The sequence below is a fragment of the Cyprinodon tularosa genome, unplaced genomic scaffold (assembly GCF_016077235.1).
Source record: "Cyprinodon tularosa strain WSP-4 unplaced genomic scaffold, ASM1607723v1 ctg323, whole genome shotgun sequence".
Classification (NCBI taxonomy): Eukaryota; Metazoa; Chordata; class Actinopteri; order Cyprinodontiformes; family Cyprinodontidae; genus Cyprinodon; species Cyprinodon tularosa.
The window spans coordinates 409,445-553,623 of NW_024039034.1; the positions used below are offsets into that span (position 1 = coordinate 409,445).

General features: G+C 37.0%; 4 protein-coding genes across 8 annotated transcripts in view; 3 read left to right on the forward strand and 1 right to left on the reverse strand.

The window, feature by feature from the left end:
• Positions 1-4,994: 4,994 nt before the first annotated feature.
• Positions 4,995-73,925, forward strand: LOC119788679 (A-kinase anchor protein 7-like). 2 transcript variants are annotated; one of them, XM_038293247.1, is made up of 11 exons: positions 4,995-5,358; positions 5,431-5,683; positions 7,529-7,678; positions 7,814-7,971; positions 8,338-8,474; positions 13,279-13,439; positions 16,547-16,659; positions 18,556-18,602; positions 20,036-20,136; positions 60,657-60,692; positions 71,613-73,925. In XM_038293247.1, exons 1-11 carry the CDS (start codon positions 5,194-5,196, stop codon positions 71,825-71,827), a joined length of 1,536 nt encoding a protein of 511 aa, XP_038149175.1. In that variant the 5' UTR covers positions 4,995-5,193; the 3' UTR covers positions 71,828-73,925. The 2 variants fall into 2 exon arrangements, with proteins under 2 accessions (XP_038149175.1, XP_038149176.1); XM_038293248.1 differs by lacking the exon at positions 60,657-60,692.
• Positions 73,926-98,919: 24,994 nt separating this feature from the next.
• Positions 98,920-119,697, reverse strand: med23 (mediator complex subunit 23). 3 transcript variants are annotated; one of them, XM_038293271.1, is made up of 31 exons: positions 119,517-119,697; positions 119,174-119,205; positions 118,477-118,564; positions 118,275-118,399; positions 118,084-118,195; positions 117,857-117,955; positions 117,655-117,756; positions 116,732-116,801; positions 115,725-115,837; positions 115,413-115,508; positions 114,770-114,787; positions 111,098-111,304; positions 107,454-107,597; positions 107,163-107,308; positions 106,834-107,079; positions 106,613-106,755; positions 106,106-106,280; positions 104,146-104,309; positions 103,950-104,074; positions 103,665-103,870; positions 103,403-103,583; positions 103,152-103,322; positions 102,166-102,382; positions 101,959-102,068; positions 101,756-101,882; positions 101,296-101,461; positions 100,360-100,414; positions 100,065-100,279; positions 99,866-99,986; positions 99,641-99,772; positions 98,920-99,424 (listed from the first exon to the last, which is right to left on the reverse strand). In XM_038293271.1, the coding sequence occupies exons 1-31, from the start codon at positions 119,565-119,567 to the stop codon at positions 99,194-99,196; spliced, it is 4,188 nt and encodes a 1,395-aa protein (XP_038149199.1). In that variant the 5' UTR covers positions 119,568-119,697; the 3' UTR covers positions 98,920-99,193. The 3 variants fall into 3 exon arrangements, with proteins under 3 accessions (XP_038149199.1, XP_038149198.1, XP_038149197.1); XM_038293269.1 differs by having other exon boundaries at positions 99,194-99,424; positions 100,360-100,432; positions 119,517-119,567; XM_038293270.1 differs by lacking the exon at positions 114,770-114,787 and having other exon boundaries at positions 100,360-100,432; positions 119,517-119,696.
• A 2,167-nt stretch (positions 119,698-121,864) lies between these two features.
• On the forward strand, positions 121,865-131,940 carry il20ra (interleukin 20 receptor, alpha). Its single transcript, XM_038293295.1, has 7 exons — positions 121,865-122,191; positions 123,504-123,627; positions 123,780-123,988; positions 124,117-124,292; positions 126,600-126,744; positions 129,291-129,427; positions 129,523-131,940. Exons 1-7 carry the CDS (start codon positions 122,140-122,142, stop codon positions 130,372-130,374), a joined length of 1,695 nt encoding a protein of 564 aa, XP_038149223.1. The 5' UTR covers positions 121,865-122,139; the 3' UTR covers positions 130,375-131,940.
• A 3,942-nt stretch (positions 131,941-135,882) lies between these two features.
• Positions 135,883-144,179, forward strand: part of ehd3 (EH-domain containing 3) — a 24,509-nt gene continuing 16,212 nt past the window's right edge. The window contains exons 1-3 of one of the 2 annotated variants that reach the window (XM_038293265.1): positions 135,883-136,983; positions 140,597-140,773; positions 141,312-141,409. In XM_038293265.1, coding sequence (XP_038149193.1) covers positions 136,757-136,983; positions 140,597-140,773; positions 141,312-141,409 — 502 coding nt within the window. In that variant the 5' untranslated portion in view covers positions 135,883-136,756. The remainder of the gene's footprint in view (positions 136,984-140,596; positions 140,774-141,311; positions 141,410-144,179) is intronic. The other variant, XM_038293266.1, reaches the window with a different exon arrangement.

Consider the following 144,179-nt stretch of genomic DNA (forward strand, 5'->3'; position numbering starts at 1 on the left):
AGTAAAAGGACAAAAATAAACCAGAGAGTGAGTTCACGGGAACAAGATAACAGTAATACAGAAGTGGAATACAAAGTTGTGGTGGAATTTCAGCAAGAAAGGGGTTATATTCATCCGATAAAGATAACCAAAGCAATAGAGGAAGAGATAGGGAAAATCAAAACGGCCAGAATCATGAACAACAGAAAAGTGATAATTCAAGCTATCAGTGAGGCACAACAACAGAAGATAATCAAAATGAAAACTCTGATGGGAGAACGAGTTAAATCACATATACCAGGTTTTATGGCAAGGTTGAGAGGAGTAATCTCAGGAGTTCCACTTGAAATGACAATGGAGGAGGTGAAGAATGAAATCAAAGGAGGGAAAATAACAAATGCCACCAGGATTAAAAGTAGAAGAGAAGGGGAACTCAAAGACACTATGGCTGTGATATTGCAGTTTGAAAATAACATGCCAGAAAATATACAGCTAGGATTTATGAACTATAAAGTTTGAGAGTACATCCCGAAACCGCTCAGATGTTTTACCTGCCAAAGAATGGGACACATTGCAAAAGATTGTAAGGGAAAAATTAGATGTGCAAGATGTGGAGGACCACATGAATTTGGAAAGTGTGACAAAGACGCCAAAATCAAATGCTGTAACTGTGGTGGTGAGCATAGTGCAGCCTATGGTGGATGTATAGTTCAAAGGGAAGCTAGAGAAGCCCAGAAAATAAAGATAACAGAAAGAGTTTCTTACGCAGAAGCATTAAAAAGAATAAAGAAAGATAGTAAAAGAGGAATGAGGCTGGGAGAAGCAGATCAAAGTTACACTTCTCAGAACACAAATCAAGGAATGAATGGTCAGAGACAAATACTAATGCCAACAACAAATACAAATAATACATGTTTACATAAATGTAAAATAGAGGAAAATACAATGATGGTGAAAAAAGAAAACTTTGTAGCATTTATATGTCATGTTATTAATGTTACAGTCCAAATGAAGAAGAAAAGTGATAAAATAAAAGAAATAGTAACAGCAGCAGGGAGATTCCTAGATATGAAAGAAATTCAAGCAGATCAAATACATACCATTTTGAGTGCCACTGAAATAACAGAAAATGGTCAGGATTAGGATACAAGCTTTATTGATGGTCATTCATATTCTACAATGGAATGCCAGAAGTATAATAGCTAATGGACAAGAATTTAAAAAGTATATTTATGAATTAGAAGTAATACCAGATGTAATATGTATACAAGAAACATGGTTAAACTCAAACTTGGATTTTAAAATTCCTGGATATAATATAGAAAGACAGGATAGAAGTAATGGTAGTGGCGGAGGATGTGCCACTTTAATTAAGGAAGGAATTGCTTACAAGAAAAACTCATTAAATAAAAAAATAGAATGTGTAAATATAGAAATATTTAATTTAAGGAAACAAGGAAATATTAAAATCATTAATTATTATAATCCGTGTAAAAATCTAGATAATGAAATATTTAAGGAAATAGGGAAAATACATAGAAGAGAAGTTTGGTGTGGAGATTTTAATGCTCACAACAGTCTATGGGGTAGCAAGAAAACGGATCATAATGGTGAAATAGTGGAAGAATTAATGGATGAAAGGTCATTAGTTTGTCTTAATAATGGAAAAGGTACAAGAATAAATATACATAAAAATTCAATCTCATGTCTAGATATTACATTAGTATCTGACTGTCTTGTTAGTGCATGTGAATGGGATGTAAATGGGGAATCTACACTAGGGAGTGATCACTTTCCAGTGAGTACAATAATTAATGATAATATAAATAGACAAGAAGAGTTTACATTAATAAGATGGTGCTTTAATAAAGCTGATTGGTTTAAATTTAAAACAAAATGTGAAGAAACAAGACATATAGTAACATTAAAAGGTAATATTGAAGAGTGTACAAATCAAATAGTAGAAAATATTCTAAATGCTGCAAATTACAGCATACCAAAAATAAAAGTGAAAGGTCAGAAGAAAGTAGTTCCTTGGTGGAATAATGAATGCAGTAAAACTATTAAAGATCGTAATAAAGCTTTTAAAATACTACAGAAAAATCTAACAATCGAAAACCTTATTGATTATAAAAGGAAAAGAGCAAAAGCTCGGAAAACTATAAAGGATGCAAAAAAGAAAACGTGGAGAGACTATTGTTCATCAATAGGTTCAGAAGTTAATTTACAGAATGTGTGGTCAATATTTAGAAAAATGACGGGGAAAAAGAACAATGTCAATATTCCATCCTTAGTCAGAGGACAGGAGGTATTGGTTTTAAATAAAGATAAGGCAGAGTTATTAGGAGAGACATTTGCGGCAGTTCATAGTGGTGATCACTTGACAAATACCCACAGAAGGCAGATGATTCAAAAACTTGGAAATCATAAAAACTCACTAGAAAAATGTCAAAAATATATGTCAACATTGGATATGAATATAACCATGAAAGAAATAAAAACAGTATTGAAAGGGACAGGGTATTCAGCTCCAGGGGAAGACCAGTTATGTTACGCTATATTTCGACAGATTCCGGAAGTAACACTGAAATTAATATTAGAATTATTTAATAAAATATGGAAAGAAGGAACAATACCAAATAGTTGGAAAAGGGCAATAATTTTACCATTTAATAAGCCAGGTAAAGATCCTTCCTATCCAAATAATTACAGACCAATTGCTCTTACTTCCCATTTAAGTAAATGGATGGAGAAAATAATGGTTAATAGATTAGGATACTATCTTGAGAAGAATAATCTAATAAATGGATATCAATGTGGATTCAGAACTGGAAGATCAACAATAGATGCTCTAACTAGAGTCAGTAATGACATAGAGAAAGCTTTAAAAATGAAGGAAATAATGATTATAGTATTTTTTGACATAGAAAAAGCATATGACTCACTATGGAAAGAAGGATTACTTATAAAAATGAAACAGATGGGAATAGGTGGGAGAATGTATAATTGGATAGCAAATTTTCTACTAAATAGAAAAATAAGAGTAAAAATTGGGAATGACTATTCAAATGAATATAATGTTGAAAATGGAATACCACAAGGTAGTGTAATTAGTCCAATTTTATTTAATATTATGATCAATGATATTTTCTATGAAACTGATAAATGTATAAAATCTGCACTATATGCAGATGATGGGGCCATATGGATGAAAGGGAAAAATATTAAACATGTTGTAGAAAATATTAAAAAAGCAATTAGTAAAGTTGAAAAATGGTCTTATGAATGGGGTTTCAAATTATCAGCAACCAAATCTTGCTATATGGTTGTCACAAAGAAGAGAAATATTAATATAGAAACAATAACATTATATGGACAGACTTTAGAAAGAGTAACAGAATATAAATATCTAGGTTTATGGTTGGACAGTTCTTACTCATGGAAAACACATATAGATAACTTAGAAACCAAATGTAAAAAAGTTATTAATATATTAAAGGCTGTGGCTGGAAACAATTGGGGGGCAGATAGACAGTCATTATTAAGCATATACAGGGCTCTAATGAGAGCAATAATAGATTATGGCAGCATTATATATGGAGCAGCAGCTAAAACATCATTACAAAAAATAGAAAGATTACAGTGTAGGGCTTTACGAATATGTACAGGAGCAATAAAAACAACACCTATTAATGCTCTATTAATTGAAAGTGGGGAAACTCCACTTGAAATGAGGAGAATTAAATTAGCTTTAGCATATTGGATGAAAATTAAAAGTAATATAGATAATCATGTGAATTCAACTATTCTGCAAAATTGTTGGGAATATGTGAAGTTCCAAAGTAATGGATTTGGATGGATGGTTAGGAAATGGATTAAAAAGTATAGACTAGAAGACAAGGAAATAGCTCAATTTAACCCAATTAGCGTTATTCCTCCATGGCTAATACCTGAGGTTAATGTAGATTTGCAAATCAATACAATGAAAAATGATTGGAATATAAATGAAATAGGGATAAAAACTGATATTTATTTAAGAACTACATATAATAATTACCTTAAAATTTATACAGATGGTTCTAAAAATCTAAAAGGTTATGTGGGTATAGGAATATATATCCCAGAGTTTAAAAAATGTATTCACAAAAGAATATCAGATTTTACAGCAGAAATGGTGGCAGTTATATTAGGCTTGCAATGGGTGGAGGAGATTCGACCAATCAGGGTGGTGGTGTGCACAGACTCTAAAGCAGTAGTGGAAAGTATTAAGGGAGAAGGAAATAATAGAAAAGATTTGGTATTAGAAATTCATCATATTTTATTTAGACTATATAGGGGTGGCATTGATGTTTGGTTTTGTTGGGTGCCGGCACATGAAGGAGTAAAAGGCAATGAAAAGGCAGATAAATTAGCTAAAAGGGCTTTAGAGGGGGAAATAACGATTTCAATTCCTTTTGGAAAAGGGGAAGGGAAATCACTTATTAAAAGTAAAGAAATGGAGGAATGGCAAAAAATATGGAACGAAGATAGGAAAGGAAGAAGATTATATGAAGTGCAAAAGTCAGTTCGAATTCGAAACATTAATGAAAGAAACAGAAGAGAAGAAATAATAGTTAGTAGATTAAGAATAGGTCATACCTACTTAAATGACATGCTTTACTTAATAGGGAGGAAAAATAGTGAGAAATGTGAGAAATGTGGTGAAAAAGAAAATGTAGAACACATACTGATGAACTGTAACTTATATGAACACGAAAGGGAAAAATTAAAGAGAATAGTTAGAAGTATAGGGCATGAATGGAATCTTAAAGGAATATTAGGAAATGAAGGAAACATAACAGATATTCATAAACTAAGGAAAGCATTGTTTTTGTATCTTAAGAATATAAAATTAAAAAATAGAATCTAATAGATGTGAAGTAACGCTGCTACACACTCATGTACAGTAGGTGGCGGTATGCACCTTAAAGTTGCTTGTGATCCGCCATAATAGAAGAGAAGAAGAAGTTAGCCGTGTTTACAAAATGCTTCATCCGGTTTGGGCTATCAGCTAGCACAGTGGCTGAAGTTTTGTGTTTTTCTAAATAGTCTGAAAAGTTGTTTTTTAAACGAGTCATTCAAAATGTAATTCTGTTAATATTTACTACCAATAAACACAGCTTTCCCTCGGCGGTTAGCTTGTAGCTGTGCAGCAACATCAGATGTTAGTCTGTCATGATATTCGGGCGTATGCTGTTGAGTCTCAGTTTGCACAGGTCCAGCAGTGTTTGTTTACAGAGACCGAATGTCGTTAAAATTTGGAAGCTGCATTCATCGTTTACGAACAGTTTTATTAAAGTAGATACTTTTCAACCGAAGGTACAGCGATTTAGATCTGAGGTAAGAAAATAAGCCTAATCTACACTCAAGAGGCTTAAATAAAAATAATTAAACCATCGGCGTCTGTTTCAGGTTACAGGTCAGACTTGGGTCTGTTTACCAGCTGTGAGTGTAATGCAACCAGCCAGCTCCTGCTTTGGAGGGGAGGCCAACACGGTTTCCTCTGATGGTGAAGATGATGATGAGGAGGGTTACAGTGGTGGGGCTGACACCCTGGTGGAAGTGAAGAGTGAAATGCAACAAGATAAGAAGATTTCCACTGATCTGGTTGATGTGATGGAGGTCCATAGAAGTAAAGCAGATGCTGAAACCCCTGCAGTGTTCAGTGAGTAAATCATTTAGACACATGATCAATGTTTACTAATTGCCTTTATACATAATAGAGGATCTTTGCTTGATTTATTTCTTTTTTATTATGGTTTTTGATGTGAGTTATATTGTATTTCTATGATTTGTACATAGAAAATGTAACGGGAGTATATTGGTTGCAACTCAAGTCAGGATGCAGATATATTTTTAGACAGCTCATAAAGAAATACTGTTTTTTAGATCCTTTATACATTGATCCCTTCCTTAAATGCAAAACTCATCCTGACCTGTGCTGGTATAATAAAGTCTAACTTTGGTTTATTATCAGAACTTGAAATGCAAAATATGAATTCATTAATTAATCTAAAGTTGATTGACCTACTAACCATTAAATAATAAGTGGCCAGGTTTTCCATGTGGCCACAGCTGCCCAGGAGCTCACTGACAGAAGCTAAATTGCTGCATACAGGCTTGACCAGCATCAGTAGGCAATTTGGGGTGAAGACTCATCCCCAAGGACACAACGGCAGAGTAAAACAGAGCTGAGTGTCGAATTGGCTTCACTCCAGTTGCAGGGCGAACGTCTGCATCCAACAGCACTGTTACCCCACAAACGTTTAGTGTAACTCTTCTATCCTCATATTGTCGCCTTCCAAGCACAGCAGAGAAGTTGACGCTGCTATACTCTGCAGCACAGATAAATGCTATTTCGGTGATAACTTATGTTTCTTAAGTGTTTATATTAATAATCAAAATTGCATAAAGTGCATAATGCATCCCTGTTGACATCAAACAGTGTCAATAATCCCAGGCCACACCATAGACTAATTCATTGCTTCTTCCACATATCTGAAATGGTAGCTCCTACCTTCTTTTCCTAGCTCATATTCCTTCACCTTTCATTGGGTCAACAACAGGAACGCTATGGCTGAATCCAGCCTTCAGCATTACAAACGTCATTACTTGACAGAATCATGCATAGATGATGCGACTGTACCTGCAGCAATCTGGAAAAGAACTGCAAAAAAAAAAAAAAAAACTGAAGTTACATAAATGTAACAGCAGCTAAAGCTCTCCATTAGAAAAAACACAAAATATAAAGATTTCCACATTAGCATGCGTCACACAGAGTACATTGAAGAGACCATGTTTTTTGCTAAGATTCATGATGTTGGCTGTGCCAGTATAACCTGTCACGCAAAGGATCATGAGCAACCGTATAGCTACTAGCCTCAGCTATGTCAGGATGTCCCTAAATGAATTGCTGCGCCCTTTCCTACCTCCAGTTTCCTTACTGCCAATACTATTTGAATAATACTTAAGATGGCGATCGCTGACCGACTTCCGCTTAGGCTTACTTGTCCTTACAGATTTGAGGGATTCTAATTGAGCCCTTCTTTCTGCTCTAGTATGCCTCCACTCTGGCATTACAAGCAGATAGTAGTGAGGCTCTGCTTAACAATGAACAGGACATGAATGACTTGATGGCTGTAAAATTTCAACACTGAAAAAAAAATCCTCTAAGTGGACATCATCAGTTATTTAAATTGAACGCATTTTTATCTAATACATTTTGATCATGCATCTCTTCCCATCAACTCTGACCAGCTTTCCACAACATAATACTGCCACCACCCTGCTTCATCACAGCAGTATTGTTTCCAGGGTTAAACTGCAGTGTTAGTTTTCCATCAAACTTATTTTGTGTCTATCACATAAGATCCTAATAAAATACATCAAGGTTTATCAGTCCACTATAAAAAAAATCTAAAAACATATAATAGCTCTCAGTACTTTATAAAGATTTATTTTAATAATAAATACGTCTTCTCATTTATTTATTATCTGCCATTTTTTACAGAATCAAATGAAAAGAAATCAAAGAGGAAAATTAGGAGAGAAAAGATGAAGCTGATAAAGAAGAAGCTGAAATCAGTCGAGGCGTCGGCCAGCTTAATGTCTGAGCTTCCATTTGCACTGACCAGCCCCACCACATGGAAAGAGCTTGGATGTAAGTCTAATTCATGATGTTCTTCAACTGTGTCAGTATGACCAGCGTAAATTAATGTAGCTGACCTACCGATTATAAACTACTTTCAGTTTCATGTAACTTATGTTCTCAAAAGTGTTTGTGTGTCCTGTAAAGTCCCCACCCTAGAGACAGCTGAGAAGAAGAGGAAGAGAAAGAGAAAGAGAGGAGACAGCGGGGTCCGACTGGACAGTGAGGAGGATGTTGACCAGAAGAAAAAGAAAAAGAGCCAAAGACCAAACTACTTTGTATCCATACCCATTAATAACCCTCAGGTATAAAAAGCCTAATATAGGCTAGAATTTCTATATATATCTTTGTTTATAAAATGTTTCTAATTAATAAGCAGAAAGGGAATAACTGTTATGAAAAATCTCTTCTTCTGTTATTGGAAATGCTCATCTTGGTATATTCTCTTTTTTTGATTAGTTTTGAAATCAATACACATATTATACTGAAACAAACTCCTATTTACTGAACAGTAGTTTAAATATATCAGCATTTATAACTTTTTTCTCAGACTTCCTCTCTCATGTAATTAATAACGAGATATATCTTGGATTTCCAAGTGAATTTTGTGAGTGAGAAAATGGATGAATGTCTTTCTGCTTTGAATAACTAAAAGCGAATGTGTCTGACAGATTAAGTCACTTATCAAAGAGGTCCAGGAAGGCATAATTCAGCAGGAGCCCCGCCTGGCCAAAGCTATGATCCCAGTTCCGACTCTTCACATCACACTACTGGTCACTCATCTGGCCAGTCAGGAGCAAGTGGAGCTGTGAGTAACCTCTCATTGAAGCACATGCTAGCATTTAGTAATTAAGCATTTAGACAGGAGTTATTTAAAGAAAGAAAACAAATATTAATCCCTAGACTGAGGTTGAAGACACACCATATATTAGCACCAACTTACCAAAGATTTAAACCTTTGCTTTTACTCACTTCAGGGTGTTGAACTGAATGCTTTGTCATGCAAACTGTAAATACTGTAATGAAAAACTTTAAATAAAACATCATATTCTTCTGTCAGCATTGGATAAAAAAAAAAAAATAGGTTTAATGTTGTCAATTATTATCTAAATACATATTTTATCCCAGGAATTATGTTGTTTAAAGTCCTAAATGTATTTCCTCAGTCCATAAAAAGTTGTTAAAGGCTTGATTTTGTTTATTGCGTAAAAAAAATACAAGTAAAGATTTTTATCACCATTTCCAAGGTTTTTGTTAACAATTGATTCTGTGCTGCACCTTTGTTGGTAAGACGGAGCCATTTTTCTTGATTAGGACCATTCATACTAAAAGTGAGTTAAGCTGCATTCAATACAACTAAAGAAAAAGAGATAACGCAGTTTGCAAAAAGAATATTAACTATTCAAAGCATAGTATAAAATTAAAGCACCACCAAAGGGGAAAGAAAACGTTAAATGTGGCCCAGAAGAAATTGTTTCCGACCAGATTTCCTGTAACAAACATGTAGGCAGTGTAAGGAGTGGAGTTCTGGTGTTTGCCAGGTGTTATGGAAATACAATTATCAGAGGAGTAGGACACTGTTTCAATAAACTTAGAAAAGATTTATCTTTTTCTTCATCAGTTTAATCGAAGGCAACCAGCGTTCGAGACTTAGACAAACTTTATTGTCATTTTGTAAACACAGAACACTGAACATTTCCATTTATAAAGTGCAGGAGTGATCAGAATGTAAACAGTGTTGGAGAGACATGGTGCAAAAAGCATTAATATGAAAGGTTCAGAGCAGTGCAAAATTAATAAATAAATATGGGGCAAAATGCAGTAGAACACTGAGTTGAATTCTATTTAAAAAATAAAAATCCGCTATGTTGTGCAAATATGATGTGTACAATTGTGATGCAGAGTCTCAATTTTTGACTTGATTAGAGTTCTAACAGTTCTACAGTCTTATGGCAGTGGTGAAAAAGCTGTTGCAGAATCTGCTGGACCTGCATCGAATGCTGCAAAGCCTCTTCCCAAAGGGGAGCATGGAGAACAGTCCATGTCGGCGTGTGAGGGGTCAGTGATGATGTCACAGGCTCAGGATACACAGCGCTGGGATTAAATGTCTTTAATGGGGGGAAGAGGCCATAGTGCACACATGGTGCTCACTAGTGAATTAGTGAATGTGAAGTTATGACATCCTTTTATACACATCACAGTACATTCCAGAAATTGATGAGAAACGGATGTAGGGAGGAAGAAAGAAAAATAACCTTGAGAGAATTGCTCTGTTCTCTCTGAACAAGAACCAGGCTGAAAAATAAACCCCATGTAACTTAAAAGAAACAAGATAACAGGATTCTGGAGGAATCACACTCTTCATACAAAACCCAAGGCCACTGATACAATTAGAAGATAAAGCACATAGTTTTTCTGCCAAATACGAAGATTATATAGTTATGCACAAAATTTCCCATTGCACTCCATCAATGAGCTGTAGTTGCCTGATTAGAAGAATGAAAGCATGCATCAGTTATATTACTTCTCTGATTTCTTTCTCTGTTTCCGTGGGTCATTAAAAATCGTTAAGTCATTAAATAATTATTTTTTAATTAAGGCCTGAATTGGCATTAAAATGCATTAAATGTGATTATTTAGGCATTTAAAATGCTTTTATTTTGAATTTTTTTATAGAAACAACTTATTAAATGATATATATATTTGCAAATATATCGCAATATATTATATTGCGATATGTTTGCATATTTGTGCGGAACTGCTTCCGGTTGATCGTGAAGCCGTATGTTCGGAAAAGAAGCTCGAGGCGGAGAAAAAGCTAGATAATGCGAAAATTATAATTTCAACAAAAGTGGCTGGAAATCGAGGAATTGCAGCCTGCCGACGGTAAAGATGAAGAAGGAATTTGCCGTGTATATATGAGAGTCATGGGTACTTGACGATGGCATTAAAATTATTTCTAAGAGCATTAAGAGAGCATTATAAAGCATTAAATTATAGTTGCTCGTTCCTGTATAAACCCTGTGTTCTCTAAATTAGTATTTGACCTTAACTGGAATCATTTACTCCAGTGGAAGTTTTAGATGAACATCAGTCATTCAACACCTTATCAAATACAGTCTAATATGGTGTGGAGTGTTGAAACATCTAAAGAAAAATCATTGGATACTGTTATCTTTATAACAACCTCATTGGTAAAATGTTCCGTTGGTATTAGGGAATAAAACAAGCTGTTCTGACATCAGAGATTTTCTCTCTTCCAGTTTCCCCCACTGCCCTGGTTACCTGGTTAAAGAAATTATAGGATGTTTTCAGATGGTTTTTCGTTAATACTTAGGGATTATGTAAAGCTATAAACATACAAGAAAAGCAGGATTAATCTATTTTTAGAAAACTGAGCTCAATTTGTACGGTATGAGCAGATATAGAAATGGACCTGAAACTGAACCCATCAGGGACGTTCAGAAATCAACACAATAAATCCTTTGGTGCTTTTAGCCCTAAGTTTAAACAGTATTGCGTCAATATATACATTAATTCTGTAACAGTATTAATATACTGATTTCCTATTTTATTTTGGAGATAAAAACTTTTTAAATAATGCATTCACATACTGATATTAGTGTTTTCCAAAATGGAGTGATCTGTGACTAAGGGTGGAACCATTTTTCACAGGATGTGTTGTAAATACTCTAAAGTTTAATCAAATGGAGACCTTTCAGGTTTATTTAAGCCATCATGCTCCAGTTCTTTGATGGGATCTCTCATCGTCTGTGATCTGTCCAGCTTTATGACAGCGTTTACACAGCTTTGGGGTTAACAATGCAAAATATCACTTTAGATTTAACTTTTTTATATTTTAGATTTATAGTGGAATCATTTCCTTTCATTTTCAAGGCAACTTAACTATTTACCGTAGTTATTATTATAAGCATAATATTGTAATATCAGGGTTCTAATGTCATCTGAAAACTGACTCTTGAAGAATGTTTGAGTTTTCAGATGTTTTTTTTCTTCTATATTCTTCTATTTTCATTATAAAACAATTAAATTTTCGCAAAACCTCTGGTTGTGTTCATATAGATTTTTATACAATTGAAATGCTCTGCCACGTTTCACTTTGGTCTATTTCTCCTCTCAGTGATTTAGATTTGGGGATTTACCGACTGAATCCACTCTCATTGAAAAATTATATTTATTCCAAGCTTTAGGAATATTTGCAAACAAAATAGTTCATGCACCGCACTTTAAAGAATCCGCATTTATTTAGAAAACTGTTGTTGATATGACAACTCCAGGAGTTTATCCAGGGTGTTCCAGAAAAGCAATGAAGCCGATGATTTTGTGTTTTGTATTCTCTTTGAAAGCTAGAGTCTGTTCTACCGACTACTCTGAAGAGATCCACATGTCTTCAGTGAGGGTGAACTGATAAATCAGCCCCTATTTCCTTTATTTTGGACGATTGGTTGATACTTGCGTGTAAAACCAATATTATCTCAAATTCAGCCATTGCTGGTACTCTAAACCACTATTTATATTTGAAAGGCACTACATTGTGCAGTTAAAACAAGCGTGTATTGTTTCACAGGTATTATTTAAGGCTTTGATCGATAAGATTGAAGTATTAAAGGTGTTTTGTGTTCTTTTAACATCTGACAGTGTCGGTTATATAAAGAAACGCAGTGTTGGCTAAAATTGGAATCGGCAGGTTACATTTTTAAAGGTCAGCCAGATGATCAGCCATGATGGCGATCAGCCAGAAAACTGTAAAAGGTGCACCTCTGGTCCATAGTGATCTGAAAATCAACAAACAAAAAATGGAGGCAGGAAATGGTAGTAGATTGATAGAATTAATATTTTTCACTGTGTATTTAAAAATGTTTTTAAAAGGTTTTTGATTTTGCAGCAGCTTAAATTACCAATTAAAACGCATTATATGGAAAGCTTACATTCAGACTCATGTTTTTAAGCCTAGTTCACTTCATTGTTTCTTGTTTGTTGTTAATTTAATATCTGATATTGAATATTATATCTGCAATACTTAAATGTGGACTTAACGAGAAGTGTGTTTACTACCTGTTTAATTATTATTATTTTTTTTTCAAAAGGCACAAACAATCCTAATGGTGAAAGACAATGTAATTCATTAGAATTGACAGTATATGATGCTTCAAGAAGTGTTTTTTAACTTAGTAGCAAAATAATCCATAACTTATCTGTAAAGCTTTATTACTGATCAGCAATAATAATCCCTTAGGTTTTAAGGTTTTGGCATCCTTATTTCCAGGGTTATTAGCATAATATTTTACTTAGACTTTTTGAAAAAGCTGGATAAAATAAAGGAAGATACAGTTTCTACCAGTTTGTCTCAATGTGGGAAATAGAAGCTGCCCTCAGAGAGAAACAGATTGAAGCTGATCCAGCTCAGTATGTTTCCACTGCACATAAGCCATGTTTTACAGCGATACACATTCAGCATCTAAATGAGGAAGATTTTGCCTCTAATAACTTATGTCATTATGTAACAAGGCAGGAGGAGAGAGAGGATTATGAGGCGGCCTCCTCTGTGGATACTGATGAGTATGTTATGTTTTTTTTTTGTCCTTTTTCAGGGCGGCTGCCGTGTTGGCTCAGGTTGAGCCATCAGTGGCTGAGCTGCTGGGTGGGCGGGACCTGGTTCTGCCCTTCTCAGGAATCCGTCATTTCAGGAAGGAGGTAGTGTTTGTTGGACTGAACGACGGAGAACACAGACACACACTGGACAGCCTTGCAGGTCAGAGTCAGACATCAGCACTTCTCCAACACACTCAGACTAGTCAGAAGGTTGATAATTATATGTTTTGTCTTTATTATTATTGAATGTACATTATGAAGACTATAGAATGATGCCATAAGTCAGGTTTATTTCTGTTTGCTGCCTTTGTTAATTACTTAAACGTTGCTGAAGTTGGATGGTTCTGCTGTAAAGGTCTAGCTGCTTGGGGGGCCTAATTAGACTAATTTAAGCCCCTTATTTATCTGAACCTGGTCATACTGACCTCTCAGTTTACTGTTTGTAACTTAGCTTTCATTGTTTTTGTTTTTATCTTTCATATATGTTTGGGTCAGAAATTTCTATTAGATTAGATAGATTAGACAGATTTATTTGTTATTTTGTTTACGCAAGTGTAAACAAAAAGAAATTTCGTTCAGAACAGCTCTCTAGACAATTTCATTTTTTGCAGCCTTTAACATAAACATATGACTGTATATTTACAGTTTCAACATTTCATTTTTTTGCTTGTTGCTACATTAAGCTATCATTTTTAAGAGGATTCCCGCTGTAACACCATTAGGCCAACACACTTTAACCAACAATTTTCTCCTAAAATATCATTTTACTTCGTAATATACGTGTTTTCACTGAAGGTTTGTGATTGTTAAGATGTTTTATAGTTATTATTTCTCATTTTCTCATCTTTATCTATCAAAGCAAGCAGTATTTTGAAGTGGATGGAACCTTATCTGGCCTTTTGAATGTTGGTGTTGTCCTTCAAGAGTCAGTTTTAGGACACACATTGTTCATTATCTTTAAAACACTATAGATCAGAACACTAATGCATTTGTCTGTCTGTATGCTGATGATTTGGGTGTTTATTGTTGTACTGGTTCTGTTGCAAAGGCTCTTGAGGATCTGCAGTCTGTGTTTGATCATATCCATGTCCATCAGCTCCGACTGGTATTTAACACTTGACAAAACGCCCTATGTTTGTTGCACTGAAGACTCTTATGTTTTTAGCTTCCTCTAAAGAATATCATATTTAGGTAATGCTACTAATATTTTAGTGATAGTCAAATTTGATGAAAACCTTCATGTCAATGTCGTCTATCTTATCATCACTTGTCAGTACGAACTAATCCAATCTTACCACCTTTTTTTTCTCACATTCTGAAAGCCTTCTCATTTATGCTTGAAATAGAGACATGCATTAGAACTTTACTTAAACATAATAATAATATGATGATTAGACAGTACAAATTCAGCTTCATTGTATCAAAAAAAAAAACATTTAAACTGTAAACATCCTACTGATTTTAAAATAGTGCAACACATTGATTGCACTAATATTTATTTTACCTGTGACATGAATTTTCTACACAGCCATGTACATGTACATTACATTAAATCCTTCAACATCTTTTTCAAATAGTTCTCTTTATGCAATAATATTTTCTACCATGTTTTACTGTCTGCCTGTTTGGTCACATATTACAAGTGACACCTTTAAACCATCCATCACTCTATCTCTCTTTCTCAGCTTAACTTTTCAGGCTTGTCAGGCGATGTTTAAAGCAAGCCAGAAAGTTTAGTTGCATTCTTCTCATTCCAGCTGAGTGAGCAGCAACAGGTTTGGAAAGGCGGTGGAGCTTAACAAAGGTTACTTTTTATTGTGGACTATTTATTAAAAGGATGTTAAACCATAGGAATAGTTAGATGTAAACATGTTGTGGCTTAAAAAACGCTTCTTTTTAAAATCGATTTACTAGTAATCAGTTCAGGTCTAGATTCCGCACAGATCTACACTTCTTCACCACTTTATGTCTCTTGACTCCATGTATGTCTTTAAAACAAGTCAGTAACAGAAAGTTTCAAAGTAATTTACTTTTTAAAATCAGCTGCTGAAATAAGATTTATTGAATGTAAGTCAAATAGTTTAAAAGACACAATTCATATTTATATTTATACACAACTTTTTAAAGTCCCTAACTATTACTTTTTGCTTGTACATACACCTTCAATAATATTTATATCCTGTATAGCACTTCTGGATAGATGCAAACCACATTTCATTGCTTTTTACTCGTGACAGTGCAATGACAATAAAGTTGAATTTTATTCTATTCTATTCTAACTAGTAATGGCTAAATCAAATGATTTAATTTACATTATATTGCTGGCAGCACAAATATTCCTGTAGCAAAAATGTGGAAAAAATTTTATCCCTGTGAGTTTGGAAATTTTCTTTTGGTTTTTATTTTTATTTAGTTTTGACTTCTTAGTTTCAAATCTATTTCAGTTTTCATTCATTTTTAGTATTTTTTCACAGATTTAGTTTGTTTTTATGTTTTTTAATTGCCTGGTTTCAGTTGAGTTTTTATTAGTTTTAGTTATAGTTTTATTATTTTATGTAATTGAAATTACATACCAAGAGCAAGACTTAAAAAATGAATGAATAATCCCAGATGAGGACAGACGGCTGCATCTGCTGGTGTGATGCTGTACAACTGAATAACAGAAACCACACCTCATATTAATGCATTATTCTGAAACAAACTAAAACTAAGCACTCTCTCTTACAATTCAGTTAATGATCATAACCATTGTGAAGACTTGCATGCACTGCAGGTGAGTTGGATTTGTAGTAAATCTTGGTGGCTGAGATGGAGAAAAGTTGGCATTTCTAAGACTTTCTTTGGGGTTTTTTTTATGTTACACAGGGTTTGCATGTAGCAACTGGAACAAACAAATGAATAAGGCAGCAAGTTGGACCCACTTGTCATCCTGTCTGCTCTCTCCACCGCTGTTATTGATTATATACTAACCTTTCTCTCCCTGCAGAGTTTCTCCTCTAAAAATACCTCTCTAGGTATCCATTAAAGCTCATCAGCTGGAGGAAGGGTGTTGTCTGCCCCTGTATGTCTATCCTTGTTGGCTTGTTTACCAGTCAGTTGTTTATTGACCTGTTTTCTTCTACCTTTTGTAACACTATTTTTAATATGTTTTTTTTTTTATATACATGAAGCCAAATTGTTCACTTTCAATTGTACTATATGTGTCTATAATCTTGCACAGCCTGATGGAGGGAAAAGTGATGCAAATGTTTTTCACGTGTGTTGCAGAGCTGTTGCGGAGGCGTTTTGAGGAGCAAGATCTCCTACAGGGAGACTGCCGTGACTTTGAACCCCACCTCACCATCATGAAACTGTCGAGGGCGTCAAAACTACGATTTCAGGTAAGCAACTTTATAAGCAAACACTGACAGAAGGAGCCAGAAACAATTTATTTGCTTTTGTTGGAGCTTTTTATGCCTTATTTTTATGACTTTGAGTTTTATTTAAATATATTCTTAGTTTATCAGCACCCACTTGCGACCCCAGCTGGGACAAAGCATGATAGTTAGAGGGATAGATGGATAGATAGATGGATGGATTGATAGATGGATAGATGGATAGATGGATTGATAGATGGATGGATGGATAGATAGATAGATAGATAGATAGATAGATAGATAGATAGATAGATAGATAGATAGATAGATAGATAGATAGATAGATAGATAGATAGATAGATAGATAGATAGATAGATAGATAGATAGATAGATAGATAGAATTATGTAGGTTAATAATCATGAAAAGTTTGATTTGTATTATTTGCCTGCCAGCTGGATGAATAAACCCTCCAATCTTCAACATCTTTTCCCTGCGTACGAAACCGAACCCCAGTGCCTTAGTGGCTTTTTCGAACCTTTGGAATGTTTGATATGGTTAACAATTGCCCCTACAGTTCTCTTTTTATTTCTCTTCCATGCAGGTATTCCTGATATTTATGTTTGTAAAAAACAAAAAAAAACAAAAACAAAAACAAAACTACTGAATCTTTTAATTTTTTTCACTTCCTCCCACCTTTCTTTCAGTGGTTTTGGAGGCTAATTCTATCTAATGTTTTGCTTTTGTTAAAGCTAGAAAGCTATTTTCATGGATAAGGATTTGTTTAGTAATTTTCAATGATTTACTGACAATAATATCTTTATTTTTCCATGCCACTTTGCACATTGTAACAAAGTTTTTATTAGGGATGCACGATATTGGGATTCTGGCCGATATCCGATATGCCGATATTTTAAAACTCATGTAGCCGATAACCGATATCGATACCGATGTTAAAGCTGGACAAAAATAAGTAGTCATTGAAAAAGGCAGTTTTGTTATCCATTTCTGACACTTTGAAAAATAATATACTCAAATATATTTTCATATGCTGATATCAAATTGATTTTTAAAAACGCGGTATCGATCTATTTTACTTTCAAAATCTCGTGAAATTTCATCGTTCTGTTACAAACTCTCGTGATAGTTTGCAAATTCTTGTGAGATTTTGTTAGTAAAATAGATGGATACCGCGTCAATATATCAACATATAAAAATATGGCAAAATTTTGTGAATTTTGGGGGGATTTCGTAGCATAACGATGACATATAGCAATATTTCATTAGTAAAAGAGATTGATATGGTGTTTTTAAATGGCAATATATCAGCATATGAAGATATTGGGATATTTTAATGTATCAATATTTTTTCCCTCGTCTTTAGAAGTTTTTAAGTCTGTAAAAAAGAAGTTTTTGAGGAAGATGAAGAATTTTTTAATTTTTAAATTTTTTTTAGACTTTAGAAACTCAGAAGCTGATCAAATATCAGGTTAAATATCGGTGGGGTGGCCGATGTCCGATATTCAGTTTTAAGGCCGATATCGATAGGGGGCCGATTATATCGTGCATCCCTAGTTTTTATTTCGCCTTTGTAGGATCCTTTTTAGGATGCAGGGGATAAAAAAGAAAATGAATTTTGTTTTTTATGTAATATCAGTAAAATATATCATAAATGGTTTGTAAAGGAAAGAGAAGAGACAGAAGGACCGAGACAGGAAATGAGTCTATAAGAATAGAAGTGACATAGGAAGGACAGTTATTATCCCTCCTTTTTACCTCGTTGACACTGGATGGAAAGTCTTCCTGTCTGGCGCTTTCCAGATACTGCACTGTCCTGTTTTCTTTCTATTTACCAACAGGATCTATATGTCATGAAATGGAAACTTCACTCACTAAGAACTATTTCTATTGTCTCCATTAGGGAATAAAGCGAGTGGAACCAGACCTTTACTCTGACTACAAAAACAAGTAAGTGACTAATTTATCCTCTAACAAAATACAGAAACAAATTGGGGCATTGATTTTGTGTCATGGGATTTTAAGGGCAATATATAAAAAAACACAAAATAATTAAATTGCAGTTGTGAAGTTTTAGGACCCACATTCTTCATTAAAAAATCATTATAAAATCGGGTAGTTTGCATAAATTTTTTTATGCAACTAGTGTGAGTTACTGCCATATAAAATCTAATAAGGGCATAAAAACAACTATGCCTCTTTAAGGTATTCTACCCAAACGTTATTTAGCCCCCCTTAACACTAGACAAAAGTAATTTCCCTCTGGGATTATTAAAGTATTTCTGATTCTGAGAACTTCATATTGTTATTAGACTCTTATGGCCTAATTTTTAATGGTTTGCGTGTGTATAAACACAAGTAAACTGCATAGAGTGCACATAGCTGATCTAATAACCAGGTGTAAATTGATCACATAAGTCAGCTTTTCCAGGTTTCATGACTGTTATTTAATCTGTAAATTGAACCTTTGAAATTGTTTCAACTTTTTTTTTGCTCTTATTTCAAGTACTTTGAGATAATATGTAAAGTGCACTATCATTATTATTACTACTACTACTACTATGAGGTCTACAATTAGAGTATGCTCAGAGGAGAGACACTGGTCATGGTGGACCTGCACCTACGATGACAATTTCAGACCCTCCATGATTTATAAGTGGAAGAACTTGCAAAGTAGCAGGGTGTTCTAATACTTATTTTCCTCACTGTAAAAGTTAGGGCTGGGTAAAATAATCAATGTAATCGATTTTTTATCGATTCCTTTACATTTTTGCAAAATCGATGTCTAGGGAATGAGATAGATTAGTTTTATAGTGACGCGTGTGACATTCACATTCAAATGAGCAGGAAAGATGCACTCAAGATACTTAAGCCAGACAGCTGCAAATATACCCAATAGGTTGACTGAAGACATTAGCAAATGGGGGCTGACCAGAAAACACCCTGTAGGTGTTACAGACGATGCTGCACATATGGTTTGTGCAGTGAAGATAATGCAGCTCCTGCATGTCCGCTGTGTCACGTCTGCTTGCTCGAGTGAGGCTTCACTTTTTCACTTCTCACAAACAAGTTTGGACTTTTGAGACAGTTTTGTTCACATCTCAGGTTTAAACTGTCCGATTTACAAGTTTGCACTTTGTGTTTAATGTGACAGGAAAAAATTAAATACACGAGTATTTTGAAACACAGTTTAACCACTTTCATTGTTGTAAAAACAGATCGAATCGCAATTAATCGATTTAGAACTCTAGGAATCAAAATCGAATCGATTCAGGACTTTGGCGAAAATACCCAGCCCCAGTAAAAGTTGCTTTCACAGATTGATGCTTTTAGGTGGGCGCCACAACTGACGTATGCCTTTGCAATCTTTCTTTAACGCTCAGATTTTTTGGAAACCAGACAGTGGAGCGTTTGGATTTGTGTTCCATGTTAAAAAAGAAGCAGCCAGACGGATATTACCACACTGACACTTCACTACAGCTGGGTAAGTTCCCACATGAACACAGTCTGAGTCATGTCATTTAAAGGCCCACCAGAGGGCGCTGCCGCCTCGCATAAGGGATTGTGAGTTTCTCTGTCCATGTTGGTTTCCATATGAAAGGGAAGCATTTGCTGTCAGCAGTCTGTGTCCAGTTATAATTGCTTTAATTTGTTTCCTCATGATTGAGGCTGAGGGGCACTCTTCATGTGTGTGTTTCTTATTCGTTATAGGCTTGAACTCATATATGCTGTGAAGGGTTGGTAAACCACAGGGGATTTTGTTTCTCACCCTGACCAGGTGCTGGATTGATTGGGAGATTTTTTTTATTTTTTTTTTACACCTTTTTAGCTCACATTGGCATCAAAGGTTCAACAAGAGAGAAACTGGCATAATGGAGCACCATGGGGCTACTGTGGAGCTTATTTCCATTTCAGACTCTACATCCTAGCTGCTCATTACCACCCAGGCAGTTCTGTATAGTAAACTGGCCATTTTGAATAGAAGTGCTTGGCTAATCAAAGTAGTTGAGAAGCTGCGTGAGATATAGTGGTGGTGTTTGGGGAAATAAAGGAGTTTGAAGCTTCATCTTCTGTTTATGTAAATTATTAGCATCACGTTTTGATGTATTAATGATACTCTGTTGTTTCATTGGGCAGCTTTATAATAACTCAGCTGATTGCATAATGAGTACAAAAAAGCATTTGTCCATCCATATGTATTCCAGTAAATAGCTCCTAAAGTTTAATCGGGTTCATTTATTTCTTAAGCATGTAACCGTATGAGGGATTGCCTTTGAGTCAATGAGTCGATGCAATCAACTGGTTTTCCTTAGATAGAATACCTTGAATCAATTTGACTTTATGATCTGGTTATATTGTGTCTGTAAAGTGCCTTGGGATGACATACGTTATGATTTGGTGCTATATAAATAATTGAATTTAATTATGCAGTTTAACAGAGGGATTTCTTCTCTTTAATTGTGTCTTATTAAAACTCTTATTAAAAAGCTCAAAAAAAGGAAAATCAGGTTTTATTTTTTTATTTACAGCAGAAAAGTGTATTTGAAGATGTACTTCTGTCAGCTTTGGTAGAAAAAATGAAAATGATCCAAATCTTTGAATATAGAAATATCTTCCGTCTAAAATGATATCCACGCTGACGTTGGAAGCAATAAAACTCATTGAATAAAAACTAGCAGACGTCATCATTGACAGGGAAATGGGATCTCTGCCTCTTCACTCTTCCTCCAAAGTCTGATAGCCTGATTTTTAATTGAAATGTAGAAGTTATTTACATCTGAAAAGAGAACTTTAAACCATTGTGCTCCAATCCTGTCCTCTTTATTCTCTGTACCCTAGTTTTTCTGTCCTCTCTGATTCAGGAATTGCTCAATACGAGCGGTGTGATGGTGGTCGGGCCTGTCATTGATACCTTTGTGTGTTTTGGCTCTTGAGGAACTGAGTCCAGCTGCTTTTCTTGTAAATCTGTGTTTTATTGCCCAAGCCTCTCATGGTCCCAGTTTTCCTTCTTGATAGCACACTTTTTCTTTTACTCAACTTCCCATTTAGGAGTTTGGACTTTCTTTAAACCACATTTTTGTTTCTTTAAACAATGTTTTTTCTCAGGGTTATCCCTCCTGGTAAAGGATTTGGATGAAGGTCTTTCTTCTGTCCTTGTCACCTTCTTTTTCTTGTGCCCTTCCTTCCCTTCTGTGACTCCGTCCTTCTTTGTGCCCTCCCTCTTCTCCTTCATTGTGTCCAATCTTCCTTCCCTCCATGTTTCCTTCTTTTCTTCCATCCAGTTTATTTCTTTACTACTACTGTAAAGTCATCCTTCTATATGAACCTCTGCCTTTAATTCATAATGAATATAACATTTTTAAAATCCTAAATCATGGCGAGCTCAAGGAAAAGTTAGAAATGTTTACCTCAAAACATGGAGGTAAGCGACCAATTCTCTCAAACACTGAAAAGAATTTATGATAAAAAAATAGTCCTCAGACTTTTTAATTAAGTTTCACTTTAATATCTGAATTACTAAAAACATTTTTTATGATGTTTTATTTGAATAAAATACGCATTCATATCCAGGACTATAGTTACAGATCGTTTACAAGCATCCTGAAGCTACATTTTTACAACGGTTGTTCTCTTCTGTCTGAATATGCTGTTGTAGTATTAAGTAACAAAGCGATGTCCCTCCCCCACCTGTTCCTGCCCACTGCCAATGTTTTAACCCTTTCCCATGTAGAATAAATGTGACTGTGAAAATATTTCTTGCAGGAAAACATGCAGATAACTCCAGTGTGGAAACTAAATGAGCCCCATCCATCTCTCTTATTACTGTAAAACAAAGCTGGAAGGTAATATCCATTATGCAGCCAGCTGCAGCCTATTCCTCAGCAGTTAGCCTGACTCATTAGTCAGTTAAGTGTTTCTCCATAAAGAGCTGAACAGAAAAACGCATACATGTTCTTCAGAATAAGCAATTAGAAATTATTGGTAAATTATTTCTGCAGCAGCTTGAATAATTTTTGGTTTTATGTTTTTTTAATATTTTACAATTTATTTTAGTATTTTGCTATTAATACAATGCTACTCTGCAAGATGTCATGCTGTGAAGAAAACTTCATACCTAGAGGAGGTTACGGCTTATTACTTTCTCATGTATGTCTCATGAGCCATCACACTTAGTACATCACAAGTGGGGTATTTAATTTATAGCTGATATATTTTTTTAAGTTATCATAGATAATCCGCATGGATTTCTTCTCTGCGCATTTTATCTTGAAGAGATGTAATAGAATATGAACAAATATGTTTGAAAATTACTCACTTTTGTGAGGTGGTAATATGTACAGTAGTTTGTGACAAATGTTGATCATAGTGTGATAAAAACATTCAACTGTCTGCAATCTGAGCATGAAACTCAAAGAAATGAAACCTTAAATTACAAAAAAAACAACAACAGCTGTCCTGTTAATGAGAAAAGAAAGTGTGGGAAATCTAAACTGTCGTTTTCATTAGAGTAAACAGGATCAAAGTGTTATTAACACTGACTATCACATTCTGATAGAGGTTCAAATGGTTTGACGGGGTCTTCCCCATTGCCACTGTTCTGCAGACTAATCGCTGTGGGTGTGGGAGTGCATGAGTGACAGAGAGCTGTGAGATTCTTTGGAAGTGGGCTGCCACCGGGGTTAGTGGATCAGTGGGTTTCGTGAGAGCGTGGCAGTGTGTGTGCGTGGGGCAGAGGGATGTTTACCTCAGACATCACTTTGTCAACAAAAAACAAGACATGCATATTTAAAGCTGAACATTATGCCAAATGGTGGAGTTTTAGAGCAGATTATGATGGACTGGAGTTTTTATTGATGGAGTACATCCACTACTAACAAGTTAGTGGCTGCAGGAGTTTGTCCTGCAGCCGAAGGGTTGTTGGTTCAAGGCTCCGGGTTCAGTACCGTTGAGTCCTTGGGTGGGATATTTCTCACCATTTCCTACTGATGGTGGTCAGAGGGTCCAGTGGTGCCTGGGTTAGTGAGCACCAGCGCAACTGGGGCTAGCATGTAGCTTGCCACTATTATGAACGAATGAATGTATGAATGAATGTAGTGTAAGGCGTTTTTGTCAATTCTTCTGACTTGAAAAAGCTCTATATAAGTACAGGCCATTTATCATTTAATAAGTTTTACAGTGTGTTCGTAGAAAGGATGGAAGGTTTTTAGATTTTTCTTATTCATATACAGTTTAAATATTGTTTTATTCCAGCATTTTTCCAGAAATTATTGAATAATCTAAAATGTATTTTTAAATGAATAAAAAACAGCTACCAGAGATTTTTTCACATTAACGGATTAGAGAAGGAGTAACAACATAGAAAAATATTTTCTATCACACACTTAATATATATACTCAACAAAATCCTAATCCCAATTACTGACGAAAGTAATTTAAGGGAGTTTATAACACGTCTGAATGATAGTGGTTAGGGCATTGGGCTTTGAATCCTGAGGTTGTGAGTTCGATCCCCCACTCCCACAGACTGCCACTCTGGGTCCCTGAGCAAGACCCTTAACCCCACACTGCTCCCCGGGCGCCTCACAATGGCAGCCCACTGCTCCCCAAGGGGATGGGTTAAATGCAGAGAAGTAATTTCCCTCTGGGATTATTAGAGTATATAAAATACAAAAAAAAAATACAAAAAAATATTCAGATATGTAGACTCATTTAGTGAATTCAACTCCAATACAGACAATTCATTCTGATATATTTGAGATAAGAGTTTCAAAAACCTTCCAGCTTCTGAACCACAAAATGCTGCCAGAGCTGATTTTTCCCAAACCTATTAGTTTGTATAAAAACATTTTTATAAGATCAATTAACCAGGAGTGTAATACCATTAAAACATAATCAACAATCAAAGTAGTTAGTTTGGTCCATGATTTTAGTGATGTTATTTTATCTTTCAGACCCTATTGGATCGGGTCACTGACTTGCAGTAATCCCTCATCATGATGAAGTAATTGGAAACAGAGATGAAACACTCTGCATCAGCAGAAGTTTATAAAATTATAAAAAATATGAAATAAGTCAGTACCATCCCCGCATTAAAAAAAGCACTTGATTTTATATCAGTTTATCTGAATTTAAATACTAATGTGTATCTTATAAGCCTCCACAAGTTATGTGTTGCTACTAATGCCCGAATCTCACACTAGAGATATTCACCTCTTCATTTAACCCATCCCCTTAGGGAACAGTGGGATGTAATTGTGCGGTGCCCGGGGAGCAGGGTGGGGTTAGAACATTAATTTTAAAAAGCAGTCACTCTGTTTGACTTAAATGTTTTTGTTTTTTTATCTGACTTGTTTTTTTAACCCCAACTTCCTTTTGTTGATTTATTATTTCTCTTCCTTGAAGCAGTTTACTGAGGATTTTTATGCCTCAAGCCATAGTTGCTTCCTCTTGTCTGCTCTCCTTACTATCAAGAGACAATTTACCCAGCTACCAATCAAAGTAGACTTTTCTTGACCTACACAACTTTTTTGTGATCATTAAATGCATGTTAGCATAGCTTCATAATATTTAGTTATCATTGTGCTATAAATAAAACCTATAGTTTGCGTTGCAATGGTAAAATACCAACAATAGAAGTGTTTGATGCTAATTCAAAAAGACATGAAACAAAAAACTAAGGCCTTTAAAGATAGCAACAGTACCCTATTTTACATTGTGTTTAATTACAATTCACACGAATAAAACAGCTAATGTAATGAACCAAGGAGATTAAGTTTCTTTAGCCAGTATTGATTTGAACAATCCTGCTTTTAAAGATATATTTTTTTTAATTCTCCAGTTATTTAAGGGGATTTGTTGTAAAAATGCAAAAACTCTTTATTAAACCACATGGGATAACCATTAAAAAAATCCTGCTCTCTTGCCCATTTAATGACGTCCATAATGTTTTCTATTAGTGTTGCACCAGTATCGGGCGAGGTTCTGATCCAGCACTAAAATGGTGGTATCAGTATCAGCATGTAACAACAAATAAGGCACTGATACCATTTTGTGAGCCAAAAATGTATTCAACTATTGTCACCCATTCCAGGTAAGCAATAAATAGTTCTACTGGATTCACTTTGTATTAGTCTTTTTCCTGCTTCACAAAGGTAGGCAGCAGCTTGACAAAGCCATGATGGCAATTATTTTACATTCAAATAGTATGCAGTTCTTCATATAAACACACATACATTAATTTCATATAGATGTATCGGCCGATACTGCACAGCCTGGTATGGGGTATCGGTGCCATAAAATGGCATCGATGCAACCCTGTTTTCTATGCCACCCCTAATCAGAGCCACGGAGAGCAACTTCAAAGAGACCCGGGAGCTAAAGGTTGCAGACCCCTGATCTGTGTGGAATCTGAAGCTTTTCCTAAGAAAGGCCAAGGGAAATAATTTTCTCAGCAGGTGCTGGGTATACATATATCCCGGTTGGGACAGACCCTAAATATCTTGCCTGTAACAACTCAAAAGCTGATTCTTTTAGGGTTATGGAGTCATGACCATTGCTTTTCTCTGGTGTTTATCCCAGACAACCACCAGAGAAACAATTATTTTTATTTGAAAAAAGGATTTTATTTATTTTGTGTTACATTATATATTCATGGGGAATAGTATCAGTGAGCAGGACAACAAGTGCGTAATTACACATATGTCAATATACTGGTTCCTATGTCATTTATTAGGAATCCATATTTATACGCACCTCTAAAGACCTTTCTGTTTTGGTCCGTTTTGGCTCCACCCACTGAACAAAACTGTATTTTTTTCGGTTTAAAGGAAGACTGCATTTCCCATGAGGGTAAAGACCATAGGTGGTTAGAATTCTGATCTACCAGTTGCCTACAGTTGGATTGATCTACATTTCTTTTTCTAGTTGCTGTGTGGAAGATGAATAGTGATGAAGAAATTAAAACTTATTGTGGCAAAACATTGTCATATGACAATGTTGACAATAAGAAACCTTTAACTCTGGTTTTGAATCGTATTTGCTTGGTGATATTCATACAGACTCCCTCGGGCCTTGACAGAGGTATCATTCAACTAGTTGTAAGTCGACATATAATGACAAAAGCTATAAAATGATTTCATGAATTTTGAAAAGTTATTAGTGTTGTTTTATTTTGCGTTATATTATTTATAAGTTAGGGATGCAGACATGGAAAATATCTTAAGTCAGACAGGAAATTAGAGCATCAACTTGTCCAGGAAAGGCACTTCCATAACCTAATCCTGCCGATCTTATCATGTTCCTGTGCTCCACCCAAAGAGTCAAAACTAGGATTGCTCATTTCCAAAAGACTCTCTTTTGGTCCAAAGCAGCATGGGAACCAAATCGAGAAAGAAGGCTTTCAGCATTCTGATAAGTCCTCTGGTTTAAAACAGGCCAGCATCCACACTTGGGCTTTAAATATCCACCATCTGAGGCCAAAACACATGATGAGCAGTATGTGGCATCACTCTCTCCTTGGGAGGGCCTTAATTCAGCCAACACTCTGCAGTTTCATGGCTCACACAAAATAATCACGAGGCGAGAATTAAAAAAAAAAGTGATGCCTCATCCACAGTTAGAATAATTTACCCCTTGGAATTGCTCATAATCTAATTAGTTTGAAAGCAACGCCCCAATCATCAATATTCTTTACATCAAAATTGGTTTAAATAGATCTGGTATTCTATATGTCCTTTAAGTCTAAGTGTATTCCAATAAATTAAAAATTAAAGTAGAAATGCTTCTCTTAAAGCAGAAGTTTCAGTCTGGCATAAAACTAATAACAAAGGTCATTTGAAGGATTAAAAAATTATCTTTTTTTTCTTTCTAAAGGGACTATATTCACTTGCTAAATGGTTAAGAAGAAAAAAAATAAAAGGTAAAACAAACTGCAAGGCTTTATCTTTATTACAATTAGGTAGATGGGTGCAAACATCTGCAAATATGATTATTCTCCCATGTGTTAGGCATTGCTATAAAGCTTACAGATCATACTTTAAGGGTCTAAGACAATTCAGCTACAATCATTAACAGAGTCATAATTTGGTATTGTAATCTATAATAATTCTAAAATAGTTTTTGAATTCATGTTAAATAATTTTAAGGTGAAAAAGAGCAGAGACCAGCTCAACCAGACCCCTTTTATGCAAGGGTATGGACAAGAATTTGACTTATGTGCTTTAAAGTGAATGTAGCATTAGCAACATTAGCAGTTTGCCATGATTCATTTACCAGTGTTTCATGCTCTCTTACTTTGTAGGGAAAAAGCTACACAACAGGCAAAACAAGCAGCCTTTGAATGTTGGATTCACCCATTTTGGTTAAATAGAGACTGGAGTGGTGATAGCAAGGCGGGCTAAAGCTGGCACCCTCCCATGAATGACGTTATTCCAGAAAAATGACCGAAATGGTGCTTTGTGGTGAACGAGCCCTCATGGGCTTTTCTGGTTTGAACAACAAAGAGTCCACATGTAAAAAACAAAAAACAAAAAAACAAGCCACTTCCACAATGCGGATGACATAGAATTGAATGTTAGGTGTTTCAACTACTTTTAACAAAAGCATCTGGCCAGACTTGCTCTATAACTACATCATTTATTTAAAATAATTACTAAAATCAATCCATACCTTTTAAAAGTTTTATTATATTAATAACTTGTTATATCTTAGATACCCACATTGCAAGAAATGGGAATGGTGAAAATGTTACTTATTCAAGTTAGTTCCCATGGACAAGGAATTAGAATCATGACTTTATCATCATACGCAAATGTTTATATAAAGTAGAAGCTTAAGACGGTGGAGTTGACAAGGTAAGAGCTTCAAATCAGATCACCACACCAAATATGCCTTAAAAAGCATAAATTAGATCAGCTGCTGTTCTTTAACATTTCGGTGGGTCTAATCTGCAAGATAAAACCGCTGTAATGGCTAAGAGTAGCCTTGATATTGCAGTATTAGCCAGCAAATTTGGAAGCACCTCTATGCCAGACATGTTTAATAAAATATGTATATTGTACGAATAAGAAATTCTATATTTACAAATAAGAAGCCAGTCTATGGATAATGTGTATAGTTTCTAAAGGGAAAAGTGAATGCTACATCAGATCAGTACTCCATTAAAACATTTTTCTTTAAATTTTGTCTTTAATCAATACAAACATTAACATAAAATGTAAAACCTTTACATTTTATGTTGTTTCACCTGCGGTTTGTAGCACATACCAAAGGAATGCTCTATATTTACTGAATGAATACAAGTTAGACTGGCCTATCCATGGTAGTACTCCGCTCTATAAAAGTAGGATCTTAATTTTAATGATTTGAATACAAACATGAGGTTTGAGGTATACTCTCTCATTTCGTGACAAACTAAAGGTATGAAAACATCTGTGCACTCATCTTCATTGGTTATTGTTGCTGCTGGTTGAACTGAGCACTGCAGCTTTACACAGCCCCACCACTCAACAACTGCAGAAAGAAAGTAGAAAGTACAGCCCTGAAAAAGTTAAATTACCTGGGTAAATGAGTATGGAAACGCTAAAGGCTATATATATATATATATATATATATATATATATATATATATATATATATATATATATATATATATATATATATATATATATATATATATATATATATATATATATATATATATATATATATATATATAAAAAATCTGACCATGGCTCTTTTATGTCAGCATGGGGTCTTAAGGATGAGCATAAAAAGTCAGCTTTTCCAGGTTTTATTATTGACGTTTGCCCTTTTGAATTTAATTATTTATTTCTTTTCTTTTTGTTATCTTTCATATGTAGCACTTTTTAACACAAATGTTAAGTGTTCTATTAATGATATTGATTATTATTATTTAATGATAATAATAATACAGCGTCTTTCTGGACACTCAAGGTCACTTTACAAAAAATAAAAATAATTTTATCATTATTACTTATATATCCATGGCTTAGAACATCTTTCCTTTACAGCTATTCTCAAACTGCCAATAGCACATGCAGTTTGCTCATTTAAAAGAGGCAGACCTAACCTGTGTGCAAGTCTTATGTTTAGTGTATGCAATGATTTTTGATCTCCTTCAACAGGCTGACTTTGTGTTTTTACAATTTTTCCTTATTTGAAATATTATAAGATTAAGCTTTATAGTTAGTAGAAATATAAAAGATGGGTTAGAAAAACTGTTTCACTAAATCTTATATTATCCCTATGAACTAAATGAAATGGTTTCAGTGGCAGCATAACCTTTATTTCATCCACTGAGGTTTAAAGAGACCTTATGTGGTGATGCCTAGTGGTCAGCGTCCAGTTGTTTTTAAGGACATGTTAATCTTGTAATCCACAGTGCAACATAATCCTCAACAGAGTCTGTAACTCACAGTCCAAGAACCTCAGACTGTATGATGTAGGGGAATGTCTGAATATAAAGAGAGTACTGCAACGGAGTCAAATAGGCCTTAAAGGTTTACATGCCGGAGTGGTCTGAGGAGGAATACTTAAGTTTCTGTTTATTCTCTTTCTCCATGCTGCCTCGTAGGAATGTGACAGCAATGTAAGCTAAGGATCCGAAATGATTCATAGTGTAGGCATGTGTTTGTGTGTGTGACAAGGAAACCCATCGCTATTATGTCAGCAACAAGGCTGCTTATTACAGAAGATATGAGGAAGGTTTAAACACTTTGATTTTTCACTTGGCCGGACACACGTTGTTCTCTGAAAAAAGCAGTTTTTAACTGATATGATCTGTGAACATCAAGTTCATAATTTTGATGCAATCGGTTATCAAAATCATGTTTTGTTTGTTTTGTTTTTTCTTTACCTCCAGATGGACCTTCTAACACTCTTTGCTGATCTGTGTGGGTGAAAGCATTTCAGGAGAATGAAATGTGTGTCCTCTGTCATGGCCTGTTAGCATTTACAGCATGAAATGGTCACACCTGCTTATAACGAAACAACACAAACGGGATTTAGGATTTTATTCTTACAAACCGCAGCCCACAGGCTTAAATGATGCATTACAGGTGTAAACGCTTGCTAATAAAACTGGTTTATTACTGTGTGTCATTTGAGTATTTTATTAAGATCAAGGTGCCCCTACTAAAGATCTACTGCTTGATGGGTTCTATTTTTTTTATTTTTTTATCTTTGAGCAGCAGTTATTTTCTGCTCTCTGTCCAAAAAGCCAGATGAATCATTATAATAATTTGCATATCAGAGCACATTTCCTTGTGGGGAACATACAGCTTTAGAAGGAGGTCTCACTGGAAAATGGAGACAAAAGATGGTGTAATAGTGCTCAGTGCATGAAATATTTTTTACTTTCTGTTTGTTAAGAAAAACACATTTCTTAAACCTAAAGAATACCAATATATATATATTTTTGTGTTTCTTTTTTATTTTCTGACAGATTTAAAAGAGCTGATTTTTTGCTTCCAGCTGTAAGGAAAACGAGGTTCAGAGTGCAAAAAATAATTGAAGGCCGCTGCACCTTTATTATGTTGAAAGTTTAAATGTTAGTGTGTTGAAGCAAAGGTCGTCATGTAGCTCTAGAGCCAGAATATTTAAGCAGGCACTCGAGGGGCTTTATTTTAATTAACTCTGCTTCGGGAGCCTGTTTAATATATTTCAGTTTCTGCTGACTTCGATACATTTTTGTCATGTGGTCTACTTCTTCTGTTGCCCTTTGCTGGTGACTATATTTTTCCCCATCTTCAAAGCAAAAGGAGAATCTCACTATTAGGACTACATTTTATTTAAATCGTCACCCCAACTTAACATGAATAATAATGAGGGCTTCCCAGACTTTTCTGGAGAGAAGCAGAAGAAAAACATTATTGCTAACTAGCTTTTTAAAAAAAACAAGGTTCTCCACGGAAAGATTTAAAAGAAAAGCGGCATAAGATGCACTGTCCAATGCACAACCATTGTATTGCAAAATAAGTACCATGATAGTTTATTGTAATCTATTACTTTTGAATTGAATGTTAATTATTAAATAGAAACAAACCAACGAAAAAACCCTATATTTTTACAAAACTGGGAACTTGATCCTGTTTTTAGCATCTTATTTGGCTGTAATTCTGTTTTCTACACCTGATGAAGCAAGCTGTAATAAATATTTAATCAGTTAAATACATTGATATCTGGTGTTGTATTGTAGAAAGTTGGAATTATTTATTTTTTCTGGCAGAATATTGTACTTAATGTTGCATTATGGCCTCAACAACTTCCTGTAAAAGTAGACCTTATGCCTTAAAAAATAAACTCTATGTCTGCATGGATAAAGATTGGGAATGGAGGAATAAAAATTATCCTGTTAGGACCCCTTTTGTATAAACTACTGCTATTGAAATAAGATAAAATAATATTCTCTTATTTTAACCAGTCTTATAAGCACACATTTATCTTATTCACTACTTTGTAAAGCTATTTTTTTTTCTCACATGAATGCCGTGTTTGTTTCACAGTTGCTTTCCCACTAAGCCAGTATTGCTGGAGGAAAGTCCCGTGATGCATTGTGGGTACTCGGCGTATCCTGATCCGGCTGTGATACTTTACAGCGATTTTTTTTTCAGCCTGACTATAACATCACCACTTGATTTTTTTATCCCATTTCATCGACTCTGGCAGTTATATATTCTGGAAAAAGAACAAAAGTCTTTTGGGGGTAAAACTGTTTGTTTGTTGTCAGAATAATTATGGAGATTTTGCAATGAGCAGGGTCCTGTAATTGCTAAATAGACCATGGAATCTTACTGCCTATGAAAATATGAATAAAACATCTTTACTAATGTCTAGAGCTTTTCTCCTCTTCCACACACAACTTGTGGGAAATCAGGAATTGAAGTGGGTCCTAAAGCAGTTAGTTGGTCTCTGGACTTGCAGTCTAGTTTACTAAAGATGTTTTCTTCTGTGTACAGCAGTGAGGAATCTGTTTGAGGCATGAAGTTAATGCGTAATTAAAATGTAGTAAATATAGCTGGGAACTCAGTCTGAGTTAGCATGTGATTGCTGATAACATTTCTTATTTTTCCCCCATCAACAAAGACATCTAGAGCATTGGAGATGCTGTTCATTAACATCGGTTTGCAGATTATCATAAAGAATGTGTTCGTGTTTGTTTGTAGAGTGATTAAGGAGTTACAAAAGGAGCTGGCTCATTTAATTGAATTGCTAAATATAGTTTTAGGCTGGAGCTTTTTGGTCCACACAAACGGTATGGACCTGACATGTTTCCAGGGTTTTTTATTGAAGGCATCCTGGGGTTAGATTAGGAAGAGAGATGGAAGAGAGATAGGCGTGAGCTTAAGGGGAAAGAGAAATGACCACAACATCGACTTAGCGGAATGAGGGATAAAAGGACAAGCCAGAGAGATTGAAAAGGGCAGAAAAAGAAATGTGATAGAGCAGGAATGATAAATGATTGTGAAATGAGAAAGAAAGACAGAGACGAGGAGAGACAGCTCTCAGAGGCAGCTGAATTAAAAAGATGGTGGAGATTAGAGACGCAGACAGGCTGGCCTGATATATGGCGAGGGAAAATTGAGAATCTGAGTGAGGGTGACATTAAACAGATGACCGAATCGAAGGTTGATATTTAAAGGACAGTGAGATGATGCATATAAGAAAAGAAGCAGCCAGAGCTTGTTGCAGCAGACAAAGGATGATTGAACCAGGATTTGATGTTTATCATAAATACTTCTGTCAGAAAATCGAGAGAAAACAGATCAAAGTAAAGAGTGCAAACACACTGTGTGGATTACTGCATTTGCATGAAGTTACTGTAAAATTCCTGAGGCATGAAAGCAGCACAAGCCAATCAGAGAAGCATGAAATATTCCAGAGAGAAGTCCAACTCACAGCAGCTCAGAGCTCAGTGCTGGGTTTGTTCATCAAAATCTTACAGAACAACACTGGTTAGCCTGAATATGTGTGTTGATAAATGATGCATTGCATTGATTTAACCCGAGTGAGCAGCATAACAAGGTAACTAATGGGGAAATAACTCCTACTTCAGCTGGAAACACAGTGTTCTGATCTCCTTAAAATGTCAAAGTCTTCAAAATGATTCAACCAAATACAAGCTTTTGTTTGATTGTTTCTGTAAGGCTTTTAGTTGGCCTGGGCGATTGCTTGCATTTCCAAATGAATCACGACTTAAAAAAATACTATAATAACATTGCAGAGGCACAAAATTTTGGTCATATTACATTTATCAAAGGTATGACACTGACTTTTTCACTTATTTGGCAAAATATTTAAAAAGTCCCTCAAGTTTTGTTTGAGGGAGTGAACTTTTACTCACATGACCGATCAGCTGTTTCCGCTGTCGGCATGTTCCTATTGCACATAAATAAGGCTATAAGAAACATGGCTATTGTTAACTGATATGTTAACAGAAGAACCACTTGCCCAGTAGCAACACATTCAATCAAACTTTCCTCCACTACTGATCTGTGGGCCATGATAGATTGCAGCTTCTTCTTCCTGTTCATAGCCGCCATGTGTGACAATGTAATGTAGACAATGACGTATGAAGACATTATTCTTTCCGTTGCTCGGTTAATTCGCTTTAAACTAAATGGAGACATCGCAAATTCACTTTTTTACTTTCAAAAGTTCCTTTTAAACTCTAATTTCATTTGGATGTAAACAGAACTAATAACAGTAAAGTCTTGCCACAATGGACGTTAGGGAAGCAAACTTTTAAGGTCAATAAAACAATAAAACTCATCCTAAATAAAACTCTGCTAATCCTTACTTATCAAAATATGTCACATCAAATTGAATAAACTCTTTTAAATGAAAGCTGAGGATCAATTGAGGGATTTACTTTGAGGAAATAAGTATTTGAACACCCTGCTATTTTGCTACTTCTCCCACTTAGAAATCATGGAGGGGTCTGAAATTGTCATTGTAGGTTCATGTCCAATGTGAGAGACGTAATCTAAAATTATGGGTGGATTTCTCCCCTTTTTTAGGACCACTTAGACCCCATGAGATTAGATCTTTTTAACTCTTGACAGTCAAGTTTAGCTTCTTCCATTTTCTAAAGATTTCTCCAACAGTGGACGTTTTTTTACTAAGCGCCTTGGTAATTTCCATGTAGACCTTTCCAGCCTTATGGAGGTGTACAATTTTGCCTCTAGTGTTAGTAGTTGGATTTATTACTGAGTGTATGGGGTGGACAGGTGTCTTTATGCAACAAATGATCTCAAACAGGTGCATCTAATTTAGGATAATAAATGGAGCTGGACATTTTGAAGGCAGACTAACAGGTCTTTAAGAGTCAGAATTCTAGCTGATAGACAGATGTTCAAATACCTATTTGCAGCTGTATCAAACTAAAAAATTGTAAAAATAAAATCATATGTTGTGATTTCTTTTTTTTTTTTTTTTTTTTTAGATTAAGTCTCTCACAGTGAGTGTGTACCTACGATGACAATTCCAACCCCCTCCATATTTCTAATTGGGAGAACTTGCGAAATAGCAAGGTGTTCAAATACTTATTTTCCTCTCCGTATCTGGAAATAAAATAGATCCAATGCATATTATTCATGATCTTCATGTTTGTCAGTCCATAATATGTACATAGGGGCCTTCAGAGAAGAGCAAAGAAATCATGTTTGGTGCATGTTATGTTTTATAGTTTGTATATGCATTTTATCCTCTGTTAATTATTCCAGCATTGACCAAAATATCAGAGACTAGGGTCTCCATTATACGGCTCATTCTTTTTTTTTTATTATTTTTATGTCCATAGCCTGTCTTGTGACCAAGTACTGTGGTACTTTTTATTTTCAGCTAAACAAAAACAACACTGTTGCAGCATTTCCTCTGGCAATCTTCATTTCTCTAGAAATATAACATAATACACTAAAGGGAACCTAACAAAATATTTCTCACCAGGCTGGAAGTTGAAGCACATATTGTTGATGTTCAGGTAGAATAAGCACGATCAAATATGTTGTCTAGGAATCATGTGTTTGCTAATGTTAGGAGGCTGGGATTAATCATTTTAATAAGAAAATGCCGATAATGATATTTGGCTGAGAGGACAAAACCCAGGAGTTTGTATGCTTGCCCATTTTCTGTGTTAATGAACACATAGGAGTTGACTGAATGAAACTTAACAGCAATCAGACCTCATCAGGACCAGATCCCAGGCTCTACAAATGGCAATTGTTGCAGCTGTGTGTGTGTGTGTGTGTGTGTGTGTGTGTGTGTGTGTGTGTGTGTGTGTGTGTGTGTGTGTGTGTGTGTGTGTGTGTGTGTGTGTGTGTGTGTGTCTGTGGGTGTAGAACTAGGCAGGAGGATTGTTTTTGTGGTAGCAGCTGTGAGTTCAGCGCCATAGCCAGAGACAGCTCTCCTCGGTCAGCTGACACAGCTGAGCTCAGTGGAAAATTTAAAAAAAATGTGTGTTGGTGTCTATATTTGCTCTAACACCTCTTCTCACCTCTTATTTGTGGTCCTCCATTAATGCTGCTACTTGGGGAGAGGTCTTTAATGAAACCGATTCTTGATTGTCCACATGTAGCTACTAAGAGCAGCCCCCGCAGCTGTCAGACTGTAAATCTACTGCTAATTAGCAAACCTAATGAGGGAAGCTATCAAGGGAGCTAGAATAAAAGCCTGTAAAGCTGCCAATGATGATTACAAGTTCAAATTGATTTCCACATACATTTCAGCTCAGAAAAAAAGCTTGTGACCAAACAGGCCAGTCTAATACTCAAAAATCTTTTTTTTTATCAAAATCTTTTAACGTAATACTTCGACTGTGACTTTGCAGTCTCTCAAAAGTCACTGAAAATGCACATATGACTGCAGTATTCAGTGTGGACACAATTACTGAGTGAGGACAGCTCAAAGTTATCGACGGGATAGGAAAACAAAAAGTCTAAAAGGAAACGTCATTCTTATACTAAGCCATATACGCCAAATATTTGCTCTGTGAGAGAGAGCAAGACTTGAAGCAGCAAACAGGAAGAAAAAATGAGGTAGAGCAAAATTACCCTCTGCCATTAAACATGCTGGATATGGATTCCAGTAGAGGAAGACTGATATTTGGCCAGATATTTTATGCAGATATTATAATAATTATTATTTTTTTGTATCAGTTTTGGTTGATATGTGTATGCGCTAGCCGATTTGTTTGTCGATTTAGCAGCCGTAGCTTCCGTTTAGCCAGATTATATGAAGCTATGTTGTTCCCTTCATTTGCTAACCAATTGGAAATGTTTTGCTTTTTTGTCATTTTTAGAATAAGAAAAGCCAATATACAATTCAAAAATAGCCCCAACAATATCAGCACATATCAGGGATTCGATTAGACTGATGTCAAAATATCTTCAGTGGCATTAAAAAAAATCCTGTACTGATTGATTTCAGTATCTGAGGCAATAGGAAAACCTGGTGGACTTATCCGATTTGCCACTGTGCTCCTCTGCTCCTCCGCAGTTAGATTCTATAGCTAGCCCCGACCAGCTGTAGTCTCTCCCCGCTGGTGCCGATTCCTCAGTGGGCTTCTCTGCTATGCCTTCTCTCCCCGCTCTAGGGCGCTGATTCCTCGTAGGGATCCTCCTATTTCTTGCTGCGGTTCCTCAGTAATTTTATTTTTTTTCCAGTTTTCTCACACTGGTTTCCCACTGCTTCTGTTTAAGCGCCAGAATGTTGTCGCACCTAACCCTGTGTTGTCTGGGTGATTCATTCTCCAGTGACAGGAGGGCCCCCAACTGGGTCACGGATAAGTGGAAGTACCTTTGAAAGCTACCGCCATCTAGCCTTTGGAGGTGGAGGCATTCTCCATACTGGTTTCGCCTCTCGGACTCTAGTTATCCTAGAAACACAGACAGCTTTGTTCTGCTTTCTAAAATAAAACAATAAATAAAAAACTGTCAGTCGCTTTGTAAATCCATGTATCCCCTTGATCAGGGGAAACCAACAACCAGCAGATTCCATGATGTCTTTTGCCCGTTGTCCGAATTCGCCTGCCGTGAGAAATTTTTCGCTTGCCAGGCGAATTTCAAGAGGAGCAAAAGTAGAGGAACCTGGTAAAATATTTGCAGGTTTCGCGTTCAGTGTGAACACACCTCTAGAACTCCCTACTGCTGCCAAGAACAAAATAGTCAATAGACTTCAGGGAATTTACCAAAACCACTGGAGATAAACTCACATACTAGGGAATTAAACAAATAATTGACTTACGGTTAATTGTGATAAATGGTCAATTACATGAAAATTAGTTTTATCCGATTATTGATGATGTCTGCTTAGAAGGTATTTCTATCCGTGTTGTAATATTACCGCTGGCCGCTAGAAGGCGGTCATTCTTCAGAGAAGCCTCACTGGTATTTGCAGGAGAAGTAATGCCAGGGCGGAGGTATGCTGGACATAAACATCAAACGATCCAGAGTCCGTTCCGTGAGTTTTTACATTGTTTAATGGCGTCAAGCATGCATAATAGACTATCACCTGAATAGCGCCCATTTAGTCGTGCTGCTTGGCGAAGCAGCGTAACTTTTCCCCTGTGTTTTGACAGCGGGGATGTAGGGAAAAAAAAAAACAGACAGCAGAAAATTTGTAACATAATAGAAAAAGGCATGCTGGAAATAAGCACAGTAGAGGGGTTTTTAGATTCCTTTGAGAGAAACAAACCCACTGATTTACAGGTGGCGCTAACAGCAAAATGTCTCTTCCAGCATTCATTACTGGATTACGCTACAAACTGAGAGCCACTTTACAATTACCATCCACCTCAAATGAAGTGGCAATTGTCTGCGTGTGAAAGCAACATATTATGTCTTTTAATTATGGATTCATATCTCAGTACATTGGAAATCATAAGTGTGTCACCCATTGTATTTATATTTTTTCAATAAGTCACCCTGTTTTAATATCCCTTATAGGTATGTCTATTATAATGTGTAAGGTCAGGCGCTCTGGACAATAAATATTTTAAATATAATGATGTACTACTTTTTTTCTATAATTCGGCATATTATGAAATAAATATTTAGCCCTTCATTTTATGGAAAGATTCTCTTGATGCAAGAGAAAACTGATTTTTAAGGATGTGACCACTTTAATATTATTTAATTTGAGATAATTTCATTAATTGATAACTTGCATCATAATAGGTAATGTAGATTTTTTTGGTTCCACCTGAACTAAATGCTGGTAATGCTTCATAGAACCAGGTACAAACAGCTTCCTGCAGCAAATGTGTCAGTTTGCTAGCAGCAACTTATGTTTTAAAGTGGTCTTCTGTTTTCTGCTAATGGTCTGCTGGGAAAAAACATATGTAGATCAACAATGTCTACCAGCAGGAGTTTATTTTTTTTTTGTAGTATTTTTTGCAGTTTAATCAGGTCACAATATATGTAATTTTGTAAAATATAACATTTTACAAAAGTTATCCGCAGTGAAAAGAGATCAGATACTATATTAAATAGGAATAAGCTGGAAAATATAAGTTTTAGGTTTGAATATTTCCCCTGTAGTAGCATTTTAGGGATGCTTTATGGTTTGTTAATGTCGAAAGCATTCTTGGTGTCAGAACATCTGATTTATATGTAAACTGTATAATGGAAGATATAACCTTAATCATCAGGAGCAGAGCATTGTAGCATCTCGGCGTCAGGGAGTTTAGAAATCTACATTTTTGTGCAGCTTGGGTGTCAACCAATTAGAAAAAACTAATCCAGGAATTTTTGGTAGCCAGACACTACGTGCAATCCGTGATCACTTCTGCAGCGCTGTCAGCATAAGAAAAATTAGTAAATAAATGTTTTTTTCATGCACAGAGTAGGTTGCTCTGATCATCATCCCCCCTTTAAGACATTTTAACATGCGGAAAAACAGTTTATAATACCAACATTAACAAAAAATGTTCTAACTGAAAAATATTTAATTTTATATTCTGGCACTTTCACTTTTTGATGCTGAAAACTTCCCTATCTTATCATCAGGATCAGGTGATTTGATTCTCTGTTACATTTATTTTGGTTTGAAATAACTTAGACATTCCTGTCGATGTAACAGAAAATTAAAAGTCTTGACCTGTGACCATTTTTGTTTATTGATATCGGTTCTATGTGAGAAGTAACTAAATTAAATTCTATCTATATAGGATGCATTTGAATGCAGTCAGACACAAATGCATGTCTCCAAAATAAGGCAGATAAAGGCAGTGGCGAGCTGCAGCTGCTGGCTATGATGCCAGGAGGCGGAGGTTGTAAGCCCCCCCTGCCCTCCTCCCAAACACAGATTAACACACTCACCCACAGTGCTGTCTGCCCGCTCCCTATATATGCTGCTGCTGCCTGTCCCTCGCTCACATGCAGCTATACTCATGAGCGTGCTCACGCTATCCTTACTCAGCCGCACTCTCTTGCTACATCCCACCTTCTCTATCCTCGTCTAGCTAAACACACATGCATTTTTTATCTTACTCATACGTGCTCCTCCTCTGCATTTGCCACTTCAATCGCAAAAAATATTCTTTTTAGTCTCCTACACACTCACACTCCAGTTATCCCATTCTCTCTTTCTCTCTTCCTCCCTCTTTCTGGTGCACACACCCCCTCCTCCCTGTGTCAGTGCAAAGTAGAGCAAGAGCAAGGAGCCACTCGTTCATTTTTTTCCTGTCTTGTTCTGGCTTCTTTTGGCTGCATGAGAGAATAGGAGGCTATTTTTTGTTTTTTGTTTTTTTTTTATTGTCTCTTATCTTCACGGGTCTGTCTGTCCTATGACGGGTTAAAGACAAGAGCTACAGGAGGAAAAGGAAGAAATACAGAGTCAGACAGAAGCAGGACACTGTCTCTCTCTTGTTCTGTCATAGAACAAGGCTGAGGAAAAACAGGGGTTTCAGCTGGGAGAGGGGAACCGGAGAAGAGGAAAGGAGGCGCCATGGGTCAGCTCTGCTGCTTCCCTTTCTCCCAAGCAGAGGAGAAAATCAGTAAGTGTCTCCGGCTCCCGTCTTCATGCGTGGGCGTGTGTTGTCGGTGTAGACAGTTGGATGGATATTCTCAATGGTGCTGTCTTTAGGGACAGGCTGCATGCGTGCAGATGTGCGTTTTGTCATGTCAGCGCTCCACACATGTGTGCACATCAATATGCGTCTTTGTGCGGTGACTTAAGGACAAGGAGTGCCGGTGGAAGAGTCTGTGAGAGACATAAGATAAAAAGAACATTTTTTAGCAGTCTCAGGGTGAATTTAGTAGTAAATAAAAGGTCATCTGTTAGCTTAATAGTCTTTCTTTTTATGGGATACCAATGAGTCTAAGAGTCTCCTTACTGTCTTATCTTGGTTATATTTGGCAATAGATGTTTTACCTTTTTTATCCTGCTTTGTCAATATAAATTGGCTTAAACACTATTGAGACCTTTTTTTCCACTCACCTGTTTTTCTTTCTGAATTTTTACCAACTGTTGAATAGCAGAGTATTTTGCAAGCAGTAGTTGGTTGATAAGTGCACATGTGTCCTTATTCATAACAGAACTGGAATTTACATCTAAAATCCTCACTTGTTTTCTCAGTTGATTTATTAATCATTAAAACAACAGGTTTTCTTTGTGATCTCTCTCCTGAAGGAAGCCAACAGTGGAGAACTAACAGGGGAGGCTGCATATTAACTCTTTGATCTTAGTTCTGTGTGTTGTGCCATTCAAGTCCGTGATCAGATCTAGATGTATAGTGGATTTCTTTCTCGCCTTCAGAATGAAAACAACTCTAATAAGAAGCTTTTCAATGTTTTTTTTGTAACATTGAAAATATATTATACACTTACCGGGATAATAAAATGCATACTGAACAAGGAAATGTATATGTTTTAACTTCATAAACTACCTAGAAATACAAAATGTAACAATTTTATCATTTGATTACAATGAGTTTTATTTAGAAATTCAAAATATAGAGTTTCACATCTTTGGTATTTTAAGAAAATACAAAACCAAAGCACCAAATATCATTTTGTATTCTCATAAAAGCATTTTTGAATCAGTTTGAAATATCAATGTAGCTCATTTCTGTTTAACAACAATGAAGAGGTTATATTCTCCCCCCTGCTCTGAAATTAGTATGTTTGTCCCGTCTTAGTATGCAGAACTAAGCCTTATTTTTTTTTATATTTGAGAAATTTAATTAAATCCACACATTTTTAGGTCACCTACTATAGTCACAATGTATTTTACCCAGAAAGAACCACTTTCTTCTAAGGAATTATCATTGTTTCTACAGAACTGATCCAATATTGAGCTGATACTAGAAAGAAAAAGCATGTCAAAGACTTATGGAGTTTGTTGTTGCTTCTTTGTTCATGTAATTCTAGGTCTGCACCTTTTTACTGGTTCTGAGTAACCCCAGGGGAAATTTTCCAACTCTTCTGTCTCTGGAATCAAGCTTTTACTCTCATGTTCTTCTTCCTCTTCTGCTTAAATCCAATGTTCTTACATCACAACCTATTCTTTGGTACGCAGGAATGCATGCCACAAGCGAACCGCTTCAAGATTTTGATATACAGTGACAAGACTTTTTTAGGGATGCCAGGGTATGATTCTCTGCTCTGGTTTCCAGTATGGGCTTACATCAGCTGCAGTAACCGCTCTCTGGCACAGGAAAAAGCCTTTCAAACTAAAAGCACTGCAAATATACATCAATGTTTGGCTCTCTATAGGACCTAAAGAATTCAATGCAAATGTATTTTTAGCATCAAGAAAGTTATTATAAGAAACACAATGAAAACTACCTGCTCTACCAAAATTATACCTTTCTATTTACCTCTTAAAATCAGATGGAAAAGGACTGAGATAATACATTTTTCTGTAATGACTAAGGAAAAAGTAGCAACTCTCACAGTATGCAAAACATCTACCATTTCATTTATTTTTTGCTATCATCCATTAGTGTGCAGTCATATGGTACATTTCCGTCTGATTTCTCCACACCTAGTCCACCGCATCTTCCTCTGGAAGAGAGTGATTTCACAGAGTTTGGTTTGTTGCTCATTTGAGGCAATGTGGTGAGGAAACGGCTGAAATGGATCTAAAGTCAAAGTAAAGGTCTGAATTTCCCACCAGACGACAGCGATAATGAAGAGAAATGTCTGTCTGCTGTAATTTAAAGCGAGCTCCAGGGAGTAATTAGTGGTGCAGCTTGTGGTTTGATTAAAAAATTCTGCACTATTTCCTTTTTTTTTTTTTTCATCCAAATAAAGTGTGACTTTTGTCTGCGATTTGAATGCACTGCTCAACGTTGCTGCTGCTATACGCTGCAGGAGAAGAGTTTACATGCTAAACACGAGGAGCATTAAACTAGATTCCACCTTTTCCACATCAAAGAGTGCGCATATAAGTTTCCTTTTTTAAACAATTTAATTAGAAAGAAAAAAGCACAACTTAAAAAAGTAATTTAATTGCACTCAGCAAGGATAAAAACTTTTAATTGTGTTTCTCTATTCTAGTCTACTGAAGTATTCGTCTATGGCATTTGTTTTAAGTAGATGTTTTTTATGGAAGTATACAGACTGCATGTAGTGGTTATGTTTTACATTTTTATTGCTATTTAAAGCTTTAAAAATACCGTTCCTCTGTAGATACAGGACATGGATGACCAATTGATTGATGTAATGATTAAAAGAGGATTCAAAGTATAGTAGTTACTGGTTGTAAAATGTTTTTTTGCATGCACCTTGTACGAGAGATCCTGCTGATCATCAAGTCATAAATGCAGACTTTGACTCCGAGCTAAAAAGCCAATTCTGAAAATAGGTTTGGAGTGTGTAGGTGCATGTTTGCTGTTTTACTGGCCTTTTTTTCCCTCTGCCTCCCTGTCTTCCTCGCTCCCTGTGTTCTCCGCTCCATGTCCCCTTTTCTTTCTCAGCTTGCAGCTGCATTGCTATAAACAGTAAAGCCACTGTGCCCTACTTCTGAGCAGAGATGGAGAGAGAAGGGGAAAAGGGTGAGGCAAGGACTGAAGACTAATGAGGGGAGACGAAGGGAGCAGGCTTAAAGAGAAATGGTGTTTTCGTAACAAAGAGAGGGGAAGGCGTGTTGAGGGAGGCAAACAAATGTGTGTGTTTCAGTGTTTGTGCGCGTTCTGCGGGTCAGATGCCCCCTCCTGTTATTCGGCGGCATCCTCCCTCGTGTGCTCTGCAAGACACGACCATGCATGTGGGTGTACGTTTGTTTGCACCATGTGAATTCAGCCATGACCAATATGACAAGCTGTCACAGTGTGGTGTTAGCAGTCACTGTAGGTGATAAACACATAAACATATTCTCACAACACCCTGATTCATGCAGAATTCCCACAACCTTATCATCCAGCCTTTTATCAATTAATGCATGACAAAGCAGTTTTGTCCAGTTATTGAGAATGTATTATTTTCTTATAAAAAAATCCTAATGTTTTCCGAGCAGATGTCTAACAGGACTCAAGATGTTGGTATTGCTAGTGTAGAACTGCAACAGATCACAATGAAATGGTGGTACGGGAGCTTAAAAAGGAATAAATAAATGCTCCTATGCAGATAAATATTTCAACATTTAGAATTGTCCACTATTGTAGAAACTAAACATGAATAAATACTTTGAAATTGGAGTTTTGCTTAATTGTGTCTTAATTAAGGTTTTAACTGTACACATGTTTAAGCAGTCAGACAACAAATGCATATGCCACAGGCGCTCACTGTGCTCATCCAGGGGACGAGCACACGTGCTTTCAGTGCGATGCGTAATGAGTCACAATGATAATGAGAACAGTAAGACGGTGTTTAGAGCTGGGCATTTAAGCAACAACTGGAAAGTGATTATGGTATCGATGGTGCTTGAAGACTTACCTGCTTGTTTTAATCCACATTACACAGTTTTAAGTACGGAAAGCTGACATGTCATAAATTCTGATGCTTTGCTACACGTTACTGAGTCTAATAACTATGAGTACCTCAAGTTATTGCCACTAAGTCCTTTGTTATAGAAGAGCCAAATAATTCTCATCAAAGTGAGGTCTATATGGCAAGGTGCTGTCCAATAGCTGTCATTATTGGCTCCGGACCTGAAATACAGAACATCCTTCACATCCATTAACATTTCTAACAACTCAAGAGTTACAGGTTTAACTTTCCCTTTGGGATTAATAGTATTTGTAAAACCAGCTAAGTGATTTGCTATACAACCCTTTGATTTGTGATGTTAAAGAGTTGGTGGCAGGCACAGCCTCTGGTTTTATGCTTTTAGGCTGTTTGTGTGTGTCCCTTACACAGGAAATGATATTACATAATTGCCTCATGGGAAGATCTTGTAGCCTGGCACATTTACTGGTACAGAAGAAGGGATTGATTAGATTGTGTTGGTTTCCTATGTCAAAATCCCCTGGAGGGAATTTAATGGCAGCCTGTGCAGAGCCTGCTTGGATTTGATAGTGAACTGGTTAGCATTTGAGAGTCAAGGTCACTTAAACACAAACAGCTTAAGCTCTGAACACACTCTGTTTCATTAAATAATAGAGTCATGAAATGTAAAAGTGCCCTGATTTAATGTTTAAGTTGGACTTGATTCCCTAAAGCTTAACATCGATTGAATTCTCACCTTTCATCAAGTACGTTCTTTAACGTTTCATGGGAACGTTTCCTAAATTATAAAGAAAACTGACTATAAATCAGTATTAATTATTCACTTTAATGATAAACATTCTAAAGATTCTAGTTGTGTGAATCAAGCTGAGAGTTTATGCATGTTTTTTCTACCTCTATGTTCGCGATCGCCCCAGCAGGGTCCACGTCCCTAGTTGTGAACAAGATCTAAAGATCTTCAGTTTTACTTTGAAACCTTTTCTTTCCTTGCAAATATCCAAGCAGTCCTGTCACTTTCGTAGCATTGGATTTTATGATCTGTTTTAATAATCCTCGCCTAAAGGCAGCTTTACCCCTCACAGAGGAACACAGCTGGCCTGAAACATGCAAATTGAAGAGGATCTTCATCTGGTTTTTCACAGCATGAGCTGCTCACCTGCATTAACTCTTTAACAGAAATGCTGAGCTGACCTTGAATGAACACCTTTTTTTTCCTACTGAAATAATGTTTCGCACTGCCTTTTTGTGTTTGAGGTGTGCAGGTGAAGACAGCTGAGTGAGGGCAGGGAGAAAGTGGAGAACACAACAGCAGAGGGAAGCGCAGCATGGGGAAGAGCTGCATGCAGCGCTGTTTAATTCAGCTGTTTTTAATTCTGCTTCCCAATCCTCCATGCTCACTGTTCTCCCTTCCTTCTGTTGCCTCTCAGTCTTAACTCCTTCATGTCTATAACCTGAGCAGAAAGGTTCAGAATATTCATGTTCCTCGGTCATATTCTCAAAAGTTTATGCAAGGGTGTGTCTAGCAGGCAATGGCAGCTGTTTGTCCCAAGCTGTGGAGTAGAAAACACTCTGATCCACACATCCTGACAAAGAGGAGGGACTCATAGTAACAACATTACAGCCGTAATGCTCTGAAGTTTGCTCTGACAGATGAAAAAATGCTGTTTTTATTTACATAAATGACCTTTCTGGTTCTGTGTCTTTAACATGCAGTCTGTGCTCACTTCTTTGGAGCTTTGAGTCGCTGATGTTTGATTATCTTAGACCGGATCACAGCCGGTGTTTCTACTCACTCAGACACTGTTTAGCTTAAATATATTTTACTGTGGTTGAGACTGAGAGAACTTCAACCTATATCACAGCTTTGGCTGATAGTATGAAAGTTTAACAGCACACTTTAGTGCTTAACCTGTGAAACAAAACAATGGAAAATCTCTAGAGTTTTGTTGTGACATTCTCTCAACAGCCTGGAGCTGTTATGATTCAAAGTATTTGACTCAAGAAGAGTATTTTTTACATGTTGACCAAGTCAGATTCTACTTAATAGTTCGGATCCCTGGGGTTTTAGAACTGGGTATAACCATTGCCAATAGAAAATATAGTGGGTATATGCCGTATACCTGCGGGTTGGTGATTTTCATATTTATAAATATATTTATTTGCAGAGGATATAAATGGACAACAGCTTTAAGTTTAGATTTATGCTTTTTTTTTTATCACCAGGTTAAATGTCAAGAGATCCAATGCCAGATATCTTTCTTGTAAGAAATAACTTTAAATTTGTCTTCTTTTTTTTAGTCCTATAGTCTGTTTTTGGTCTTTTTTTAAGGCTGTTTTTTTCTACCTTTTTTTTTTTTTACTGTTTTTCTACTCACTGGTAGATAAATTGCTGATTTCTGCCACATTCAAAGCCCATAAGTAAGATAAAGAACAGCTTCAAATTTTACTGTAGGTTTTGATCTTCATACAGGTCAATTGAATTTAAGATTAAATAGTTTTCTCTAATATTCAGCCTGTGCTTTGTTTTCCCCTTACTATACCATATTTAACAGTTACCAGACTTATTGGCACTTGGATTATTAGAAACTTCCTCTTTGATTGCAAAAGTCAAAAGTTTAGGGCACCTAATCATGGCAGCCATGCTATTAATACTTTTCACAGCCCTGTTTTGCAATAGTACAGCACTCTGACTTCTATCTTTGACTAGTTCTCTTTCAACAATCTAGATTAGGATTCCTTAACTCCGGTCCTCGGGGTCCTGGGTCCTTTCTAGCAGAGGCTACCAGCCCTTTCTTATGTTGTAGTATTTCAAAGAGTTCATGATGTGATGACATTTACTGTAGCAAGCTCATATAAAACCCCATTTTTGTAATTCTACAACATGCTGTATCCAGGGAATTTTGTTTTTTATTCACCAATCTGCATCGGTTGGATACCTGGATCTCCTTAGTATGTGTTCAGGTCAGAAGTACTTCATTGGGTGTGGCTATTGTGTAAAGGTAAAGTACATGACCCATATATTGGTTGTCCTAGGTTCGAGTTCTGGTCCAGCTGACCTTTGCCAAATGTGCTTCTACTCTCTTATAACCCACTTTCCTCTCTACATACTTTCCTAGATAACAAAATTAAGGTCACTAGAACCTGAATAAAAATAATCTTTAGGCATACTTCATTAATCCTGTAGTGAAATTAAGTGCTACAGTTCTAACCTTGCGCTGCAAGCTGGATTGTCGCAAGATCAGAGTTTTCAGTCTCACAACAAATCCAACTTGAAAGACTCCCGCTAATACCTCCGTCTCATAACACCCAGCGAGTCGGACCAATGACATGCCAGCATTGTTTTTTGGGGCAAGAAATGCAGGAATGACGACAGTCAGAAGTGCCTTGCTGGGGCATTACAAGCAGGGCTATGCTGGAGGACTTACCTTTCGACACCTAAAATGACTCGCCTATAGCTAAAATAGCGACAATTTCTCATTTAAAAAAGGAGCAAAGAGAAACACTTTGTGCATTTGTAGAAATATTGCACTAAACGTCCCTCCTTTTCAAGGACAGACTGATAGCGTAGAACTCGACTCAGTTCTACACATATCAGTCTGACTCTTGGCAGGTTACTACAGTTCCTCAAAATATAAATATTTCTCAACATCATAGGGTGTTACGTCTATGGCCAAGGCATTGGTTAGGAGGAAAGGGCATATCTGTAATATCCTGGCTATTTCCCAATAACGCAGATATTTAAGGCCCTTAGACAATCGTAATAACAAAGAAATGAGCATAAATAAAATAAGAGCTTTTATTTTTACAGGTTTAAGAAGAAAAAATGAGCTTTTATCATGTTGACTGTCAGTGGAGGGATTCATTTTCCATAAAACTATCTTTACCACACCGGATAAGAGGACGATACCTCTGTTCCAAGGAATTTCAAATCATTGTTTCGCAAAAGGGCGATATTGTAAGAAGTTTCTATCTTAAAACTATAAAATCAGGCCGTCTCCAACCGTGCGTTTTAGGTAGATTAAGTTCTTTATTTATTTATTTTTTTTTGCCCAAGCTGACTAATTTCTAAAAAGCATTGCTAAGATCATTGAGCTTTTATTGGCTTCTCAAATCTGTCTTGAGGCTGGGACCTATAAATTGTTCTAAAACACTTAATTCAGGGTTTTAGGTTAATTACATGGATTATTCTCAACTAGAAGAGATTTAGGCTGCCATTGTTTTCATTATTTTTCATTCAGTAATTATATTTTTGCATCTTCTCTTAAATGTTGGATAAAAACAAGTTCTATTATAAAGTGTTGAACTCTCTGCTGCAGAAAGTGTCACTGGTTTGGACGAGTCTGTGGCATTTCCTCAGGAAACTGCTTCGCCATCAGTGTATCTAACTCTCTGCTCTGCCCCTGCTGTCCTCCACTTTTACTCTGTCTTCAGGATCCAATTCCTCCTCCTTGTTCTCACTCGTCCTCAAATAAAAATCACTCCAGTTTTATTTCCTCCTGCCTTGCATTCTCATGTTATTTCGAACCATCTCCATTTTGGCTGTTTCTCCTCTGTGGCATTCTCTTCTTTCTTCTCCCCCTCCTCTCCATCTGCCCCTCGCCCCTTCTACTCTTCCAACACCTCGTGCCACATATGCTTCATTAGCGTTCTGTGTAAACCTCCGCTCAAGCTTTCAGGAAATCTGCTGAAATGGGAAGAATTTGTCATCACAGCTGATTATGAGGCTGGATGCAAACATTATGGATAGGCGTATGAATCCAGTGAATTTGATTAAGTATTTAATAGGATTATTACGGGCCCATTTGCTGCTGAATGCATTGCATCACCAATTGCAAACAGAATGACAGACTTTAGGAACAACCAGCTGTTATAAGGGCCTGTATTCACTATTATTAGTGTTTAAAGAACTACTTTAACAGGCTGTCTTTTATAATCGGACCACAAATATGCTTCTCTTGACGTCAGGAGCTGGTAAAGAAAAGGATGATAGAAAATGGGAGTTTAAGCTAATGCAGTTTAAAGGTTGCAGCATAAAGCAGCATATCAGAATCAGTACTCTGATGATACAGTCACCATAGAACCATGACGCTGAGCATGCACTTAATGTCACTTAAAATATGGCCAATACCTACTCAGGCTTTTCTCTTCATATACCACTCCATACATTTGTGGCTTTTATAGAGAATTAACATCATATAACAGAAAAAGATTATTATGTTGCTTACCTTTTCTCATCTGCCTAGATGATCGTCCTTAAAGTAATGGGTTCAGTAAAATGTTTGCTACTTATTACAGTCTAATAGAAAACCGATGGAGTAACCAACCACAATCTTTCTTCTCTAGTTTTACTTTTATGCAAAACAGCTACTTTTAAATTTCAACATACATACTCATAAGTTATAGGGAATCAATCTAACTAACGAACAGCATTTAAATGACTGTATTAGCTGCTTTAATATGGTAGAAAAGAAGTGCGTCTAAAATCACTACTCTGATTAAAAACCTTTTGAAGACCCCAATTTGAACCCCTCCAGGCAGAAATACGACAGTAACAACTTCACCTTCTGTTCTTCACTCTTTGAACTTTAAAAAGCATCAAACCTCTTTGGGTTATAGAGCTCGTCCTTAATGCTGAATAACCTTTAAATGTTAGATGATAATGTGTTGCTGCTTGCCCTATTGATTTACTGAATTCTAGAAAAGAACAATCTTGGTATTTACTTTGTGAATTATGCATATTACTCATTTTTGAGAAATTAGATCATTTCATGTTTTATTTTTATTTTTCTAGACTTCAATGCAAATATTTTCAATATAGTAAAACTGCAAAAGGTAAAGGAAACATCTTAAATGATTGAGCATTTACTGTTTGGGTTACTTTTAAACCTGAATATGCTCTGAATGGAGACTTTTAGTTACATTTCTGAAATAATCCTTTAGAGATTTTGAAATTAATTTCCTTATGTTAATAACAACTGTGTCAACCTTCATCTGAGTGCTACAAACATCACACACTTTTGTCCTACTTAAGTGATTATTTGAGTACAGATAAGTACTCTGTTCACATTGAAAAATGAATATAACATTTAGCAATTAATTACTGATTTGGCGGGCTGTGTGAAGAGCTTTTTTAAAATTATAAATATTCCTCATTAGTGTATTTTTCTTGTCTAGAGAGCTTATAATTGGCAATAACATGTTTCACTTCAGTAAATGTCAAAGATGTCGACTCGAGTTTAAGATTCCGATTGCAGATGTACTTTTTAAAAATCAAAAAGCTCACAATTGACTTAGAAGTTTGCCTTGAAGAGTTGGACTCCTAGTCTGAGGCTTGAGTTTTATCAACAGTTGTTATCTAATGTATTCAAAGTTAAAGGAAGCATCATTTATGAGTTGTTAATAGTTCAAAGGACGTTTTTGTTGTAGTTTTAGCTTCATAATAATAGCCAGAGCAAGGTCCCTTTAACTTAATGTTGTTATAAATTACTTTGGATCATTTCGTGAACAAGTTAAACCTAACTTACCTCTAATATCCGCTTGCTGCTTAGCTAGGATTTCGAGGATTGGCATGAGTATTGGCATGTGTGTTGCGATACAATATGTCTCTCGATACTCGGGTCACGATGCAATATTATCACGATATTGCAAAATCACTATATATTGCGATATGTCACCCAGCTACCAAAATGAAATGTGTAGATTTAAAAGTGAATGTTGTGTGTGTTCATCAGAATCTATGTTATTTGGATTTTGAGTCAGTCCCAACTTCTACCGTGACTATAGAAACGGTGCTGTGCTGCATTGCTAAAGGGCTTCACAGCACTATCTACAAGATAGGCGATGCAGAGGTAACCCATTTTCCCTCATTGTTTTAGATAGTTTTTTTAAAATCGATATTAAGAACTGAAAGATCGATATTATATTGAGCAGCCAAAAGTCACAATATAACGCTAAAACAATTTAGGACACTTCCTGTTAGAAATACCAAAACAGAAGCTCTTCCTGTTACGTTCATTCAGAACACCCTTCTTTGTTCATATTGCTGTCATTTACAGCCTGAATTTGAAAAGCACTACTTCTTATTTTGTGCTCACACTGAACACAAATGACACATTCACAGCAAGTGATTGACATTTTATCCTTATGTATAGGGGTGTTCAGGAGTGAAGCGAAGCAAAGGAGCCGTATCCAAAAGATCCGTCCAATGCGAACAGTGAGATTATGGCAAATAGAGTACAGCACACTGTGGAAGTAAATTCTGCTTTAATTCAGAATGTTTCTATCATTTTGAGTCGCTTAAACAGGTCAGGGACTGGATCTTGTTGTGATGTAGTTTGAAGAAGCACAGCTCGGTTAAGCTCTTTAGATGAAAATGGAAGATTGAAAAACCATTGTTGACATAGAAAGCATTTAGGAATGATCTTTAGAGGCTTTAAAAAAAGCCTGGCCTTTCTGCCTGGCCTTTTGCGTTGCTTCTGCTCCTGTCTGAGCTCCAGAGCATCTCTTTCTTACCTCTGTTCTGTGTGTGATCCGCCCCCCTGACGTGGGATAACAGTGTTAGATCCTGGTCAGATGGAAGAATCTAGGTAAAGCCGGGCATAGACTGTGAGATATTTTCAATCGTTGAACCCAGCTCAGATTGTACGACAGAACCGTATGGTTTAAAAGTACACAGCTCACAATTTATGTTCTCACACCGTGTGGCTGACGCTCTGATGACGCTGCCGACTGAATTTCCAACATGTTTGATTTTCTCCCGACCTTACGATTTCTGTTCAGGAGGTGGCCATGAGAGGCTAATCGTCCCTCGTTTACCCCCTGTACACTCGCTCGATTAGGCTGAAAGTCGGCCAGAGCGAAAAATTCTCGCATGACTGGAGAATCAGCCTGAAAAGGGCAAAAAATCGTGGAGTGTATGCCCGGCTTTAAGCGATCTTGATCCAGCCGTAGCTCCTGAACTCCCAGATCTAGGTTCACAGGGACACCAGTGCCATTGTTTTGCTTTTCACATTAAAATACAGCAAAGTGACTTAAATTCCAGGTCCGCCACATTGAGTAAAAACCATGGAGCAGATACAATCCTGTCTTATTTATGACACGGTGATGCTTTAGCCATGACAGCCACACAGTTGGGTGTTGAAATGTAGAGCAAGCAGCATCACTTCAATGATGCAGATAATGTTTTGAAATCTTGTTTGGTGTGAACGTACCATTAGAGTAAGAAAATTTAAATAAGGATTTGAAAAAATTGCTCGGAGTAAAACCTCCAGTTTGCTTAAACAGCCCAGGGCGGCAGTCATGAAACAACCACCATTGCTCTCATAAATTCTCATAATGCTTACATATCAGGTTCCCCGGGACTTTCTTTGATGTTTAGTTAAAACACTGAAACCACAAATCTATATAGATAATAAAACCTTTACAAAGTAAGTTTTATAAGCATTTGGATGACATGAACAAGTTGGGAAGTGTATAGTATTCCAGTATGTACGAGAAAAATATTTAGTACCCCTGTGTAATAATGCAATTTTCTTACAGCTTTTACTTCAATTTATTCTATTCAATTGCACATCAGATTAGAAATCTATCCTGAAATAACTCCACCATCATTCCAATCACATCGAAGTATATTTCTACAGCATCACAGGCTGTTTTTGTAGACTGCTCGAATAATTTAAACCCCTAGAAGCTGACAGTTTATGGAAGACTTTTGTATAATGAATGAGGGCAAAGCTCTTAAAACGTCTGGAAAGGAGAAAATACAAGTAGTTCAGGGGTAACCAAAGTCAGAGTGGTGTGAAAGAAAAGGAGCTTTTGAGATGGTACCAAGTGAAATCTGCCAAACATCAACGGATGTCAGTGCACCCACTTTCTGTTGTTCCACAGTTGAAGTGTCTGTCTGGATCTGATCTGTGTAACCATGACAACACAGCAGCGGAAAAAAAGTGACTGAGTTGGGAAGGTTGATTCTTTTTTTTAAAGCATTAAGGTAGGAGAAGATGCCGACAGGAAAAGGTGGAGGATGTAAAGTAAAGCACGCAAAAAAAAGGAAGTGTAATGGGCAGTGTTGCACCTTGTGCTTATGATACTATCTAAACACGTGTGTATGTATAGGTGCAAGCGTGTTGTGAGATAAGTCGTGTAAATTATCTCCCAGTATCTCTCCTCCTCATTGCTCATCCCACAGCGTTAAGAGCTGTGTTTGCGAAAACAGGTACAAAGGGCAACTTTACTGGCATCGTAAAGGCCTGCGTTATAGCAGAGTTACGATTAAACACCTAGATAAAAGGATTCTTACTCAAACATGCATCCTTATCACAGAGACACACAGAAAAGACCTTTGGCAAGCAGCGATAAGCCGAGTTACATAAGGGTAAGATGATCTGCAGACAAAGGGGAAACCGCCTTTTTTTTCTTTTAAATTTTATTTTTTACATTTTTTGTTTCTCTCTTAAAACAAAACCTTTTTTTCACCCTAACAAATATTTTTTGGTTTTTTTCTTAAAAACCCTTTCCCTTTCCCTTTTGTTAAGATAATATTTTAAAGTTCAAACAAAGGGCTTTTTTTAAACCCCGCAGAGTGGGCCTTCAAAACCTTTTTGTTTTGGAGAGATATTTGTGCCCCTCCTTTGACGCGGGGGGAACCAATCCGAGCGGACCCGTGAGACAAAACACGCCCCGGCGGGTTCAAAAACCGGGGCCTTTGGCCCCGGAGCTCAGCTCTGAAAAACCCTCTCCCAAAACACTGTTTTCTCGGTGCTCCAGGTTTTTTATCTCTGCGCGTGCTCGAATCCGTCCCCTGCCGGGGCTTTTTTCCCCCCTGCTCTCTCTCCCCCCGGCCCCACCCCAGGGTAGGGTTTCCGGTCCCTTTCCTTTTCGCCTCGCTTTTGACCTCTGGGGCCTTTGCAACTTCAGCAATGTTTGTAAAAGAACCCATAATCCAGGGCCCAAACACACTTTTCTTTCCCTTTCATTTTAATGAAAAGGGATTGGCCCTTTCCCTTTTTCTTCTTTTTCAAACATGGCGGTTCGCCCAAACAACTTCAAGGTGCATACCTTTTTTCCACCCCATTGTTCATTTATGTTAGCAAACCCTTGTTTTACATCTATTTAAATTCCCATTTTTTTAATTTTTTATTTTTGAAGATAAAAAAGGGAAATGGAAATTTGGGATGTTTCTTTTATAGCGCCTTTTTTCAAATTAAAGGAAAACTTGACCAAAGCGCTTTACACTCTTTTTATTTTACCCATTCACCCCGGCCCCAAAACCAACCCCACTGAAAACACAAGCTAAATTTAAAGCTTTCCTTTAAACTATAAACCCCCTTTATTTCCTTTTTTTCCAATAATCCTTTTAAACTCCATTTTTTGGCCTGATTTATTTTCAACTACTCTTCTCAATTTTTTTTCCCCCTTTTAAAGGGTTTTTATGTTTTTTTAGTTCATTAAAAAATTTAAAAGCATTTTTTTTCCAAATTTCACATCCGGTTAGATGAAAAAAAAAATTTAATAAATAAAAAAAAAACACAATCAGGGAAAAAACAAACTACTCCCAAAAGTAAATTTTTCAACATTTCCCAAGATAGTTTCTTTTAAAATACTTGAATTTCTCAAATAAAACTTCAGAAAAACATTATTAAAATCATTGCCTCAACCTTTTCTTTTAACCTGCATTGACATTTGGGTTTTAAAATTTTGCTGTTTTAAAAGAAAAAAAAGGTGGATATTTCAGGTTCCATAAAGGTTTTAACCCTTTTATAGATAAAGGGTTTTGGGTCAATTGGCCTTACCTTTGGGTTTTTGTGGGGGGTGTTTCTTCTTTTTGTTTTTTTTTTATGGGTTGGCAAACAACAATTACCGCCCACCCAAACTGAAAAATTAAACTATTTATCAAAATTTTTCTTTTTAAAAAATATAATAAAAATAACCCCCTTTTTTAGAGTTTCCCTTTAAAAGGGCTTCTTAAAAAATTAAATTTTTAAAATTTTCCAAAATCCCAAATCTGGGTGTCCCCCAAAAATTTTCGTTTTTTAAAAAATAAAAAAGCGCTGATCTAAAAAAACAGAGCAAAACTAAAAATTTTAATGGAACGATTTTTTCAAACCAATTTTAAAAGGCCAATATTATCCCCAAAAAATTTCTCCTTTTTAGGCCCTGAAATTTCCCCTCAAATGGGTTTTTTTTACCCTTTTTAAAAAAAAATTTTAAACTAAAACAAAACAAACCCTTTTCCCAAAATTGGGAAATTTTTGAAGCATCCAAAAAAAAAATTTTAAAATAACCATAATATCTTTTTAAACTATATATTGTTGAAAAACCCAAAGGGAAACCCTTAAATACCTCCCCTTAAATTTTTCTTTTAAAACATCAAAGTTTAAATCCCTGTCCCAAAAACAAATAAAAGAGATGGAATTTAGGCAATAAACTAATAAAAGGGTTTTTTTCTGAAGTTTATTTGAGATAATTCCCCCAAGGGAAATTTTTTTTGTAAACCTTTCTTAGGAAAAAGTTGACAAAATAACTGTAAAGTTTTTTGATTTTCCTGATTTGTTTTTTTTTATTTATTTATGGTTTTTTTTTTCATCTAACCGGGGTGTTTGTAAAATTTTAACAATGCCCTTTCAAATTTAAAGAACTGTAAAAAATAGAAACCCGAAAGGGGGAAAAAAAAGAAAAGGATTTAAAAAGAAACCGGGCCCCCAAAAATGGGTCTTAAAAGGGTATTGGGAAAAAAATAAAAAAATTTTTTTTTGAAAAGGGGGTTTTTAGATTAAAGGGAAAACATTATTTTAGTTATCTTTAGAAAGCAAAATTAAAAAAAAAGAATTTATAGCTGTAAAAAAATGTTGCTTTACAAAACCCCATAACATTTGGGGCGGTATGCACCTTAAAAAATTTTCTTGCGATCCGCCCCCAAGATTTGAAAAAAAAGAAAAGGAAGGGAATGCTTCCCTTGGGATTTAAAAGAAGCTGGGTGGGGATTGGCTTTAAAGGTAGGGTTCAAAAATTTTCTACCTTGCTGGGGAAATTGCGAGCGGAGCGAGGGGAAGCGGCAGAAACCGGGGCGCCAACAGGTGGTGTTGGGGCGCGGGAGAAGAGCCCGGTCCGCGAAGGGGCCGGGGGCAGAGGGGATTTTGAGCCCCCTGCGCCGAGATGAAACCCGGCGCGAGAAAAAGTTTTGAGCCTGCGTGAAGCGAACCCCCACCCCACCCCCCCCCCCCCAAAAAAATCTGGGAAATAGACTGAATGGGGGGTGCAAAACGTTAGTGCAAGATTTGGGGCAGAAAAAAAAAATTTGTTTTTTGCTACTTTTTTTTAAGAATATTAAAGATTAATTTTTTTGGTCAATCCAGAGGTCACCATCCCCCCATTAAACTCCAATTTGGGAAAACCCAAAAAGGTCTCGTTTTTTATGCTTCGTTTGTGCTGATTTGGGGGGCGTTTTAAAAGGTCATCCCGTGCTATTTTACCCTTTTTAAAATATAATCAATTTTTTTTTTAGGGTGATGTTACCGTTTTTCCCCCCCCCCCCCCCCCTCAAGCTCCGATTTGATTTCCAAAATGGTCTCATTTTTTTGGGGCTTCGTTTTGTCTGATTTGTGCAGTTAAAACAAACATTTGGTTTTCTTTAAATTTTTTAAGATATAATTAAATTTTTTTTTTTTGGGTGATGACATCACCCTCCCCCCATCAAGCTCCGATTTGATCCCCAAAGTGGTCTAATTTTTTTGTGCTTCGTTTTGCTGATTTGTGGGAGTAAAACGGTCCTTTGTGCTTTCTTTACTTTTTTTAAAATATAATTATTTTAATTTTTTTTTGGGTGGATTACATCCCACCCCCCATCAAGTCTCCCATTTATCCAAAAGTGGTCTCATTTTTTAGTGGCCCTTTGTTTTTTGCGATTTGTGCATTTAAAACGGGCATTTTTTTTCTGGGTTTAAATTTTTAAAATTAATTATTTTAATTTTTTGGGGTGATGACTTTTCCCTTTTCCCTTTTCCCCCCTCAAGCCCCGTTTGATCCAAAGTGGGGCCCCTTTTTTAGTGCTTCGTTTTGTGCTGAATTTGTGCAGTTTAAAAAAAAAAACCATTGTTCTGCTTTATTTTTTAAGTAAAAATTTATTTTAATTTTTTTGGGGGGATGGGCATCACCTTCCCCCCCCAACAAAAGGGTCCAAATTGATCCAAAGTTTGGGCCCCCATTTTTTAGTGCTTTTGTTTTTTGCTGATTTGTGCAGGTTTAAAAAAAAGACCTTTGGGGGCTGCTTTACTTTTTAAGATATAATCAATTTTTAAATTTTTTTTGGGTGACATCACCATCCCCCCATCAAGCCCCGATTTGGAAAACCAAAAATGGTTCCCAATTTTTTTTGCTTGTTTTGGCTGATTTTTCATTAAAACCGACAATTTTTTGCTGCTTTAACTTTTTAAAGAAATAATCATTTTAAAATTTTTTGGGTGATGACATCACCAAAACCCCCCATCAAGCTCCGGGTTTGACCAAAGTGGTTTTTCATTTTTTAAATGCTTCCCTTTTTTGCTGAAATTTTGCAGTTAAAACCGACATTGTGCTGCTTGCATGTCCCAATTTTAAACTATATTCCTATACCCTTTCGGTGATGATCACAAAAAGACACATTAAAAACAAAATCAAAAACTGCGTTTTTTTTTCAAAGGGCCCCTTTTTTTTTCCTTAAATTTTTTGTCCGGAATTTAGTCTGGGAACAAAATAAATTATATCTCACGCCCAAAACTGGAAAGAAGGGAATCTTTTTTAAAAAGTTTCTACTTTATTTAAATCAGGGGCTTATTTTTGAAATTACCGACCTGGGTTTTTTTCCCCCCCTTATTTAAGGGGAAATTTTTAAAAATTCATCAAATTGGCAAAGATCTCTAAGGGAAAAGTTTTTTTTTATTGTTATTTTTTTTATTATTATTTTTTGTACTTTTTCCACTGGGGGTTAAATTTTTAAAAAATACTATTTTTATACAGGGGGCTTTTTGCCCCCTGCGGGCAAGGGGAAAATAGTTATTCAACAACCCCAGTTGGGGGGTCCGCTGTCAAAAACGCCTTTGGGGGAAGAAGATGTGGCCCCAAAAGCACCGTTTGGTCTAACCACTGTTTTTTTCAAGAAAAAAGTTTAAATTTTATAATATTTGTTTATAAATTTCAAGGGTTTTTTAGGGGGTTATTGTAAAATGTGTTGTTTTTATTTTTTTGTATTCCCCCAATAAAGATTGATTCAAACAAGATTTATTGTGCCAAAAAAAGAACAACATTGAGTATAAAAAAAGTTAAATTAGTACCACTAAAGCTGCGCTACAAAACAAAAACTGCCCGCTACAAAACAACAAAAGTTAAAAAAAACAGAGGGAAAATAAGGAATTTTTAAAACCCCAACACCCCCAAGGCATAATAAACTTACAATGTCATCATTAAAAACACTTAAACATCCACTGACAGCATAGGTGATCAAACTAACTAAAACAGACCCCCCCTTTTCTTTGCAGCTTGACCCTTTTTCACCTTTTTTTCCGCAACTCTCTAATAGGGGGGGGGTGACGTCACCCCGGCCTAAATTTTAATTTTTTATAAACTTAAAAAGTAAAAACAGCACAAAATGTTTGTTTTAACTGCACAAATCAGCACAAACGAAGCACTAAAAAATGAGACCACTTTGGATCAAATCGGAGCTTGATGGGGGGATGGTGATGTCATCAGCCAAAAAAATTAAAATAATTATATCTTAAAAAGTAAAGCAGCACAAATGACCGTTTTAACTGCACAAATCAGCACAAACGAAGCACTAAAAAATGAGACCACTTTGGATCAAATCGGAGCTTGATGGGGGGATGGTGATGTCATCAGCCAAAAAAATTAAAATAATTATATCTTAAAAAGTAAAGCAGCACAAATGACCGTTTTAACTGCACAAATCAGCACAAACGAAGCACTAAAAAATGAGACCACTTTGGATCAAATCGGAGCTTGATGGGGGGATGGTGATGTCATCAGCCAAAAAAATTAAAATAATTATATCTTAAAAAGTAAAGCAGCACAAATGTCGGTTTTAACTGCACAAATCAGCACAAACGAAGCACTAAAAAATGAGACCACTTTGGATCAAATCGGAGCTTGATGGGGGGATGGTGATGTCATCAGCCAAAAAAATTAAAATAATTATATCTTAAAAAGTAAAGCAGCACAAATGACCGTTTTAACTGCACAAATCAGCACAAACGAAGCACTAAAAAATGAGACCACTTTGGATCAAATCGGAGCTTGATGGGGGGATGGTGACGTCATCAGCCAAAAAATTAAAATGATTATATCTTAAAAAGTAAAGCAGCACAAATGTTTGTTTTAACTGCACAAATCAGCACAAACGAAGCACTAAAAAATGAGACCACTTTGGATCAAATCGGAGCTTGATGGGGGGATGGTGACGTCATCAGCCAAAAATTAAAATGATTATATCTTTAAAAGTAAAATAGCACAAATGACCGTTTTAACTGCACAAATCAGCACAAACGAAGCACTAAAAAACGAGACCACTTTGGTTCAAATTGGAGTTTAATGGGGGGATGGTGACCTCTGGATGACCTAAAAAATAATCTTTAATATCTCTTAAACAAAAGTAGCACAAACGATATTTTTTTCTGCACAAATCTGCACTAACGTTGCACTAACCATTCAGTCTATTTGCAGAGTTTTTTGACGTGGGTGGGGTGTCAGCTTCACGCAGCTAACAGTGTGTTGAGAGGGTTTTTCAGAGTTGAGCGCGCGCCAGACCGGTTTTGCGCGCGCGCGTGTTGTCTCACTGCGCGCTCGGATTGGTTCCTGCGCGCTCAAACCGATGGCACAAATATCTCTCCATACCTTCGACAACATGAGTCAGGTTGTTCACATTATATTTTCTTTTCAATACTTGTGTGTTTTTGTTCTTCATGTTGCCACGAGATCTGAAATCCCAGCTTTGTATCTTAATGTTAAGAGCCTGTTTTCTGCATGTAGATAGCAGCGTCTCACACCAACAGCTTGTTGCTTTTTACTATTTAACTTCATTTAACACTTGATGTTTGTTCTTGTGTTGCAGAGCTCACTCAGAGTCCGATCCATTCCAAGCGCTCAAGTATGTGTCCTTTTAACAGATGTCTACTATTAAGGCATTAAAGGTTCAAATGGAACCTAAATTATCTATGATTACAAATTAAGATTCCTAATCTGATTAAATCCACAACAAAATCAACATGATTAACGATCTGATTACTGATTCTAATGTTCTTGATTGGCTTCAAATTCTTGATTACAAAAGATCCATCTTTAAAATGTTTTGCACTGAAAATCAGACAAATGGGCTGCTTTTGATTTGCTGAATTTATCGTGACTGTAACTTGCCATTTTCAAAGTGAGCCTAAATGATCCGAGCAGTTCTGGTCTCTGTCTCGGTCAGAGCAGCTGGGCAGGAAGTGATTAAGGACACCGTCCATTAACTGTTCAGCCTGGGTTTATGCCACTGTTAAATCGAGCTTCACCCACTGTGAAGAAAATTATTTTTGTAGACTTGGTTTCTAAAATATAGCTAGTAATATATTGTCATATGACAAAAAAAATCCTCTTCATTTGCAGATCTAAATGTATTTTATTGTTTTTTTATACCTGCAACCACTAGAAATTATTTGAATGCAATGAAAACATTTTGTCTCGCAAAACTGTTTAAACGCCATGAACTGTTTTAATGTTTTAACCTCAACCATCTGTGGATTTATTGAGACTCTGTGTGACGGAGCACCACAAGGTAGCTTGTTAATGTGTAGAGGAAGGAAAATGATGTATGGTTTTAACCGCTTTTAACCAGAGGAGCATAATATAGCCATTCACAACCATTTATACATCAATAAATTAAATATTACAACTGTATATGATACACATAATGGAAGTAGATTTTTATTTTTTTGAAATTGAAGGGGGAAAAAAAGGAATATATATATATTTTTTTTTTTTTTCAAATAACAACTTTGCCCTTAAATAAAATGTAGGAAATCCAGTATTTATACTTCAACTATTTTCCTTAATTGGTTAGGTATTCCTTTTCTTGCTTCACATTTGGCTTAAAGCTATTTTTTATGTTAAAGAGAAAAAATCGGCATGTTTTCTTCAAAGGTTAACTTATTCGTTTTCAGGTTTCATCTATGAAATCTTACAGTTTCACAATCTTACAGTTTTCTAACAAGTTGTTAGAAAACGAACATAAAGACAAAGAAACACATAGGAAAAGTAGTTGAGAAGTTTGTTGTGTTAAAACACTATATCAAGTTTAGAAAAGCTCACAGAGCATCATGTGATCGTGTGAAGAGTCTGGTACAGCTGCAAACCAAACAAAATAGTACTGTCACCTTCAACTGACAAAGCTAAGCAAGAGGAGAATTGATGAGAGAAAACATGTCAAAGAATTTGCTCCAATCAAATAAAGCAAAGTGAATTTTTGGGCATAAGTCTTACCTAACCTAACTCTGCCCAACACATCTTCCCCAGGGTGACACACGGTGGTAGTAGCATCATGCTAAGTTGTTTTTCATTTGCTAGAATGGAAAAGCTGGTCAGAGATGGTGGGGTCATAGAAAGTGCTAAATATAGGCTGTTCAATGAAGAAAAGGTCTTAGTGGCCTCTATAGACTTAAGACAGAGGAGGAGGTTCACCCTCTAGCAGGACAGTGATTCATTATTAACTGGAGTGGAGAGACTATAAAACAGGCCTTTAGCTGACAGAGCAACACACTTAGAGCAGTTATTGTACCCAAATGTAAAAAAAATATATATATATAAACAAGGATTTTGTTGCTCTTATTCCTATTGAAATTTTTTTTACATGTATTAAGCATGAACTTACGTTGACAACAAATGCAAATGTTGCAGCTGGAGCAACAGATTTCCATGTTATCTCTATGTAGAGGGCGGATCTGGACCAAGGCAAAGAAAAGCTAGGCAAAGTTAGCAGTTTAGGGAGGTAAACAGCATGATTTTAGTGAATATGGCGAAATGTAATTGCTGGCTCACAGTAATTTCCCGCTGCTACTTTCTGAGCTCCAGAATGCCATCCAACCATCTCTCTGTTGTGTGGGGGATTCGTTCCCCGATGCGGAACAGCAGGGCCCTGAACTGGGTCAAGGTAGACAGAAGTATGGCTGAAAGCTACCATCATCCAGACTAGGGGGGGGGGGGGGGGGGGGGGGGGGGGGGGGGGGGGTCCGAACGCAGACAGCTTTGTTCAGCTTTTAAAAGTTAGAAATACTGCCAGTCGCTTTGTAAATCCATGTCCACCACAATGAGGCGGAACCAACGACCAGCAGACCTCATGATGTTGGAGTCTTTCATCCGCCGAGCAAAATGTTTTCACTGGGAAGGCGATTTTCAAGGCGAACAAAAGCAGACAAAACTGGGAAAGTTTATGCAGGTTTCGCGCTCTGTGTGAACGCACCTTAAGAGTATCAACTAGCAAGCTTTTAACTTTATATTATATTTCCAAGGAGTTACAAAATATTAATTAAACCGATGTCGAACAGAACAAAATAAATAAAATCTCTCACATTTGTGTGTAGTGAGAGGGCGGAGCTTAAGGTTTGTCAGTGTTAAACAGATCTCACTATCCACATGTAGATGTGCTCTATGTTTTGAAGGCCTTTTAAGTTAAAAAGCCAGACTCAAACAAATATATTAGTGCAAAAAGGAAAATGCATTTCAGTACCCTGTCAGCCGAGGTGGAATAATCTACTAGATTTATAGAGTAAGAGCCTCCAAATTCAGTTTTCAATCCGAGTGGTTTCTCTTGTTAAAACAATCAAAGTTATAGTTTTTATTCTGCATATTTCCTTTCTTATTTTTTCTCCCAATTATTATGAGAAGTCCCCTTTGAAACCCACTGCCTTAAAAGACTCAACAGAATATCGACAAATGTTCTATTTTATCATCAGACCGACCACTTTTAGAAGACGTTCATTCAACCAACGCTATTCACAGCATTTCCTGTCAGAATTAGGATTAGTAGGCGACTTGAAGTTAAGCACTGGCCAAGGGCGAACCAAAATCTGGCAGAAGGGAAGCGGGTATTGAACACATTTCTAAATGAAAGACATCTACTGAGCTGCAGCCGTCCCCAGACCTACAGATTTTATTGCTTTTATAAATGATGAGCTATGGCTGCAGGATGCAGAGGTATGCCAGATATTTCAAAGGAGGGTTGTAAAATCTGTAAAACCATGAATGTGTTCTTTCTTTCACACTTAATCATCATGCAGTTGGAGCAGTGAATTCAAATCTGAATAAATTTAGTGGTTGTTCAAATGAGACTAAATCTGAAAAAGTTCTGCTGTTCTGAAATGGATGAAAGCATATTTCTGTGCGGTTCCTTGTTGTTTGCCACCCAGATCCGAAGCAAATCATCAGTAATGAGCAGAGAGCTGCACCAATGATTTTAGGAGCCGTGCAAAAGCCAAGCATGGCCTGCATCATGTGATATAAATTACCCAGAACAGGGTCTGACCATTGATGTTTGAATTATGCTTAAATGTTTGCATCATTTCCCAAACGCAGAGATAGATTCAGGACAAATTCAATGAGCCGGAGTTCTGAGGGAGACGTAATGCATGGAGATCAATTGGAGGTGTGAGTCAGTCAAACCGAGAGGCAGGTCACGGGTAATCTAATCACGTCTCAGTACACAACAAAAAATAACAACTTAATAAAGCACCAGTGGCTACAACAGAGCAGAACATCTTGTTAGGTTGGAAACAAGTGGGAACAAAACTAACAAATAGGAGAGCTCACATGAGCTGGTGCTGATGAAATATAGATGAGTTAGGTGTTTGCTGATGTATTCTAGCTTGTGTTCGGGGCTGTTGTTAGCAGACTGAAGATTTGGAATGAACAACCTAAACACACAGACGCAGAAAGCTCATGTCAACATCATGTACTCTCAGCGGCGGGGACGATCTGCCGAGACAGATCTAAGGTCATAAACTACTGTAGAAATGCAAAAGTTGCAGTTTTCTCTGCATGGTCTCTGATTTTTATAAGGCGCTGATTATTATAGTCTCTGGGGAGGCAAACAGTCTTTTTTTAATCATATATTAGAGCTGAAGACAGCTGCTGGATGACAGGGGGCACTGCAGGTGAAAAGACGTCCATAGGGGTTCAATAACTGCTGTTTAGCCTCTAAGCTGCAATGGGAGGTACTCACTGGGCAGAATTGATGAGTAGGTGAGAAGCAGGAGTGTTTTCTGCACAGGCCTGCAGAACCGATGGTAAGCAAGAAAGAAGAGGTTATTTTGATTTATGCGGGCTTAACAGGACATATATTGTAAGGACATTTTTATTAGCAGACATATCGGTTCAACACATACCCAAAAAATGCTGTTCTGTTTAACTTTTTGCACATGCTGAAGTACAGGCCTCTACATTCCTCGCTTAACTGTAAGAAGTAGGACTAAAAGAAATCCAAGCGTAGGAATGATGGACAAACAGCTTTATTCCACTTTCTTGTTTTAAAGAGATAAGGGCAAAGCTTCATCCAACTGGATATAAACGGCACTGGTTCAGAGAAATGCCACAAACAGTAGAAATTTATCTGCCTAAAAATCACTATAGCCCCATTTACACTAGCCTTTTGAAATCATGCCAAGATTGGTCCAAGTACAGTAACCTGAGATAACTGTTGAGTGTAAATAGAACACAACTGAACTGGACTGTGCCTGACACAACCAAACCATGCTAAATCTAGCACTAGTTCAGCAGCAGGGCTCGGCACGGTTCAGTTCTGGCTCAGTTCTCAAATAACAAAGAGTGCATAAACAGACCATCATCATCATCCCCTTACAGTCAGCCTCCGTAATCATCAAATTTCAGACATTCATAAAAATACTAGCTTTCCTACCGTGCCACATGATTTCCAGTGATGATTCTGCTTAGCAGTGTGATGGGCCTCAAGGTTCGTCGTTGTTTCCTGCGTCTGTAAGCCCTGATTAGACTATCGTTTGTCGTAGCCACTTCCTCTAAATTCACCAAATGCTGCCTTCTTCGGCTGACTCTCTGCAAACAACGAAATATCACAATAACAACACGTAACTTTCTGAATGTTACGGGCACCGCCATCTTGGTTTGCTTGTTTACTTCTACAGAGCAGTAGTACCGTTGATCGTCCGTAGGAGGTGAGGAAACATGTTAGCCTGGTGTGTAAATGGTCGTAAGGAACCAAGCAGATCGGTTTTCAGAGGGTAGTGTAAATGGGGCTTGAGGTTGTTATTGAAATTTGGGCAGAGGACGCTATCCAGGCACATAAGTTCCTGATTCTTATAGGACTTAGTCTTGTTTGCGTAATTCCCGCCTTGAGAGCTGTAGTATCGTGAACCGGCAATAGGAGTTGAGGAACCGTGTTAGTGTGACGTGTAAATGGTCGTAAGGAACCAAGCTTGGCAAAGTTAACTGATCCAAGCTCGGGCCAAACTCGACACGGATTGGTTACAGCGAGGTAGAATAAATGGGCCGTATGAAAGGGTAACAAGTTAAAGGCTAAATTGGGTTGAAAATCCCTTCTTCACATTGCCTTTTAAGCCCTTTATTACCAAATAACGGCTTTTTTCATGCATCTAATGTATTTTTCGGATACTTGAGCTTACATATAATATCCCTTAAAGATTCTTTCAAAATAACTAAAGGGGTAGTATACAGCAGAAGAAGAATTTCGAGTTTGAGTATCTTTTTATCCTTTGTGGCAGGAACATTTTAAAGCAGAGGTAATATCAAACCATGTGTGTGAAGAGTACTCTTTGTGTATATCCTGTATAAATATTTTGGATCTTGAGCCTCACTCTGAGGCTTCCTTAAAGCTTCCAACATTTCTGAATGGAAAATTTATTTAAGCGCAGATGAAAAGAGCTGAAAAGAAAAAAATAAAGCCTAATTTTGTGGAACCTGTCCTGTTATCTGCTGAAAGTCTCGCTGACTGACAATCGCTGCCCTGTGGAGTGTTAATGCAACATTAGCGGAGCTTCGGTTTGAATTTAAAGATTAATAAAAGCTGTTTCCTTGTTTTTTCCAGCCAATAATCTACTAAATGAGAACATTGGAGGGAAATCATAGTAAAATCAAAAGGTTTTTTTGTTTTATCTTGTAGAAGACAGTCCAGCATCATGGGTTTTTTTAGAAGCAAATCTGCTTCTGGCTCCTATAATTCTGGTCTCTACAAACTGTTGATACAGCCTTCTTCTCCTGTATGGGCTTTTTTATTTATTTCTCGTAACAAACTGGGCTCATTAAGCTCGGTTTATATGTAGATGATAAAACACTGATCCTTGAATGAACAAAGAAAACAACAAAGGAAGGCGGTTGAAGCACTGAAAAAGAACAAGAAAGGCTGTTTAATCTTCTCGGTGGGATTTGATTCTGACCGTTGCAGACCTTTTCATCCTCTTAGGCTATCGCTCTCTTTTCCTTTCATAAAATATATTTTTTTATAAAGCACAATAAATCACCACTCTGCCCTCTGATAAAACAAACCCATGGGCCCAGTGGGATTTGGGGCCAGGAAAGATTAGCTGGAGGATCTCCTTCCTGGCCTTAGTAACCAGATGATGACTTGATTATGATATAATGTGTGTATCTCAGATGAACAGAAAGGTTGACTGATTTTTCTGTTGCTTTCCATCCCTGAACTGCTTGGTGCGGTTGGCCAGCCTGCAGCCTGCCTGTCTGCCAACTCTAACTGTATTTCTTCACGAGTTATTGACTTTGTGTGCGTCTCAGTTTTTCCTGACTCCCTGATTTTCTGATTTTTACTCTCTTGTATTCCTGCCCGTTTCTCTGCAGCATTGCTACAGTGATCAACAAATTAAGCTTCTGAAAAGCTATTTTTTGTTTCCAGTACTGAGAAAAACTGACAACATTCACAGGAGGAGCTGTGAGATGACAGTTTTCATAACATCTTTTCTTCTGTAGAGACATCCAGTTTTTAGCTGTTTGGTTCAGTCTATGATTAGTGATGATCCTGTTATATTATCTCCAGAATAATAATGATTATTTTCATTTTTTTTTTTACTAATGTAACTGACAGAAGAACTACAGGCAGTGTTAGCATAGCAGATGGTTCAAAGTTTATCCTTCCTTTTCCAAACGGTGGAAACGTGGTTTTGCTGTGGATAAAAACATTCTGTCAGCTTGTTGATCAACATTTATGCTGCTATAGTTTAGGAAATTAAAAAGGATTCAAACTTTCCTGTAAACCAAAGGGGGTCCAGTAATAAAGCTTTGGAAACCACCGACCATCCTGAAACTTCCACCATGTTGAACAAAACGTTTCATCAGACCTGAGCACCTTCTTGCAGGTTTGTCCTCAAACAGACCTCTTCTACCTTTTGAGAAACAGACCAGCTGGATGAACAACAAAACAAACTTTTTTGTCTCTGAATCTAATATTATTGTGACAAATTTTATTTAGAGAATTTATTTTTCATTCTTCTTTATTTAATTTTATATCTTTTACTTTTTGTCTTTGTTATCCTTTCTGTGCTTCCTTATGTTCTTTCTCTCTTTTCCTCACCTGTTTTTCTCACTTTTTTCCTCCATCTTTTCCTCCTTTCATGTTGTTGCCGTGTCCTTTCCTGTCTCCTTCATCCTTCCCACTCATGCATCCCCCCTTCCTCCCTTGTGGTCTAACGTCTGTCCTCATGTTCTCCTTTCTGCTTCCTTCTGATGAACTTTATCACTTTATGTGTTGAAATGAACATAAAGGGCTGAGAGCTGTGGAAAGTTGAGTCTGGTTAGTCCTGGAATCGTTTCATGGAAAAAGAGGAAGGAACTCTGAAAGCAGATTCTGTTCAAATCATCTCATTTCCTTATATTCCTCTGTTACACATTTAGAGACCTGTAACCTTGAGATTGTAAAGAATGTTCTGTTCCAGACTGCAGAATGAGTGAATAGATTATTTTAACCTTTGTATTTTTTATGAATCCTCTCTAAATTATCAATTTTGTTAAATATTTTGTCTTCCTGATGAGAGGACGTTCTATTCTTCTTCTTTTTATAGTGTTGTTAAGGTTTTATGTTCTTTTCAACACTAACTAGAGAAAGAAAATGTTTACAGTAGCAGGCCTACTGTGCTCTCAGCTGCAGAGAGCTCTTGACAAACTGTTTTGTTTGAAACCGACTTAACAAGAGGTCAGTTAAGCTCTGCAGTCACGGCTCTGTGATTCCTCACCACAATGCTGTTGTAACACTCCAGTTAGTCTTTCATCTGGAGTCAGCTTTAGGTTTGCAGACATGGGCTGAGCTTCTTCTCAAATCAATCAGCATCTGGGCCGATTCTCTTTTCACCGAATCTTTCCCTTTTTTTCAAAGTCAAACAGCTGAGAAGTTTTTTTTTTGTGCATACATCTGCACTAGATCCATGCAATGAGTTGTATTAAAATTTAATGTGATAAACAAGTCCAATGCACATATTTTTAATTGTTGGTGTGTTTCCACAAAGGTAAACATGTAAATTAAAGATAAAGGTGCTTCATAGAAACGCATGTCAAACCTTTCAGATTCCTATAATCTTTTTTACCACCCACCTCATAGTCAGGCCTTACTTTAATGATCTGCTGTAGAAAATCCAAGTAGACTACATCTATATACTACTATGAGGCAATTTGGATAGTGTGGAAAAGTCCACGGTTCCTATTTTAGTCCACATCTTGGTGCTAATGGAGGGTTCATATCTCCACTTACTCCCTGCTGTTCATGCTGGAATAGAAAAAACGTAATAGTTAGTGTTGTTCATTGGAAATCAAAGATCAAACCAAAGATCTCTTCTACCAATATATATTGGTAGCTCTTTATTGAGCTTTAATTTATTTGCTACTTCTGCTCTCAGTTTTAATTGTCTACTAATAATGTTGGGTTTTATAGACCTGTCAGATGGTGTTTTTTAGTTAGCATTAGCTGATTTTTTTTCTACTAGACTCTCAGTGAGCTGATGGTTGTCTCCTTAAATGTTTATTTTTTCTTCTTTCTTTTGTTTTACTTGTGTGAGTTTATTATTATATCATTGGCTGCCTGTTGCGTGTCAGAACTGATGTTTTCCACAATAGTTAATCTAATTAGGCCAGTTCCTCTGTCTGGATATACAGTTATAATCTTCATTCTGCAAAGATTTGGGAATGGAATGAGAGCGATGTCCTTCAGCTAGTACAAAGTGTAATATTTTGATATGGCTGGAGCCATGGATGTTTACTCATCTGCTAACGTGTATGATGTAAAATAATGTTTTGATGATGTGGCAGACTGGAGATGTATAAAATGCCTTTTTAACTGTTAATCGGGGCCACTTCCTGAGAGGTGAGCAGCTGCCTTCTGTGAACTCTAAGCAATTTCTCTGATCTGAATAAGATCACAATTTCTATCAGAATCTGTTGTCATGTCTCCTGGTTATTTAATACATATAAGTTATTAAATGTTTTTTAAAGAGTTTTTCCTGAGTGATTTCTTTTTAGGGAAAAGAACCAAAGAGATGGAGCTTTAAGGTACATACATAGAGCCTAAATATAACATACCCATACACATATATTGGTATTTCTTGTGAAACTAAGCATAGTGAACTGACATACGACTTTGTATTGAAATTTGGGCTGCAACTAATGATTGTTTAGCAAATCGATTAATTTGTCCATAATTTTTTGTGATAAATCGATTAATAATTAGATAACAAAAGGTTCCTTAAAGAAGACTTTTAATTAAATTAAATCTTGTGAAACAAACCTTTCTACTTGTGGACTTCTGCATAGAACATATTGATGGACAAAAAAGATTAGAAAGTTTATATATTTTTTTAAATTCTGGTATGATTACTGCTCTAAGTGCGATTTTATGTCAGCAAAAGGCATATAATAGAGTCTCTATACTCCAGTTAAAGATTAAGATTAAATTAGTTGACGGTTAATTGAATAATCAATTAATCTGATTAATAGTTTCAGCTCTAAATAAACTTCCTGAATGTGCAAACGTGTTATACCTGACCTTTTGGGTTGTGACATAGAGCCTTCTGCTTTTAGACGTCCGGTATCCATAATAGATCCTCATACTTGCTTATGGGAAGTTTCATACTCAACAACCGGTGTTTTAAAGTGTTTTGTTTGAGTTTTCTAATGCTTACTTATATTTCCAATCATTGAAACTGGAAACAGCAACAGTTTATGGTGTATTCTCATAAGTTACTTACATTTTTAGGTTATGTAACAGGCAGCAAATGAGGGGCACCATTCATGCAAAGACCGATTTATAGTTTTCCAAAATTACTGTCCGGATGTGTTTTTGCAACAGGCTTTGAGAACAAGTGTTTCCATGGTGACCGGAGGAGAGGTGGCAAAGGTCAACTGTCCTGCAACTGGCAGGCTCTGACGTGAGGGGTCTCTAAGTCAGCGCAACAGGCAGAACACAGCAGGGGGACTTTATTTAGTTGACAGCAGTGGAGAAAAAATGCTTCCTTACTTTACTTACAGCTGCCTTAAATCAGGTCAAGGATCTGTCTGAGTGACGAGGAAGGGGTGTGTAGCGTTTGAAGCTGGGTGATGTGCTGAAGCCTTAGAGAGGCAGAGACAGACGGGGAATGAAGAGGGATGCTTAAAGAAGAGCTGTACTGTTTTTCTTCAGCAGACAGTGACGTGCGTTTCTTGCAGAACTGTAAAGGACTCGGTTTCTACTACTTTGTTGGGTTTTCCTATAGTGTTTGAGATCCATAATGTTTTTTTTTCTTATGTTGATTTGTTTAAGGTAACCTTTAATTTGTAGTACAAAACTTTGCATGTGCAGTACCAGAAAATGTGAGCCTAAACCAAGTCTAAACTCTTTGAAAAGCATAAATTGTCATTTAATGGTATAAAAAAGGCTTTAAAAGATGTAAGAGGTCCAGCTTAACATAAGAAAATTTTAAAATAAGACTGTTGGCCATTTGGGTAAAAATAAAATCTTGGCCATTGTACGTACGGTTATATTAACGTGGTTTCTTCCACTTCTTCTTCTCAGGTGGACGTCGCCGCTCAGAGCCTGACGAGGCTGAGCTGCTGAGGGTCAGCAGGAGATTGGTGGAGGATGCTGTCAGCCGGGCTTTGCAACAATATAAACAGGAAACACTTCAAAACGGGGGCGGGCCCAACGCCGCCGCGGTCCAGCCGCCTGGAAATACAGCGGAGACGAAGACGGACACTACAGCTAACTCCTCCACGGACAACCGGAAGTGACAGCTTTGAACAGACACACAGACTTTCAACAACCAAACGGCCCAGAAAGCATCAGTCGGCCTGGCTGAGGAGGGGGAGGAGTCAATAAGACCTTCGCTCAACAGCACGCCCCCCCACCTGCGCTAGCTGGGCAAAGTGCTGAATAATTAGTTATTATAGCTTCACTTCTGTGCTTGGTAACACCTAATTCTCCGTTATCCAGACCTGGACGTATGTCCTGGAAATATATGAAGCGTTCCTCTAAACATGTGCTTCACTATGAGCTGCCGAAACACACACTGCCCATTCAGAGTAGAGGTGGTTATATTTTGTAGAAGAGCTTGGTTAGCCTTCAGCTGCACTTAACATGAGCTCAGTAATGTCCTTAAAATCAGCTGCAGGTGCGGACCTTTGTTTGAATGCTCTTATCCTCGATGAATCATCTGCTCATCACTGTGTGGCCTGAGCTGCTCTGACTCACCGAGGCGGATTCTTCCACCTTGATTCCTGGTTCAGAGTGTCGGACTTTTGTCCTTAAAAGCTTTTGTTAACCGGATGTTCGTCTTCAGGACATGGATTTCCTTTAACCTTCCAGCATTTTATCTCTTTTTTTTTTTTTTTCAGATGTCTGCCTCCAGCAGGTCAAGTGTTGCATTAGCTGCGCGTCCCTCTCTGAGACAATCAAACGCCGCCACTCCTGATCGCAGGTTTTAAAGCCGGGCTGGACTCCAGCGTTCGGCCCACAAACAGCCTTCTTCCACGCAGTGCTTTAGAATAACAGATTACTACCAATAACACTAACTCCACAGAGTCCAGGAGGGATGGAGGCGGATTGAATGCTAGAAAATAATACAATGACTTGTTGCCAAGAACACATCGTACTTGATTGATGCCAAAACTGACACCATTGTATTGTTTTCCTCTCTATTGTCTGGTTTTTTTTTTTTTTTTTTTGAAAGTGTGAAATGACTTTTAAAGACCTTTTAAAACCTGAGGCAAACTGTCGGTCAGAGACACGCTGGAGTCTGGCTGTTTGAGGCTCCTTGTTTTTCTGTTTTTGAATCCGGATGTGCTGTTAGACAAAAGCTCGTAGTTTCCTTCCTTTAAGAAGTTTTTTATTTTATTTTCTTGCGTTGTTTGTGGCAGTTTGTTGAACTAATTCATGCCATTGAAAAATAAATACATAGTTGGATGAAATCAAAGGAGATTGGATTTTCCAGAAGGCTTGTTGAGGTTATAAATAGTGAAGGATGATACAAAGATAAACAGATTAATTTATATTTGCCTCAGTACTGAAGCTGAATCTGTTCTCTGATTGTGAAATATGTTGTTCAAAGTATATATCTATTTAAGTTAATTATCTAACAGTGTGATTTGATTTTTGAAATCCTTAAAAGCACAAATTTTTCTTTTAGCTGTTTTTGATTGCAGATTTGATGAGGAACTATATGCTGTTAGATTCACCTCACCTTTGCTCAAAGTGGCCTTCCGTCACTGAAACAACTTTTTTGTGATTATAGTTTTGTCACTTGGCGTGGTAATCTGTAGGAGACATTTTTAACCGGGGTGAAGAGATCTCCTAACTGTCAACCTTTGGGTAAAGATTTTGTAGTAAAATGAAAAGAAAAAAAAATTTGTGCTATTTTTAAGTTTTTTCTCTTCTGATGCGGACGGCTTTGAGCTGTAAAACCAACCGTCACTGTGGGCAGCAGCTAACCTAGTCTTATTGTGGACTTTTTAAGGCTTTTTTGTTGTTGGTTTTGATCTTTTGCTGTCACCGGATCCTTAAATCTCCACGATAAATCCCCTTTAATACACAAGTCGTCCGGTTGGCCTCTCTGACCGTTCATCTGTCTGTGAGTTTGCGAGTGTAACTGTGTGTTTTTCGCTCAGATTGTTTCCACAGGGTGTTTGATCAGCGGATTTCCTCAGAAATTCCTCTCTATATCTATCATGACAGCATTTGGTGGTGTGTGAGCAACGAATGAGCCTTTTGTTTGTCTTTCCATGTATCCACATGTATGTTGGGTCATGTGAGCATGTGCTCTTTGTACCGTGTGTGGTGTATTTTGTTCTGCCATGTCCGAACAATAAATCAGGATATGAGATTTAAAACCAATATCCATCTCTGTGTCTCCTTGGTCTAGATAAGCGCCAGATTACTGATCTGCTTGTCATATATCTACACTGTAGCCTATAACTAAGTATGTATCTGATGTTTATTAGCGATTTTTTCTAAACTGGTCAATTTAACACTTAGTTATAGTTGCAGATTTATCAAATTTAAAACTTTTAAAGTTATAGGGAAGTCATATTTAAATGTGAAATCATTCTGGCTTAAACATGTATATAAATGTACTCTTTATCAGACTATATTGTCCCAAAAGTTAGAAAATTTCCATTTTCAAAAAAAATCCTGTTTTTTTTTTTTTCATTATTTTTACGCAGGCCAGTTATTTATACGTCAGCTTGTACATACTTCAATTCGGCCAATAATATATCAACAGTAATCTGTCAATCAAATTTTTTCGGTCATAGCATCTTGATTCATATCGCAGCTAATATACGCAACGGTTGAAATAGGAATGATTTACTTTACCATTTAGTTCTGCCCCAGTGTTCACAGGAATGGACGTCTGTGTCTTCAGCAGGGGTAGAGCTAACAGAACTGGCAGCGTTGCGAGGCAAGGGCTCAAACATGTACGGCTGGAAGCCTTCTACACCAAACCAAGCCTCTGCCGCCCCTTGTGTCCTCTTCTACAACATCTTCGTCCCCGCTTTCCTCCTCTAAAAAGAAAATGTATGACGGAGGAGACTCATCCACGACCTCCGACACAAAGCTCTCCTCCTCTTGCAAGTTTCTGCTGTCCATAGCGTTCCTTGACAGTGTCGTTTCTAGTCACCAATTTAGTGCTACTTGGTCACAATGTAATTTCCCATTGGGAACCTACTTGCACTAAGCGGCTTACTGGTTAGCAGGATGCTTCCGACAAACAGGCCACAACCAAACTTGCTTGCGAACCTTCCCCCATAACAATCCCAACTGTATCATAGTTTACATTAACATGGAGCTTTGTAAAACGTTTGTCCCAATTGATATGTTGCAATTAGATAAATGAATTTCAAATTTCTCTGTTCGGATCTAAACAAGACAGCTGAACCTTGGGGGCCATCAGGTTTGCCATTACTGATGAAAGGTGCTTACCTTGATTCTCTTTTGAGAACCCTGAAAATATTCAGTATTATTAAGGTGTCATAAAACATTTTAATGGTTTAGGCCTCAAGTACTCCCTACATGTGATGGGTGATTGGAAACAAGGCTATTAATGAGTGAAAAATGCACTTTATATGTCTGATGTTTATTAATCAGGGATTTTGTTTTCAAACTGTAAAAATTTAACATTCCTGGTTCATTTAATGGCTTCATTTATATGCAGTTTTAAGCATCACAGCCAAGTAGTCCAAGCCTCATTTTGGAGCTTAAAGTATGCTAATTTTAACCTGCATTTCCAGTTTGAGTACACCCACACCAGAGGTGATTGAGTTGCTTGAGTAAAGCTTAAGAGACGTGGGACTACAGCGAAAACAGAAATGGTTTGATTAAAAAAAAAATTACTATCTTTAATCTGATGTAGATTTATCTCAACATAGGCAATAATTGGAGCCTGGAAGCTATATTAGGATTTTGATTTTATTAATTCCGTTTAAATGTAGGTCCTCACCAGCTGATGGGACAGCAACAAAGAAATGTAAAAAGCTTCAAGTGCATTTATCTTTTTTTTTTTTATGTCTTTTTTTCAATTTGTTGTACATTTAATTAAGGTATTTACCTAGTTGGAGATCTGTATAAAGGATTGATAGACAGAAATTGAGCACAAGGCTTCAAGTATGAATGAAAGTTCCAGAAGAGTGATGTTATGTTAGAGCACCAAACTTGGGCATCAATGGATAACTCAATAACAGCAGATGAAGAACATAGAAAATAGGCAAGTCTCCACCTAGAATAAGATAAAATAAGGTAGGTATTTATCTGCTCATTCTAAAAAAAAGTCAGCTCAACCTAACAAACCAGGAACCACCCAGTTCATTTAAATGGTATGATTTTTTTCTTCTTTTTGTTAAATATATGCCCACTCCGGTTGTAGTTTTTCTGAAATATTACCTCATCCTGTTGGTGCACTACTTCTTATTTTAGGTTTTGTGTTTGCTCAGTTTCTTAGTGCATGTTTTTAACAGAGGTATCATACTGCTCATGTGCACAGGTGGTAAACAAAGAAGTAATATGGCTAATCCAGTTAGAACCTTCAAGCAGAGTTGTGAAATACAGAAGACTCATTTTTTGTTTGGTAGGAACAGGAATTTTCTTTCTCCTTGATTTTCTGACAGGAGGCTCTGAGGAGGGTTCATTAAAACTTCAGATTGGTTGATTAAATTTTTCATTGGTAGGTCTCTGACCACGCTGAGCTTCTGCTTTAAAAAGGCCCAAATGTCACAATCTACACAGTAAAATGAGCGGTGTTCATGTAAAACTTCAAGAGTCTATTTCAACACTGAGTCAGGTTATATATAGTCCTGCCCTGTACCGTGTAAAACTTACACTGATCACAGTGTCAGAATTTCTGAGTTGATTTTACCCTAGTAGGAGTTGAATTTATTTATAGAGTAAGATAAAAAAATTATTCTGACAATTGTTAACTTAGTTTAACACTAAAAAAAAAAATCGACTATAAGTGGAGTAAACTTAACAGTGTTGAAATTGACTCTTGGTTTTAAAGTACCGGGTACAATTATTTATTGATTATTTATTATTTTTCTCAAGCAAAAACTTAAATAAGAATTTTGAGTGAAACAACCCTCAATATATCCATGTCTTATCAATTTAGTAATTTCAGCACATCAACAAAATGCCAATAAAAAGCTGGTATAGAATAAAAACAAAAAGATTTGGATTTTTCTCCTTGGAAAAAAAAAGAGGATGATTTTTCATATATAGACCATCTTTTAAATCTAAATACAAACCAACCTTTGAAATATGGTCAGATGAAAACATTCCACATATATTTCGATTTGTGTATAGCTACCAGCTCATCCTTTTTCTGTAAATTCATCAAATCATTTAATAAATTTACAGAAAAAGGACATTTAAAATCTATATATTTATTTTAAAAAATATAAGCCAAATTGTAAACACAGTTATTTTAACAAGGTTTTCGGACTTATTCCAGATTAAATTCTGAGGGGAAAAAAAGTTAAAATTAAGGTACTTACCGTGGTTTTCCAGCGCGGAGAAGCAGATAAGTGGTGCAGAGAAAGTTCTGGACTCTTCGGAGCATGAGAGCGGAGCTTTTCAGACTAATTTTCACCACAACTCCAAAAGAGTGAACTTTTAAACACTTAACAGGTTACACTATTAAGGGTCCTTACCAAACCAATTTCAACTCTAAATATTTTCACCAACACTGCGATACGTAATGAGGCATTTTACACTCACTGTTGTTGGAATGACTCTTAAAGAATTAACAGATTCTGACACCGACACTTTGACTCTCTGAATTTTACTGTGTAGCTACTGATAGTTATGTAGATTTTTTTGGTGCTTTTTATATATCGAGACAATGCCCCTTTAAAAGCATTCAGTGACAAGTGAACTGAACTCTACATATTATATGCCATAGAGGGTAATGAAGGTTTATGATCACAGTGATGGAAGCAGGTAAAAGTCTTTCTTTTTTTCATATAATCTGTCATTTACTAGTGAGGATTTAAATATAATACTGTACCTTATATCTGGCTGGTTCACCTGTCAAACTATAAAGTCTCCTTACATCACAAAAATATGATATTTTAGTCAAAATACTGAGGCAAAATCGGAAATCAGCAGCAGTAAAACATTTCTTTTCATTGAGCTCACACACTGAGAAAAAAAAACTAAAAATCATGTGTAAACATGCAGGAGGGCTTTTGCAAAGAGAGCTCATTGATTTTGAATACTATAATCCCCAGACATTTGGTTATGATGGGGGTAAATGTACACTGATTTAAAAAGACTTGTAATCTAGAAGTTGTCCTCCTTTCCCACAATCAGCACCAGCCATTGTGTCACTCACTACGCTGTCATCTTACTCATCTTACCCATCCCTGTTGTGTCCTTATGCTTTAAAGTTGTGCCCCTAGTTGTTCTTTTCCTTGAAGATAATTTTGTGTTTGCTTTAACAATCCTGAGGCACACAGGGTTTTCTCCTCCATTTATTAATTCTTTGGGAGAAGTAAGAGTCTTTTATTCTTTTTTTCTCTTTTTCAACAAGTGGCCACTTATCAAAGCATTGAGTTAAAAAGGTTATTTTTGTGAATAAAATAATTGGTTTTCTGTTTACAGCATTGGACACTTGCACTCTTGTTGCTCTAGACCAAACGTCTTCAAATATTGTAGTGCTTTTTGTTTTGTGTGGTTCCTATACTTTTCTGGCGTTCATAAAATAAAAAAGGAGAGGAAGGCAAATACAGATATATTTATGTTTCATATTTTCTAGGTTTTATATTACTAGTTGCATTTCACACCCCTGATGAATCACCAAAATGGCCCTGCCACATTTTGCAGTTAAAAGCAAGCCCATTTTAGACTAGTACACTCACAAAATGCACTCTTTGACCTGCCTGTGCAAACTGAAAACAGAGGAAGGATGGAAATCAAAATGGAAAATATTTTCTCTTTTTAAAATCTGGGTTTGAAATAATAAAGTAAATTTGAAACTGATAATTAATAATTTTCCCAGCAGATCAGTTTTATTCTGGAAAAGACTGAACACTAAATTTCATTCACAGGAATAAGGTTTTAAAAAGAAGCTCTCAGGAAAATCAAATTTTTATGGTTTTTTTTTGTTTTTTTCCATGTTTACAACTGATTCCGAAAAAAAAAAAAAAAAAACAATTCAATGGACTTTGTTTACAAGTTTGAAAACGTTTCGCTTCCCATCCAGGAAGCTTTTTCGATTCGAAATGTCAGAAATTGCATTAATTTGAGGCTTTATAGAGTGGGCCAATAACAAAGCCTTGTTTTGGCTTAGAAATCATACAGATTGAACCAGATGAAAGGGTCTGTCCTTTAGGAATGGGGGTCGTTTGGGTTCTTTGTTAGCCTGCAGTACCAGATACCTGTCTATTTCTCTGAAAGGGGGGTCATTAGGGGAATTGTTGACCTGGCGGAATAGGCCAGATGTTTTGGCCCCCTGTATGGGGGTGGGGGTTGCGATGATAGGGGGAAGGAATCAACTCTATCGCTGCAATGTAGCTTTTTGAAAGGTGAAACCTGAGTCTATCTCCTCCATTTAAGGTTGGTTTTTCTTTCTTAACATAAATGGCCTACTTCACACCCCTCTCAAACCACTTGCCTTCTTTGCCCAAAATGTGAACATTGAAAATAATGCCCTTTGTCCATAAATTTACAACTGATCTAACAACGAGGCAAGACTCACTCCATTCAAAGTCTTACAGCACATACAGTAGTAGTAATGCTGCGGGGTTTAAGTCCTGCAACAGTGGAGAAAAACGCTGACATTTTTGCAGACGATAATGATCCTCTGCTTCTATTTCTTGACATTTAAAAATGAAGCAATGAAAACGGCCTTGAAAGTGGTCAACCGGTAAATAAACACCAGTGATGCACACACCGCTGTGTCTTTTCTCTGGCTCTCCTCAGCAATATGAAGGACAGCCTTAGATAAATGAAAAGTAAGTGCCGTGTTTGTGAAACAGGTCATGAAGGTGCCGCCAACCGCCATTAAAACGATGAAGCTCCTAGGTTCACAGCTTCCCTCATAAGGTGAGTTTCTGTTGACTCAGAGTAATACAGCCTGGGTGATGGCGTGATTTATTAGCTGGCTGACCTATCTGTCCATGAGTCAGTGTGATGGTGGCTAAACATGCAGTGTGATCCGCTGGAGCTTGGAGAGAATTAGCAGCTTGCCAGATGGGCCTGTCAGCAGCCCCATGATCTATGGTGAGGACGTGGCTGCTGGGGGGATAGCTGCTTTGGCATCATTGGTTCAATATGACAGAGAATATCTGAGGATCAATGATATTGTCTTTAAACAAAATGGTGCCTCACATGTTTCATATGAGGTTTTAGAATTAAGCTGTATGTCAAAGTCTTTTCTAGTTGAGAAATTACATCCTTATTTTAATGGAGCCCTAACCATGTTGATTTATTTAAGCATAAGTCTTTCTTATAATCTATTATTCATTGATACTTTATAACATATTTTTTCTAAATATTCCTCTTATGAAATATGAACTTAAAAAAAATGCTTCAGTGACTGTCCTTCGTCATAAATTATTGCAATTGAATATTCATGAAGGACATCCTGGGTCACAACTGTCACACTGAAAACATAAACGCACATAAAGCAGAATATTTCAGTTCTTCTCTTTCACTTCCAATATTTTATCACCCTTTTCTATCCATCCATGTTTAGTCATGTTATCCCTACTGGGGTTGCAAGCGATGCTGGTGCTCCAGCTGTCAGTGGGCGAGGGAAAAACCTTGGACAGGTCGCTAGTCCATCACAGGGTAACACGGAGAAAAATGACCATTCACACACACTCACACCTAAGGAGAATTTAGAGAATCCAGTTAACCTAACAGTTGTGTTTTAGGACTGTGGAAGGAAGCTGGAGTACCCGGTGTGGAACCCACGCATGCTCAGGGAAAACAAGCAAACTCGATGCAGAAAGACCTTAAATCTAAGCCAGAACCATCTTCCTGCAAGGCAGCAGTGCTACCCACTGCTCCACTGTGCAGCTCCACTCCCTTTTCCGCTATTTTTATTTTTTGTATATCTGTCTTTCATCTTTTAGTTCTATACTTCCGCCTGAATATACTATTTCAGATCTGTACATTTCCGATTGTCAAACGAATTTCAATATGAAACAAAGAGAAGTTGAAAAACACACAAAATACAGCTTGAAACTATTTTGTTCATTTAGAGAAAAGCTGTATGCAAACAAAGCTGGGAGTTAATGAAAATGCACTCTATTCTAAACCAGAAATCAACTGTGATTCACAGCTTCATTTCTGGTTATTTTCTATGAGCCAGCATGGAACTTCTTATATAAACCAAAGAAATCATTAAAAAAGTAGGCTAAAAGAATAAAAGAAAAAAATCTACAAAATCTAATAGGCTGAGATTTTCCTAAAGGATGATGATTGCTGACTGACATTGCTTTCAAAAGTTGAAACAGCAAACTTGTCTGGTTTAGACAGGGTAGCCCATAGCAATACTGCTCCTCCTATTAGATGCACACACAGTCTTAGCAGATTACCTTCTACATGCCCTATAATTGCAAATTGTTTGTTTACACAAACAATTTAGTGCTGCTTATTTAAGATCTTGTTAGGTCAGGGCCGCTGGGCATGAGCAACACATCCAAGAATCAATATATTTGATCAGAAATCCCTAATGATTGATCTTTATGCTATTACATAAAAAAGATTTACTTGGCACTTCAAAGGTTTTCTAGATGTATTATTAGGCTTTTTTGTAGCTCACCAGATTGACATATATATGAAACAAAGAAGTGTAAAACTTGCTCCTATTCCATTATGTGAAGCAGCTTTTTTGCTTGTTTTTTGCAGCGTGTACGGATGATGTTGTGCATGTCGTGTGTACATTGTCTGAAGCCCACAGGGTTCTTCTCTGCTTTTACTCTTGCAGACAAAATATGTCCTTTTATTCATTTCTATTTTTGTCCAGATTCACGACCTGATGCGCCTTGGAGAACAAATGGACCTCTGGGAGAGAGTGGATAAAACAAAGTGCTCGAGCATCGGGCCATCTCACTGTCATGTTATATATGCCTTTCTGCTTTTAGCTTAGTCATAAGCTACGCGTGGCAAAACCACTCTGCTGTAAAAGATAAATGAAAATAGCAAGTGTGTCACTAAGGCTGAGAGCTGAAAACTAGCAATTATTACAAAATTAATTGTAAGAAAATGAGGGCCCTGCAGAGGGAGGAGGAGGAAAAGAGAGCAATTATTTGCTGTGAAGAGCTCAGCTGTGAGGCGACACAAACATGATCAGAATACGAACGAGCCCCCGACATCCAAAGAGAGAAAGATGAATCTATTTGAAATAATGATGCCATCTCTGTGGCGTTCACACAGGAAAGCACAAATTACCTAGAACCCTGTCAGCAGCCCAAGAAATGTATCTTCTGCTGAACTCCCCGCACCTAGATCAGTTCATCAAAGGCAATAGCTTCAACTCCTTCGCATGTCATTGCCTCCTTTAAATAACCTGATCTGAACAAACAGAACAGCACAGGATCTATATATGGAGCACAGGTAAGGACTGATAATGACCCACTGATTTGGACCTCAATGCTGGAGCAAAGGATAATTTCAAACATAAACTCTTCTTTATTTTAACAAAATTTGGCATTTTTCCACATGGGGATTTTAAAGGTATGTGTTATGATATTAATACTTTAATTCCCAATCTATTTTTATCTTTTTATCAATAATATCAAAAAGTAAGAAAACAGGAAATAGCAAAAATACTTAAATGATGATGATGTTAATAAGGGGGAAACATGCATAAAGCTAGAGGCCTAATTTGGTTGTTTTTTTAGAAGGGGTGCCTTAGGGTTGCTTTTAGTAGAGTTTTCCCAATATATATATAATCAGATATTGAGATCAAAAATTGGTCAAAAAATTAATATTTGAATACAGTATATCGAGCTGCATCTAAAATCATGTTTGTACTGTTTTTACAAAATGTTCCAGTATAATAAAAAAAAATTTTTTTTTTCAGAAATCTCTATACTGAATTACAAATGTAGCTCCAGAATAGAAGATGTAGGTTTATCCCCTTTATTTGACTGTTTTTTTTTTTTACATGAATATAATCCCTATAGTGTTGATCTAACCAGTCATAATCTACAATATACGCATTTTCAGCAAATCCCAGATTAAAATACATGTTTAATAATCCAAAAAAATGACCTGGATGACTGAGAATCTTCACCAGCATGTTTGATGATTATTTTGTTTTGTGATATGCTACATTTAAGATAACCTTTAACAGAATGTTTTAAGGGCATTAATTAATATGTTCAACTAAAACACCTTTTAAATTGTCTAAACATATTTGATTTTTTTTTTAAGACTCAAAAAGCTATATTTTTATCTTATATTGGGGAGCTTTAGAAAGGTATCTACCCAGAAATGTAAGCTTATTTGTATTTTAAAGTAAAAAATTCTGGCTTAAGTACGTCAGAAAACTGTAACTATATCTTGAGGGGTTCAATGTTTAAATGTGGCAGCTTTTTTTTCATTTAATAGTGTCTGATGGTTAGCTCACAGGATATTTGAGCCTGAAGAAAAAAAAAACGCCTAAAGCAGATCAGAGTGCATAACTGTGGGAAATATAAAAGGCAGACATTATTTTAACAAATTGAATTTACAGTCAGTTGTGCATACAATCAGCAGATTAGGGCAATGAGGGCATTTTAATTTGGGTAAATATTACATCTTACATGTTAAATGTTACAATCAGCCCCTGTTAATTCTGAGTGGAACACCCAGCAAAAAAGGTTTGGGGTGTAGAATCTAATGTGCTTTTTCTGGGCTATTTTTGGATCAGTTTTGTCAAGGTCGAGCCACATCCTAGCCTGGTTTGAGCACAGCCAGATTCTCCTCTTAGCAACTTGGATGGTTATTTTAAAGCCCAAATAAACTGTTCATCAAATGTTCTTGTGACCTCACTGTGATTTCTTTCACAGTCATGGAAACACTTTCATAATCAGACCGTCTATTCATCCACAGCAGTCGTTTCGAAGGCGATATAACTCAGAATGGCTTCCTTAGTTCTGTTTGCTTTCCTTTATATGGTAATAAAAAGTGACTTTTACACATTTCATTTTATGACTAAACTTAATACAAAAAAAGGCTATTCATCTAATGCAGTCTAAGTAAAAGAAAAGTAGAAGCAGAAAAAAAGCTGTGGAAGTGGCTGAAGATTTTCTATTGACTATAGTTTTAAATGCGTAATAGTACCAGGTCACAAAATCCCATTACAATAATTACTGTTTCCCTTTCAGAAAGTAAACAATCCTATTTGACTTTTTTTATTATTTTGTATCCAATTATAGTTTGTGGCATAATACATCAGTGCTTGTACCTCTTATGTGTCAGCATGTGTCTCTTTGCATCCCAGTCGTCCTCTGCAGATGGCCGCTCACACTGAGCCTGGTTCTGCTGCTTCCTGTTTAAAGGACGTTTTTTCCTGTCCTCTGTCACTGCATGTATGTTCGGTGTGAGGGATTGCTGCAGTGGGAAGGACATGATGCAAGCGAAAACAAGCGATGCAGCATCACTGCATGCTCATCCAAGAGGACAGAATCCTGCAAAGTTATAAACTCAGTGCGGCCATTGATACAGAACCTTAAACCAGGGGGGCTCAAGTCAAGTCCTCAAAGAGCTACTCTCCTGCATTTTGTTGCACCCCATTTTTAACACACCTGAATCAAATGAGTGGCTCGTTACCATCGTCTGCTGAGCTAAATTAGGGGATTGAGTCTTTCGATTCAGGTGTGTTAGAGAAGAGATGCATCTAAAAGTTACAGGATGGGAGCAAAGAAAATATAAAAGACTGACCTTACATGCGAACTTAAGCAATAGCAGTACTTTACATGTATTGCCTAAAAAGCCATTTAAGATTATACATATATATATATATATATATATATATATATATATATATATATATATATATATATATATATATATATATATATATATATATATATATATATATATATATATATATATATATATGCTATGTAAAATTATTAGAGGATTGTTTAATACATTTTGGACATAATGAGTTAGATTTTTATCTGAGGATTTTGAATAGAGTGCGGCTTTCTTGAGCTTAGTTTTCTATTTACAGGCAAATTTTAACCTCTTCCTTTTTAATGCTTTTATTTCCCTAATAATAATAAATAATTTCTAAATTGTATGAACCAATAAGCAAAGCAACAGTAGCTATGTAAATCTTCTAGAGCCACGAAAGTTGAACGAACCTCGATACAAGTTTTGATTAAACCCTTTAACACCAAACAGAATCTATTTAAAAAGTGTATTTATCTGCTTAAACAAATCTAAATCAAATTTCTCCTTCAGCGACACTATAAATGATCATAATGCTGATGTAATAAGATTAAAGAAGCATATCTTGTTTACCATTATAAACTGCTTGGAAAGTAATCCTGATGCTGCCTAACAGGTAAGAAAAATCCGACCAAGAGCTGCCCCGGGTGCTGAAAGTAAATGTTGAATGTTTGAATTTTTTTGTGGTTGCCCACAGCCACTTTACTCAGAGTGTTTATACTCTATGAAAGATGCCTCCAAATTGTGTGCAGCATTTGAGGTTCCTGTGGCTTCAAGATCCCTGCTCAGATGTTAAACAGAAAAGAGGAAACATTTATTGATGCTTCACTTACATTTAGATCCCGGCCATGCCTTTGTTTTCACTCTGGTAATAACAGCTCTGATTTATGTCCAGGCATGACGTCACTAAATTAATTACCTGTAGTTGCCTTTGCGGGTTTGTTTGGTACCAACTAGGTTTGATCTGAGTTTCCAGGGGCTATTGACTAAATATAGGATTAAATGCTTTTAACTCATCTTTGCCCCAGATTCTCCTTTTCAAGCTGTGTCTGACCTAATCAATGTCATGACCAATGTCGCTGAAGCCTTCTTGGCAACAAAGACCCCAGGGGCCTTGATGCTGCTGTCCCTGCCTTAGCCTTACTACAAGGGCAGAAAACAGAAACATAACAGTGCTAAAAAAAAAGCACATTTCAAAAATGTGAACATTTAGGTCTTTCATATTTAAAGCCTCACATAGCGTTTAGTTTCTTTTTATCTGGAATTTCCCGCATATTCTTTCATGCAAAATGGCTTAGGATGGCAGCATCTCTGAGTATCAACGTTAAGACTTAAGGTCTACAGCGCTTCCTATCCGAAGAACCATTTTGCCCTTGGTCCTGGTAAGTAAAGTCATTTAGAGCCACAAAATATTACACAAATTTTTAATAAACACAACATATTATTTTTGTTAAAACTCTGTCATGGGAAACTATTGCCATTCTAAACGGCCAACAACTTATTTGTATTTTTAGATTTTAAAATAAGGAAGAGCATTAAACAATTCATAACGATGAATCATAAATTTGCTTATATAGGGTATGATTTTTTGTGGGAAAAGAACTATAATAAAATACATCTATTAGAACTCTGACTGTATTGTTAGGGTTGTCTCTATGGAAGTCGAACCTCCACCTCAGATGGTTTATGTCACAATGTTTGTGTCATAAGGTTCTCCCACTTCAGCTCTCGATCTCTGCAGAATCTCCAGAGTTACTATGGGCAACTCTGTTGCTTCTCAAGAAGCTTAGCACTGTTTCTCTTATGCCATTTATATTTCCAAAACTTCCTCCCTGACATGTCGGCAAGTTTCAAGAGATGCAAAGACTTTTCCTAAGGCTCTATATACAAATCTGCAAACCAAAAAGGATCTTTGATTAGGAATCCTCACTATAAAATGATCAAGAATTTTAGAGTCACAGTCCTCTAACATTCACACACAACATGCAGCAAGCATGAACTGCTGTCTGAATGCTGGTAAAGTAAAGGAAAATGTGCAAACATGAAGCGTGTTCAAGCTTTATTTTAGCCCAACAGACGATCAACAAGAAAGAAAATTGCATCAGCAAGACAGAGTTGAACCTAATCATCAATAGTTCACAGTGTTCTCACAGATTTATTGTGTTCTGGATGGTTTGTCTGCCCTGCAGGGATTATTACACTGTTTACTGAGGATAACATTGTGCTCTTTATTATTAGAAGGATTACCCTCTGGTCAGACCTATACACAGAGGAGCTGAGAGACCCTCAGATCTAGTCATGGATTTAATCGCAGCCTGTTTATTTTATATTAGCTTTGAAAGGCATTTTTCAAGGGATTACTATTAAAACAAGAAGTTATTTAAACTGACAATCTGTCCTCTGAAAACTGCCATTATTCCTTATAATGGCTGACAAAAATCTACCATTGTGCTCTATTGTGTCTCTAATGCTTTGAAACACAGTGGCTCTAATCATCTGACTAACTAATGGTAATCAGTAATCAATTTGGCGAGCAGTGTCAAAACTCCTTCTGCTAGGATCACATCTGCAGGAAAATCATTTATTCCAGTCACTGGTTTGAAATGAATTTTATCACTCTGTTCTGTCATAGTGAGCAAAGTGAACTCACAGAAAGAGGAAGTCATGATTTTAACAAAAATCTGTATAAATTAATAAAAATCAAATAAGTGTGTAATATCTGGGTTTAATATCAGTAGCCCCACTGATGCCTGAATACAACCACAGCATTCTAATCAGAAAAATCTTTTAGGTAGAACCTGTCTGACAAAAAAAAAAAAAAAAGCCATCAGAAAGCAACACATTATTCCTTGATGTGAAGAAATTCAAAAATTAATAAGAAACAAAGCCGTTAACATTAAGCAGTTTGGAAAATGTTAGAAGGTATTACTACAGCTTTAAAAGTCCAACAACTGCAATGACAATTATCCACAAATGGAGAAGTGGTAAACCTTCCCTGGGGTGGTTGAACAAACATAATTATTTCAAAGGCATACCTCAGCGTTAGTCCATGTCTATTATTGAGATACCAACAGTTCGTTCAGGCAGCTGTTTGCTTTTTTAATATTGCACCTTTTTTAATGTTACCTTTATTTGATTTCATTTCTGATGACTGGAAACGCGTCTACTCCGCAAACAAATTACAATTTCAGTCAAAGTCAAAAGTCAAATGAGTAAAGATTTTCTAAAATAAGTGTGTTTGCCCTTATTTGGTAATGGAAGTACTAATTGTGCCATTGAAATTAGATAATTAGACATTATGTACTTGAAATAAAGCAATGCTGTTTTATTTTTTTCCTATTTTAAATCCAAACTGTCTAATCCCAATGGCAAAGTATCACCTATTTTCAGAAAGATTTACTTAGACTTCTTTTTTTTCCTAGTGTAATTATCTGTATTATTATTATTTTTTTTTTTACAGTGTCCTGTCTGGCGATGTGGCAATAAGAATAACTGTCTTGATGCCAAAAAGAGCCCAACAAATTTTACTTTCGCAAGTTGAGCAGTACGGCTATTGCCATAGTGTTCCGCTTGATTTATGCATATAAATTGCTTTATTATAATTATGCAGTGAGTTTTACAGATTATATGGACACTGCAATGTAAGTAGAAGAAGAAAGGCAAAACAGGACAAAAGGAGTAATTATCCATATTAAGTAATAATGTTAAAAGGGATCCCCATGAATCAACAGCTGGAAGATGGAACATTAAGCAAAAATACAAATCCACTAGCTAAGTAGGTAATAAACTTTATAGTACATATTTTGTTATCTGTTACTTTATAACTCATGCTCTGTTACGTTTGAAGCAAATCAAAGTAGTCCCATAGCATTATACTGCCAACACCTTGTTATCCCATGGAGATGGTTTATTCAGGGTCGATGTGTAGCACAGAATATTATTTGATACCTTGTCAAGGATTTTGTTTCTATAATAAAACATGTAGTTAAAGTATTTATCAATACTCTGATGTTTCTGCTGGTAAAAATGCAGGATTAAGATGGTCCAAAGTTTTGGGGAGAATAAGAAATCTAGAAATTAAGCAAAATATTTTTTCCTCGTATCTTTTTTTTTTTTTTTTTACTCATCCTAGAACCTTTATCCTTTCTACACATAAAAGATCACACTTGTGATTTCCATTTAAGCGTCAGGAGGAACAAAAATCGATCAACAGCAATCTCCGGGGACAACACTTGCTCCATCCACTAATGCTCGGCCATTTTTATCTTCTCTTCTCGCCTCTGTTCTTCTCTAATCCGCCTCCTGCCACTTCATCCGTGGCTCTCAGCTTATTGCTGAAGATATACGATCATCTGAGGAGAGACTGAACAAAAAGGTGAAGAGATTATTACAAATACGTCAATATACTTCAAGGTAGTGGAGCAGAACAGCAACAAACAAACAATTACAAAAGGTTTAGTTACTGAGGCAATCCCAGATGAGGAGACCTGGAGCTGTGCTGGTTTGTTTAGGTCAAATTTGCTTATTGGAAGGTAAATATTTGCCAAGTTGGATTTTTAGTGACTGCTGTGTGAGAAAGTTGCAGAGTAGACAAGAAGGTTAATGTTCCACCCATTTTGCAAGAGGAAATCTTTAACATGAGACAAACAGAAAGCTCAAAGTTGAGAATGTTAAAATGTAGATCATGTTTCTTCATCTAATGTTTTTTTTTTTTAATCAAAAGGTTTAATAATCAACCCCAAAAGTGAGTAAGAAGAACAAATACAATGGCTCATTTTTTTCTTAAAATAGGGTAAGGTAAGTGAGACACTTTGCCAATGGAAAAAGACAATTTACATTTGAAATAAGAAAAAAAAAACAATTCCATTGTCTTATTTCAAGTGCATATTATCTAATCATCTTATTTTAAGAGTACAAATACTCATTCCATTGGCAAATCATCTTATTTACCTACTCAGATTAAGGGTAAATACACTTAATTTAAGACATTTTCACTTATTTCTAGATCGTTTTTGCAGTTTAAACTTTCTTATAAAAATCAAGCAGGTGATCATTAATTGTTATCTTTTGTCATTTATGCGGCCTTGTGCTTCAGATGCAATATACTTTTCTTAAAAGCCTGTCAGAATATTCTCATCTTATTAAATACATGTGATGGTTTCCATGCAAACAGTTTGAGCTGCATCATCTGGAAAAAATGTACAGCAGCATCCAAATGCTGACGGTGTTCACATTCACGGCATAAAACCAGCATTAGGTAATGCACTTCTGGGATGCTCTGATAGTAAAGTTTTACACTTAAGTTATAGCACTTCATCAGCACATCTCATCCATACCTATTAACATATTCACTGTAATACTTTCACCCAAAGCTCACAGTTGTAATTCCTAATCCACAGAAAGTGAATCATGTTCTAAATACCAAACACCTTCTTGGTTTTTATTCCACAGTAATAATTGTTGCTGCAGGTGGAGGCCTAGGGGCGTCTCTAGCTTTAAGAGACAAGGGTGGCTCAGACCCTAGAAGATAATGCGCGCGCAAAGCGCGCGCCGAATTTTTTCAGTGCACCTGCTAAGGTGTTGTCTAAGACAAGGGTGTAACTTTGTGTTGAAAGTTGGTGGGGACGGCTCATAAGGAAAGGGAGGTCCCTGCGCGACGCCTTTTTTTATTTGTTGGAAAGGATAAAGCCAAAAAAATGCGAATAACATTTATCAATTTAATGGTTACAGTTGAAAACATAACTGTTACAATATTCACTTATATAGTTTGTGCAAAAAATATCAGATAAATCTAAACAGACAGTACAAATCAAAGAAATCAAATAAATATATCAATTTTGTAGAACATTTATTGACAGTCAATTTTGGGTCACTTTTTAAAATTAATTTACTTTTAAACCAGGACTCGGACAAGATCTTATGGGGCCTTAAGCAGAATATGATTAAGCAACTCCGTCTTTCTGTCAAGAACATCCACCAGCAGGGTATCCAGGGGGGGATTTACCATTAGGCAATACTAGGCAGTTGCCTAGGGCCCCAAGTTCTGGGGGCCCCATAAAACTCTGTTTCCATGTATGGTTAATACAACTAATCCTTATTTGTGCACATTAATTATGTTTTTGATAAAAATCCTTTGGCTAAAATGCCATCAGAACGCTGATAAATAGAGAGGAAAAAGGGACAAGAAGAGAGGGACAAAACCTAGAACAAATAATGGATGTCTATTCTATTAACATTTCTCTATCTGTACAATGGGTCTGTTTTATGGGTTTACTTCTCAGGGGGGCCCCTGCCTGTCTTTGCCTAGGGCCCCAAATTTCCTAAATCCGCCCCTGAGGGTATCAATACTGATTTGATAGAATCTGGTAGAGCGGACTATGTTCAACCATCCATTTTCTTTAACCTTATCCCTCAGTGGGATCAGGAGGTGCTGGTGCATATCTCTAGCCACGTTCTGGGTGAGAGGTGGGATCACCCTGGACAGGTCACCAGTCTGTCGCAGTATGTTCAACCAGCTTAAAAGTAATCGGTAATCATATTTATTGTTTGCACTTTTACTAAGTGAACTTTCTAACTCCCTTAAATCTGAAATTCCAATGCCAAAATTGTTTAAATCTTTTATCTTTGGAGCCCCTGCAGAGTGACGTCACACCTGCAAGATCCTATCCTTACCTTCCTGCTAGATTGCAAAAAGCAGCTTGCTCATGAGTTGTCAACATAACACGCTAAATCTTAAATGTACGTGTAGGCCTACATATAAAAGAAAAAGGGGCGCAGTGCTTGCTACTGAATGGCAACACTATCAAAGTCAGGAAAAAGTTTTAAGTAAAGCCGGGATTAAAACAGTAGCTACAAGAAGAACCCTTCAAATAAAAGGTGTTCTTTATGTTCAACCTAAACACCAACTCCGATAGACCATCAGCAGAGCAGGTGTTTAAATTAATCAATCACTGCTGCGAAAGCTTATAGCGGTGAAAGCTAATATACCACAGCCATCACTTAATAAACGCAAAATAAACAACCCTCTAAAAACGGAAAACTGTAATGGACTGAAAGTCCTGTTTTTTATGTGGGAAATTATTTGCGTGTGTTTTAGTATAATTCTGATATATGGCGCTGTTGTCTGTTTCTATGGCAACGATACTGAGTGTAGTGTAGCTTAGAGACCTGCATGGGTCGAGTTTTACCAACCCGCACCCGCCCGAACCCGTTAGGATGACTACCGAACCCGACCCGTCACCCGCGGATATCTTCAATTCAAATGTTATGGGGAGAGGGCGGAGGGGGGTGATGGGGAGAAAGCGAGAGGCAACAGATTCTTTTTTCTGAGTTTTTTGTCGGGGTTTGTGGACGGTGAGCAGCGGGGAGAACTTTTGTTCTCCCCCCGAAAGAACATTTTCTTTCTGAGGAGCGGCATGAATGGGGTTTTAATCAGATATACACAGCACCGAAAGCAAAATACGTGTACAAAATATTGGTGGGGACATGTCCACACCAGTCCTTAAGGAAGTTACGCCTACGATTGTTCAGATTAACTTGTCTTCTTTATGGCTTTTATTCGGTGCTTTACTGCATTTGTTTTGGGAAAATATGAGGAAAAAATAAATACAGAAAAAAAAAAATATTTTTTTTTAAATCGCAAAATAATTATAGAGTGGCTAATGCCAAAGAAAGGGTGACTGAAGCCACCCTTAAATAGGTCTAACGACGCTTATGGCCTACACTATATCTTTCCTTTTTAGTTGAGAATTTGAGAAATTTCTTATTTCAATCAACAAATGGAAAATCTCCTACCAGGTTTGCAATTTGCTTTTGCAACCTTAATACGGCAACATACACTTTCTTGGTTTTGTGGCGATCTTATCCAGGTACTAAAATTAAAACACCATGTTTAGAAGATAAAGTTAAAGGGAAAATTCACACAAATCCCATGAAACATTAAATAATTATCTTTTTCTACTTTTTAAAGACTAGACTTGTAGTCTATGGTCCTTCCAGTTTTTACCCTTAAAGTAACTCACAGTAATAACAACATCCTCTTAAAGGGACAGCTCTCAGATGGAGCTTAACTTTACTTCTTTTTCTTTTAAGCAAAATCAGTGCAGAGATTTTCCCAGATGACAGAATAAACAAAGAGAGTTGAATTATTATGCTATTAGAGTTTTTATAAATCTTTGCTTTCACTCCTACAAGGTGTGTCCACTTCCTCATATGATGTCCACAGAGCAATGTGTTACCACACTGGGTATTATCTGACAGGTTGAGTAATTAGCAAATGCTGAGGCTTCTAATCAGCCCAGTGACAGACATGACTTCCATTATCAAACCCAGTCCCTAGGAAGACTAACTCTGTACCTGGATACCCTGTATCTTTCCATCCTAACTGTTTTACTCATCCTTAGGTCATTTAAAGTTGTGACGCATGTTAATAAAGACGTCAATAAAGATTCTTATCCTTAAAAGAGACTTTGATTCAAGTTTTTTAAATATTTGAGGAAAATTAGATGAAAAAAATAGAGCATATAGCATATGTTGAAAAAATTATCTGTAATTAATTAAGTCTTTAACTTAGAAGATTTTTCCCAACTTGTATTTTAGATAGTAGTTAACTTTCCTCTGTGTGTAACAGTGTGTTTTCAGCTTCCTGATTCTTTACTGCTCTTCTCATATTAAGGTCCATGTTTGTTGGGATACATCTCAGGATTTTTACCAAAAAGGTTGTGATGATTTTTTGCTTTTGAGTCTGATTCACTGGTGTGACTTTGGGCAGGAAGTATCTTACCGATAGGTAACCATGTAAGGCAGTGGTTCCCTGCTTCTGAGGACCCCTGTTCTTTATATTTCAGGTGAATCCCTCCTGTCACACACCTGGCCTAAATGAATGGTTGATTAACAGACCTCTGCAGCGCTTAATGGCATAGATAGGAGATGTAATTATTTGAATCACGTGTTCTGGAAAGGAGGCACATTTAAAACATGCAGGCTAATAGCTCCAGACCAGGCTTTAGAACCACTGGTAGCTTACCTCATTTCAGTTGAGAAATCAGTAGCTCTTCTAAGAAGGCCAAGCTTACAGCCAGTCAGAGCAATTGCATGGTGCTTAATATCTCTCAACATTGTAGGATAATCCTACAGCCCTACAGTCTGAAAGGCTTTCCTGTTCCAAATGTGTTTTTGTTGTTGTTTTTTCGAATCGGTGCAACCATGAAGGAAAACCTCAGCAATTTCTAAAGCAGGCTGATAAATACCGGTAATGTATGATTTGATTGTTGGGTCAAGGTAAGGAGTGATTTAAAAAATGGGGGATGAAAGTATAGAATTGAAATCATGGACTTGGAAGAAGTGGAGGGATGGCACTGTTATACTGATCTTTAAAACTGATTCTCATCATCTATTTCCTTCAGATCTTGTAAACTGTGCAAAAGGCACAGCTGCAGTGGTTACTCTAATAATCATTACAATAATGAAGACACCTCCTAAGAACGTACAACTGGCTCTACTGCCTTTTAAAAGACTTTTACCTAATTTTTTGTTGTGTTGTTTAAACTGATAAATACTAGATTAACATTTACAGAGTTAATCAAATCCCATCATTAAATTGCGCTGGGTTCATAAGCAGGACATTTTTCAACAATTATTCAACATTTAGTTTTCTGTCCACCAGGTTTTGGTCAGAGTTGTCATTATGCAACTGCATGATTCATTGAAAATAACTGCTTAAAACGTTAGCACATTTTTTCCTTTATATGCAAATTTGGTAAATTCATATCAATTATAAGCAACATAAACATAGAATGGCTTTAGTCTAAATGTAAAAGAATACCAAAAATAAGTTAGATCAACAGTTCACAGGTTTAAGGAATTGATAACTGGACTTTCTAACTATAAAAAAATATCTTTATAAAGAAGTAGATTCGTAGAGAGTAGAGTCAGCGATGGGAAAAGATCCCAGGGAGCAAAGAGACTGGATCCAAACTATTGTTGTTGTTCCTGAAGAGTATGAAGGTATAAAACCATTAAAAGAAAAAAAAAAAAAAAAAAGTTCATACTCCACAAAGTGAAATTTATGCAAAAAGACAATCTTAATAAAATCTTGTGATCTGTATTTAAATCAATCTCCTCTACCAGCACCCCTTTGATAGATAAACCTTCTCTCTCTTCTACATGATGGTTGGATCTTTAAATTGTGAGTGATCACATTGTGAGAATAAAAATACCTCCTCTACCTGCATTAATCCTTTGCAGAACTCAGCAGGAACAGATAGAGTTCAGCTGTTCTCAACTGGAGTCCTCTTCTTGAGTCAGTAGATGTTAATATCAGTCCAATTGCCAACAACCAATGGTTGCACTGGAAGAGCAACATAATTAAGAAAAACAAAGAACACATAGTTTTCACATGTTTTAATTGCTTCTACAGGTGTGCAGGCACCCCGATGTCTTGGGAAATAAGCCCTTCCTGCTGCTAATAATAGAGATAAGGCTCTGTTAGCTGTCAGTCACTTTGCTCATGTTAGCTACACAAAACCAGGACGTTTGAACAATTCCTGTTTCCACAGTGGTGAGAGGGTCAGGGCCCCGTTATTGCTAGATCCACCGCTGCTTCCCATTTACTTTAAGGAGCTAGCTTGGTCCTAATGAGTGGTCACTGAAAATATCTGAACAGCTGAAACGAGCCTCTGGAAGTATGAGAGAAAATACTGACCCTTTTCCAGCCACGTGGCTGGCAGTGTGCAGCAATAGGTCAGGGAGGGGCAGCGCTGTGGTTCTCTAGACTCCACACACGGAAAAGCACAAAATATGATAATTTTAAAGCTTTTCATTTAAAGAAAGCAACAAACTAGCTATATCTTAAAATATGTAACCTAAGCATGTCTGCTTTTGTATTTTCCTTGTAACTGGTGAACTCACAGTAACCTAAGCACCAGTAGTGGATCTCTAATACCAATTTGAGAACTTTGCATCAAGAGGATATGAAGTTATAACTCAGAAAGGATGATGTTTCCAATGAGTAAAGGCTAAATCATTTATCTAAATAAAAGAGGATGAGTTAGTACCACAATGGGTGGAAAACCGAGGCAGAAGTAATTCATGTATCCAAGATCAATAAAGCAGGACATAAATCCTCGTCTACCAGTCAATATTCAGCTCATAATCCCTATGGATCGCCAGGCTAAATTTAATCCTAGCCTTCCCACACAAAGATTGCACACACATAAATCCAAAAACAGCTCTGAGATAAAAGACTCCTCATGCTGCCACATCCTAAAGGCCTTCTTCTTGCCATATTATATTTGGGGTATGAGTTAAATAACTGAGCCATGGGCCATAATGGTGCCATAATCTGACCTACATCACTGCATCATAGGGAAATAATGTGATGATTCAACCATGCTCACACAAAGCAAATTGGGATTAAAAGTGAGCAGAGAAGATCTGATTAGGAAATTGTGAACATAACTTAGTGATGCTAAAGCTGCAAGTATGCAAACCTACAATATTCGACACGAAGCCACAAGGGTGACGAGGAATTCAATTATCACTGTCCTCACAATGAATATCACAAGAGACACTCGAGTCGCTGATGAGATTTGAAGAGACCTTGAATAAAATTCATGTAATTCAGTTACAGCTGACCTGCTGACTATCTAATGTAATTCAGAGTGGAGATGTTGGTCAACATAAACACAAGGGTTCTATCAGATTTTATATACTCTGCTGCAGGAATAAATGGGAGATGGAGTAACAATACAGACCAAGCAAAGACAACAGAGGATTCAAGCACGACTGAAACACCTGAGATCCAAAATCACATTTTCAAACGTGTCCCTGTAAATTTATTTTCGTAAGATATTCAGGAAGTTACTTTCCATGAATGAGGAAGTCAGAAAAGCTTAAACACCTCTCTAGTTATTCATGTTGGACAAATATGATTAACACCTCTGGGTTTGGAGAGAAGGATGGAGAGCTGGGTGGGATTTTTCATCCCAAAGAAAGAGCAGCCTGTTTCTATGATGCGATTTGAGGAATGTAATGCCAAAGTATGCAAGATGTAGTGACAGAATCAATAAATGTCAAAGCATCAAAATATATAGTCATATACAAGTACCAACCCAACATTATAAATGTAATAAAGTTCTAACTAGGAGATATAATGATAGTTTTCAGAATATTTTGTTTTTGAGAGCGAAACAAGGAGCTTCATTCACCTCCATGGGACACTGGTGTTGGGCTGTAGGGTGGACATCATAATGCCAATAAGTCCACATTCCAAGTGCATGGATGTTTTCTAATATTTAGATCCCAGAGATTTAAGATATTTGTTAAAATATGGTATAACCTATGTTTTAATTAGCAACAATGTGCATCTCAATCTGAACAGGTTTGGCCTTAAAAAAGTTGTTTTTCTTTTGACCAAAATTTGCACTTTCTTTTAGCATTTATATTTAACCATGTAATCTGGTTATTTGAGGGTTTAAATTGAGCTCACAGATTAGCATTTTACACCACTGTAGCAGGTTTAAGCCAACTATGCAAAATGTAGGTTTGATTTTTGCTAGTTGATGTTCCATAAAACTTCATCCAAAAAAAAAAAAAAAAAAAAATCATGGATTGTAAAGATAAATACTGGACTCCCTCTATTTATTTGGTCTAACAGAACATCAGTTTGCTCTTGACACTTTGGTGACCTGCTCAAGTGTCACACCAAATAAAAAGGTGTTCCTCCAGAGAGAAAGATGAAGATAAAACAACCTGACAGGTTTAGATCTGGGTCAACAGGAGACAGCTAAGTTTGTTTTCCCCTCAGTGCAAAAACAAAAAGAGAGGAAAAAAAGAAAATGTGACCTACAGCAGAAAAACACAATTAAAACTGTAACTAACTGACTAACTGTAGAGAGATAGAAACTAAAATTAAATAAAGCAAAGATGGAGTAATGAAATGCACCCAATGTCAGTTTGCACTGCTGGAAAACAATAATCAAACTTCTGTGAAATCAAACTGTCCACTTAGGAAGCAACACTGATTGACAATCAATTTCCCATGCTGTCATGCAAATGGAATAGACAACAGGTGGAAAATATTGGCTATTAGCAAGACATACTCCATAAAGGAGTGGTTCTGCAGGTGGGGTCCATAGACCACTTCTCAGTACCTATGTGTTCTGGCTGATGTTTTGGTCACTTGTAATGTTGGTGGTGCTTTTACACTTGTGGTGACATGAGATGGACTCTATCACCCACACAAGTGGCCCAGGTATTGCAGCTCATCCAGGATGGCACATCAATGCGTGCTGTGGCAAGAAGGTTTGCCGTCTGTCAGCGTATAGTCCAGAGGGTGGAGGCGCTAGCAGGAGAAAGGCCAGTACATTAGGAGACATGGAGGAGGCTGTGGGAGGGCAACAACCCAGCAGCAGCCAGGCACCTTCACCTTTATACAAGGAGAAACAGGATGAGCACTGCCAGAGCCAAAAATTACTTCCAGTAGGCCACAAATGTGTATGTCTGCACAAATGGTTAGAAATTGACTCCATAAGGATGGTATGAGGGCTCAACATCCATAGATTGGGGGGGGGGGGGGTTGTGCTCACAGCCCAACACTGTGTAGGATGCTTGGCTTTTGCCAGAGAAGATTGACCAATTTGTTTCTTGCACCCTGTGCTCTTCACAGATGAAAGCAGGTGGATAGCAATCTGCTGCCTGCAACATCCTTCAGCATGACTGGTTTCGCAGTGGGTCAGTAATGGTTTAGGGTTGCATATTTTTGAAAGGGGCCGCACACCCCTCCATGTGCTCAACAGAGGTAGCATGACAAGCATTAGGCACCATGCTGAGATCCACAGACCCCTTGTGAGACCATATGCTGGTGCGGTTGGTCCTGGGTTCCTCCCAATGCAGGACAATGCTAGACCTCATGGCTGCAGTGTGTCAGCTGTTCTGGCAAGATGAAGACATTGAAGCTATGGACTGGCCTGTCGCTCCCCAGACCTAAATCCAATTGGGCACATCTGGGACATCATGTCTAGATCCACAAACATGAAGTTGCACCAGACTGTCCAGAAGTTAGCGGATACTTTAGTCCAGGTCTGGAAAGAGATCGCTCCGGAGACCATCTGCTAACTGATCAGGAGCATGCAAAGGTATTGCAGTGAGGTCTCAGGCACATGGAGGCCGAAGACAATACTGAGCCTCATTTGATCTGGTTTAAGGACATCACATCAAAGTTGGATCAGCATGTAGTGCATATTACCACTTTAAATGTGTCTCCAAATCCAGGCCTTCATTGGTTAACACAGTTGATCTCCATTGATTTTTGTTGTCAGCTCATACTACTTTATATAAAACAAGGTATTCAATGAGAACAGGTCATTCATTCAGATCTAGGATGTTGTTTGAAACATCCCTTTATTTTTTAAGCAGTGTAAAATGGTGAACATTATTTTTTATAAAGCCGTTTTTATTGCTGTTTATTATCAAAAGTTATATACAATAAAAAAAGACTTAACTACAGATACAAAGATGACGTAACAATTCACGATCCTACAACAGTAAAACTTTACACGTTGTTCTGATTATTCACTACAGCCACTTTATCACAGCATCATCCAAACAAAATCAACTTTTTTCATGATACAAACAGAACAACTTAGACCCATTTGTTTCAAAATCAACTCAAACACTGTTGTGATTTCCTGTTTTAGTCCAACAGCAGATCTTCCCATGTTTCATATGGGTGTGTGTGCGTGTTGGGAGGACGAGGGAGAGGCCGCGGCATTAGAGGAGGACAGTGAGGGGGGAGGCGGCAGGGGAGTGCCGGAAGAGGAGGAAGAGTTGGAGGCTGACGATGCGGAGGCAGCAGCAGCAGCTGATGAAGACGTCTCATTCATGCTGCTGTGAGTGATGAAGCGCAGACGAAGCTTCATCGCTGGGCAAAGAGTCATGATGATTTTCTCTACCTGGACGGAAAGTGAGGAAGATGGAGATGAGTTGTTTGAATCTAACCTCTTTATTCTATACTCTGATGTAAATTAGAACAGGAGACAAAAAGCCCAGAGTTTACCTCCTCCTAGCTAACTGAAAAAAGCATTTTTTTTTAAATAATGGAAGACTTATTTAGTCCTAAAGCCCAATGATACCCTCAGTGTTTAAAGAACAAACGGAAACATCCTCACCTGCTCCTTCACACTGTCCCCAGTGTACATGTATTTGATGTGATAGAGAAAATCACAGATGGGGTCCATGTAGCTGAGATGTTGGCAGTGCTGGTCGACGGCCTGCAGCATCTCATAGAATGCCACCCCAATCTGAAACACAAACGGATTCACATGAGTATGAAACTCTAAATGAGAATGATCCTATTAAGGTACATATTAGCCATTTATAGTGTGGAATCATACCTCCAGCATGCATCTCGTCCTCTCTTGCTGAAAGCGCTGTAGGAACGGCCCCACCAGGTGATACACATAGAGTAACTGGAACTCTGTCTGGACGATGGGCTTCAGGGTCTCTGACAGGAATCTGCACAAACAGAAGTGCTGCATCAAATGTGACCAAGGACAGGATACCAGATGATGGAAGAGAGGGTAGGAACATTACTTGGGGATAAGAGAGAGCTGTCCGATGGATGAGTGGTGCCAGACGGCGTGGGTCAAGGCCAGCACGTAGCTGCAGTTCATTTCGCTGTAGCTTTGGTGGCAGGCAGTGAAGTCCAGCAGGGCAAAGGGATACCCCGCCCACTCAGTCTCTGATGTCAGAGCCGGAGAGCTGAGCACAGAGACGATGCGGTCATGGAGAACGATCCAGTAGGGTTCCTGCAGAAATGGAAGTTTTAAAGACTTGTTTGATTAAGGGAAGCGTAAATGACGATTTATCTTTGCCGGGTTTTTCTTACAGGGAGCGCAGTGATCACCAGTCCAATGGCATTCATCCAAGCTGTGATGTTCTCCCTGGGAACCAGAGGTTGACTAAAAGGTGAAAAAGATTTCAATCTCAACCAAACAAGCAATTTTGATGTCGTTTACTAAAGAAGCAGTTGGATGGTTTACAAATGACTGCATTCAATAAGACATATGACTTAATGAAGGACCAATCAGGTTCAATTCTCCATCAATTGAAGCTTTTCTCATCTAAGATAGAATATTGTGTTTTACTGCTTTAAACGCATTTGAAGATATCCTAAAGATTTTTGTCAAGAAAACAAAAGCAGCTCAATCATCCACTACTTACTTTAGATGGAAAATAAACAAAACCTACCCATTACCTTAACCTACATTAGACCAGCTTAGCAAAGTTAGAGCTTACTAGAATAGGTGTCTACTTCCAAAAACTGTCTTTCTATACCTGATCCTAGTTTTCAATGAGCAGACACATTTTATTAAACAGCTGAAGCTCTTTTCCAGCTTTATTTAAAAAAAATATTTTATATTATTGGTACAGAGACTCACTTCTACCTTCTAACCATTTACCTCTATGCCCATCACCTCAGCTGCTTGTTTTATGTATGATAGAAAGAGATTCTGGGGAAATTTCTGTTGGTTTGGGAACAATGAAATCATAAAATTGATGGTTTTAATAGATTTTAGAAGCTGGAGTTAAAAGAGAAAAGAAAAAAGTGTGACATAAATTTAATTGTAAAATCCGATGACCAGAAGAATCTTGAATCTGAACTTCATCCGCAAAATATTTTAACCTTCAATTAATTAGTGCTTTGCCGTTTTATGCAATTTACAGTTGCGTTGTTTAACCTTTAACTAAAATGAAAAATCATAAAACATAATCTAAGATGAAATTCACAATGATTATTGTGTTTTATCTCTTGGCTTTTTACCTCTTCAGTACAACATTGAGCAAAGCATTGCCAACATCTTTTCCCGGTATGGCCAAGGCCATCAGCTCCACGCAGGTGACATGCAGGGCGTGAGCTGCAGGGTTGGGGAACTCATTGAACCTCCAGTCACAGTTTGGGAAGGGTCCGGGCGACTTCCCTGCCATGGGTGGGGGCGAAGGTTAAGGAGGGTTAACATGGAGACGGTGGTTTATTGAAAAAAGCAGCATGAGGGGAAATCCCTGAGACTGGTTTGATCTGGGTTGTAGACAATTCCAACACGTTGGGGCACAATAAAAAAAATTTACTTTTAATTGCTGCTAAAACCTATCAAGGGAGACATACTATTAGGAGTAATGGCTGTATTAGCCAAGCGTCCCAGAGCCCTGTGCACTTTTCCATTAACCTGCATCAGCCTCATCTTGTTATGGTGATGGATCTGTCTGAGGTTATTAAAGGATATTATCCACAAGGCGCCCAATCAGCTTGCAGTAGTAGGTGTCATCCGGTATCCAAACGTTGTCCTCCCTGGGGTTCATGCCAAACTTTAAATAGGTCTCACTCAGACACCATCCTGGGGTTCGGTTGTCCTAAAAAAAACCAAAAGCTTCACGTTTAATCGATGCCATTAATAATAAACAGTAACGTCTGTGTCGCTCTGCCTGCCTTTAGCGAGGAAATGATGGCGTGAACCAGCTTCCTCTTCAGGTTTGTTCTATCTCTCAGATGTCGTTCGTAGTAGTGAAGGGTGTTGTACAGGTACGTCACGGGGCGGTCTGCACACAGAGAACGTTTGCAAATTAAAACACGGTTTCATTGAAATACTACAATGTCTCACTGATCTTCCCCCAGCAGCCAGGCGGTCTCCCTCACCGTGGAACTTGTACAGCCCGCCCAGGTGATCGAGCAGCGTTTCCAGGGACTTGGAGACGGGGAGGAGCTCCAGGAAGCGGTGGATGACGATGTCGAAGACGGGCAGGAAGCGCAGACAAACGTTACCAAAGTAGATGGGCAGGTACTGAGGCTGCAGCTGCAAGGGGGGGCTCACTTGTTCCGCAAGACCCTCAAAGTATAATTTCTCGGGGTATTTCTAATTTTAAAAAAAGACAAAGGAAACAATAAGTTGTTCAACATCCATTTGCTGTTGACATAATCTTAGGTTTTAGCTCCATCTTTTATCTTCTCCACATTTAATAAATAAAAACTAGTTTTTTTAGACTGATTTCTCAGTCTGTGTTTTTAAATGTATGGAAACTAAAGACGGCCAATGATATAATTTGTCTTTTTTCACATTTAAAGTCAAAATGTTAATTCTAGCATTTCTTAAGTATAAAGTCACAACATAATATCAGCAGAATAAAATGAAAAAGGCACTACTAGCATAACAATCCTCTGTGTTTGTTAAGCAGATAATGTTTACGTTTCTCCTTGTAATATATAATCATTATTATTGCTTTTTTTTCTTGTAATAATATGACTTTATTGTCAAATAAAAAAATCCACTTTGCATGGCCCATTGGAGTCATCTGCAGGTTTCAATGTTTCAATTAAAAGTTTAACTTTAAAACCTTTTTATTTACCTTTATGATTTCCACTGATTTGAATCACAAACAAACAGTGTAATAGTAACATAGAATCTTTATACTATGCAGCATGAGTTAATATAACAAGTAAAACTGGAGGCTGGCTGCATAGGAGGATGGAGATACAGCAGGATGCATGAACAGATTAAAGCTTTGGAAAACTGTTAGAGAATGGGATAAATTCAGACTTTTTTTTTTTTTCAAACCTGAATTATTTCCAGATTTAGCATTTTGATGAAAAATAATTATTATTAAAAAACAAATGTAAGCAGAAACCTTGTGGTAGTTCATGTGTTTGTTATGCCAGTCGCTCTGCAGCCAGTGCTCGGGAGCGTTCTCCTTCACAAAATCATTGACTCGGTTCCTGAAGTCATTCGGCTTCAACAGAAGGAGCTGGATTATGAAGTAGCAAACCTGAGCCTCGTTCCCCTCGTGGCTTCGCATTGCCTAAAAAAGAACAATAAACAGTGAACTTAAGAAGGGAAAGCTTGCATAAAAAAATGCTACATTTCTCTATATCTTCTCACCAGACACAGGATCAGTCTGTCCAGGGTGACTATGTTATACTTCCAGACCATGTCATTTAGGATTTCAATGCACTTGTTGAGCTGCTGTCCCCCAGCTGAAGTCGAGAACTCATAGACGAGGAAGTCTGCAAATGTCCGCACATGTGCCACCAGCGCACGAGCTCCTATGCGCTCCAAAACCCTGACGTGAAGGAAAAAAAAACATGTAATGATTTAGTTAATGAGATCAGGTGCTTTCTTCACACAAACAGCGCCTTCAAACCTGAATCCAATCTGGTTTATGCGATCCGTCTCCAAAAGCATCTTCCATAGCAGACACAAGAACAGGGGAGGCGAGCCTTGCATGGAGAAGTGGGTGATGATGTCATTCTCGTTGGCCATTGACTTCCACTTCCTGTATTCCTCCTCCACGTTCTTCTTCAGGTTGAAGCGGGACTCCTGAGGAACATTGTTCTGCTTGAAGAAAGCCTGGAGGACAGACAAGGTGTTATTTAGCATGAATTGATGGTTTAATCAACGCAGTGGCAGCAGAGTGATGGTTTCCCACCTGCAGAGGAGCTGGGAAGCAGGACAGAGTGTGTGACGCCCAGTTGTGAGGCGTAAAACTCATAATGGTCTGGAGGATGTCTTTACACCAGGTGCCCTGAATGGAGTCTGAGCCTGTGAAAAAATCTACAGGGATATAGACCAGTTTAAAAAACATGTCACCATAAAGAACCCAAAGCAAATAGACTGGAGCGTACCGGTCACATGTGTGGCTCTGGCCAGTGTGAGAATCAAAGCTCGGTTTAGCTCCTCGGACTCGGCAGACAGAACCGTCTTCGGGTCGTTGAGGAAGCGGGTGAACTGGGGCTGCACCTCTGAACTCCCCAAAGCTGTGATCAAGCGTAAAGCAGTGCTCTCAACACTGAGGGAACAGACACAACATTTCAACAAAGTTAATGGTAAAAAAAAGCAAACTTTTGTTTATTTGGGGCTTTTTTTAACGAAGAATTGCAGATTACCATCATAATGCAAAAATAGATTAAGTCTTTTCCACAACAAAGTAAACTAGCATATAGTAACTAGGGATGGGGATCGTTAATATTTATTGATATCGATACCTTTATCGATACTCCTTATCGATCCGAGTCTTTATCGATACCACTATCGATACTTTTCTGTTATTTGGTGGAAAGACGATGCAACAAATTTTTTTTAACAGAACTGGTATTGCTTTTATTGCTTAACAAGTTAGCATAACAAAAACGTTTCTAGCCTTCAATAAACATGGCTAATGTAATAGGCCACTTTGAAATGACATAAAACTAACTAGAATATATTTTCACAATTGTTGGTTAATGTATTGTCTACTGTCACTTTTCATCATGTTTTTAGTGATTAGGAGAATATTTAACAAATAAATAATTGTATTTTAAATTAAATGTAATTTTTAATAAATGTTGGCATCAGTAGTTTAATTATATATAGAGCAATATAAAACTGTATTACTCATGTTTCTCGCCAAAAACAAAATTTCCCGTTTTCTTTACGTTACACTTGAACGCATCATGATAACCTAAATGTCGTTTTAATGAGCCAATCTGAACACATCATCACGCAGCACGTCTGAAACTTTATTTACTTTTCAAGCTAACTAGCTTGTATGCTGCCGATTACAACACGGATTTCACAATTACTATTTTTAACTGACCGGACAAGCTACAAAGTCTGTGTGCGCGCTGACCAGTGGTACTCTGAGTGGATGATTAAGACGGGCCCGACTGTGGTGCGGCGGGGCAGCAGCAGGAGGAGGAGGAGTCTTTTCCGTTCAGCCATTCTCGAGTCGCGAGCAAAGTTAAGTGCCAGACTTCACTTGTTTTACTTTTAATATCTGTTTGCTTACAATTTCATTCCAAAACATTGGTGGACATGCTGCAGTGATTGGATTGATTAGATTTAAATGCTGTGACGCAACTCGAGGGACACACAATTATGTTACAGGACCTCCGGGAGAAAAAAAAAAACGACCAGACTCGATAGCGGTATCGATAAGCCCAAACGTTATTGATTTTCGGGTTTTGAAAAAAGTGGAACCGGGTTTCGATCCCCATCCCTAATAGTAACATGTTTTAGAAACTCAATTCACTAAATTAAATGGATAATATAGATCAATTTCGACTGATGGATTTTAGCCTTTTTTTCCTTTTATTAATGGAGAGTGCTTAAGGCTCACAGTGATTTCTAAAGATTAAAATATAATAGACTGATGAAGAAACATTTTATAACAGAAATGTGGACTTAATGCTGTTTTTTTTAGGTTTTTCACAGAACCAGAATGCATTTTCAAGTTAACTGAGTTATATGTATATATATATTTCAAGTTATATGTTATAATCCATCTAAAAGACTTGGAACCCTTTTTTTTTTCCTCCACACAACTTATATACCAACCACATTGTTACTCCTCTTAAACCAAATATTTGCTGTTACCATGGCAACGTTAATGATCAACAGTACTGACTATAAGGTGATTTTATGATCCAAGAACTCAACTAGAACAAGTTCTTTATTATCCTTTATGGCTGCCACTTTTTCATTCAACCATCTTAGTGTTTTATATTATAAAATGGCTCACTTCTTAGAAAAACAAACCGGCAGGTAGAAAAATATCGTATTTTTCCATGTATTAGATTTTATAATATATTAAAGTACTGAGGTTACCACAGATGCAGTTGGTTCTGATTGGTCTGGGGCACTGCAGCTAGGCTGTGTAGGTGACTTAGCAGCTGAACCCTGTAGTGCGGCTGGATGTGATGCATCCTGTAGCTGAACATCTCCAGTAACGTATGAAGGATTCCCCATGCGTGAGATTTAAACACATTTGGAAGCAACTGACCTGAAAAGATAAATTTCATTGTTTATTTTTGCTCACTGATATTTATTTCTGATCAAACTGCAACATTTTCACCTTAAAAGCTTCACTTAGCAGCTAAAAAGTTTTTTCCACCTAAATGACAATGCTAATAAGTAATAACATGATTGTTGCCACCACCATGTTTAAACATGAAGTTTGTCAATATTTAGCAGATTATGCAATACTTTGTTTTAAAATGCAACATTAAACATTAATTTTGTGGATGAAAAGTGAAAATGGAAAAAGTTTAATTAATTTCATTAATTACATAATCTAGCAGAGCTCCTTAAATTTTAAACAAAGTAAATATTTACTTATAAATCCCTTGATGCCCAACGATTCGATCTCCATGTAGACCAAAAGCCTGCTGTATGTTTCCACAAGCGCCGGCGCCAGGGCGAGGCTGGACTTGGCGTGGGCCAGTTTGATCACACGTGTGGCGATGCTGTGGATCAGGCTGCAGACAGACAGGCATACATGCAAGTTAAAGAAAAACAAATCAAACCCACGGTTTGCTTATTTGTTTTTCTACTACCTCATTTTAGCATGCACAGTGAGCGAGTCCAGCAAGTTCATGGGCAGCGGTGTGACCGATCCGGACGCCATGCAGCTGGTGCCAGGCAGGTTGATCCTCATGGATCCGTTTCCATAAATGGTCTCCACCAGGACGCCCATTGGCAGCGAGAAGCAGTCAGAGTTGGTGCTGTATGCGTTACACAGCAAGGCGATCTTATAATCTGACATTCCCAGGGTTTTGTTCCGTACCGACTGCTGGAGAAACCTAAGATGATTAAAATTAGGAAACTGATGGTCAACTAAGGCACACATTGATGTTTAGGGGCTTCATATGTTAACTATACATACTCATGGTGCAGCTTGAGTGAGTACGGGATGTCGATCTGCTTTTTGGAGTTGTCGTTCTGAGCTTTACGGTTCAGGTGGATCCAGATGCAGGTCATGGCAAAGGAATGGGTTGACTGAGGCTTGCTAATGTCAGGAACTGGTATACACTAAAAATAAAAATAAAAAACAGCACTAAAGATACTGTGAAGCTCTGCTGTTATCTACATAAAACTACCATGAAATAAATTAAGAGTTAAATCTAGTTCTTGAGCCAAAGAAAGGCAAATGAAAGAGTGCTTGACTTTAATTTACCTCTTTTTCTGGATAAAGCAGGTCAAACAGCTTCATGACCGGCAAGAAGTCAGCAAGGGCGTTCTTCTGAATGCTGCCGGATATGAACTGCAGCAGGACCCACATCAGGTGATCCCTTCCTTTAATAAGGCCTCTGCCTGCAAGCTGGGAAAAGAGAATAACTAAGGAGGAGGATATAAAATAGGGATGGGACGATTTATGAAAACCGTCCGAACCGTTCGGTTCGACTGTCTCGGTTCAGTTCACGTGTGTTGCGTTCGGTTCATGCGCTGCTCCTTTTTCTCATAGGCGAAGCGATTACACTCCCGAGCAGAAGGTGGCGGTACTGCGACCAAAGCCAACTACCAGTAGTAAACAAGAAGAAGAAGAAGCGAAGCAGCGTAGCCGGGTGTAGCAGGGAAAAATATCAGTTGTTGTGGAGAATTGTGAGGGTATGGCGAGTGGGAAAGAACAGGAGTTGGAAGACGCGCCAGCAGCACTTTATAGGTCTGCTGTATGGGAGCGCTATGCATTTAGACTGACTTATGATGACGGCGGAAAGAAAGTTGTGGATAAAAGTGCAACAGTGTGTGAGCATTGTGCAACACGTTTTGTTTATGCTAACAGCAACATGACCAACATGTCATGCTAACCCCGGAATCCCTCATACTCTGTCAGCAACCCCCGCTCCGCCCCACTGCGCTCCAGACCGGCTGCTGCACAAAGCAAAGCCTACAGCCTCCACTGTGGCTCCCCTCTCTCTTCCTTGGAGATGGTAGAGAGCGTGCGCGAGATGATTAATCCATTATTTTTGGGGGGATTTTTCAATTAATTCCATAAATTTTTATGGGATTTCAGTGTAACAATCAACATGTATCGAACCAAACCGAAAACCGTGACCAGAAACCGTGAATCGAACCGAACCGTGGATTTTGTGAACCGTTCCACCCCTAATATAAAAAAACTAGAATGTATTTTCTAATCCATGTCATTTAGCCTTTTTAAGTAATTAAACAATTTGATAAAACAAAAAATGACAGTAGGCTGATTGAGCTTTAGTTTAAAGTCCTCCCTCTATGATGTATTCTGTAACTTGGTTCCCAAATATTTTTCTGATTGTTTTTTTCATTATTTTGCCCTTTAAAAAAAAAAAGAAATTTCAACTAGCATTTCTCTGGCTTACTACTCAACAATAACGAGGCTCTAATAACACCGGCTACACTAAGGAATGCAAGAATACAATCGTAAATTATTGAGATCATTTCAATGTATCATGATAAATAATTGCTTTGTTTATCATAATAGACCTGAAATCAATTTATAAAAAATGATGACACTGACTTAGACTGGATGACCCAGCAGTAAATACAGGTGCTGGTCATAAAATTAGAATATCATGAAAAAGTAGATTGATTTCAGTAATTCCATTTAAAAAGTGAAACTTGTATATTATATTCATACATTACATACAAACTCATATATTTCAGATGTTTATTTTGTTTAATTTTGATGATTACAAATGACAACAAATGAAAATCTCAAATTCATCATATCAGAAAATTAGAATATTGTGAAAAGGTTCAAAATTGATGGCCCCTGGTGCCACACTCTAATCAGCTAATTAACTCAAACCACCTGCAAAAGCCTTTAAATGGTCTTTCAGTCTAGTTCTATAGGCTACACAATCATGGGGAAGACTGCTGACTTGACAGTTGTCCAAAAGACGACCATCGACACCTTGCACAAGGAGGGCAAGACACAAAAGGTCATCGCTAAAGAGGCTGGCTGTTCACAGAGCTCAGTGTCCAAGCACATTAATAGAGAGGCGAAGGGAAGGAAAAGATGTGGTCGAAAAAAGTGTACAAGCAAGAGAGATAACCGCACCCTGGAGAGGATTGTGAAACAAAACCCATTCAAAAATGTGGGGGAGATTCACAAAGAGTGGACTGCAGCTGGAGTGAGTGCTTCAAGAACCACCACACACAGACGTATGAAAGACATGGGTTTCTGCTGTCGCATTCCTTGTGTCAAGCCACTCTTGAACCACAGACAGCGTCAGAAGCGTCTTGCCTGGGCTAAAGAGAAACAGGACTGGACTGCTGGTGAGTGGTCCAAAGTCATGTTCTCTGATGAAAGTAAATTTTGCATTTCCTTTGGAAATCAAGGTCCCAGAGTCTGGAGGAAAAGAAGAGAGGCACTTCATCCACGTTGCTTGAAGTCCAGTGTAAAGTTTCCACAGTCAGTGATGGTTTGGGGTGCCATGTCATCTGCTGGTGTTGGTCCATTGTGTTTTCTGAGGTCCAGGGTCAACGCAGCCACATACCAGGAAGTTTTAGAGCACTTCATGCTTCCTGCAGCTGACCAACTTTTTGGAGATGCAGATTTCATTTTCCAACAGGACTTGGCACCTGCACACAGTGCCAAAGCTACCAGTACCTGGTTGAAGGACCATGGTATCCCTGTTCTTAATTGGCCAGCAAACTCTCCTGACCTTAACCCCATAGAAAATCTATGGGGTATTGTGAAGAAGAAGATGCAATACACCAGACCCAACAATTCAGAAGAGCTAAAAGCCACTATTAGAGCAACCTGGGCTATCATAACACCTGAGCAGTGCCACAGACTGATCGACTCCATGCCACGCCGCATTGCTGCAGTAATACAGGCCAAAGGAGGCCCAACTAAATACTGAGTGCTGTACATGCTCATACTTTTCATGTTCATACTTTTCAGTTGGCCAACATTTCTATAAATCCTTTGTTTTTATTGGTCTTCAGTAATATTCTAATTTTCTGATATGATGAATTTGAGATTTTCATTTGTTGTCATTTGTAATCATCAAAATTAAACAAAATAAACATCTGAAATATATGAGTTTGTATGTAATGTATGAATATAATATACAAGTTTCACTTTTTAAATGGAATTACTGAAATCAATCTACTTTTTCATGATATTCTAATTTTATGACCAGCACCTGTATAATCTCAGACAATCTTTTTGTTTGGATTCTAAATGAGAGCCAGAAGTTTGTAAAACTGTTCATAGGTAGAAATATTTCTCTCCTCAGTGATAAATCAAATATAGACATACAGTTAAAAAAAGGTTATTCTATTACTCTTTTTTAATGAAGGTTGAATTATTTTATGATTCAGTAATTGATCAATCATATCAATTAAATCGTAAATAACAGATTGTTGAAACAATACCCAACTAATCTTGAAATCAAATAATTTGAGAACCCATACAGAGCAGTGATTTAGCAAAAACATTAGACAAATTAACAAAAATAGATCTACACATTTTGCACTCATGAGGAAAAAATAAATAAAATCCACAATCTCCTGCAGCAGTATAGCTAGAACTTTCTTCTGTCAGATTATTCAATAAAATAAAATAAAAAAGAGTCAATAAATGTATCAATTCACAAAATAATCCTCATTTAAAGCACTAACCAAAATAAATTTCAAATTTTTTCCTCACTTTTCATGACTTATAAAAATAATAAAATAAAACTGAACTGGACAGATCTCCTCATAAGACATGAAAACCATAAGCTTTAGAAATCAAGTAATCAGTAACGGCAAAGGTTCACTGTTTTTTGTTGAGAAATCAATTTATATTTGCAGTAATGAAGACACGTTCAGCAACGTTGGATGTCTTACCTTCTGATGTAAAGAAAGCACCATGTGAGGGAAGCTCGCAAACTGAAACAGCACAAAGAAGATGAGCTGGGAGGAGAGGTGCTGCCACAGTAACTGGCTGGTCCCTCCGATGTCGGCGTCGAAATGTTCCTCCGTCTCTGAGCGCTCCATGGCGTACACCACCAGGTCCACCAGCTGCTCCTCCAGCACCGGGCATCGCTGCTTCTGCTGCAAGGCGAGGAGTGGAGCGTTAAAGGGCGAAGGACCACGTCAGCAAGGGCACAAGAATAATGGTCCAACTGCACTAACGTTTGACATGCCACAGCCATTATCGAACACACGGATGTACGAAATACATATCTGTCCCTCTCATGCAGGACCCATATCTCATCGGGGTTAAACTGTAGCTCCATTGTGGCGCACAGCTTCTTTCATCCCCAACTTTGTTCTTGAAAGCTAAACTAAATTCCCATGTCAGTATTAGTGCACAGATACATCATCATATTTTGACTGTTCTGTACGGCATAAACAAAAAGAAACTGACCTGCTTAGCTACTATGGGATGATTTCTGCACAATTAATCATTATTTAAAAGCCCAACGGTAAAACTAATGTTTGATACAAGCACACTTAAATGATCCTGCATGAAAATACTGACTTTTATTTTTGAACATAGAGTTATATATGAAAATTATATTTTATAATATTATTTGGGGTATATGGATAATTTAGAGAAAAGGTGGGAAAGATTTGAACTAAAGAGTAAAAACAGGAAAGAAGAATTATAAAAAGAACAGGGATTACTGGGGCAGAGAGGAAGACGGATAGAGGGACGTTAAAGCCCCAAACTGAGAATCAGTTTATGCATAACATCTACAAAACACATTTGACCCCTACAGTTAAACAAAATATATCTAAAGCTGCAGATATTTTCTTTTATTTTTTTTTTAAAGAGCTTTTAATTGGCAGTTTTTAAATCAGTTTTTTCTTTATTTGCTACACTGGTTTATTCTTTTTTTTTTTCGTTTAATTAAAACATATCTCAGTTGGGCTCCTATTCAAGTCATTTTTAAAGTCTTGTTTAATTGGAAAACACAGAATAAATTAATGCTTTTAAATATTAGTGAAGAGCTTAGAGCGTTGAGGGTGGCTGGTTCACAGAGCTTTAAGCAGGTAGATAAGATGTGTTTCCCATGTAAGTATTGATAACACAGAATTAAGGAAATTGGCGGATCCCTACATGGCATCAACAAAGGATTTTTTATTAAAATTATCCAGATTAGGATATCCTACAAGTTACCTTTGCTTACTTTCAGTAAGTTTTTGGACTCATTTAACCTTTTTTTCTGGTTTTGATATTACTATAATACGGTTAGTACTTAGTACGGCCCCTAAATGTTGCAGCATAAAGTTTAGAAGTAATGAAACTGTAGTATTGGCCTTCACAAGAAGAGGAGCCATCCAAAACAATTTCTCAGTTTTCAAGGAAAATCTGAATTCACATCCTCCTGACAGAGTAGAAGGAGCAAACATCTGGAGGTGGAAGTTCTTACTCAACTCAAAGTTTGGTTTGAACAGCACAGCACAACAAAACACAGCACAGCACAGCAACCAGTCAGAAAGGTGCAACACGCTCTTGCATGCAGCCAGAGGAGGAAGAGGGGAGATTTGGAGGAAGAGGAGGAGGCTGTCCTTAGCTGTCTCACAAACTTTTTTGTTGTTTTTTTACTTCTGATCCAGCTGTTGGTACAACCTCCCTTCATGCTCACAAAAGGAGAAGAGAAAGCAACAAAGGGACAGAGAAAAAGGAGGTGCAGCTTCTGTGGATATGCTGAAAATCACCCACATTATTACTCTAGATTAAAAGCTCTATCATCTCAATCACTGAACATCTTAAAGAGCTGATAAACAACAACAACCCATCAAATCCACTGAATTAAACCAGAGCAAAGCTGCTACAACAGTTTGATCGACATTCATTGGTCACAGACAAATGTGTCTGATCAGCTATTTGATTTGACCTTCAAACCACCTGTACATCTAACATCCTACTGTATCATGCCTCCTGGTCACAAGCCTCCACACAGACGCATAACAGGCTCCAAACAGCCTGTCCCCTTTGTTTAGAGCATATTATTACATTGTTGTACCGTCGGTCAAAGATCAGCCAAATAGCAACAAGCATTCAATCCCTGACCTCTGTAACAAAAACAACCAAATACTTCAAAGTAACTGAAATGCTGAATTTTTCTTCCCCTGCCTTAAAAGCTCTACAACAAACTAGTCAAGTGGAAAGGTTTATTCAAACAATTCCTTGCTTTTTATTGGGGCAACTATACCATGGTTTGGGGCGACTTCTTTTAGCATCTTGCAGTCCGCTTTTAGAGTTATCTCACTTGTACGACCAGATCTGTGAGGTTATTTTACATGCCCTCCTCTTCTAGACTGTTGTACATTAAAGTAATCGATTTTAAGAGACATTTTAAGTTGCTAAAATCTAAAAGAGAATTTTTCACTCAAAATGAAATGTTAAAACCAGTTTAAACTCTGGGAATCTAGATACTTTCTATATTTTAACAGAGCCAACTTCCTGCTACTCCTCTCACCTTAACATAGTTTTAGATCCATCTCTGCTTCCTCTTTGTCTTCTTATATAATCAGGTTTAGTCTCTGTCTAAAGGTCACAACCACAGCGGCTATTTATTACCATCTGCAAGCTTGTAGGAATCTATTACATGTTAACAGATGCAGAAATCAGACAGAAGATAAGTCCTAAGTGTTGAGGTTTTGAAAACCAGTTTTGCCCAGGTTGGCATGACAAAGAAACGGCACACAAGGACCTTGCTGACGACAAGCAAGCACCAGACTACATCCACACATGCAGTGCAACAGCACCTGAAATGTCAACAGCAGGGTTTCAAGTCGAAAATAAGAAATATCAAGCTTGTTATCTGGAAGTAAGTGTGCAAATGTCTGACCGAGGATAACCTAGAGATTTCTATAAGAGATAAGCAGGATCTAGACAGGGTTGAAACTGAAAATCTTACCATTATTATTATTGTTTTTGGATATAAAGGGATATCCCAAAAGCTGTATAATGAACATTAACAAGAAACTCGAGAAAAAATGCATTAAGGAGCGCAAACTGAATGAGACGGAGTTACTGTTTCTATGGGGAATGACACACATTTAAAAAAAACTTTATTTATATAAATTGTATACAAGTATAGATATATAAAGAAGTGAGAATCTAATTCTCTAGAAAAACAAAGTTGGTAGAGACTTAGCGGCTTGCAGCTGGAGAGCTGAATACCTCGGCTTGCCAGAAGACGTTAGAAATCAGATAAAAATGAATATTTTACTCTTATCTTTTGTTGGTCTATTGCAAAGATCCTCCTCTAATTACCTATAGGTTACTGGCTATAATAAAAAAAAAAATTTCACATTTGAGGGAATATGAACACGGCCTAGAAGTGGAATCATCCTTTTGCTGTTTCAACACTTAACCCTTCTGCGTCCATTTCAAGCACTGTTGCATTTCTGATTTGCTCAATTAGACTTTCTTTCTTTATCCACCCTTTTTTGTCACCTCTAGCACACATTTGTGCCTTAAAAAATAAACAAACAAAATGAAGCATCTGGAGAGCTGGTTAGTTGGCAGGTCGTGTAACCAGACGAGGAACAACGACATACCTGGGCAATGTTCAGAGTCTAGAGAGCGCATGGCAGAGAGACAGACAAACACGGGAGACAACCAGAGGACAAAAAGAGAGATAAACGGGAAGGAAACCAAGTAAACAAATAGGACAGGGAAGGGGGAGAGACAGAGAGAAAGTGGTGACTAAGGAGCTACAAGAAGGATGTTCACGGTTCGTTCAGCACAGTTAACTCAGCCGCTTCACATTTACAGACAGGTTCTTGTTGACTGAATCTCAATGGAGACCTGCATGCTGCATTAATCATAGATTGCTGTCGTTTCCACACTGTTTGGGCAGAGTGAGGAATGAACCTGAGTGATCTGGGCTGAACTGAAACCAGATGAACCCAACCAGGAATAACCGACATTAAGTGCATTATGGGACAAGCTCAGAGCGTTGCATTATGTGGCTTTCAACAGCTGTATGGGGAGGGTAATACAAGAAAAAAATGGGAAGACAAGCAAAGATAAAAATGACCAAAGACAGATGGAGAAAGAGATTAAGAAGAAATAAACACATTTGCTGGAATGTAAAAAAGAAATAAACAGAATAAACAGAAATAAATTGATATTGAACAAAAAAAAATGAAAAAAGGGAATAACGTGGAAGTAAAGGAAAATATGGAGAGACTGTTTTACCTGTTTGTTGAGTCCCAACATGTTGCACACCATCTCTCTGGAGTACGGCTGCTCGAGCACATAGCGGAGCAACCCTGTCTGAGGCTCAAACAGGTCCTACACAACATAAAGAGAGGCTTTCTTCAGAAAAAGCAAAACAGAATACCCTTTGATTTAAAAAGACAGGAACCTGCAAAAGAATCAAAATCCCCTTTTTTAATTCAAAATTCTGGACTATGACCTCAAATCCCACAAAAATGGGCAAATGTGAAAAATGTCCAGGGGTATGAATACTTTTGTACAATGCTCAGGTGTTGTGTATATTGCCGTTACTTTGTCATAAGGCAGCATGCCCCTCAGAGGGAAGCGAAGCGTTGTGGGGTCTAACTTCCAGGAGTTGCAGATGGCACCGCTGTTATTCACCACCGGTAACAGACTACACCGTCCTGCCGATACACAAGGGCACACAGTTTGAATACTAATCAAAAACTGAAGGAAATGTAATAGAAGAGTAATAATGCAGCTTTATAAGTCGTAACCAGACAATCGCATTGAACAGAGATTCGCCTGAAATCACACCATTAGGTTCAATAAGAAGTAAGGAAGAAATGGATTTAAATAAAAGAAAGATGTTTAACAGAGTATGATATGATGTAAGCAGTAGTTTTAGATAGATAATAGGACTATATAATTTACATTCGGATAAAACAGCAAAGATTTTTCTGCTCTAGATCAGGTTACAGCTTGGCTTCATCCATATTAAAATGGCGTCAAACTTCACACTTAATCCATTGTTTAACTAACAGCAAACACACCTAACTTATCTGATTTATAGATTTATCTTAGGACAATACCAGTTGCAGATTCTCCGCCTTGTTCTCAAACAAGCAGAGGACGATGTGTAGAGGCCGTTTCTTTGCAAATAGTGAACCCAAATAGGGGCTTATTTTGCTGTAAGATTGAATGAGAGGCTGAATTCATTGTGTTTAAATTATAAAGTATTAGTTGTAGAAAAAAAAATCTATGCTAAAGATTTCACACCACTGGTCAGAGGCGTGTCCCCTGCCACACCTTATATTTATACTAAAAAACCAGATAAGATAGCGACCATGAAGGATGGTTTGATGTGACACAATAGCGGCAACAGCCTGCTGTAAGAAAGAGCAGATATTTATTATTCCACTTAGTTTTATCCCTGTTAATCTGGGATTCTATTTATTTAGAATAAACTAAAAATTTTTTTTTACAATTCATAGGCAACAATTTTCTAAAGCAAAACAAAAGATTTTGAGGGTAACTGATGAAAATCTTGCATATTTTAGACCTCATCAGTGCCTTACCGCATATAGAGTTGATTCTGGCTGTCGGTCGAAAACTGTCCACGAAGTCTGAAATCAAACTGCCTAAAAGCTAAAAATGAGAACAAAAACAACATACAAACAAAGGTTATTTATGCCATCACAAATCCCACCCTACTCAAAAGCGGTTTTATAACAGTGCCGCACAATAAATCAAACATATCAATGTATGATATATTCAAAAAACTCAATCAACAAATATTTAAACAGACAATGAAAACAGATTTGTTTCTATCCTAGGTGGAGACTGAGGTCTTTCAACATCTGTGGAGCTATAATGAAGATACATGTGTTGGCTAGTGTAGTCATGTGTTGGGGCAGCTGTCTGATGGTGAGGCCTTCATTAGGAAGCAGAGGAAGCTTTCTGACGGTGGGGTCAGAGAGAAAGATAGTCTCCAAAATAAAGACTGTTCTCGTCTTTCTCTGTCATCCTCTCCAAAATGAGATGCAGCCTCAGCAGCTCATTCAGCAACAGGCTGAGAATGCAGAGCTGCACCACATAAGGACACGGTGGATCATAGACACTAAATGACGCTTAGCAATGGCAATCTAATTATTACTTAATACTCTTTTTAGATTTATTTTTTAACCTGTTCATTTTAGAGTTATGTCTTTTTATTTTTTATTGCAGGACTTTTACTCTTTTGATGCTTTCTATTCTGTTGCACCCTGTAACAAAAGGAAATTTCCTTTTGAGGATTTAAAAAAAGGTCGTTTCTATCTTATTCTAATGCAAACGGATCATTGAATTCCCATTTTGCATGCATATCTGATTTTAAAAGCACCAAAGATGCGGAAGGTCATCAAAGCTATTGAAGGATGAGAAAAATCTGGATTTATTACATTCAACATTTTTAAGGGATTTTCTAACATCCCACAAGTTCAGGCTTTAAAGACACATTTACCCAGTGTGAGAGTTGTCCCTCTGGGTAGAGTTTCCTGATTTCTGTGACAGCAAAGTAGGCTGGCAGCAGGCAGGCATTTCTGTCCAGAATATATTCAACCACCTTTAACAGAAGCAGATATAAAGGTTAAAAGGTGACATGTTTGTGGTGTTTACAAAAATAAAAGCCCTGAAACACGTAAAGATCCAAGTGATTCGAGTACCTCTCTAGCTGCCAGAAGCTGCTGCACAATAGCTGAGCTGACAGTGGTGGGGATGGTCTGGATTTTATCCAGAACAGCTTTCAGCAGATCACGGACACCCTGGATTAAAAAAAATCAACATATAGCCCCCAATGAAGCACTTCAGTTTTAAAAAACTAAAAATAAAAAATATATTAAAAAAATGAGGTAATAGCTCCTTATCGTGGATGCTTTTGTGTGTCAGTGACCTTGTAGTCCACCCCTCCGATGATCTTGCGAATAAGTTTGAAAGTTAAGGCCCACAGTCGAGTCCTTTCCCACTCCAAGCTGTCAGAACTAATCAAGGCAACACACACCATCCTAAAAAAAGACATTTCAGATTAATTACACGCTAATTAAACTGGTAACTAGGAATTACGGGGGACTTTTGCGTGCTGACCTTGGCGGTAACAAACTGGTCTCCACAGCCATGGCCAGACAGTCGTAGAGGAAGGAGATCCTTTTTGGACTGTGCTGACTGTGGATAAACCGCACTATCCATTGCACACACTGCTCATGGGACTCCTGCAGAAAGACAGAGAGCCAGTTAAAGAAGGCTGCTTTTGTGGCTGGATGGTGTTTAAATTTGCACATATAGAGACCTGTGGCAGAGTTCCCCAATACTGTCTGAAGGCTCCAAGACAGCTTATCAGTTTAGTCCTTTCATCCTCTGGAGTATCCATGAACATCCTAAAAAAAAAAAAAAAACTCCGGACTTATAGCATGCACCTTTGAATAACACGTTGCATATTCCTGGGCTGGTCACATATAAAACACTTACTAACTCAATTTAAGCTTTAATAACTAAACTTGTACAGCGGTAAAGTATTAATAACTCTTGAATGTTTTCACATTTTCTCAAGTCACAACCAGAAACTTAAGTGTGCATGTATTTTATTGGTATGTTTTATAATAGACCAAAATGAAGTAGTATTTTAATGAGATGAGGAAAGTTCTTTCTTAAGAAGAGCAATCTCAGAGGTAGGATTTGTGTTTCTTTTGCAGCCTTGCAGCAGATTTCTTAAAGCCTGGAGTAAATGTACACATTTGATAATGGAACCTTGGCTTCTTTTCTTTCAGATCTTCCACAGAGTCTTAACAGACTTAGACTGTGACAGTTACATTTTCTATTAAGAACAGATCAGATTAAATTATTGTTTTCTGTCACAATTACGCACTGCTTTTTCATTAACATAAAGCGCAAATAAAATGCATGAACGTCGTGCAAGAACAAAATCTAAAAAGGTGCATGCAAATTATACATATAGAGAAACGGGTGTCCTACAATTGGAGACTTACCCTGCAAAAGCCTCTTCTATGATCTCAGTTTTCTGAGAAAAGGACAAAAACAAACTTAGAATCACAGCCTTTACCTTTTAGAAAGAAAACAAAACGCTTTACTTGTCCTAAAACCCTTAATCCTGTAGTTTTTTTGGGAAGGAAAATTCCCACCAGTTAATAAATGCGCAAAGACATTGTAGTATTCATGCAATAGCAAATAACTACACAGAAAATGTTTTTATGTTTCCATTTTTAAATCTATATCGAAATCAAGTTTTGCATTTCTTTAAAAGGCTAGCATGAACTGGAATGCTAACAGATGTTAGCTCGTCAGAAATCCCGTAATAAAGAAGCGTTTTACCACAACATCTTCGAAGATGCTCTGGAGCTGCGTTTCCATCGAAAGTGCCATGTCTGTCGCTTTAATTATAAATAATTTTCAGCCAAACATCACAGTGATCAAATTGATTACTCCATTACAGGAGCGCACAGTTATCTGCCAGCTAAAGGCTAACCACTGTGCTACAACTAAAACAATCCGGACGCTTTTGCGGGACGTGCAAAAATTGTTCCGCCTTTTTTATTGTTTGTTTTCTTTGTTTTTGTTTTGTTTTTTCTTTTAAAGTTGTTAAATATTTAACACCTCTTTGACCATATCGATTAATTGAACAGAACTTAAATTACGAAAATTAGTGCTTCCTTTTTTTTTTCTTTTTTTTTTATGTCAAAAACGGATTAAACATTGGCCAGTGGGCACTGGTTCTTCTAGAAACCACTCTTTCTGTTAAGTCTTTATGCTTAAAAAAATAACATGTACGAATTTGTTTTATTTCTGAAGTTTTTCTGCTGTCATTTGATGTTACCCGCTTCAAACTTTGATAAACTATTTAAGAAATTCATGTTCATAACCATTACCAGCAGCCCATCAAACTGTTAACAGTGGATGAAAACAGTGAAACGGTTAAAATGGCTCTGACGACTCTTGATTCGGAACTGATATTAAGATATCCAATTATTGCAAAAACAAGGAACCAAGGTTTTGCGAGGACAACCTTGAGAAGGGGGGTTGGGGGTACTATGCAACCTATCCATATTAAATGCAGGGCAAATGTATATGAGGTGCAACTCAGTAAATTAACATTATATTTTTTAAATATTCTTTCGAATTTTATCTAAAGTGGAATCGTTGTAAAGGTGGCACACAAAATGACACATTTTAAGCCTTAAATCCAGTTATGCTGAATCCTGTCATTAATAGGCTACTATATAACTTTCACTTTTTTTCACCCTTAGCCAATCATTGGCCACCCCTACCATTATTTTTCCCCTCTAATACAGACCGTGACAGCAGTAATACTCTCAAGTGGAATATTCAAAACATTTAAAATTTTCATATATTAGCAATTACTTGACAACAAAAACCCTTTGGTTAATTATGCACATCAATATACTAACATTAAAGATGATAAGTGCAGAATTCATGCTCTTTTCAGAAGTAGGTGTTCTTTATGGGGTAAAAAGAAAATAATCTGTCTCTGCAGGTCATCTAAGAGTCTTCAGTAAAATTACTGATAACTATTTTAATAAAACCTATTAAATAATCAATTTAGGTAGATACTTGTAAATATCAATTTTATGCAGAATGATGATGTTTGCCCCAGAACTCAACCCTGAAAGAATTGTATCCACTATACCTTTTATCTGGAAAGCACAGATGTTTAAATATTTATGCGTCTATTTGTCAGCAAAAGTTGTAGAAAGGTATAGTTTTTCTTTATTTAGAAAATATGGATGTTGTGCCCATTCATTTTCTTGTTGTAGATTGACCCTGAGGTCCTGGCCACCCTTATAAAAATTGTCTGGCTACGCCTTTGGTTCCCGATTATATTTTCAGTTTAAGTTGCACTTTTATGTGGAAGAGGATTAGGGCCACTGAAAAAAAAAAAAAAAAGTTAACTGATTTTACTTTAATCTCAGAATTCTGACTTTAATCTCTGAATTCTGACTTAAATCTCAGAATTCTCACTTTTTTTCTCACAATTCTGATTTTAATCTTACAATTCTGACTGAATTCTGACAGCTAACAAACATGTTAGCGTAAAGTCATAGCCATGTCTGTTTTAGACACTAAACTAGCTCTCTGATTTTAATCACCTTCTGCTCTTCGTTTAATGAAATAGCATTACCGGGGACCCCTTGGGAACGTAAAAAGTCGTCTAATTCCATCATTTTCCACCAATGTGTTACTGGCCCTCCCAAACAACTCACATCTTTGTCAGTGAAGCTGAGTGCTCCCACATCTCTTCCTTTATAGTGCCCATCTACATTAAGATCCAAAAGTCTGAGATTAAAGTCAGAATTCTGAGATTAAAGTCAGAATTCTGAGAAAAAAGTCAGAATTCTCAGATTAAAGTCAAAATCCTGAAAAAAGTAAGAATTCTGAAATTAAAGTGAGAATTCTGAAATTTAAGATTTAAGAATTCTGACTTTTTTTTTCTTTTTTTTTTACTGGCCCTAATCCTCTTCCGTACTTTTAACTATCAATTCACGCGCTGGTTTGATTTAATGCTCCATTTAGAAGGAGCTTATGAACACATAATTGCTGTTTCATAGAAAAGGCTGTAAACTTGGCTGGGAAACGAGACGGAAGTAGAGAAGAAAAAAAAGGCCGCATTGCTAAGTAGGGGACGGTCTGAAAGCTCAGGGCTACACCTGCTCAGGTGCTCAAACCAGAGAGGCCGCATTCCTTATGGCCAACACGGAAACCTGTCAGCGGGAATTATTTAGTTTTTAGATGCAGTTTCCAAAGGCAGCGACAGCTACCATCTCAGAGAGAAACTTTCTCTTTTATATTTTTATATTGGGGCTGTCAATTTGCCTCTGATCATTTCTTTGAAGTTAGAAGAAGGATCTGTTCTCAGACAGGTGTTTCATTTGGGATTTATATCCGCCGATTTCTTGGAAAAAAATGACCTCCCCGGACCATGATGTGGACTGAGCTGCTTTTTCTTTGCCTTTCTGTTCTGCATTGCGCAGGTATGATCAACTGGAAATTATTAACCTTTTTAATGAGGTTGGGTCTGTGGTTTGGGGTCTCTTGTTTTCTTAAACTATAATAAAAGAAAGCTTTACAGGTGAGGGCTTCACACCGTAATGTTTGTAAAAGCTGAATCAATTGTTCCAGTCTCTAAATCTGATTGGTCAAGCATGTGTGTAGTTTGGTTTCTATAGTTTCACTATATTTATTGAAAATAAAAACGCAGTCATAAAACGCTATAAATATTGTAATTGCGAATTTGTTAGAAGTCAAGCAAAAATGACAAGATATGTCACAAACAGGAGGGAATTTGTATAAAAAGCTTAACTTAACAGTAAACAATGAACAAATTTCCCTGCTTTTATTTATTTATTTATCAACTTTTTCTGCATTCAAACTAGGAAAGACAATCATATGTACTGACTTCTTGTGGAGGTACATGAAATTTAAATACCCTGCAAAATGTTTTGTCAAAGGAGCCTTTGAGGGAAAAATTACACATGACCAAACAGAAAATGGTTTTAATCCCTGTAAATAATAGAAAATGTAGGCCTGCTTAAAAATTAAAGGGAGAAGTTATGAGATAAAAGTTTGCATTTTGATTTTTCTCACAGTTTGTAGGCCTAAGCAGCACTTAAATAATCCTTTACTACACAGAGGAGAGCTGGATGGTCTTTCATATCTTAACATATAATATTTGACCTACTATACAACTTATTTCATTTACATTTATGGTAAAAACTATCAAGATTTGGTAGATCTAGGTAGTCTTCAGTGTCTTACTTCCCACAACATATGTCTCTTAATTTATTACAGTGTGATTAACAGATGGTAACGTAAATGCTGGATCAGTTTTTTATTCAGTGTGTTTCCTATATGAAAACATTTATTTCTTCTTTTGAACAAATGCAGCTTCAATGAGTCCTTTAAAAACCAGATTGATCTTAATTTTCTTGGTGGAACGTAAAGATTTTATGAGGGGGCAAACTTATCAGAGCAGAGGAAAGTTCAACAATGTTGGTTACATTCTCGGCAGATGACAGCAGCGGGTTTTACTTTCTGTTACCATTAAGGTGTGGTAAAGTGGTTTACTGGGACTGTAAACAAATTACACACACACACACATATATATATATATATATATATATATATATATATATATATATATATATATATATATATATATATATATATATATATATATATATATACGGTATATATATGGAGAGGATCTCGTTTTTAAAGCATAATGTGCAGCCTGACTTTATTTGGAAGTATGGTTTTCATCCCTTGTCACCTGTTTCTCCTCAGTCTCCTCCTCTCCACCTACGCCTGTTAATGTCAGCTTCTCTTCTGTGAACCTGAGGAATGTGCTCCACTGGTCTCCAGGAAGTGGCACACCAGATGGTACACATTTTGCAGTGGAATACATTATGTGAGTTCCTATTCGGCACTATCACCAATAAATTGTACATTCATGTATCTTTTTAAAGAAGCTTGGTTTCTACTCAAGTGTTTACAAATGTACTTTATGGGACAAAAAGGTGAGTTTTATTTTCACCTTGTGTGGACCTGTGTGTTTCACAGATATGGAGAGAGCACAGAGGCCAGCAAAGGAAAACGTGGGCATTGGAGGGCAGTGCAGCATTGTACTAATATTGTGCGGACTTGGTGTGATCTGAGTCTTGAAACATGGGATGAGGAAAAGGGATACCTTGCAAGAGTCCGTGCACTGGGAAGGAAGTCATCTTCAAAATGGACTCTGACAAAAAGAAGATTTGATCCAAAGTGGGACAGTAAGTATAACACTGACCTCAGTTATACATTTTTAATGAAACTTTTATTTTTTTGCATGGTTACAGTAGATCATTTTGAGATGAAATAAACAAATAAAACAAACAATTGGTGTTTGTTTTATATTTAGCCATTCTTGGACCTCCACTGGTTTCTGTGAGAATGAAGAACAACAGTGCAATTATCACACTTAAGGGGCCGATGAGGTATTCACCAAACAACGACACCCCACCGCTGAGCATGAAATCATTCTACCATCGCATGTCTTACAACCTCTCCATCTACATCCGCCATCGCAACCAGATGGTAAGTAAAAAATGTTTTGTGGAACAAACTATTGGTCACAAAGTTTGCTTCTCTGTTTAAGAGCAGATTTTATAGTTTTATAGTGTTATAGTAAGTTCTGAAGCAGCAGAAAGGCTCTATTAAATCAATATGTTTAGCTATCAGAGTGATGTTCTTTTACTGAAATGCTGCTTTACTTTTACTTAGGAAGAAACAAGATGCACATTCTATAGAAAGCTTCTCATTTATCTCCTTAGTCTGCAGAAGTTTTTCAGAAAAATCTTTGGGATCTTCTGAGATGAACGTTTGCTTCCTTCTTTTTCAAAGATTTGAACATTACCCAGTTTCCTTTCTTAGGACCAGAACACACCAAATCTGATTTTACCTCCGGTCTGACAGAAAATCATGTCGGACGGTCGTGGCGTTTAGCGCTCAGTGAGAGTCAATAGGGATGATCCCACCTGGAACAATTTTCTGCAAGAGTGCTTTCATAAATCTACTAAAACAGAAATTCAGGACTGTGGGAGGAAGACGGAGTACCCTGAGAAAACATGCAAACTCCATGCAGAAAGACCCTGGGCTGGGAATTGAACCCAGAACCTTCTTTCTGCAAGGCAGCAGTGGTACCCACTGTGCCACTGAGCAGCCTCAAAAGTGATCCATGATATATTAATAAAAATAATACTTTATCCATGAGAGTAATTCAGGAGGACAGAAAACGGATTAAGTATTGACCCTCTTTGAGCCTAGCAAAAAAGAAGGGACAGGAAGAGTAGTTTATCACTCTACTCTAAAAGAAAAAAGAACCTAAGGAGGACAGAAAACGGCTGCAGGTAAACATTGATCCTCTTCAAGCCACACAAAAAACAAAATAATGAGGGGCTGACAGAGCAGGTTAGGGAAGCTCATCATTCTCCGCTCTTCATAAAATGAAAAAAACAAACAGACAAACCTTCACAGATCTCTGTCTGAGAATCACCTCATTGCAAGCAAGCGGTTAAGCAGATAAGCTCTGAGCTGATTTTCAAGTCAAAAGGATGAGAGAGAGAACATGCAGTTATTTACAGTAAAAGCTGAGATCATTGTTATGTCTTGGAGAGAAACACAAAAACAAGTCCAACTATATCATCTATAGTGGAAGCTCTTGACAATTCAATTCAGTTTATTTATATATGGCGCCTATCTCAAAGCACTTTACAGTTCTCCAGATCATAATATCAAATTGATTAAACGTTTTCCATCTAAGGTTGACAGATTGACAGAAGCAATATTTTCCCCTGATCTGGAAGGATCCTTCTGGATCTGTTCTAATGAAAGTCTGGGATATTACATGTAATTCTGAGATCTTGTTGCCTACTTCACATCATCAGGCAGGTTCCTGTAGGTATTTTCATGAATCTTACCATTTGATGATAACAAGACATTTATGTGGCTATTAAGGCTGGAGCAAAATGTGTCTTATCGCAGGCATGTATGATTTAACAAGGAACGTTTATGTTTCACCATTGGGCAAGATTGGTTTGGATTGCTGTTTTCTCCTTAATAAATCAATGCAGCATGTGAATTTCAGGTTATCTATTTCCAATTATAAAATGAGTCTCATAATCGGCAAAGTTTGAAAATAAGCCAGTGTATATTTCTCATTGAATACTGGATAGTAAAATATGCATTGTCAAACTTCATATATTGAGTCATTAAACTGCATTAAAATGTGCCTGATTTCATGAGCATGTTGTGCATTAATCAGCTGTTTATTCCACTCTGGAACACAATCTTTCCTCAGCTCAGGAGCAGCAGGACGCTGCCTCTCAGCCTCTATGAAAATTCCCTGTTATAGTTTGAGCTTCAGTCTATTTAGATAAGCAGCAAGAAAGTACAGCCCAGATTGGATAACACACCAAAATCCATCACTTCCAGTAAGGGCAATCTTCTTACGCAGGGGCGGATTGTGAAGCTGGCTCCTCAATGCTAACTGGCCAACATACTGTACTTAAGGATTTTTGACTGACAATGGCCAGACAGCGAGGAGGTTTTCTTCATGAGTCGAGCGGGAAACGTGATAATTCAGTCAGAACAGTTGTCTTGGGGATGAACTCTTGCCGTGGTTTATGGAGTCTATTTCTTAATTGCACTTCACAACACCTATTTTCACCCTTTGTTTTATTGTGTTTTATGTGTTTCAACATTTGTTACTGCAATACATGATGTTTGGATTTGAGCAGCATCTGAATACCTATTTATTACTTAGAGTTACAAAAAATGAGGAAGAACCTGTGATTAATATACCATGTATCACCAAAGTACCTATGTACTTTTTTTATTTTGCAGTACCATTTTCCACTGGACACCAGCCAATACAAATACCAGCTGCTGGAGTACAATACAGAATACTGCTTCTTTGCCAAGTCAAGGTTCCTCTCCATACCAATGCAATGCAAGTCTTCGGCTTGGCATTGTATAATAACACCTCAAGGTACAACAATGTCACAATAATGTTTGAAAAGACCTATAGAAATAATGCTGCTCAACAATATGTAGAACTCGAAGAGTGATTTATGTTTGTAGAGTTACGTCTTTCATGCTAGAACATCTTGCTAAACCTATTTAAACTAAAATGCATTTAAAGTATGTCAACAATACATTCACTTGTCTATAACATGATACAAACCTTGATAATTGGAATTTGATGGTTGATGGATAAATACTCTCACACAGCAGCAAATAAATTTCATATAAATTGCAGACATACCTAAGTTTAGACCAGCTGCCAATTACCATGGCAAAATGCCATCCTGAAACTGGCTACCAGGAAGTAAAAAACAAACAAATACCTACCAGACAATGCAGATTCTGAAGAACAAGCTGAAACGAAAGAAAATTTCCAAGTCATTGTGTTTCTGGTATCATAGCCTCACCTTATAGAAGAAAAAACTTTAAATAAATAGCATGCAACTGTTCTCCTCAAACTGATCCAAGTCCAGCACTTTCAGGGTGTACTCTAATCAAAATGGTGGAAGTAAATGACTAGTTAATTTCAGATACCCCCAGGCAAAAGATAATAGGGAAGATGGTTGCTAAAGAAGAACATCTGAATGACTTGGACAATAGAAATCTATTTGGAAAAGGGAGGAACTATGGGAAACAGTAATAGAAATATGATTTCTTGCATCCCTTGTACAACTAGCAAATACATACATTGTGGTAAATATTGAGAAATTTGCAGCTTTGACTGAAGAAGGCTCGGCTTGGGGAGAATAGAGAAGCACTTGCCATAGTACACTGACAGTAGAGAGGAAAAACTTCCTGTTAACAAGAAGAAAGCACAAGCAGAACCAGGTTCAGAGTGAGCAGCCTTCTGCCAAAGCTGGCTGGGGTTCAATGAGACAGAAGCAGCGGTACAAAAGGATCATAGAAGCACAAACCATAAATACTTTCTATGTTAGAAATGGAAGGGTAAGTAAGCTGCATAGGTGGCTCTGTCTAGGATAGAAACAGTTAAGCAGACTAGTTCTGAGCCAGTTTTCACACCAAGGGATACAAGAGAGCACATATACTTACTCACAGTAAAATCTGAGGCTATGGCTATGTCTATGAGAGACACAGGACTAAACACTAAAGAACAGGCCCAACTCCATTGTCTGATCAAATGTGTTGATGACAGTGGACTAGCTGATATTTCTCACCACGATGTCGTCATAGCCAAACTGGAACAGACCAGATGAAGCTATTTTTACAAAACAAAGCAGAGATAACATAAAGTTAAGGGTTGAACTAACAAATACTGCAGAATGGTAGAATAAAGATATAAAGAAGTGGTCCCTATATCCTCCAGAAGTCTAAGCCTATAGCATCATAAATATAGAGGCAAGGCAAGTTTATTTGTATAGCACAATTAAGTACATGGACAATTCAAAGTGCTATAAATAATTTAGAGAGTAGAATAGAGAACATAAATGAAAACAGAATAAAAGCAAGGAAAACGATACAAAAAAAAAAACATAAGTGAAACAAATAAAATAGTTGGACTACAACTTCAAACTAATAACATATCAGTTAACAGTTTAACATTAACAGTCAAAGGCAGTTCTAAACAAATGGGTTTTTAACTATGACTTAGAAGAACTCAGGCTTTAAGCGCTTTTACAGTCTTAATAGAATAGAATAGAAAATCCCTTTATTATTGTCTCACAATGGTGAAATTCAGCTTATTGCTTCTTGGAGTTTGTTCCAGATAAGTGGAGCATCATGACTAAATGCTGTTTCTCCATGTTTGGTTCGAGTTCTGGTGCAGAGTGGACCCGGGTTGTCTGTGAGGTTAATACACTGACAACACATCTGTTATGTATTGAGGTGCTGATCCATTCAGTGATTTATTGAACAACAGAAGGATAACCTGAGCCACTCTAACTATAATATTTAGCAAAAAGGAAAGTTTTAAGCCTAGTCTTATAAGTAGACAGGGTGTCTGCCTCATAGACTAAAACTGGTAGTTTGTTCCACAAGAGAGGAGCCTGGCATCTAAAAGATCTGCCTCCCATTCTACTTTTAGAAATTTTCTTTTGATATGTGATTTAAGTGAAAGGTCCTGATCAAAAATAAGATGAAAAGATTGATGTCCTGGACAAAGCGGTTGATATGAGCCCACTCCATTATGATGTCAGGCTCTGCCTTTAAGATGGGGATAGGAGATTTGTGTTAATCTACTGTTTAGCTACTGTTGAGCAAGTTCAGACATATTATCAGCATTTCTTTTGTAACCCTCTCAATAGAGGTATTCCTGATAAACTCCAGCAGGAGTATAACCCTAGATTTTACCTATAACATTCCTTGTTTTGTAAAGCCTTGGCATCCCTCAGAATAAATTGATGACTTGGATGGATATCTGTGTTTCCCTCATGGGCCTGTTAACCACATAACCAAATCTTGGAAAAGTGGAAATGAATGGAAGCAAGAGAGTTTGTAGAGTAGTGAGTGGCCTATTTTATATGCCGCTAACTCCGATCCATGTCTCTCCAACAGATCCTGTCATTAAGCAGCTGCAACAGGTGGTTGTGGGGATAGTTGTTCCATCCCTTTGCATCTTTATAATTGGGTTGGTCAGCTACCTTCTCTACAACTATGTGGCTGCGAAGGAACAAAAAATCCCACCTATATTGGTAATTTGATTACACAGACTTGTCAACAAATGCATTTACACAACAAATTTGTTTGTGAAACGTTGTTATGCCATAAGTTACTCTTTTCTTTCCAGAAAACGTTCTTTCACCAAAATCATTCCTGGCTTCCTCCTGATTATGTCAACCTTCAGCTAGCCAGAATAATTCCTGTCAAGCCTCCTCAACCCACTGAGATCCCATTGATTGTTCCACCGCCTGAAGCTGGATACTTATCACAGGGACCTCATGTACCCCAAGAGCCTGAAGAACCCATGAACGATTCGTCAGTTGACTATAGCTTTGTGGCTCCAAAAAAAGCAGGTGTTGGAGATGAGGGCACAGGACCGAGTAAGCAGGATGAAGGGGATGGTGTGAATAATTTGACAGGTGAACTCCAGAAATGTCCTGATAGTGACAAGGAGAACAATATTGACATCAAAGATGATGGGAACAAACCTCAGCCACCAAAACCAGAACCTGCTAAAAGAGAGATTAACGCTGCAATGCAAACTGGTTTACCATCAAAAGCTCAGGATCCAATACAATCTAATCAAAGATCATGCACACTAAACGTCCATCTAGGCCCACCATTAATAAAAGAGGAAGAAAGGAGGGAAGCATCAGAGGAAAGTGAGCAGAACCCAAACCAGTGTGAGAATGACCGTCTCCTTTCTGGTTATGTTTCTCAGAGAATCTCAACCATTCCCCGTTTTGACATTGAACAGTTTGATCGCTTATCAGATGACTATGGTCATCTGATAAGTGGAGGGAGAGAGGACAAGAAAACCGAGAATTGTGAGCTGGATTATGTGACGAGGAGACAGCTGAATTTTGAAAGTTTGATTGTAAGACAAACAAGTCAGGAGGCACAGGTAGAGGAGGAAATAATGGGAGAAGCAGATGATATTCTTAGCAAATGGGACCTGGTCATCTCAGTGGATGAATAGAAAAGATAAATTATCATCACTGTGAAAGAATACATTATAAAAAAGGAATGATCTGATGCGGTAGTATTGGAATTTTGTATAGGGATTGTGGATCTATAAATGTGAAATGGATTTATGAAGGTGCAGATAACAAAGAAGTGAAGGGATCTGAAGCCAAACATGCAAGCCATTTGAGAACAATGAGGCCAGACTTTACTCTAACCTTCGACCCCATTAGGAACATTCTCCGAGCATTTACAAAACAATTGTATTACACCACACGAAGCTCAGGCAGAAATCATTTACTTTGGATCATTTTTTAAAATCTTGAAATTATATAACTATGAGAAAGTTTTTAGAAAGTGTGTAAACAAAGATTTATAATGGCTATACTAAGCATGCATATAAACATAAAATGTGTACGCAGGACACCAAAACAGGCTTTCAGTTGTTCTTCTTTTGTTCTTGTTAGACATTCATTAATAACAAGCAATCAAAAAAAAAAATAAACAACATAATCGGCTAATGAAGAATTATCTTATCAGTTCTGAACTACTTTGACTTTTTGAAGGAAGATTATCAATCCAATAACTTATAATTTACATGTTTAAGTTTGTATTGTTGTTAAAGGTTGATCATGAAACTACTAAAGCAAGGCTGCTTGCTTTATATATACCTGTTTACATTGGATCTCTGTCAAATGTATTGAGCTTTACAGCATAATTGTATTCTGTGGTAGCGGTTGTTTTATCATCAGCTCATTTTGTATGTATCTATACATCTGTTTGTAGTTTAGTACTTTCAGTTGTAAAAATTATTTTTGATCATTTTGATTTAGTTCCGAACATTAAATGTTTTGTTCCAGTCAAATCACTTATAACTATGTAATTCTCATGTATTTATATCAGCATTACGTAATTGCAGATGCCCAGAGGAAAACAGCAGTTATACTGTGAGTGTTTACTGTTTCTAGATACATTTATATAGCATTTTAATCCTAAATTTACCTTTACTCATAAAGTAAAGTACAGCCAAAGCTGTCAGCTCCTTTCCCCCCACTATATAATTTTTGACCTCCTTTTAAGGCAAACAGGTTCCTGTTATCAGTATTAACACTTCTGCCATGTCTTGATTTTCTGGTTTTATGTAAATCTTGTGCTACTGTTTTTGAAATAAGATATGTATCTGAAGGTGTTTGTTTTGTTTTGTTTTTTTTGTCTCACGATTACAAGTTACCTGACCTCTTCACTTGCTGCTGAAACTTCCTCATTCCACTGGCCTAAGCAGGCCGAGCTGAAGTAGTTCAATCAATTACAGTAAAGCAAATGCCTTTTATTTTCCCACTGAGCTGTAACTACAGTGTATCTACAGTGATCGATATGATGCATTTAATTGTGCTAAATAAATGAGGACATGTTTTACATTGTTTTGGGATGTAATTGTATAAAGAAAATGGCAGATTAAAAGATAAACAAAATGTACCACATACTTTCTTTCTGTAAGCTCATGTTAGGTGAGGGCTATCTCCTCCCATACCTCTATACTGGAAAAAATTAGAAGGCTCAAATACAGGCTTGCATGCTACAAGTGACTCTATTACTCAGCTTTTTTTGTTGTTTGTTTTTGTATATAAATTATGTTGTTTTGACAGGATTCCAACAGTGGTTGGACAGCGCCACCTGCTGGACAAAATAAAAAAACATCCATTTTGGGATATGTATATACAGAGGTGTCTGACAAAGTACAAATACTTTGTTACCTTACTTAGGTAGAAATTTTTGCTATTTATATTTAACTGAAATAATATTTTTTTTCTTCTTTCTTTCTTTACTTATTACATTTTTTTGGAATTAACTCTACTTTCTACTCGTTACAATTTAAAAATAGGCTTGTTAGTCTTTTCATTTTCTTTTTCATTCAACCACATTTTTGTTTTGGCCTGTTGGTATTTATAAAAATAAAAACCATCAAAAGAAATAGTTTTATCCAGACAATTTATTTGGGGTTTGACTCGGTGTTGCACTAATTTGTTGTTCACCACATACCAAGTAAATGGTTTTTCAAAACGACGCAAAGTTAAATTTGACATTGTTACTATTAGTTGTAAAGCTAAGAAAATAAAATAGCTTATAAGGAAATCATCCAGTATTGTAGAAAAATGTTCCCTTTAACATTTTTTCCTGCATTAATTTAACATTGGCTTATATACACATATATATTTACACCTTGAGATATGACTTTTTTATTGAAGGCCATTTCACAGCTCTATGTTTATTTTAATTCTTACTTACTAATTTCAAAAATAAGTCATGCAAACCACCTTTCTCTTAACTCAAATACATTTTGAATACAGATAAAATGACTTGTTAAAACAGAATTATCCAGCATTGTTTATTGATTATTCTTATGACTCTTTTCTAAAAAAAAATGTGATTATTGGATCAATATTAGTTTTAGTATTTACCAGAGTTTTTACCCCATGCACAGGGTGAGTTAATTCAGATTCATAATACAATATATCTTATATCCTACCCCGAGCAAAACACATTTGTATCATGTGCAAACATAACAGATTTTGATATATTTGAAACTGTACGAATATTATTTAAAGTAAAGTACAAATAACTTAGGCCTCAGTTATGAACCTTGTGGGACTCCACAGTTTACACTTTTTGATCATTTGTGCATCAAAGTAGTCTTAAGACTGCAAGTATCCCAGTTGTTTGGGCATCTTTTCTGCCTCCTCCTATATAACTTTCTTTGATTTTGGTTCCCAGTTGTAGATATAACTTTTTCTCCCACACCGTTTCATCACTGCTGCACCTTAAGGACAGCTGTACAAAATGACATTTTGTTTTGTATACATTCTCTATATACAAAAAATGACAATAAAAGTTGTCTAAGTGTAAGTCTAAGCCTATAACATTCACCATAAGGTTTTAAAGCACCATTCTTCCATCTGTATTGGTTTGCAGATTGTATCCGTAGAACAGTCAAAAGCAATTAGTGCAGATGTTCCTCTTAGCTGTTGCAGATGTTTATCTACTATCAAAACTCCAAATGGGTCTTGCATTGATATATCCATCAAGAAACAGTGTAAAAGTCAAATAGGTTTCTAAAATCACTAGATTAAATACAGGACTTCCTTTTTATTATAGTTTTTTTTTTTGTCTTGACAGATTGTTACATCTAATGGCAGTGTCAGGAGGGTGCTAAGGGGTTCAGTAGTTGCCCCAGGAATAGTCATAGCACCCCTAAGAAAATGTTAGTTGTATATTTGTTCTAAATGCATAAAAATACACCATAAAGGTAGTATTTCTTCTTTAGATGCACTCACTATGAATTTTTAAGAAAAATTATTTACTTTGTATTTTTCCAGTTATTTAAAGTGTCTAACTATGAACTAGTTTAAATGTATCAACATGTATTTTCTGCTTTTTGTTGTTTTGTTTTGTTTTTTTTGCATAATTTCAAATGAAATGTTCAGCCCTGGAATTTTAAATTATGTTTCTTTATATCTCTAATATAATGATGAACTTTCTCATCATTAATTAACCTTAAATTATCATGTTGGGCAAATATTCATCTGGTGCAACCATTTTAAAGATATACATCTTAAATTGATCAAATTTGTGGTTTTATTTTCAACTGTTTATTTCTATGAATTGCTGCTACTTTAATTAGGTCCTATTTGGTTATGTTTATGTTTGTATATGTTTTAACTGAATAGCAGAACACCAAATTATCATTATGTCTAAGAGTAGTGAACACACTTCTGTCGTGGTTTGCATCTGTGTGCAGTGGTGGTTCTAGACCATATTTACTAGGAGGGGCCAGGGTGGAGAGGGCGCTTTTTCATGGGGGCACAGGATTAAACAAAGAACAGGGCAATAATTTATCATCTAAAATATATTCAGTGAGCTGTAGAAGCAAAGATAAACTTGTGGTTCTGCCCTGAACAAATTCAAATTTCTGCATCCTTTAATTTAATTGAAATTTGATGTTGTTTAATTCAAAATATGTATTTTTGGCTTGAAAATATTAACTTCACTTACCTAAAATAAAAAATAAAAACTCTTACAATGGGAAAAAGATAATAATTAGTGGCTAAATAAATATCTACTAAAATATGAAATAAAGCCATTATTTTTAATATTAGATCAATGTCTACTCGTTATTTATCAATATTACATGCTTTGACTTACTTTACATGCAAATTAACAGTTTTAATCAAATGAAAATCAGAACTGAAGTAAAAGTGTTTTGTTTCAGCTGTAACAATTTTGAGTATTTACTTTTATAATACTTTACAGTTGAAATTAAAACTGTAATTGTATCTTGATAAGACTATGACTATGAGAATTGTTAAGAATATGACTATTATTAGTATTTTTCTTAGATCTTCAGTATAGGCACCAACAGGGGCCAGGACCAGCTATATAGGGGCATAGGCCCCTGCTGTCCCTCTTTAGAGCCACCTATGTCTGTGTGCATTAAAAAATATAGGATGATTCATAGTACCCTCAGTTCAATGCTTAGCCCCTCTTTAGCAGCTAGACAGAAGATTATCTGGACCATAACGAGTTACATTTTAAAACTTTCAGTGCTGTGGAGTTTTGTTGGATTACATCAGACAACGGTCTGCCCTACACCAAGTTACAGCCTGGACCCCCTGCTTTATTAATTTAGGAAGAAAGAAAAAACAGCAGCAAATAGGAAGCTGGTTTGCTGTCAGTTTGACGTTGTGATTTATAATAACAGGGACGTGCTTGAATATATGGAGGAACAACTCTGCCATATATAAAAATAAATACAGAAATAAATAAATACTCAATAAATAAATAAGCAACTAATTGCCCCCCAAAAATCCAATAAACGAATAAATGTAGGTAGAAATTAAATTATACAGTGAGACATAAATGTATATATCTCTTTTAATTAGCTTCTCTATTTGTAAAATTACCTTATCATTTATTGTCTGTTATAATCTTCAACTTTATTTAAGTATTTTTTTTATGTGCATGTGATAATATTTGCCTCTCTCAGACACACCCTTCCTCGTTTACATAATGAGGCAGAAATGCATCTAGAACAAAATATTATATCATGCACATAAATAAATACTTAAAAAAGTCAGTAATAAATAAATAAAGTTGAAGGTTATAACAGACAACAAATAAATAAGGTAATTATTACAAACAGAGAAGCTAATTAAAAGAGATATATACATTTATGTCTCACTGTATAATTTTATTTCTACCTACATTTATTTGTTTATTGTATTTTTTGGGGAAATTAATTGTATGCTTATTTATTTATTGAGCATTTATTTATTTATGTAATTATTTTTAAATATGGCAGAGTTGGTCCTCCATATATTAAATCTTCTACAATAAAAAAAATACATGTATCTTCATGTTCATAACCTTTAGGGGGCGCTATGCTCATCAAACGCCACAGCAGCTCTGCTCCATCCAAGATGGCGTCGTCCGGGGCGGCTGCTCCGCATCATCACTGGGCGGGACCGCTTCACGCTCGCAGCAGCTGAGCACTTCCGCCGGGGGGTCAGGTTTCCCATCTCTCCGTCATTCGGTATTTAAATTGGACTGCAGGATTTCAGCTGCTGCCCCACTCCGCTTTGCGCCGTGAAAGAAAATAACACCAACCGCTAGCTGAAAGAGTTAGCTTTTAAATTTGGGGCTCGAGAGCTACGGAATCCAAGGAGGTTTTTGGGTTGTTTTGTAGAGAGGCTGAACAATAACGGTGGATGCATATTGACAGCTGCTCGGTGCATCATTTCTAGGACTTCTCTGCTAACAACCGGATCATATTGAATAGCGGTAACCTCTACCAGAGCGGAATAATTGCGATTATTTTCAAAGGGAGTTTGTTTACTGCTGCAGATTAGTAAACAAAAACAAAGTCATTGAAAGCAGAGCTGGGTTGCATCAGTGGCCTGGAGCTGGAAGGACCAACAAGTCCGTTTAGGAAAGACATTTAAGATTTAATTGATGCATATTGCCATTTCACTGACTGTTTTTGTAAATATGAGTAAAGAATAAAATAATATCCAAATTATATCATAAAATTTATTCAAAAGATTTTCTGCAAGCTTAACGTAAAAATTGAATTCAGTTGATTCTCCTGTAGCATAGTCTATATTAAGCTTGGATAATTTTTAAAAGATAGTTCTCTAGTTATCTTTTAAGTGTTATTTTTCTTTAAAAAAGTTAGCAGAAAATAATTCACCCTATATTCTATATTATTTTTCTTCATTTATGCAGAAATTTCCCCCTTTATGCCACATCTTCAAGTCATATTAGCCATTCTGATCCTCCTGCTCAAGATATTCTAAGATCTTACTCCCTAAAAGTTGGTGAATTAGTCCACCTGCAGGTAAACAATGTTCAGCTGGCTTGGAACCGATGACCGGAGGAAGAAGGAGCCAGAAGTCTTTCAGACTGTCAGTGATGGACTGAAAAAACTCTACAAAACTAAACTCCTGCCTCTGGAGGAGAGCTACAAGTTCCATGAGTTTCATTCTCCAGCCCTGGAGGATGCTGACTTTGACAACAAACCGATGGTTCTACTGGTGGGGCAATACTCCACTGGAAAAACCAGCTTTATACGGTAAGACTATAGCCCTGGATTCAATTATTGAATGTTTTTCTAGACATCCTGACACTTAAAGTGCTCTATGCTCCACCCACTCTCATTAACTCACACTAAAATTAAAACAATTATTTTTTGTCTAATATTCACTTTTTTTTTTCTGGTATCTGTATCGGCCCATACAAGTATGCCATGGCTGATTCATTATCGAATCAGCCAACATTTTTTTTTGTTTAAATGAAGAATTGTGTTATCACTCTGTCATTCTTGATCATGTAAACCCAAGAAGGAAAAGCAGGTCCAGCTACAAAAATCGGAAAGATGAATATCGGCTGCACATATCGGTGGATCGGTTAGACTGATGTCAAATAATCGATTAAACTGTCAACCTAATGATTTACGCACACAAATGTGACAAAAAGATCAAAATCAGGGAGCGGCCGACACATAAAGCCTTCTGTTTACAAACCAAAACTGGTGAAAAACCAAAAGAAGCATAGAACAATTAAAACGGCACAAATAGCATCATAAAAAAGAGCCTGTGGTAAGCCACAACTCTGAAACCCCTATGTATCCTATAAAAACTTTATTTAACGCCCACATGCACAAATCTGTTGCATCTGGAAGCATCAGTGCATGGCACGGCATTCCTTCATCACATCTCTATGCTTTACAAAGAATATAGGACTTCTAATACATTTACTTCCTTATTCAGTAGAACAGTGATTAAATGTTTCTGTGTAAAGAGCAAATATTAATGTAAAATTACAGTTTATGAGAATTTTAAGATGAGTCCGTGTCTGTATTTTAGTTCCTACTGATGCTAATAGAAAGTTGAGATTGACTTTGTTGCAATATTTACCAAAACTTTCACAATCCCCTTTTTAAAATATCCTACAGCCCTACTTTTTATGCATCAAAAGATATCTTAATCTTGATCTTATTTCTCTGTGGGTTTAAAAAATACATCAAAGTTGCTTGCAATGCTAATTAGAAAATACATTAGAGCGTCTTATTTCTAATGCATGCATACATACTTACTAATGCATACATACTCCGTTTTAAAGCTAATGCTGGACAGCTTGGCTATGAGAGGAAAAAAGTCCTGTATGTGGTGAAGGAAAATTGACCTTTTTTTGTCTTTCTATTTAATAAAATATCTTTGAATGCATCCTAATTATGCACATTTTATCAAAGTTTTATACTTAGGTTTGTTTTGCTGGAAAAACCACTGATCTGAAGACAAGTTTATTTTTGGAAGGGGCAGTCATTTTCTAACATACAGCAAAATGTCAAATCCACTTTTAAAATGATTAACGATTAAGTTCAAGTTTTATTTATGCAAACGTGATGCTGTTAATGGTAAGACAGAACTGCTCATTTTCGTAGCTCGCGCTCGTACTTAAAAAGGCATGCCATTGGTGTCTGATTTGAGCTGGATGCTGGTCACTTCCGAGTATCCACAAAATCAATCTTGAACATGAGACCCATATTTAAAGAGAAAATTAAAAAAATATAAATAAAGCCATTCATTAAAAATATAATTTTAGGATGTGGGTTTGTTCTTTTCTAAATGTAACAATTGGATCCTAGTTTTTGCATCGGCTGCGTTTCCTGTCCTCTATCAAAGCATATGACCTGTACTATCCCTGGGATTAATGTGTAATGCTGAGCGACTTCAGCAGGGCGGTGTTAAGGCCTCTGTTAAGCCGAGGAGCCTCTGTACAGCCACTTAGTGGAGACAGACACACACATCCACAGAACAGTGGGTAATTAGTGAGTTAGGGATTCGAAAGCCATGATGCTGTTAGTGACTTCCTGCTACAAGACATGGAGACGTCCCTGCCCTCTCATCTTCCTCATAAAGGTCTAATTCTTTCCCTCCATCTCTTTCGCTCTCTGATGGCAACCCCCCTCCTCTGGTCAGCTGCCTGACCTCACACCACCAGCATTTTAACACCATAATGCAGAATGTACAAACTGCTTAGTAATGCAGTCTAAGCTCGTCTTTCCCTTCATGGATCAGGTTTCATTTATACTTTGCAAAACAAATTGTCTTTTCCTCAAGGTCTCACAGCCTTGCAGTCGGGCAGTGATGCACCTTCAGGTCTGCAGCTCATAGATAAGCCCAGTGAATTCCAGCTTTAGGATGAAATTATTTATGTAACTTGCAGGATTTCAAAAAGCAAGTCATCATCTGAGTGACTGAAACTACTTCCCTGTGCCTTTTTACCTTTGCATCTGATTATTGGGAGGATTTATTGCTGGATTTGATTAAGCTTTCTGCTGCGATACTTAAAATAAATGTTCAGTGCAAGTGCAGAATTTATGTTGAGTTAATGTGGGATGACATGTTTGTTATTGCTGGTTAAACATCATGCATCATCCTATAGCTTCAACACAGATTCATGTGTGTGTTGCACAACCCTCTAACAGATGCATGGAGAGGGCTCTACCAGGCACCACTGGCTCCTCTGGAAAGGTGTGTTTAAGGAGATTATCTAAAAGTTCACATATGGCAGTTTTCTCTTAAAACATGTATTTCTCCCATTGTAAAATGCACAAAATCTTCCCGAAAGGTCTGTTAATGTTATTAAAATTGCCACAAATGACCTCCGGGTGTTTAAAGTAGATATAAAACAAACTATTTACTGTAAGATTTTAAACTTGATGAAAATAATGGGAAATAAAATGCATAATTTGGTTTCTGAAAACTGGTTTTCACACATGTATCTCCCATTTCAGTTGGATAGAGGTGCATGATGCCATAGCAATCATTTACTAATATCACACAAATGGATGCCATGCTGTGGTCAATGACTTATGAATGCTAGATGTTTGAGAGTAGGGTTGGTCAATAAAACCATCATTACTAATATGTGACGTGATAGAAACACATCAGCATCAGTTAAAAGTAAATCCAATAAAGAATTCTAGTTATTAACTGAACCGGGATCCAGAACCACATAGCATTCTGGGAAATGTAGGCAGAGGAAAGGTTTTTTGTGCTTGCAGAACAAAATGATGTCATTTTATTCTTGTGGTCCAAATAATTATCGGATGACTCAGTTGTGCTCACTAAACATTTAATTGAAATTCCAGTCAATTGATCTACTAGTTTAGAAAAATAAAGAGAAAATATATTGATAGCAATAATAATGAGCTATGCTGTTCTGATGCAGCAGAACATTGTGAATGTCATGCCTTTTATCTGAGACACTATTCAGGGGAGGATTCTGATAAAAGTGTTACACATATTTATAGGATGTGAAAGGTTTTGATGTCCTTTAATCCCCTCTCTCTGGTTTGGTAACACTTGGCATATATTGTTTATTATATCAGCCTACATAGTAAGAAAGGAGGCAGTGTGACGGCAGCTTTACGGTCTGCAAACTTGTCAAAGTAAAGATCTGAAATGTACTTTTAGGTGAAAAGTAAAAAAAAAAACTGCCAGCCTTTTCCCACACAAGTCCTCTTTGTTTCTGGTCTCATTTTGATTTTTTGGTTGCTTGTGCCCACATGATGGAAAACCTTTAAATACGCTTGATTTATTTTCAAATATTGTTTGGTGTTTGAAGAATTCCCTTATCTTGTTTAGTTTAACGCCACGACCTTCTAATTTCACCTGCAGCTACCTGCTGGAGCAGGATTTTCCTGGAATGCGTATTGGCCCGGAGCCTACCACGGATTCTTTCATCGCGGTGATGCACGGAGACACCGAGGGGGTCATCCCCGGGAACGCTTTGGTGGTCGACCCCAAGAAGCCCTTCAGAAAGCTCAATGCATTTGGAAACGCTTTCCTGAACAGGCACGTATTCAGGGTAGCAGAACACACGTCCACCTGCAGTAAGGTTGCTGAATAACTTCTGCTGATGTGGTCTGGCATCTTACAAAGAGTATTTAGTGGAAACAAAATGTTATATAGAGGGTTATAATGCGAACGTGGAGGGAAAAGGAGTGCAGTGGCAAAGAGAACAAGTGAGAATCCACACCAGTACTCCACATTCCTGTGTGATTGAATTTCCCTTCTCTCTTATGGCCTTTCTCTTTCAATGGGGGGCAGAATGTGCTGATGAGTGATCTGCAGAGTCATCCTACTGAAAAACAATTTCAAGTTATTTGCAGATATGTCATTTTTAAATATTCTAGTGATGAAAAAGACAATAAGTTAGGAGATGGCTGCTAAGGTGTTGATATTTATTCAGCTGAGCAAACACACAGACGAGCTGAGAAAGGGTTGGAGGGCTAGAGGTTTCCCAGTTTGAGGCAGTGTTTGTTATAAGAACACTTTACACTTCTGTCCTGATTTGCTCTAATGTCCCCGTCGTCTTTCTCTGTGTGTAAAGGTTTGTGTGCGCCCAACTACCTAACCCTGTGCTGGAAAGCATTAGTGTGATCGACACGCCAGGAATTCTGTCCGGAGAAAAACAGAGAATAAGTCGGGGTAAGACACACTTTATCGTCACTTTAACTCTTTTATATATCCCCTTGTTTATGTTGCTGTGTGTGTGTGTGTTTGTTAGCTGATTGAACCCACTCAGCTGCAGGCTCACAGTCCCACTGATCTCTGAAACCCAGCGTCAGCATTTCCTTTGGACACTTGTGTCTGTGTGTTTATTTTAGCCGTTGCTTTCAGCAGGTTTATGGCTGATTCCTTTCAAAGAGCAGGAAGCAGAGAGAAAAAGATGAGCTTTGAATTCACTCCTGGCACACAAATGATTTTATTTTATTTTTACTCTGCAGGCCTGTAACAAATTCTCTACAGGAGAACTATGATTTAATGCCTTTTTTTCCCCCACTTTTCAAATATTTTCTAAACAGCAAACAGAGCTGCGGATGAAAGTATCAAATGTGCCGAGTTTGTCTGAGGTTAAATGCTTGAGAATAGAAAACCACAGCTGCAGAGTCCGGGACTCTTTAACGACCATTCTGTTGTGTCACCCATCACGGATGACTCTGTCGCCACATGGGTCCCAGCTCCGCCTTTTACAGTTGACTGTCCAGCACAGGCTTAAAAAAAATCCTAAAACTACCAAGAGAAAACAAACTTGCATGTGTTTCTGATTCAGTTCTGAAATAATTTTTATCAGAAACCTGATAACCCCAATACTGCTTAGGGAGGAGGGAAACCGAATGTTTTCTTTCATATTCCTGTTATAAATGTATTCAAAAGCTTCAAAATAAAAATGTATGAGAAATTTGTAACACACAAATGGCTGCTATGCTCCACCATACTAAGAACCCGAGGAAAAGAAAGGCACAGGTTTTTGTCGTCCCTTTCTGTATTACCATATTTTCTGGAATAAAAGCTGCTACTTTTTTCCCCACGCTATGAACCATTCGGCTTATAAGAAGGTGCAGCTTTTCTGTGGATTTTAACCTAACCGCCAGAGGGGGAAGTAAATATTGGAAATGAAAGAATGAGGGACTAATTTTCATTTAGCACAAGAACATGCTAACAGCAACAAATTTCCTGAATTCTGAATTTATTTGCCGCATTAAAGCTCTGGAAACAATGAAGAGACTGGGCTCAACTCCTGAAGAGCTGAAATAAAGAGCTGACAAAGCCCCATCTTTTAGTAGAAGCTCTTACTGCTGGGTTTCACTACCTGATCCGTCCCGGAAGCACAGTCCGTACCATCAGCTCATTTGCAACCAGATACACAATCGGGTCAACCTCAATTTTATTTTGTAAAAAAAACCTAAATCCATTTTTTTCCTCCTCAAAAATTGCAAGCGTATTTAACTATGTGTTAAAGGTTAGTGATGTATTTCCTGAGCAATTAAATGCCTTAAAATCCTTTCTGTTTTATCACTCGTCTCGATCTGTCCTGATCTGTACCTGAAATGGGATCCTGCGCTACTTCCAGGAGCTAACTTTTGCGGCTTTGGATTTAAATCTGGTCTTTTTGAGTTATAGTTTTTCCTTTTGTGTTAACCTTATGGTATATAGTGCATAACCTAAAGAAAGAAACAACTAGAACGCAGATAAACATTGTTTAGTCTTATTTTGCAAGACTTCTATAAGCATGTCCAATGATGACGTCAGAGAATAGTTAAACAGAGAAAATAAATTTTTTTTTAAAGATTTTTATTAGCATTCCTTAGTGAGTTAAGGATAGAAACAAGTAACTTTAGTAACGTAATTACATCATTTATTGAAACCCGGATGTATATCTGGTTGCGTATGCGCATGTGAGCTAATAGTGCGGCTTGTGCTTCCGGGAATCGGGTAGTGACAGTGTGAGCCAACAAGCTAACAGGAGCTAGCATTCTTCTTCTTCATCCCAACTCTAGGGGCTATATGTAGAGCTCCCCCTACAGGTTTGGTGGGAGACAGTTCAGTAGATATCAGCGGCTTGTAGCGCAGTGCGGCTATGTACCTTTCGAGTTTTATAGTGAGGTGTGCTTTATAGTCGAGAAAATACAGTACTGTTTAATACAAGATTAATTTTTTTTTAGTTCTCTTAAATTCAAAACTAAATGAAAGTTTTAGATTAAAGTCTTGATTGTAATTCAAGGGAGGTGTTAATCAAGTGGGAATGCTTATGCATTCCCACCTATTGTTTTTCTGTTTATATTTATTATTATTCCGTAGGTTTTTCTTCGTTTAACTAGTTCAACAGTTTTCAGCTGATTTAAACAAATTTGGTATCAAAACGTTCAGCTTGTTCAGGAGAGTTATGCTATGACTTTTGGTAAAGATATTGTTCGTAGTTTTTGCGATATTCAGCTTTTTCTGCGATTTTTGGCCCCATTGAAATGCATGTAAAACTTCAAAAATTCCACTAAATCTTCAGCTACTTTGCCCTTTAACTACTTCAGCATACTTTCAGCTAGAAACACCATTCAAGTTTTAAAATGCTTCCGTATCTTTCTGCTATTACTGTTTAACTCGGCTTTCAGCTAACTTTTACAGTTTTGCTTCAGTGAAGCTTCAAACTTTTAAACAATTTTTACAGATTTTCAAATTTATAATGGAAGTCTATGGACGGAATGTTCAGCTGCTAGAGTGTGCCACTCTAGCGTTTTCAAACATTTCACTCATGCCGAACAGCTTCAACTCACTCGCTCATATTTTACTCTATCTAGATAAATTTTACATCAAAACGTAGGGATTTTTGTCAGGATTCAGGAAATGTAACCCTCATTTGTGTGGCATTTACGGTTTTCCGACAGTTTGGCCCAGACCACGAAGAAGTCCACACTTCCCC

What these genes read in the sequence shown, in the direction of transcription:
- LOC119788679 (XM_038293247.1), top strand. Translation starts at nt 5,194, where the DNA reads ATGATATTCGGGCGTATGCTGTTGAGTCTCAGTTTGCACAGGTCCAGC. An exon ending in TGAAACCCCTGCAGTGTTCA is followed by an intron (nt 5,684 to 7,528) that starts GTGAGTAAATCA and finishes CATTTTTTACAG; the next exon opens with AATCAAATGAAAAGAAATCA. An exon ending in GATCCATTCCAAGCGCTCAA is followed by an intron (nt 60,693 to 71,612) that starts GTATGTGTCCTT and finishes TCTTCTTCTCAG; the next exon opens with GTGGACGTCGCCGCTCAGAG.
- med23 (XM_038293269.1), bottom strand. Translation starts at nt 119,567, where the DNA reads ATGGCACTTTCGATGGAAACGCAGCTCCAGAGCATCTTCGAAGATGTT. An exon ending in ATTGGGGAACTCTGCCACAG is followed by an intron (nt 118,400 to 118,476) that starts GTCTCTATATGT and finishes GTCTTTCTGCAG; the next exon opens with GAGTCCCATGAGCAGTGTGT. An exon ending in CAGAATCAACTCTATATGCG is followed by an intron (nt 115,838 to 116,731) that starts GTAAGGCACTGA and finishes GTGTATCGGCAG; the next exon opens with GACGGTGTAGTCTGTTACCG.
- il20ra (XM_038293295.1), top strand. Translation starts at nt 122,140, where the DNA reads ATGATGTGGACTGAGCTGCTTTTTCTTTGCCTTTCTGTTCTGCATTGC. An exon ending in TCCGCCATCGCAACCAGATG is followed by an intron (nt 124,293 to 126,599) that starts GTAAGTAAAAAA and finishes TTTATTTTGCAG; the next exon opens with TACCATTTTCCACTGGACAC. An exon ending in AAAAAATCCCACCTATATTG is followed by an intron (nt 129,428 to 129,522) that starts GTAATTTGATTA and finishes TTTTCTTTCCAG; the next exon opens with AAAACGTTCTTTCACCAAAA.